This window comes from Moschus berezovskii, chromosome 19, assembly GCF_049115385.1.
Source record: "Moschus berezovskii isolate FMDL1 chromosome 19, NW_MosBer_1.0, whole genome shotgun sequence".
NCBI lineage: Eukaryota > Metazoa > Chordata > Mammalia > Artiodactyla > Moschidae > Moschus > Moschus berezovskii.
The window spans coordinates 66,304,942-66,449,120 of record NC_142478.1 but is presented as its reverse complement, the minus strand read 5'-3'; the positions used below and the strand labels follow the sequence as shown (position 1 = coordinate 66,449,120).

The window sequence follows — 144,179 nt, the reverse complement described above, 5'->3', positions numbered from 1 at the left end:
CCTTCACTATCTCCCAAAGTTTGCTCAAATTCATGTCCATTGAGTCAGGATGATGTTTGTTTTTTATGGTCTGTCTGCCTCTGCTGAAATGTCCACCTCACTCCTCCCAGGGCTGGGCTTTTGTCTGTTCACTTCCAGTGCTTAGAATGTTGCCTCATCCGTACTTAGTAGGCACTCAATAAATATTCATGAAATGAATACATTTCATTGCACACCGACCATGTATACTTAGCTCTGCACTAAGCTTTAGTAATGTATGAGATGCTCAGAACCACTCTGAAGCAGGCACTGTTATTCCCATTCTGCGGAGGCGAAAACAGGCTCAGAGGGGTGGAACGGCTTGCCCAGAGTCCCCCTAGAGCCTGGCAGTCTAGTTGCACAGGATGGTGCTGGCAATTGCTCCTTGGGAAAGTGGGACCCCCCACATTTCTTCCAGCGCTTCCCTTTATCTCTAGCATAAGTAGCTTTGGGGTCAGGCAGCTCACCGCTGGGGGCAGAATCCTCAAGTCCAGCCGAAGGTCAGGGAGGATGCGGTGTGCTGTCCCCTCGTGGCTCTTCCCCTTGTTACCTGCTCCAGGAAGCTGCTTGCCTCCTACAGCTGCCACTCAGAGACTCTCACGTGGAAGGTGGACCTGGATTGGGTGGGACCTGGATGCCCAGCACGACTTCCCCTTCAGTGGAAGCACGGTCTTAACCACTGGACCACCAGGGAAGTCCCATGGCACAACTTTTAAACTCCTTAACTTCTGGGGCCCGTGGCAGCCAGACGCCTGAGCTGGTGGCTTGGGGACAGAAGGTGGATTTCGCGGGGAGAGGGACCACGAACGGGAGGGGAGAGATCCTCAAGGGCACCTAAGGAGAGAGGCCCCCCGGGCCCAACTTCAGCTCCCACTGCACACAGAGGCTGTAGTCCTGGGCCCCTGAGTAAGGCTCCCTCTCTTGAATGAGAAGGGTGTCAGATATTGATGCTTGGCCAACAGAAAGGGGTGGATCCAGGTCCCAATCTGCCCTTCTTTACAATCAGGGGACACATCTGAATGGACACAGAGGTTGGGAGAGGACTTTTGCCTTCTCGAAAATCACATGAGACCTAGTGTGAATTTCACGAACCCTCCACACACACCCCAACCCCAATGGGTGGCCTCAGGCAACGAGTTTGCCTTTATTGACTTATGTATAAAACAGAGGTATAGATCTCCAACTTTCTATACCTAATGCAAATATTCCAAACTTTCTTGGTTCTAGGCACCCTCAATGTCTCAGTATTTTTTTTTATGGCAGCCCCTACTTGCCTCCCCACTTCCCTGCAAAAAAAAAAAACCCAACAGTTATGTTTAGTAAGTAAGTGAGGTCAAAACAATTAAATATTTAAGTCAAATTAGTTGCCACTTGAGAGAAGTGAAAGTTGCTCAGTCGTGTCCGACTCTTTGCGACCCTATGACTTTACAGTCCATGGAATTCTCCAGGCCAGAATACTGGAGTGGGTAGCCTTCCCCTTCTCCAGGGGATCGTCCCAAACCAGGGATCGGACCCAGGTCTCCCACATTGCAGGCAGATTCTTTACCAGCTAAGCCACAAGGGAAGTCCTTGAAAATGCATGTAAATTGAAAGAAAAATAATATTTTGGTTTCTCCTCCAGTTCAGTTCAGTCGCTCTCAGTCGTGTCTGACTCTTCGTGACTCCCATGGACTGCAGCACGCCAAGCTTACCTGTCCATCACCAACTCCCCGAGCTTGCTCAAACTCATGTCCATCGAGTTGGTGATGCCACCCAACCATCTTATCCTCTGTCATCCCCTTCTCCTCCTGCCTTCAATCTTTCCCAGCATCAGGGTCCTTTCAAATGAGTCAGGTCTTCGCATCAGGTGGCCAAAGTATTGGAGTTTCAGCTTCAGCATCAGTCCTTCCAGTGAACACTCAGGACTGATCTCCTTTAGGAGGGACTGGCTGGATCTCCTTACAGTCCAAGGGACTCTCAAGAGTCTTCTCCAACACCACAGTTCAAAAGCATCAGTTCTTCGGCTCTCAGCTCTCTTTAGTCCAACTCTCACATCCATACACGACTACTGGAAAAAACATAGCTTTGACTAGACAGACCTTTGTTGGCAAAGTAATGTCTCTGCTTTTTAATATGCTCTCTATGTTGGTCATAACTTTCCTTCCAAGGAGCAAGCGTCTTTTAATTTCATGGCTGCACTCACCATCTGCAGTGATTTTGGAGCCCAAAAAAGGAAAGTCTGTCACCGTTTCCACTGTTTCCCCATCTATTTGCCATGAAGTGATGGGACCGGATGCCATGATCATAGTTTTCTGAATGTTGAGCTTTAAGTCAACTTTTTCACTCTCCTCTTAAACTTTCATCAAAGGCTCTTTAGTTCTTCACTTTCTACCATAAGGGTGGTGTCATCTGCATATCTGAGGTTATTGATATTTCTCCTGGTAATCTTGATTCCAGCTTGTGCTTCTTCCAGCCCAGCATTTCTCATGATGTACTCTGCATATAAGTTAAATAAGCAGGGTGACAATATACAGCCTTGATATACTCCTTTTCCTATTTGGAACCAATCTGTTGTTCCATGTCCAGTTCTAACTGTTGCTTCTTAACCTGCATACAGATTTCTCAGGAGGCAGGTAAGGTGGTCTGGTATTCCCATCTCTTCAAGAATTTTCCACAGTTTATTGTGATCCACACAGTCAAAGAAACAGAATAGTCAATAAAGCAGAAGTAGATATTTTTCTGGAACTCTCTTGCTTTTTCTATGATCCAACGGATGTTGGCAATTTGATCTCTGGTTTCTCTTCCTTTTCTAAATCCAGCTTTAACATCTGGAAGTTCTTGGTTCATGTACTGTTTCTTCTTAAATAATCCTAAGTATGTACTAAGGAAATGAGTGGATTTATTGGGCTCTATACAACTGCTCAAACCTGGGAATTAGATTGAACATGAGCCCCTTCATTTCCTGTCCCACAATAATTTTTACATGAAACTTTTTTTAAAAATCAGAACAACTGCCATAAACCCAGCTTCACAGAGTTATGACATCTAACATTCAAAATTACAAATTACCTTGACCTGGTAGTTTGAACGTTGACCGACAGATGTCACTGTGTTCCTTTCAAAAATCCTCTAAAATATTCTGTGGCGCCCAGGGGCACCTGGAGGCACAGTTTGGGAACTGCGGACCTAAGAAATGATCTTGGACAGAGGGTGTTCAGTAAACTGTAGTTGTGAACTTTTATCACCGTTCTCACCTACTGCATGAGCAGATGTTTGCAACATTCTGGCAAGAATAAGGCTTCTACTTAGGAAGCAGCACAAGAGGGGTGCCCTGTCATCCAATCTCAGGGCTCTCTTGGAATTTAATTACCACCCCCACCAACCGCACCTCAGGACGCATCTGTATTCATTCTCAGACTATTCTTCCTCCCAGCCCCACTGCCTTTTAACCTTTATCAAACAGTCGCTGCTATATGCAATTTTCATGCTTTTTTCATTTAACCTCTCAGCAGCCTCATGAGGTAGGTACTTTTAGCCCCATTTTACAGATGAGCAAACTGAGGCTCTAGGAGGCTATAAAATCTGCCCGTCTAGTGCTTGGCAGAGCTAAATTTGAACCCAGATCTCCCTGATGTCAGAACCCAAGTCCTTGACCACTATTCCATGCCACCCTTCCTTTGAGTTAGTTCACGCTCGCTAAATACTTGTTACTATTATTCTGGTTGTCCTCACTGTTTGTTGTTTTGGGTAAGTGTCACTGCCCATTGGCCTTGTCATCTTTGTGCTGGATTTTACAGATGAAGAGACTAAAGGTGCTGAGGGAAATAAGACACAGTGGTTAAGGACTTCCCTGGTGGTCCAGGGGCTAACAGTCCATGCTTCCAATGCAGGAGGCCCAGCTTTGGTGCCTGGTCAGGGAACTAGATCCCAGATGCTGCAATTCCGAGTTCCCATGTCCCAACTAAAGATCCTGTATGCCGCAATGAAGACTGAAGATCTGTGCTGCAACGAAGACTCTGCACAGCCAGATAAGTAAATACTTAAAAAAGAAAAGACAGAGTGGTTAAAAGCAGAGACTCAAGTCCAACTGCCTGGGTTTGAGCCTGTCTCTGCCACTTACTTACAGTCGGACATCACTGGGCAACTCAACAACAGCAACAGCTGCCACTTACCAGCTGTGTGACCTGGGGCAACTTACTTAACTCCTCTGTGCCTCTTCTGTGAAATGAGAATGAAAATGCTACCTGCCCCGAGAGCTGTCAGGCGGACTGGTGAAGGAATACACAGAAAGCACTGTGCCTGACACGCTGCAAGCACTCCACTGCCGAATGAGTGCCCTCACCTGATTCCTAACGCGGTTGTTCCACTCCCCTTGTTTGTTGCTTGTTCTGTCCTTCAGTCGTGTCCGACTCCTTGTGACCCCATGGACTGCAGCACGCCAGGCTCTCCTGTCCTCCACCATCTCCCGGAGTTTGCTCAAATCCACGTCCACTGAGTCGGTAATGCTATCTAACCATCTCATCCTCTGCCTCCCCCTTCTCCTTCGTTTGCAAAAGTTCTCCACATCAGAGTCCCTGCTCCCTACTTTATTTGATTCTTAAGCCCTGATTCTGGCATCCAAGGCCATCAATACCTCAACCCCACTCGATCCAATCACAGAATTTGTCCTCTCCACAGCATACCTGAAACTGTCTCCCATCCCTGGCTTTCGCACACACTGTTTCCCTGGAGACCCTCACCTGTGAACCTGTCTTCAGGATCCTCCCGAGTCTCCTGACTCCTTCTGCTGCCCACAGCAACACGAGCCTTCACTAGCCAGCCTTCCCTAACTCAAGGGAGCAGAACCAGCAGCCACAGAAAGCCTGGGATTGGGGGTTAGAAGCTCAGATTCCTGACTCCACACTCAAACGGTTTGATTTCGTAGATCTGGGGCGAAGCCCAAAGTGTGCCTGCTCCTTGCATCAGAGGGTAGAAAACCGAATCATGTTTCTCTGCAAATCAACAATAAATGGGGTTGTATATGTGTGTTTGGGAAAGATGAGAAAGGATATAATCCAAGCTGTCAACGTCTTTGACACAGAAGTATGCATAAAGAACACCAAAAGCAGTAGTGGGAGGAAAGAAAGAGAAATAAACGTCGAAAGAAAGCAAGAAGAATTTGTAACTATATAAAGTAATAGATGTTCGCTAAACTTACTGTGATAGTCATGTCACAATATATACGGACATAAATCAAGTCGTCACGTTGCACCTTGAACTAACACGATGCTATGTCAACTAAATCTCAATTTTAAAAATTGGGAAAAAATTAGATTATGATGATGGTTGCAGAACTCTGGTTATATACTAAAACCATTAAACTGACTTTATTTGTTTGGCTGTAGGACCTGGGGGATCTCAGTTCCCCGACCAGGGATCAAACCCATGCCCCTTGCATTGGAAGCATGGAGTCTTAAACACTGGATGGCCTGGGAAGTCCCTGAACTGACATTTTAAGTGGATGAGTTATATATATGAATTATATATCAATAAAGATCTTAATAAAACAAGAAGAGAAGCCTGAATAAAACTCTGCATGTATAATAAAGCAACTGGGTATACATACGAGGGTCAGTATAAACCACAGTGCGTGTGTGCGTGTTGCTCAGTCGTGTCCGACTCTGCAAACCCATGGACTGTAGCCCACCAGGCTTCTCTGTTCATGGAATTCTCCAGGCAAGAATACTGGAGTGGATACCATTCCCTTCTCCAGAGGAACTTCCCAACCCAGGGATCAAACCCTGGTCTCCTGCATCGCAGGCAGATTCTTTACTGTTTGAGCTACAGGGAGCTCTCTAAACCACAGTGAGTCATGTGGAAAGATGGACTCCAAAGGTACATTTGCAAATATTGCTAGGTGGTTAGATTTCAGGTGATTTTTACTTTCTTGCTTATCCTCTTCTGTGTTATCCGAATAGTTTGGCATGGATATTTAGTTTCATAGATATAAAATAGAAAAACAATAAAGTCACTTTTATTTGGAAGGTACCTCCTCTCCAAACCCCACTCCAGGTTCACGTGATGCTCAGAGTTCGTTCCCCCCTGACCAGGGTGTCTGTCCCTGGACCCCCACCAAGCTATAAGCTACAGCTATAAGAACAATGGTATGTCTATTCCTGGGCGCCCAGGGCTCCCAAGTACTGATAACTACATTCGTGAAGCTCCAAACACAGCGCGTGCTCAAGAAATACTTGCCGGATGGAGCCCCATCCACTGCTTCTGAATGAGCTGCTCATATATTTCCTGAAGATGTTTTATCAGTTCAATTAGGTTGTAAATTCTGCAAGAACAAGGAGAACCTTGACCTTCATTTTACCCGCCTTTGCCCCTGTCCAGCTCTGATCTGGGCACATAGTGACCCTGAAGGGTAGAACAAAAATCGAGGCAGGAAAAACACCTGCCAGAGAAAAGGGCCCAACAATCCCGCAATGCCTGTCCGTTTTACTGTCATCCTCTTCATCGACAGCAGAGGGCGCTCTAATTCCACACAGCAGAAGTTTCCAACCCTGTCTTGTCTTTTAGAAGTCCGGGTCATGGGGGCAAAAAAAAAGACCTCGAAATCCAAGGCCCCGCTCGCATTGTTCCTGAATCAGACTTGCTAGCACGACTGACAGGGAATCCCTCCTTTGAACAAACACCTCCGGAAATTTTCTCTGGATCAAGCAAGTGCATAAACTGTCCCACAGCCCTAGTTCAGCCGGTAAAGAATTGCCTGCAATGCTGGACACCCCGGTTTGATTCCTGGATCGGCAAGATCCGCCGGAGAAGGGATAGGCTACCCACTCCAGTATTCTTCTGCTTCCCTGATGGCTCAGACGGTAAAGAACCCGCCTGCAATGAGGGAGACCTGGGTTCAGTCCCTGGGTTGGGAAGATCCCCTGGAGAAAGGACTGGCTACCCACTCCAGTATTCTGGCCTGGATAATTCTGCAAAGAGTGGGACAGGACTGATCCACTTTTATTTTCTTCATATAGCCCTCCAGGTGTTTACAAGGTAACTAACCGTGATTCCGACAAACAAAGAGCCCAGAGAGACCTGCAGTGGTGTGAATCAAAACGAGGAAACAAATTCTTTAGCCAGGTTGTCACACTTCAGCCCCAGGGCTACGTGATGGAGTTGCCCAGTGGCCAGGTTATTACAAGCTTTCAGTTCAGTTCAGTTGCTTAGTCGTGTCCAACTTATTGTGACCCTGTGGACTGAAGCCCGCCAGGCTTCCTTGTTCATCACCAGCTCCCAGAGCTTGCTCAAACTCATATCCGTCAGTCAGTGATGCCATCCAACCATCTCATTCTCTGTCATCCCCTTCTGCTCCCACCTTCAATCTTTCCCAGCATCAGGGTCTTTTCCATGAGTCAGTTCTTAGCATTAGGTGGCCAAAGTATTGGAACTTCAGCTTCAGCATCAGTCCTTCCAATGAATATTCAAGACTGATTTCCTTTAGGATTGACTGGTTGGATCTCCTTGCAGACCAAGGGACTCTCAAAGTCTTCTTCAACACCATAGTACAAAAGCATCAATTCTTCTGCAGTTCAGCTTTCTTTATGATCCAACTCTCACATCCATTCATGGAAAAACCATAGCTTTGACTATAGGGACTTTGTTGGTAAAGTAATGGCTCTGCTTTTTAATACGCCATCTAAGTTTGTCATAGCTTTTCTTCCAAGGGGCAAGCAACTTTTAATTTCATGGTTGTACTCACCCTCTGCAGTGATTTTGGAGCCCAAGAAAGAAAGTCTGTGTCTGTTTCCATTGTTTCCCTATCTATTTGCCATGAAGTGATGGAACTGGATGCCATGATCTTTGTTTTTAGAATGTTGAGCTTTAAGCCAGCCTTTTCATGCTCCCTTTTCACTTTCATCAAGGGCTCTTTAGTTCCTCTTCGCTTTCTGCCATTAGGGTGGTGTCATCTGCATATCTGAGGTTATTGATATTTCTCCTGGCAATCTTGATTCCAGCTTGTGCTTCATCCAAGCCGGCATTTCACATAATGTACTCTGTACATAAGTTAAATAAGCAGGGTGACAATATACAGCCTTGATATACTCCTTTCCCAGTTTGGAACTAGTCCATTGTTCCATGTCCAGTTTTAACTGTTGCTTCTTAACCTGCATACAGATTTCTCAGGAGGCAGGTAAGGTGGTCTGTTATTCTCATCTCTTTAAGAATTTTCCACAGTTTGTTGTGATCCACACAGTCAAAGGCTTTAGAATACTCAATGAAGCAGAGGTAGATGTTTTTCTGGAATTCTCTTGCTTTTTCTATGATCCAGCTGATGTTGGCAATTTGATCTCTGGTACCTCTACCTTTTCTAAATCCAGCTTGAATATCTGGAAGTTCTTGGTTCACGTATTGTTGAAGCCTAGCTTGGAGAATTTTGAGCATTACTTTGCTAGCATGTGGGATAAGTGCAATTGTGCAGTAGATTGAACATTTTTTGGCATTGCCCTTTTGGGGATTGAAATGAAAACTGATCTTTTCCAGTCCTGTGGTCACTGCTGAATTTTCCAAATTTGCTGGCATATTGAGTGCAACACTTTCACAGCATCATCTTTTAGGATTTGCAATAGCTCAGCTGGAATTCCATCACCTCCACTAGCTTTGTTCCTAGGGATGCTTCCTAAGGCCCTCTTGACTTTGCACTCCAGGATGTCTGGCTCTAGGTGAGTGATCACACCTTCATGGTTATCTGGGTCATTAAGATCTTTTTTGTATAGTTTTTTGTGTATTCTTGCCACCTCTTCTTAATAGCTTCTGCTTCTGTTAGGTCCATATCATTTCTGTCCTTTATTGTGCCCATCTTTGCATGAAATGTTCCCTTGGTATCTCTAATTTTCTTGAAGAGATCACTAGTCTTTCCCATTTTATTTTCCTCTATTTCTTTGCACTGATCACTGAGGAAGGCTTTCTTATCTCTCCTTGCTATTTTTCGGAACTCTGAATTCAGATGGATATCTCTCATTTTCTCCTTTGCCTTTAGCTTCTCTTCTTTTCTCAGCTATTTGTAAGGCCTCCTCAGACAACCATTTTGCATTTCTTATACCTGGGATGGTTTTAATCACTGCCTTCTGTACAATGTCATGAACCTCCATCCATAGTTCTTCAGGCACTCTGTCTATCAGATCTAATCCCTTGAATTTATTTGTCACTTCTACTATATAATCATAAGGGATTTTATTTAGGTCATACCTGAATGGTCTAGTGGTTTTCCCTACTTTTTTCAATTTAAGTCTGAATTCTGCAATAAGGAGTTCATGATTTGAGCCACAGTTAGCTCCTGGTCTTGTTTTTGCTGACTGTATAGAGCTTCTCCATCCTTGGCTGCAAAAAATACAATCAGTCTGATTTCAGTATTGACCATCTGGTGATGTCCATATGTAGAGTCGTCTCTTGTGTTTTTAGAAGAGGGTGTTTGTTATGGCCAGTGCGTTCTGTTGGCAAAACTCTGTTAGCCTTTGCCCTGCTTCATTTTGTACCCAAGGCCAAACTTGCCTGTTATTCCAGGTATCTCTTGACTTCCTGCTTTTACATTCCAGTCCCCTATGATGAAAAGGACATCTTTTTTTGGTGTTATCTGTAGAAGGTCTTGTAGGTCTTCATAGAACCGTTCAACTTCAGCTTCTTCGGCATTAATGCTTGGGGCATAGACTTGGATTACTGTGATATTGAGTGGTTTGCCTTGGAAACAAACAGAATTCATTCTGTTGTTTTTGAGACTGCATCCAAGTACTGCATTTCGTACTCTTTTCTTGGCTATGAGGGCTATTACAAGCTTTGCCTTGTACTAACTGTTGATCTGAACGTTCCCATAATCTTTAAACTTGTTTCCTCATTTGTAAAGTAGGGACGATGTGGGCCTGAGAGACTGCTATGAGGATTCAGTGAGATGAACAGCAGTTGTATTTATACAGCAAGCAGGCATTTGGTTAAATGTCAGTTGTCATCCTTCTAAAATTAGCTAGTTTTTGAGGACCTACTGCCAGCCAAGCCCTGCTTTACGTTCAAACGATGCACATTTGTCTTCTCCTTTTTGTTTTTGCCATGCAGTATGTGGGATCTGGAGAGTCCCTTAAACAGCCAGGAAATCAAACCAGTCAATCAACCCTGGTTGATACATGGGAAATCAAGCCTGAATATTCATTGGAAGGACTGATGCTGAAGCTGAAGCTCCAATATTCAGCCACTTAATGCAAAGAGCCAGCTCACTGGAAAAGACCCTGATGCTGGGAACGACTGAGGGCAAGAGGAGAAGGGGGTGATAGAGGATGAGATAGTTGGATGGCATCATCGACTCAACAGACTTAAGTGTGAGCAAACTCCAGGAGATGGTGAAGGACAGGGAAGCCTGGCATGCTGCAGTCCATGGGGCCACAAAGAGTCAGGCATGACTGAGCGACTGAACAGCAACAGTTCCACCACCAGAGACAGAACCCGTGCCCCTTGCCTCGGTGTCACAGAGTCTTAACCACTGGACAGCGAGGGAAGCCCCTTATTTGCTCCTTTAACCCTCGAAACAACCCTATGAGGTAAGTTCTGTTTCTCTCCCTATTTCACAGATAAGAAAACTAAGTCAAAGAGGTTAAGCAGCTGGCCCACTGTTTCCCAACTAGGAAGTGGCAGAACTGGGATTTGAATTCAAGAAATGTGGCTCCAAGCCCCAGGAGGAACTGACCCCATGGGAACAAAACTACAACATCTTTCCGTTCCGTTGCTCAGTCGTGTCCGACTCTATGCGACCCCTTGGACTGTAGCCTACCAGTCTTCTCGGTCCATGGGATTCTCCAGGCAAGAATACTGGAGTGGGTTACCGTTTCCTTCTCCAGGGGATCTTCCCGACCCAGGGATCGAACCCGGGTCTCCCGCATTGGAGGCAGACGCTTTAACCTCTGAGCCACCAGGGAAGCCCTCAACAACATCTTTAAGGAATCCTAATAATTGGGACTTCTCTGGTGGTGTAGTGGTTGATTCTGGGCTTCCAGTGCAGGGACCCAGGTTCGGTCCCTGGTCAGGGAGCTAAATCCCACATACACCTGTCACAACTGAAATCCTGCAAGACCCGGGGTAGCCAAAAAAAAAAAGTTGCCCTTGGTTTCTTTGGGGAAAAGTAGGCCACTCAGGTGGGGGAGTCCAAAATGAGTTGAGGGGCCAAATGCAGGCTGCTAGCCAGGATTCCTCGTCCTAACGAGTTTTCCCAGATTGACTCTTAGACACCTGAATTACCAGGAAGGGCTTAGGGTCTTGCTAAAGCTGGATGCTGTTGGCCCACCTACCTTGGACTAATTAGTTAGCTGCAATCTCAACATGCTGCTGCTGCTGCTGCTAAGTCGCTTCAGTCGTGTCCAACTCTGTGCGACCCCATAGACGGCAGCCGGCCAGGCTCCGCTGTCCCTGGGATTCTCCAGGCAAGAACACTGGAGTGGGTTGCCATTTCCTTCTCCAATGCATGAAAGTGAAAGTGAAGATGCTCAGTTGTGTCCAACTAGTAGCGACCCCATGGACTGCAGCCCACCAGGCTCCTCTGTCCATGCGATTTTCTAGGCAAGAGTACTGGAGTGGCTTGCCATTGCCTTCTCCAGCTATCTCAACATAAGACCTGGTTAATTCCAGAAAGCTGTGGTTTCTGGACTCCGCCCACTGGAAGCAAGGTCTTTGTGAGGACGCAAAGGGACAAGAGGGAAATCACACTGAACCAGTGTCCTCCCAACATGGCGTTGGGGTCACGTCCACTCACGGGCCTGGCTTGACTCACAAGTTAGTGATAATCCCGAACAAGCCAACAGAAACCTGGCAGTCACATTTCTGGATGGAGAGAGGCAATGGAGCCTGGGAACACTGTTTTCTGGGGGAGGGGAACCCAGAGTCCGGAGGACAGCGTGGGATGAAGATTTTGGTTTTGTGCAGCTTCCAGTTTGACACCTAGAATGCGGTGGTCAGGGTCCTGGCAGGACACAGCTGGCACTTTCTCAAGTGCGTGCGTGCGTGCTCAGTCACTTCAGTTGTGTCCCACCCACTCTTTGCAACCCCCCCATGGGCAGAGGAGCCTGCCAGGCTCCTCTGTCCATGGGATTCTCCAGGCAAGAATACTGGAGCGGGTTGCCATGCCCTCCTCCAAGGGATCTTCCTGATCCAGTGAGATGATGCAAACAGGCTTTCCTGCCCGGGATCTTTACCAAAGTGGGAGCAGATGTAGGCAGACCTAGGGATGGCGTGTCTGGGGGTGGGGCTGGGGCAGGTAACAGGGGGGAGCTGTTGGCAGGCCTGGGCCTGGCTGGGTGGGGGTGGGGCTAGGAATGGCTACCAGTGCCATGGGAAGGGCTGTCCTGGGAGGACCGGTGACTCAAAGCCCGGAGGCGGGGAGGGGCAATAAATACCTCCACCTCTGCCTCGCTCCAGTCCTGCCCTCTAGCCTTTTTTTTTTTTTAATATTTATTTATTTGGGTGTGCCAGTTATTAGCTGTGGCTTGCAGGTGTTTTAGTTGCTGCACGAGGGATCTCTGACCAGGGCTCGACCCCAAGCCCCCTGCATTAGGAGCTGGGAGTCTCGGCCAGTGGACTACCAAGGAAGTCTCTGCCCTCTGGTCTCCTGCTGGCCGCTCCACTTGATGAAATCAGCCCCCAGGCAGAGATGCGGGAGGCTCCAAGAGGCCCAGAGCAGGGTGGAGGCATTCAGAGACCACCTGTGCGGAGCAGACGAGACCCCCGAACTATAGGCATGGTTATGGAGATCTGGAGGTGTATGTTTGGTCTCCATCCCAGATTCCTGGCACAGAGCTTGTAAACCCTTGTAAAACTGAGTGATGGGGTGATCGGAACGTCTTTTGTTACACTGTTTGATCTTAGTCCCCTTCCTGAAGTAGAGCTTCTGAGACCTTTGTACCTCCAAAGTGACCGAGTGTCTTTCTGTATGTAAAGGAGAAGATTGATGACTGGGAACTTCCGGGGTGGGGGGTGGGGGTGGAAGGTCTTCATCTGGACTGGAAAGACCCAGGCATGGTTAGAGGGTTAAACATTTCAGCCCCATCCCCACCCCTGACCTCTGGGGGTGGGATTAGAGATTGAGGTAATCACCTGAATGGGTGACTCAGTCATGCTTATATAAGGAAATCTCCATGAAAATCCTAAATGAAAGGGTTGACTTTGTTTGTGCTTGGGGATATTTTCATGAGCCTGGAGGGTGGGACACTTGTGTCCTTTATAATATCCCTTATGCGTGCTATGTATGCTTAGTCGTGTCGGATTCTTTGCAGCTCCATGGGCTGTAACCCACCGGGCTCTTCTATCCATGGAATTTTCCATGCAAGAATACTGGAGTGGGTTGCCAATTCCTACTCCAGGGGATCTTCCTGACTCAGGGATCGAACCCCTGTCTCTTGTGTCTCCTACATAATCAGGTGCATTTTTTTCCACTAGCGCCTCTTGGGAAGCCCAAATATCCTTTATAATAAGTCAGTAATTGGGACTTTCTTGGCGGTCCAGTGGTTAAGACTCTGTGTGCTTCCACTGCAGAGGGAGAAGGTTGGATCCGTGATCAGGGAACTAAGATCCCCCATGTCTCGTGGTGCAGCCAAAACAGTAACAATAAACTGGCAAGGTGGTGCTAGAGGTAAAAGATCTCCTGCCAATGCAGGTGATGCAAGAGATGTGGGTTTGACCCCTGGGAAGATCCCCTGGAGGAGGAAATGCCAACCCACTCCAGTATTCTTGCCTGGGAAATCCCATGGACCGAGGAGCCCGGAGGGCTACAGTCCATGGGGTCACAAAGAGTCGGACACGGCTGAGCCTGTACAAACACTCACAGTAGTATGTAAAGTGTTTCTCTGAGCTCTGTGAGCTGTTATAGCAGGTCATCCAATCTGAGGAGGAGGTCACGGAAGCCCCTGATTTTGTAGCCAAGTCGAGTAGAACCATGGATGCCCCAATACTTATGAATCCAATATTTGTGACTGGTGTCTGCGGTGGGGGCTATCTTGTGATATAAAACCCCTAACCTGTTGGGTCTGCATGGACCCTGGGTGGTTAGTTTTAGAATTGAATTAAAGAATTAATTAATTAATTGAATTAATTAAGGTTAAAAATAACCTTTACTTAAATTAAAGGTTGAGACTTCTAAAAGTCTCATGCAGGGAATTCCCTGGTGGTCCAGTGTTTAGCAGCTTTCACTTCTGTAGCCCAGGTTCAATCCCTGGTCGGGGAACTAAGTTTCCACAGCCAAGTGAGTGGTGTGGGTCTCCTGCAGTACTACTTATGATTCACTGAACAAAACACAAAATTACAAGACCACACCTTGGTGTGAAAGAGGCTGAAAAGTATCTTTATTGTAGGCAATGAGACCAGGATTCTATTACTAAAGAAAAAAAATGAGAATGTGTATTAGGTATGTATCTAGCTACAGAGGATAACCATAGCATCTGCATTTATTGAGCACTTACTGTGCAGCAAACACAGTGCCGAGCATTTAGTAAGTGTGGTCTGGTTAAACAAGGTTGCCCTCTGGTAGCCAGGAAAACACACACAGACACACACGGAGAAGCCTTTTAGACTCAGCCCGTTCACTGTGAGCCATTGATGTGGACAGTCTCTGTAATGTAATCCAGCAGGGAGGGAGGGGGTGATGTTCCCTTAGCATAATAAGGTCAGGATTACTGAAATCAAATCAAAATCTGTAACCAGGAGGAAACATGAGTGTCCCGCGCAGAAGGTAAGGGGGTGGGATGTTTTCAAAAGGAAATTAATCTTTGTGGTTTGAGACATGTTTGATTTTAAATACACTGAGAGAAAAGCAGCCACTACCCGACAGTGGAACCCCCCGCTGTTCCAGCCAACCCTATCCTCCCCACTCTTGCCCCCAGAGGAGTCAACAAACGATCAGGACCAAAGTCCCTCTGTGCCCCCTCTGCGAGTCAGCAGAAACTCGGAGAAGAAAGACTTTTAACAGTCAGCAGACTCCGCGAACTGTGTACTTAGCAATTTACAAAAAGGGGCTTCGCCAGGGACTTTGACATTTTTACAGAGAAGGGTGATGTTTCATGAGTTGTGAAAAGGTTGGAGACAGAAGTAGGCGGTTCAGAGAGAAAGGGAGCATCGCAAGGCTGCCATTTCGCACAGCCCCGGGGTCTTGCCCACCCACAGAGAAGAGAGGATGACACGGGCTCTGAAGACTAGGACACAGGGGATTGGAATGGGAGGAGAGGGAAGCGGTCGGAAGAACTGCTGCAAGGCTAGAGGCTGAAGCAGTGGGAGATGCCCCGGGAATGGAGACAGGCTTGGGTTTCCCAAGCACCTGGGGAGGCTGCATCTGAACTACAAGCAGCCAGTCTGAACAAAGACCCCTGAGCCAACACTTGGCACAGAGACAGAGATGCTGCCAGTGTTCAGGGGTTCCGCAGAACTAGTCAAAGGGCACGTGAGGGTCACCAGTATAGACCAAAGAACAGCTGACCCAATTTTGTCACATAATTCCTTCTCGCTTTGCTAGGTAGTCTGGCCTGAACAGGTGGACCAATGAGATGCAAGGAGGGCCATGGTCTGAGCTAAGGCCGGAAGGCTTCCCCCAAACTGTTTTGCCTGGATAGAAATCCCACCACCCCCATACAAGACAGATAGGAAGCCCTGAGTTACGATTAAGCGTGCAGGTGTGCCTGCTAGGTCGCTTCAGACGTGTCCGGCTCTGCGATCCCACGGACTGTACCCCGCCAGGCTCCTCTGTCCATGGGTTTCCCCAAGCAAGAATACTGGATTGCCATGCCCTCCTCCAAGGGATCTTCCCGACCCAAGGATGGACCCCGTGTCTCCTGTGGCTCCTGCATTGGCAGGCGGACTCTTTACTGCTGAGCCACAGCCTAAGCGTACATACTGACAGCCCTAACACGTGGAAGTCTTGGGTCAAGAGTAAGTAGATTTCAGAACGTTTAAGTGATGTTCCCAGATTCCAGTCATCATCACCATCATCCCAAAGCTGAGAGGGTTTGATATCATTAGGATCCCAGATTCTCTTCATCTTCCCTCTCAGCAGTCCACAGCATCAGCTTCCCTGAAGGTCAACTGCCCAGATGGTCACAAAGTGGCTGCCGCTACTCACTGAGGCACCTTGGTTTCGCAGAGGGTTGGGGGAGGAGAGGGAGGGGCTGCTCACACCCCTTAGCTCAGACCACGCCCCTCCTTGCATCTCATTGGTCCACCTGTTCAGGCCAGACTCTGAACCCATCGCTAGCAAAGGGAGATGGAATTATGTGACAAAGTCGGGTCAGCTGTTCTTAGTGTGGTCCCAAGACCAGCAACATGCACATCGCCTGAGAACCTGCCCAATCGCAAACCCTACGGGGGGGACCTAGCGGGCTGGATTTTCATGAGCTCTCCGGGGATTCTGATCCAGGAACCCCTGCCTTAGGTAAAGGTCTTCTGGAACTGCTCTCAAGGTCTAGGCGTGGGGATGACTTTGGAGGAAGATAGAGGGGCCGTTTGAGGGTGGGGGAGGGGAAGAATACCCTCTTCAGTGGGCATCGCAGCACCTGCTGTGGACAGCGAGATGCCAGGGGCAGTGTGGACTCAGGAGTCTGCATCTGTAGTAAGGAGACAGCGAGACTAAAGTCTCCTCTTAGGACCAGCCCCCGACCCCCAGAGGAAAAGGCTAAGTCCAACGGACAGGAGAAGAAAACCTACACGCGCATTATGTCATTTGACCTCACAGCTTTCCTCAAGAAGGGATATTATTAAATTCTCAGTTTTTAGTGACGAGGAAATCGAGGTTCAGAGAAGTCGCTGCTGCAAGGCTACACACACACAGCCGCTTATTCCACACGCGTCTCTTCCAGCTTCGTGTCCACGTGATGTACCAGTGGCGGTGGCAGTGGGAGTCGTGGGCAACAAAGGGGTGCGTTTGGTGTAGACACTTTAAAACTGTAAAAAAGCAGGTTAAAAGTCCTTCATTGTGAAAGTGCAATGGCAATTTTTAATGATCAAAATGCAATAGCAATTCTAATTATTTCTCAAAAATACTGGGGAAAAATAAAAGAAAAAAATGTAATAGCAATTCTATATAAGGTCAGAGGCAAGATTCTCTCCCCTGAGTTGGTTTTGGGTTCTAAACAATCTCTGTAGTTAACTGTTGAATTTTAATAATAGAAATGATAATATAGGGAATTCTCTAGTGGCCAGTGGTTAGGACTCTCCGCTGTCACTGCCAAGGGCCTGGGTTCTATCTCTGGTTGGGGAACTAAGATTCCACAAGCCCCGTGGCATGGCAAAAAAAAAAAGACAAAATAAAAGTTAAAATATGACACAAATAGTATAAATTAAAAGCAAGCACTTTTAAATAACTGCTCTTCTAACAGACATTGTAGTCCCTGTGCTAAATCACTTCAACTGTGTCCGACTCTCTGTGACCCCATGAACTGTAGCCTGCCAGGGTCCTCTGTCCATGGGGTTCTCCAGGCAAGAAAACTGGAGTAGGTTGCCATATGCCTCTCTAGGGGACCTTCCCAACTCAGGGACTGAACCCATGTCTCCTTTGTCTCCTGCATTGGTAGGTGGGTTCTTTACCACTAAGCTACCAGGGAAGCCCTGCATGTAGGGAGCTAATTCAGAGAATTCTCAGTTAAACAGCTGATCCCTGACTCAGCTGGTCTCAGTCACCTTGGTTTCAAAAGAAAGTTTATAATAATACGAAATTACAGGGCATGGTTTATCACTTCCAGCCCCTTTGGTACTATATCTCCCTCATTTAAACAGTAGATTAAAAAAAGAATAGTAGAGTGATTGCCAATATGAAGAAACAGAACCTCGCCTACTTCATTTCTGTCGATCTATATGGCCACTTGGAGTTTTTAATTTGTGTTTAAAATTTAAAATAGTGAAACAGCAGGTAAATGACAAGGTGGAATACTTTCGTTTAGTCAGTGTTAATTGTAGTTCACGCATGAAATAGTTTACTGAATGTCAATAACACCTTTAAAATTGAAATGCATTCCTACTTCCTAATTGTTGGCAGTTTTAAAATGAAAGAATGAATCCAGAAAATGATGACGATGATGATTAATAGTGAAAATATTTTCGTCATCTAGATGTTACGGAAAGAGGAAGGGTCCAGCTGCTCGTCTCTCAAAAGTCAATAAACAGGCCAGGTTGGTGGAAAGGAAAATTTGCTTGATTTCAGATGCCAACAACTGGGGACAAAGGCCGACTCCACCCCCACTGGCAACCAGTGGAGCAAGAGCCTTTATAGACAGAAGGAGGTGTCTACATGCAGAAAGAGCACAGTCAGCTCTGACAATCATCTTCAAATTGGTCATCAGTGGTCTGACCAGTGTCATCTTGGTTGTTTTAAGAGCAGTTCATCTTCAGTTCCGGGGTCCACTTGTTCACATTTCTTCAAGGCCAGTTCTTGGAATTGTGGCGGTTTATGTCCTGGGTACAGTCTGGTCATCGTGGAGTTAACTTCTTCACCCTGGTGTTTTAGTATCTATAAGACAGCTCACAGGATGTGGCTCAGAATATTATTGGTAGCCCTTGAGAAAGAACCAAAGGTCTTTGACTACCCTTAATCACTACATTATTTGGTCTCCTCTGACTGGTTTCCTTTGTTTCTGCATTTCTCATTTCTCTGATTAAGCTTATTTATTGACTAAAGTTTTCCACAGGCAAAAGGCAGACAGACTCTTTGTGACCCCATGGCTTGTAGCCTGCAAGGCTCCTCTGTCCATGGGATTTGGGGGAATGTTAAAGATGATATGTGCTGGGTCAAGTACAATTCTTCAAATGTCTGAAGACTATTTTGTGTCATTGCTGAGAGTTCTCTCTTCCTGGCTAAATGGCCCTAATTCCTTTGTCCGCTCCTCAGCTGACACATTTCAGATGTCTTCTTGCCCAGTGTCACCGCTGGAGCCTAGTGGAGGCCTTCTAAGAGTGTGGCTTCCAGAGAGGAGAATTCTGCAGGAGAGGAGAGCTAACACAAGCTTTAGAATCGGGTGCACCTGGCTGCAAATCCAGGATGTGGCCATGTGACCTTGGGCAGGTCATTTTCTCACTGAGCCTGTTTCCTCATCTCTACAATTTGGTTAAGGATGTTTATCATCTCTTAGGGTTAACATGAGGATTAGATGAGCTAATTTACTGTTTATCGAGGTGTGCTTATTCATCCTTTTCCCTCCCCACCTAAGCGGAGAGGATTCTTGCCAACTCCGCTCCATGATACCTTGCCTTTATTATGCAGGACCCTAGTCCTGGGTTCTATCTTGGGAGAGAAGGGGTTGGGCAGTTTTGAGATCTGAGAGTGTGTCTAAGGGACTGCCTTCTCTAGAGAGAGCTCTCTGTAAGGGAAGCAGGAGTGTTTTGAAGAAGTCATACTCTGCATTGAAAATGAGCTCCCTCCAAATCCAAATCCACACCTATTAGAATGGCTACAACAAAAAAGACTGTGCTGGTGAGCGTGTGGAGCAAATGGAACTCTCATGCCCTGCTGTTAGAAACGTCAAGTGGGAGGATTTCCTGGTGGTTCAGTGGTTAGGACTTCATGCTTCCACTGCCGGGGCACAGGTTCAGTCCTGCAAAACACACACACATGCACACGCACACACACACACACACACACACACAAGAAATGTAAAGTGATGCCAATACTTTGTAGTTTGTAGTTCTGTTTTTTTGTGGGAGCTTTTTGTTTTTGTTTTTTGGCCACAGGGCATGCAGGATCTTAGTTTCCCAGCCAGAGATCAAATCTGTGTTCCCTACACTTCAGGGAACACTAGAGTACTAACCACTGGATTGCCAGGGAATTCCCAGTTTGCAGTTTCTTAAAAAGCTGAATATATAATACCATCTGATCTAGCTGTTTCACATTTAGGTATCCACCCTTAAGACATGAAAATATGTCCAGAAGCAAACTTGTTCCACTAATGTTCCTAGCAGCTTTATTTGTGAAAGTGTTTTCCCTCAGTCCTGTCTGACTCTGCGACCTCATGGACTGGAACCCGCCAGGCCTTTCGAGCCATGGAATTCTCCAGGCAAGAATACCGGAGTAGGTAGCCATTCCTTTATCTTCCCAACCCAGAGATCGAGCTCGGGTCTCCCCGCATTGCGGGCAGATTTGTTACTGTCTGAGCCACCAGGGAAGCCCAGTTGGAAGCAACCCAGTGACCATCAACCTGTGAATGGATAAACAAAGAATGTTCCATCCATACCATTGAACAAGACTTGGCAACAAAGGGAAAGGAGCTAATTATACATACAACTACGTGAGTAAAGCTCAAAATAATTACACGGAGTGAAAGAAGACAGGCGAAAATGAGAATTACTGTGTGATTTCACTTAGATAAAAGTCCAGAAAATACAGAGTCATCTGCAGTGACAGAAGGCAATCTAGTGGTTACTGGGTACGGAGGGAGGGCGGGAGAGGCAGGATTAAAGGATTACAAAATGCAGGAGGAAACCCTTGGAGGTTACAGGTATATTCATTATCTTGATTGTGGTCATAGATTCTGTCAAAACTTGTCAAATTATACACTTTAAACATGTGCAGTTTATTATATGTCAATTACACTGCAACAGAGCCTTTGTTAAAAATGTACTCACCCATTTGCATTCTTTTGAGAGACTGGGAAAGGGTCTTAATTACTTTCATTTTTCCTGATAAATAAGTCACCATGCAGCGACAAGGCCACCAGAAGCCCTGGGTATATTCAGTTTACATATATTACGCAGACAGCTTGGTGCCTGGCTCAATAAAAAGCAGTGACTGGGATTATTAATGCAGCATTTCAGGTACCATCTGAATGAATTCTCTGTTTAGACCAGAAGCTGAAAATTCAGAGAACTTTAGGCGCCAGGCAGGTGAAATAAAGCAACAGTGAGACAAGCATATAAAATAGGTAATGGTAGAGATTGGGCTTCTCTGGCAGTTCAGACAGTAAAGAATCCACCTGCAGTGCAGGAGACCCGGGTTCAATCCCTGTGTTGGGAAGATCCCCTGGAGAAGGGAACAACTACCCAATCCAGTATTCTTGCCTGGGAAATCCCATGGACAGGGAAGCCTAAGGGGCTACAGGCCATGGGGTCGCAAAGAGTCACGACAGCGACTGAACAACAACAGTGTTGATGGATGATGAGTGTTCACTGAACTTACTGTGGTCACCATCTTGTGATGTTTGTAAGTCAAATCATTGTGCTAATCAAATAAAAAGCAGTCAAATAAATAAATTTATGTATTTATATAAATAAATAACTTTAAAAATTCTATCATCTCTGTAGAGGAAAAGCAGGGGGAAGGGGAGGGAGGGAGTTATTCAGGCCTAGAGAAGTGGAACCTGTTCTGGTTTCGGGAGTCAGAGAAAGGGACTTTCCTGAGGAAGTGCTGGTGAACAGGGAGGGGGTGGAGTGACAGGCAGAGTGGAAAACCTTGAGGCAGACGGGAGAAGAAATGTGGACGTGATGCAGAAAGCCAATGAAGGACCCAACAAAGGACAGTGGACGAATTGGGGGTGTATTGTGAAGATCGCTGACTAAGGGGGACAGAGCGGGGCAGGGGATGTCCCTGCCAAGTCCCTGCTTCCCTTCCAACGATTATTAGGAGAAAAGAAGCAGCGGCGACTGTAAAGCCTGTAGCAGAGTCGCGGCTCCCAATGTGAGCAGCTCAGGGCAGTGGAGAGACCACACAGCCCTGGGACTCAGACTTTGAGACCTCCCATCGATGGCTTATTGGGCTTCCCAGGGGGCGTGGTGGTAAAGAACCCACCTGCCAAGGCAGGAGATGCAAGAGACGTGGTGGATTGATCCCTGGGTAGGAAAGATCTCCTTCAGTAGGAAATGGCACCCCACTCCAGTATTCTTGCCTGGAGAATCCCATGGACAGAGGAGCCTGGTGGACTACAGTCCATGGGTTCCCAAAGAGTCGGACACGACTGAGCATGTGCGCGCACGTGCGCGCACACACACACGCACACACACACTCAATGGCTTATTGGCTGTGTGTCCTTCTGCAAATAGTTTGCCCTCTCTGGGCCTCTGGGGGCTCAGGATGGACTGGGGGAGGGGAGGCTATGAGGCCCTGAGCTGCCTTCTCAGCGTTTCTCAGCACGTTGTACTCTGACCAGCCTCGGGCTGTGCTGACAACTGCTGGAGTCCCCACGCCACCGCCTCCGCCGCGTGGCTTCAGAGTCTCTAGGTAAATTCCAGGCCCCGCCTGGCCAAGCCTCAGCTCTTAAACGACAGAGCGCTGCATTAGGAGAGCGTGTCCCCGCTCCAGGACCACGCCTCTGTTCCATGGTTTCTTGAGCCCAGGCTTGCCCCAGCCGGCCTCCAGGATCAGTCCAGGCTCTTGTTTTTGCTGAGCTCAAATCCTGCTTCTGTTGTGTCCTGGCTGTGACCTGGGATGGGGAACAGGCTCTCTGAACCCCAGTTTCACCATCTGCATCACGAGGATTTGTGAGGATTCAAGGAGATTTCTCAGCATACAAAGTGTTCAACCCACAATGTGGTACACAGTGACTTCCAGTAACAGTTTTCATTTTTAAAAAATATTTATTTATTTGGCTGTGCTGGGTCTTAGTTGTGGCACGCAGGATCCTCAGTCTTCATTGGGGCATGTGGGATCTCTAGTCGCAACGTGAGGGATCTAATTCCCTGATCAGGGATCAAACCAGGACTCCTTACATTGGGAGCTTGGAGTCTTAGCCTCTGGACCACCAGGGAAGTCCCTGTATTTTTATTTTTTTAAAAGACATTTTATTATATTAGTCAACACATACCCTGTAACATATTTACTCCAAAAACATTGATGAAGGACCTGCTGGGTACCAGACCCCACGGTAGATGCTGGGGATACAGCAGGGACTGAGGTCTCATTGCTGTTTCTGTATGCGTGCGTGAGTGCATGTGAAGTCATGTCTGACCCTTTGCGAGTCTATGGACTGTAGCCCATCAGGCTCCTCTGTCCATGGGATTCTCCAGGCAAGAATACTGGAGTGGGGTGCCATGCCCTCCTCCAGGGGATCTTCCCAACCCAGGGACCGAACCCGCATCTCTTACGTTTCCTGCATTGACAGGCGGGTTCTTTACCACTACCACCACCTGGGAAGCCCCCAACAAAGCAATGGTTGTCATATTATTATTTACATTTCTCTATTATGGCCTATCCCAGTTTTAGCCATCTTAAGAGGTCCCCCCTGGACTTCTTGGCGATCCAGTGGTTAAGACTGAGAACTTCCACTGTACGGGGCGTGGGTTCGATCCCTGGTCAGGGAACTAAGATCCCACACGCCACAGGGGGCATGGCCAAAATTCAAGAAGAGGTCCTTCAGTCTCTCTCCACTCTCCTCCATCAAGAGGGCTTCCTGTCTGCCACACCTCGCATTTGTCTCCTTACTCATGAGTCCTGATGTGCTTTACTGCTCAGTTAGAAAACCTGAGTCAGGAGTCCTGGGTTCAACGTGTCGCTTAAACACAGGCTCTCTCTGTGACCTTGAGCAAGTTATTGGTCTGCTCTGTACCTCAGTTTCTCCATCCTTAAACCATCTCTTCAAGACCCCTTCCAGCTTAGACCATGGATTGGACTGTCTATGTTTGTGTGTGTGTGTGTCTGTGTGTCTTTCCAGTCCCGACTCGCATTCCTGTAGTTTGGAGGATCCACATTGTAGATCAGATATCAGATTTTGTGTGGAACAAAAATATCAAATACTTGCTGTCACCAGGCTGGATCATTTGGATGGAATCCCTTGAAACACAGGCAGAAGACTCCACGGGAGGAGAGGTGGTCTGGACTCCGGGTCACCGCCAGTGTCCCTAGGAGGCAGCAGGCTCTTTGTGGCAAAATCCTTAGCTGTGGTTTCAGTCATCCAGTTCCACTCTGCAGGGTTTCTGCCAATTTTCAGACCTGTCTCACTCGCCAATTCTCTAAGCTTACAGGTATCGTTCCAACAACCTCCTTTCTGCCTAAGTTACCTAGAGTCTGTTGGCAACTCTTGGGCTCAGACCTTCGAGTGGTCCCTGTGACATAACCATGGGTCTTGCCTTTTCTTTTTTTTTTTATTCTTAATTTTTTGTTATGTCTTGTCTTTTCTGAAAACAATATTTATTTTGTTTATGGCCTTGCTGGGTCCCTGTGGCTGCATGTGGTTTTCTCTAGTAGCGTCCAGTGGGGGCCAGCTTCTATTTGCGGTGCTTGGGCTTCTCATTGCGGTGGTTTCTCTTGCTGCTGAGCACAGGCTCTAGGCACAAGGTCTTCAGTAGTTGCAGCACGCGGGCTCTAGAGCACAGGCTCAATAGTTGCAGCACGTGGGCCCAGCTGCTCTGTTTCATGTGGGATCTTCCTGCATCAGGGATGAAATCTGTATCTCTTGCATTGGCAGATGCATTCTTTACCACTGCGTCACCAGGTAAGCCCTGTTTGTCTGCTTTTCACATCTTAGTTCCCTGACCAGGGACCGAACCCTCACCCCCTGCCCTGGAAGCATGGAGTCTTACCCACTGGACAGCCATGGAACTCCCCCCCATGCATCTTTCCTTAAGTGTGTCTTGCCTTTTTGGATGCGTGTGACTTACACCTCCTCGCCCCTAACCTCCCCTCTCCAGATACAGGGGTATCTTGAGGGCCCCAAAGCAGTGCAAAAAATCAAAACCAGGTGTTTCATAGAAATGGAATCCTTCCAAAGTTCATGGAGCATCTTCTAGGGGGTCAAATTGTCAGCTTGATATAGCCAGCATGTGGAAACCCTTTGCAGATTTCACATTAAAATTTAAGTTGTCCAGACTTTTCTTGAAAAATCAGAAGATCTGGCCACATTGACCTAAAGTCCCACATTGGCAACACTTGGTTAAAACTGAGTAGCACCTACCCGCTTTGGATGAGTGTGACTTCTCCAGTTATCCACCATCCCTACTCATCCCTTTTGTTTTATGCCTGGACAACTTCACTCATCTAAATGGTCTGTTGGGGTCCAAGAGGCACTTGGGCTTCCCTCATAGCTCAGTTGGTAACAAATCCACCTGCAATGCAGGAGACCTCGGTTCAATTCCTGCGTCTAGAAGATCCTCTGGAGAAGAGATAGGCTGCCCACTCCAGTATTCTTGGGCTTGCCTTGTGGCTCAGCTGGCAAAGAATCCACCTGCAATGCAGGAGACCTGGGTTCGATTCCTGGGTTGGGACGATCCCCTGGAGAAGGGAAAGGCTCCACACTGGAGAATCCCATGGACTGTATGGTCCATAGGGTCGCAAAGAGTCAGACAGGACTGAAAAACTTTGACTTTCAAGAGGCACTTGAGTTTGCATCACTTGTTTCGGTGGGTAGAATGTTGCAGTTTCTGCCTTAATGTCCTTGTGTGTGTGCATCCTCATTGCGTCCAACTCTTTGCGACCCCATGGATTATAGCCTGCCAGGCTCCTCTGTCCTTGGGATTTTCCAGGCAAGGAAAATTGGATTTTCCAATTTTCCAGTATTGGAGTGGTTGCCAGTTCCTACTCCAGGGGCTCTTGCAGACCCAGGAATTGAACCTGTGTCTCCTGCATCAGTCGGTGGGTTCTTTACTACTGTCGCCACCTGGGAAGCCCCTGTTGTCCTTGAGTGTGTCTTTTAAGGCCATGACTGGGATAGGATGTGGCAGAATGAGATGAGTACAGACTTTGGAGTCATTCACTAGCTGTGTAACCCTTGGAAAGTCCCTTAACTTCTCTGACCCTCAGTCTCTTCACCTCTCAAATGGAAATAAAAGTTTGCGAGAATGTTGTGAAAAAGATCAGCCTGGCACCGAGGAGGTATTCATTAAATGTTTATGAAAGTCAGGGGATTCTGAGATCTTAAATTTGGAAGGGCACAGCAGGAGACTTGACTCAGAGTGGGTGCTTTGAAAATGTGCTTTCTCTTCCCTCAGCTTTTTTTTTTTCGAAGTAATCTCTCTTTTTTTTACTTTTAATTTCATATTGGTATATAGCCAATTAACAATTAACTATTAGTGATAGTTTCAGGTGGACAGCAGAGGGGACTCAGTCATATGTATCTGTCCTCCCCCAAACTCTCCTCCCATCCAGGCTGCCACAACTTTGAGTAAAGTTCCCTGTGCTATACAGAAGCTATACAGAAAAAATAATCTTTTTTTGATTGAAACACAATTGCTTTAAATATTGTATTAGGATCAAATGTACAGCAAAGTGAGATATATATATACACACAGTTCAGTTCAGTCGCTCAGTCGTGTCTGACTCTCCGCAACCCCATGAATCACAGCACGCCAGGCCTCCCTGTCCATCACCAACTCCCGGAGTTCACTCAAACTCATGTCCACAGAGTCGGTGATGCCATCCAGCCATCTCATTCTCAGTCGTCCCCTTCTCCTCCCACCTCCAACCTTTCCCAGCATCAGAGTCTTTTCCAGTGAGTCAACTTGTCGCATGAGGTAGCCAAAGTATTGCAGTTTCAGCTTTAGCATCAGTCCTTCCAATGAACACCCAGGATCGATCTCCCTTAGAATGGACTGGTTGGATCTCCTTGCGGTACAAGGGACTCTCAAGAGTCTTCTCCAACACCACAGTTCAAAAGCATTAATTCTTCGGCGATCAGCTTTCTTCACAGTCCAAATCTCACATCCATACATGACCACGGGAAAAACCATAGCCTTGACTAGACGGACCTTTGTTGGCAAAGTAATGTCACACACGCTTTTAATCTCTTTTTCCCATTATAGGTTTTTATGAGATATTGACTATAGCTCCTTGTGCTATACAGTAAATCCTTGTTCCCCCAGCTTTCTGATGGCTCGGCGGAGTTCCTGGGTAAGGATGTTTTGACTGAGCCAGATTTGGGCACTCAGGCCACAATGCCCTCCAGTAAGACCCTGTGGTTTAGAAATAGACGAGTCCCCAAGTGGCTTGGGCACCATAGGTATAAGGTACGGCCCATGGGTTTCTTGGAAACAAATTGATATCCTGTCCAGGCGGGTGAACCTGAGATTTAAACAGGCTCAAACCAGCCCACCAGGCTTGGAGGGCCAGAAAGAAGCTGGATAGAGGGAGGAATAGGGCCCTGAGGCAAAAATCATAGGAGGAAGGCAACTGGCAGAGAGGGCAGGCCTGACGGAGGACGGGGCTGAGATGAGAGAGTATGGGTATGCTGGGAACAATCAGAGACTGTGTGGCCACGTGGTCCTCACTGGCTGTGGATGGAGAAGCCTGTGCTGAGAGGGCTAAAAGGGACTCACGTGGGGCTCTGGCAAGGAGCTCCCCCTCCTCCCTGTAGAAGGTCTACAGGAAACACAGCAGGGATTAGCAAATAGCCTCCCTGGTCAACAGGCAGGGGGACAGGGCCTGAGACGCACCCCTCCACCCCCGCCCTCCAGACAGCAGACAGCAGCTCAAGCTCTCCTGCAGTAACTGCTCTCTTCTGGGACCTCGCAAAGTGCTACAGCACTTGTCAGAACCCAGAGCATCACTAGGATACTTGGTGAAGGGGACTGTGTCCAGGACAGGACTTCCTGCAGGCCCCCCTTGTGGTGGGTGTGGGGCACGAGTGATTACAGAGGCCTTGGAGCACCAAGCCTGTCGGCGTAGGCCTGGCTGTTGCTGTGGTCCCTGCTGTACTCAAGGCCCATCTGCAACTGTTTGTCACCGGCTCTGTGCCAAGCTCCACCCCAGGTGTACAGTGGGAGCAATGGGGAAGAGCTTCAAGGCAGCAGGGGAGATAAGAAGCAAGTGATCAGGTGATCAGGTGAGTCACTGGTGACTTGGGGTGGATCAGCTGGGTGGGGCTGAGCACCCAGGGCAGACTTGGTCCTTTGTGTCACCGTGGGAAGAGTGAGAGAGGGGCCGAGGGGCCACTGCTGTTCCCCCCCTCCAAGGATTTGCCTTGTGGGGGTGCCTGGCCCACTTGAGAAGTCAGGTTGGCGGAATGGCCTGCCCAGGAGGGCAGGTCAGCCCGGTAGCCCCTCAGCAATTCCACCCCGGCCTTCTCTTCTTAGGAATGAGGCCAAGTGGGCGAGTGTGCTCAGAACCACCGCTGGGGTTGGCAGTGTGCTTCTGCCTGCCCAGGCTCCAGGGCTGGGGCGTCACCTGTGACTCATCCCAGGTGGTGCCGGGGAGCAGCCTGCCATGCCCCCACCCCCACCAAACACACACACACACACCCTGGCTCTGAACTTCTCGGAGAGGACCTGATCAGTGGTGTTTATGGCAGTGGGGGCTTATGATCACTGGGGCAGCAGTCAAAACCCTCCCCTCTGCAGGCCCCACGGTGGCCGTGATGAAATTCAAGGCTGCTTTCCACCCCTTCCTATGGGCAGGGAGTGTGGTTTTGGGGGACATGATATCAGTGTTTCTTAGGGGAGTGGCCTGGGCTGTCTTGACACATCCAGAACACTTACTCTAGGAGGCGACCGACTGACTGTCCCCCCTTTGCTCCTTCTCCCTCAAAAGCACTTGCTTCAAAGTCCACTCTGTTTCTGCCTTTGCACCCCCATTGCATTTGTTCAAACTGGGACATCCTGCCCCCCCCACCCCTTTTGCTTCCCAGGTCATCACCTTTCTCTCAATTCAGAGCATGGTCATCGTCCATTTATTACCTCTGCATTTTCAGTTTCTCTATTTGTAAACTAGGAAGAGTCTAGCCTCATAGAGTAGTTATCAGATTTTCATCCAGCAAATATTGCATGAGTTAAGAGACCCAAAGCCCTTTGAGAAGTGCCTGGCATGTAATAAGCACTCAATAAATGGTAGCTATTTCACTATTACTGTAATTAAATATTTACCGAGTGTCTATTCTGCTAGGCCCTGGGGATTCAGTGGTGAGGAAAACAGACATTACAGTGGATGAGGTCAGATAAAGGATGTGCGGCATTTGACACCTAAGGACCCCCCAAAAGTAAGGGGATCCTCCTGCCTTTCTCCCAAACAGTGTTCCCAGCTCTGAGAACCCCTCTGGTTCTCTGTGTTCACCAAACCCATAGACCTGACCTGAGATGGAGGTTGTGAGATGCTTCTGGCTGGTGGTAGAGCCCCCAGAGTGTCTAGTCACCTTGGGGTGGGCCATGTGCCACTTAGGAAAAGTTTCCCTGGGGAGGAATCCTGAGAAGTCTAGCAAACGGGGTGGGGGGGGGCGGTCAGCTTCGAGGGTGGTGGTGAGTCCTTTCTTGTATCCCAGCCAGTTTCTAGAAATGAGGTGTCAGGAGCTTGCTGTCCATGAGTCCTCTTGTTCGGACCCAGGTTCCCCTTAGGACACTGACTCAGGCCTGACTCTCAGCAACAAAGTTGGTTCATCTCAAAGGTTTAAGCCTGGTCTTGCAATTTTCACATCTCATTCTGGAATTCAGACTTGCCACTCAGGGCTTCACGCGAGGGCATAGCCTGGTGGTCCTGGTGGTTTAGTGGCTCAGTTGTATCCGACTGTGACCCCCACGGACTGTAGCCTGCCAGGCTCCTCTGTCCATGGGATTCTTCAGGCAAGAATACTGGAGTGGGTGGCCATTTCCTTCTCCACGGGATCTTCCTGACCCAGGGATCAAACCCAAGTCTCCTGCATTGGCAGATGGATTCTTTACACCATGCATGCAGAGGGCATGGCCTACGAGGTCCCAATCATAGTCAAGAAAGAGCACAAGCTGAGGTGGAGGGTATCTGAGTCCATTCTAAGAAGCATGTCCAGGCTCTGGACTCAATTTAAAACGCTGCTTGGGCCTTTCCTGGTTGCCCAATGGTTAAGAATCCGTCTTCCAATGCAGGGGAAGTGGGTTCAATCCCTGGTTGGGGAGCCAAGATCACCCATGCCTCGGGGCAACTTCATTTTGCTCACCAAAATGAAGACCTGGAAGAATTAAAAAAAACAAACAAACAGAAAAAACCTTCTTGCTCCAGGGCAGAGGGACATCAGTGGGGATGGATCAGTTGCAAAGATAGAGGTTGGGTTACCTTTGGGGAGAGAGGGATTTTGAAATACCTTAGAAGTTATAGATATGGTTTAACTCTGGAAGTAGGATTTAGGTAGGAGACAGGACAGAGCTCCAGGCAGCAGAAAAGCTGAGGATGTTTATCATAATAGCTACTCTCTGTGGAGTGTTTACAGGTGTCAGGTGCTGTGCAAAATACATCATGTGCATTATCTCATGGAATCTTTACAACAGCCTCATGAGGTTGCTGCTGCTATCATCTCCATTTAAGAGGAAAGAAGGCAAAAGGCTCAGAGAGGTCAGGTCAGTCGCCCAAGGCCACTTAGCTAACAGGTGACAGAGCCAGGACGTGGGCCCCTAAGGGGAGGAACTCGAGAGCCCTCAGCCTTACCCCCAGCACCACTGTCACTACCCAGGTGAAGCATGATGCGAAAGTCAAGAGTCCTGAGCTACAGAAGAAAAGGAATACTGGTGGGAGGTACTCTGCCTTTATCAGAGGGATTTTTTATTTGATAGCGTGGCCTGAGGGATCTCAGTTCCTCCACCAGCGACTGAAGCCAGGCCACAACCATGAAAGCGCCAAGTCCTAACCATTGGACCACCAAGGAATTCCCATACCACAGGGATTTTTAACCCTGCCTGGGCATTAGAATCAAAAGGAAACAGGGACTTCCCTGGTGTTTCAGTGGTTAACACTCTCACTTCCACCGCAGGAGGCTCAGGTTTGATCTCCGGTTGGGAAACTAAGATCCCACAAGCCTCGCGGCACTGCCGGAAAGACAACAACAGGAAGCCGTATAAAATGAAGGCTCTTAGTCCCTGCTGCCAGAGACACTCATCCAGTAAATGGAGCCTAGCATCCTGAGTTTCCAGTTTTGTAAATGATGCTGTTGATTTGGGTTGGAAACTATTGCCCTACCCTGAATGGGGGTTTTGAGGGAGCTGACCTCTTCCCAATTCCAGTGGGCTTTAGGCTGGAATCCAAATCATCCTGAAGATGTTTGGGAATGGGTGTGAAGTGGATCGAGGATACGGTTATGTCATTTGGTTGGTTTCAAACTGTGACTCTGCCGTGAACTGATATGTGACCTTGAACAAATGGGTTCACTTTTTTCAAAGGCTCAATTATACTGACTGTAAGGGGACACCCTGATTAATAAAAGGGCTAAAGAATATAAGGGGTGGCAATTGCCAAGTAGTCCATTCTAAAGGAGATCAGTCCTAGGTGTACATTGGAAGGACTGATGATGCTAAAGCTGAAACTCCAATACTTTGGCCACCTCATGCGACAAGTTGACTCACTGGAAAAGACTCTGATGCTGGGAGGGATTGGGGGCAGGAGAAGAAGGGGACGACAGAGAATGAGATGGCTGGATGGCATCACCGACTCAATGGACATGAGTTTGAGTGAACTCTGGGAGTTGGTGATGGACAGGGAGGCCTGGCGTGCTGTGATTCATGGGGTCACAAAGAGTCGGACACGACTGAGCAACTGAACTGAACTGAATGGCCAAGTAGTTTCATCAGAATATTTTTGTGTGTGTGTGGGCTCAGTCGTGTCTGACTCTTCGTGACCTCATGGACTGTAACCTGCCAGGCTCCTCTGTTCATGGAATTTTCCGGGCAAGAATAACTGGAGTATGTTGCCATTTCCTCCTCCAGGGGAACTTCCAGACCCTGGGATCAAACCCACATCTCTTGCATTTCCTGCATTGGCAGGTGAATTCTTTTACTGCTGCACCACCTGAATGACTGTCTCTCAGAGAATAAAATTAACACTCTTGAGAGAGACAACAGAATCCAGGGTCTGTACAATAACGAGCACACAAAAATCAAGTGCTAGACATAGGAAAAAAATAGAAAACGGACTCAATCTCAAAGAGAAAAAGTGATGACCCAGATGTTAGAATTAGCATCAAGAACTTTAAAGCAACTCATAAATATTTTCAAATTCTGTCCTCCCCCAATACAGTCAAAATGAAGGAACAGATGAGGAACTTCAGCAGAGAACTGGAACTATTAAAACAAAATCAAATGGAAATTCCAGAAGTAAAAAGTACGGTAACCGAAATGAAGAATTAACTTGATAGGTTCAGTAGCAGAATGAACATGACAAAGGAAAGAGCGAATCTGCAGGTGGAGCAACACAAATTATCCATCCTTAAGACCAGGGAGAAAAAGAAATCACTGGAAAAAATTATACAGAGTTTCATGGACCTGTGGGACAACGTTCAAAGATCTACATACCACATATCATTCAAATTTTAGAAAAAGAAAAGAGAAAGAACGGGGCATAAAAATATTCAGAGAGAGGGAGTTCCCTGGTTACCTAGTGGTTAGGACTCCAAGCTTTCAATTCTGTGGCCTGGGTTCAGTCCCTGGTCAGGGAATTGAGATCCTGAAAGCCATGTGGTGCGACCAAAAGAAAAACAGTTGAAGATATAGTTCCTGAGATTTCTCAAATTTAATAGATACATTTATAGATTCACGGAGAAAGAAATGGCAACCCACTCCAGTGTTCTTGCCTGGAAAACCCCATGGACAGAGGAGCCTGGAGGGCTATATAGTCCATGGGGTCGCAAAGAGCTGGACACAACTTAGCAACTGAGCATGCACATGAATGATGGTGGTGACATTAAGGATCTTTGTGTGGATGTGTTTAACATCTTTATGTCTTCTTTGGAAAAGCATCGTTTAAGTGCTCAGTCCATCTTTAATTGGACTGGGTTTCTCTGACATTACACTGTGTAAGCCGTTTATGCCTTTAGGGTATTAACCCCTCACTGGGCATGTCATTTGCAAACATTTTCTCCCATTCAGTTGGTTGCCTTTTCGTATCATCAGTGGTTTCCTTTGCTGTCCAAAAGCTTTTACGTTTAATTAGGTCCCATTTGACTTATTTTTGTCTAGGTTTCCTTTATCTTAGGAGATATATATATATATATATACACAATTTATGTCAAAGAATGTCCTGCCTATATTTTCCTCTAGGAGTTTTATGGCTTCCAGTCTTGTATTTAAGCATTAACCACTTTGACTTTATTTTTGTATGTTATGTGACAAAATGTTCTAATATTATGTAACTGTGCAGTTTTTCCAGAACCACTGATGGAAGAGACTATTTTTTTCATTATGTATATTCTTGCCTCTTTTGCCATAAATTAATTGAGCATAAGAAATGTATAGATTCCAAAATCTCTGTGAATATTCACCAAAATAAGTCAAAGGCTGAGCCATAAACAAGCTTTAACAAATTCCAGAAGGTTGAAGCCTTACAGAGGATGTGTTCTGACCACAGCAGAATTAAATCAGCAATTATTCACCATAGGATAGCTGGGAAAGCCCCACGTATTTAGAAATTAGACAGCACACTTCTAAAAATCCCATGGTATTCCAGAAACCTGCACAAAGATATTTATTCTATTTTATTCATACTTGCCAAAACCTGGGAGCATCCTAGATGTCCTTCAATAGGTGAATGGATAAGCAAACTCTGGTACATTCATACAATGGAATATAATTCAGTGATTAAAAAAAGAAAAGCTATCAAGCCATGAAAAGACAGAGACTTAGCATATTGCTAAATGGAAAGAAAAAAAAAAGGCCCAACTGAAAAGCTTACATACTATATGATTCCACCTATATGACATTCTTGAAAAGGCAAGTCTATGGAGACAATGAAAAGATTGGTGGTTGCCAAGGATTTAGTGAGTGGGGGGTGGGGGGAGTGGGAGGGTGGGATGAATAATGGGAGCACAAAGGAATTTTAGGGCAATGAAAGTATTCTCTATAATGGTGAATACATATTATACATTTGTCAAAACAGATAGAATCTACAACACCGAGAGTGAACCCTAATGTGAACTATGGACTTTAGTTAATAAGAATGGACCATTAGTGGTTCATCAACTGTACTGAATGTACCATGCTAATGCAAGACGTAAATCATAAGGGAAACCTTGTTGGGAAAGAAGGGGAGTGTGGGAAGTCTCTGAACTTTCCCATCAATTTTTCTGTAAACCTAAAATTGGTCTTAAAAAGTAAAAAAAAAAAAAAAAAATTTTAAAGGAACTCATGATCAAAGACTGCAAGTGACCTGACACCTAAGAAGCTTAGCATGATGTACCTTCCCACCAATCTGTCTTACCCACGTCCCTTAGAGAGACTTCTCTTCCCTTAAGGCTTCTCTTTCTCAGTCAAAGAGGAGGTTGTGGGGAACAGGGGGGGATGCTGAATTCAAGATCATGGGAGTTATGGGAGTATCAGGTATAACCAGTTGTTTTGAAACCTGGTTTGCCTTTTTGCTCACTCAAGCATTCATTCCACGAACTTTGAGCTTCTTTGCGCCGAGTTCTACACTGGGATCTGAAGGTGAGACTGGCGACAGGCCACAGTCCCTTCCCAAAAGGCGTGCACAGTCCAAGGGAGAGGATGACAAGTCAACAGGCAGTGACAGTTCACTGTGCTAAGTGTTACAGGACACAGGGGAAACTCAGGGGCCTGTGGGAATGCGCGAAAGGAGTATCTAACTCAGGCTGGATTTGGTCAAGTGAGACTTCCTGAAGGAAGGGACAGAGAACTTAGTCATTTCTGACTCCTGTAGTTTTACAGACTGCAGCCGCCAGGCTCCTTTGTCTGTGGGATTCTCCAGCAAAAATACTGGAGTGGGTTGCCATTTCCTCCTCCATGGGATCTTCCTGACCCAGGGATTGAGCCTGCATCTCCTGCATGGGCAGGTGGATTCTTTACCACTGAGCCACCAGGGAATCCCGGGGAGATAGAAACCAAGCCTCAAGCTTACTATCAGCTGTTAAGAAGCAGAAAGCACAGCCCATTGGAAGTTGCAAGCAGTTCACTCTGTGTGTGTGTGTGTCTGTGTGTGTGTATTGGAAGGTAGTGTTGGAAAGAGGTGACAAGTGGGCTGGAGAGGCAGGCAGAAACCAGTCAGACCTGAGCCCTTGACCCTCTCAGAAGCAGCGCCTACGCAGCCCAGTCAAACCTGGCAATGCCTGCTCCCTGGAGTCTGCACCTGAGGCGGGTGACACGTCATGGGGAGTCTCACCAAGCCTCTTTTGAACACACTATGTAGGAGGAGCAATCCTATAATTACCGTGGTGATAATTAGAGGAACTACCATTGCCTCTTTCAACAAAAATTTCACAAGCTGTGGCCCTCTTACCTGTGCAGCGGTGGAGGGTGGGGTGGGGGGGAGCCAATGCCTGTGTCTTCTGCCAGGCACACCTGACTCCCCGGCTGAGGCCCAGAGGTGCCACAGATACCACCTGGGACTGCTCCAGCTTGGAGTTGAGTGCTGCTGGCAGAAGGACTGAAAGTGACTCCCCAGGTGCCCCAGGCTGGGCAGCCTCCAGCTGATGCACAGACTTGAGATTTACTCCAGCCTGGCCTTCTCCGGGAGGCTTCAAGCCTGCAGCAGTCCTGACTGGCACCTGAAGGTGCCTTCTCCATCTAGGCAACCTTAGCCTGACATACTCCAGCTACCAGTTTCTGGGTGCACACTCCATCTGCCGGGACCACAGACACAGGTTTCCATGGCCTGGGTGTCCTCTGGCCCTGCCCAGTGCTGTTTAGCTTCCTATAATGATCCACGTTCACGTGTTTTCCCAAGAGACACTTGGAGGGGCCTCTAGTTTACATGGAAGAGAAGGAAAACTTTCTTATTTCTCACCCCATACTTTCCCCCAGAACCCTTCTATCCCCTTTCTTCCAGTGGATTCTTCTCAGGGCCCAGAAGGGTCCCTTTGCTTCTGGGAAGGCCTTGACCTTCTTTCATCAGCACCTCCTGTTCCATCCCTCTAAAACTTGAGTTTTCTCTTGGCTTTGCGTTGTCTGACTCACCGGGAATGAAAGCCCAGGTGAACTGCCCAGGGGCGCAGTGTGTCTTTTTGTTTTGTTAGTGACATGTCTGATCTGTTTTGTTCTCAGCTCTCCAGGGAAGGAGCTTCCTCACCTCCCAAAGCCATTTGTGCCAGTAGCTTCTAGCCTTTTCCAGGGCCCCTATGTCTCACCTTTTTGAGACTCAGAATGACTATGTGTCACATTCAAGGGTACACTTGGCATTCCATAAGAGCATCTGGAAAAGTAGTAAGCGCTAAATGAACATCAAAAATTTAGGCTCTTTGCTTTTCCATTTCTCCATTATATCCCCACATCCAGCGCCATTTAGAGCTGGGCAGGTATTTGCAGGTTGGTATCTCTCTATGAAAGGTCAGAGGAAGGGCCCTTAGTGGTCCGGTATATTCTTGGGGCCCTGCCTCCAAATGTCTGGGGGAACCTGATCTTATCATCTGGCCCGTTCCCCAGACTCAATGGTGGAGCTTCAGGAAACACATTGAACCCAACTGGTCCTGGTCGCCGGCAGTGGGGGAAGGAGGAAGGAGAAATTGCTTCTGAACGAAAAATACATCTGGCTTTCTCGTGAAATGGTTCCCCTTGGGGAACAAGCAAGCGGCAGATGTATGGGCAATGGCCAACTGATCCATTTGAAGATAGATTCAGGGCGTGGTATTCCCCCGTAAGGCTGGGCAGGCCCTGGGAAACTGGAGCAGGGCTTGATCCCGGCCTGAAATTGGGCCAGCTGCAGAGGATCTTGAGAATACTGGTTTCGGGTGTGCCAGCTCTGCTCCCTGTGGAGACTGGGGGTCTGGGAAGTCTACGGTGTCTGTTGCCCAGGCGTGCTTCTAAAGCCTGGAGCTGCACTGATCATTTTCCTTCATGAACATAGTAAGTGGCCGGGAGGCTTAGCTAGGCCCTTCAAAGTCTTGCCTCAAAGCAATCTTTCAGTCTCTTCTCTGAACACTCTGCAGCAGGAATCATCCATTCCACTCCTGGATCCAAGCTCACTCCAAGTCTTCACGTCGTTGGGACTTGCCTCATGTCATTCTCTTTCTAAAGAATGTCTTTTCTCCTAGTAACACGGTCACCCTTTCAGACTGCCTCATCAACTCCTGGCAAAGCACTCCCCAGTGCCCGGGGTTCAGTGCATCTCTCCCTCCGCTCTCCTCCTAAGCCCCAGATACACTCTGTGAATCTGGTCTAGCCCCATTAAATTTACTTCTGTGTCTGCCTCCAGATGGACTGTTCCCTGAGCTTTGCTCTTGCGAGGTCAGCTCCTCATCCTTCAGGTGTCAGCTGTCACCTTCTCTGCCAGGCCTTCCTTCACCATGGAAACCAGGCTGCACCCCTACTCACGCTGTGTCCCATTACCCTGTGTTATCATCTTCATAAAACCTAGCAGCATCTGCAAGCACCTTCACTTATTTGTCGGCTTGGGCTATCTGTAAGTCTTTTCCTCTAGAATGTAAGCGCTCAGAGGGCAGACCCAGCAGAATGAATTGACACATGGTTGGCACCCAATAAATATCTGTTTTTGGATCACATGAAGGCCAGTATGGGGGTATTCGACTTGGCCCCTGGAGGACTTGGCACAGAGTCTGGCGCAATAAAAGCTGGCTGCCTGCAGTTATTTGCTAAACGAATGAATGGACCAACGAGCAGACCAACTAAGCGAGGTAGCGTCCCGCCTGCTGACTGACAGGTTGACTGACATTTGGGAGCCCGTGGCCAGCAGACTCTAGATGGATGGGTGACAGCTGAGTGGCAGTCAACAGACGCGCACGGGGCTCCTGACTGGCTGGCTGCAGCAGCCCCTCGGAAAGGGGACGGGAAGAGGGCCCCTCCGAGGCGACCGCCCCCGTGGGGAGGGGCGGCACCAAGCGGCGGGAGGCGGCGCAACCGCCAGAAGCCGAGCGAGCAACAGTCGCCTCGAACCGAGGAACCGACGTCTCCGCGCATGGGCCCGGCGCGAGGGGCGGGGCGCGCGCGTCACGTGAGCGTGTTTTGGGCACGTGACCGCGCGGGCCCAAGGCTCGCCCCCGCCCCCTCCTCGCCTCCCCTTGGCGGGTGTGAGCCGAGCGGCCTCGCCTCGCCGCCTAGCGCCCCCCTCAGCCGCCGCCGCCGCCGCCCGCCGGCCATGTCCCCGGGCCGCCGCCGCCGCCGCCGCACGAGCGCGGCGCCCCTGCGGCCCAGCGCGCAGTGAGCGCGCGGCCGTCTTGCCGTTCGCCCGCCGCGGGGCCCCCTTGTTCTCAGTGCCGCCGCCGCCGCCGCCATGTTGGGTTTAGAGCCGCAGCGGAGCCGCCGCCGCCGCCGCCGGTGAGGGAGGCCGAGAGCGGAGTCCGCCCCGCCCCGGGGCCCAGGGAGCGGGTCCGCCTCGGAGCCCGGCCTCTCCCGCCAGTCACTTCCCCGGCCCGCCCGCCCGCGGTGCGAGCGAGCGAGCGAGCGAGCGCCGGGCCGCGGCCGCGCCTTCCGCTCCCGGCCCGAGCGAGCCCGCCGCCCGTTTGTTCCCCTGCCGCCGGGCCCGGCCCGGCCCGAACCTGCAGCAGAGCCCTCGAGAGTCAGCGCCATGGCGGAGCAGACCTACTCGTGGTGAGTGCGGGGCTCGGGGAGGCCGGGCCGCGGCGAGGGTGGGGGTCGGGCCGCCTGCGCGGCCGGCCGGGCAGGAGGAGGAGGAGGAACAGGTGCGCTTCGCGGGTGGAGGGGGCTGGCGACCGCGGCATAGGGGTGCACGCCCCCCGCCGGCGGGGGCGGCTGGCGCTCGCGGAAGGCGGTGAGCGGCCGGGGGCCCGGCGTCCGACGAGGGGCTTGGAGGCGGCGGCGGCCGCGGCGGATGTCATCTGGTCATGGGCGGAGCAGGTGATGGAGAAAGGGGAGCTTGACCCCGACGTGGGAAGCTCACGCGAGGGAAGTGGATTCCCACGGGCACTCCGGAACCGACCCGAGGCGGGAGGCTGCTGGAAAGGAGGAATGGACAAGGTGGAGAGGGGCGGGTCGGGGCAAAGGCGGGGGCCCACCGGGCCGAGAGGCATCTTCTGAGAACAGGTGATACTAGGTCGAACTTGGAAGTTGTCAGGGAGGAGGAGCCACCTCCACGGGGGCTGCTCCTTACCCCTGGGATGGGGAGTGAAGGGAAGAGTTGGTGAGGTGGGCAGAGGCCCAGACGTGAGCAGAGGAAAGCCGTGGAAGGAGAGAGTCCGGGGAACCCTAGAGGGTACACCCTGCTGAAGAGGTTGGAAAGGGAGCCTGTTTGGATAACTAGATTTTGCAGAGGAAGTTGCGCCTGTTTGGATAACTAGATTTTGCAGAGGAAGTCGCTGATGACAGTGGGGCCTGGTCAGAAATCTTTGTGAGGGTTGGTACCCTGTTCTGTAGAATAGGAAGTAGTCTGGTGCCCTGGGGCAAGTATGGGGATGAAGGAGCTACAAGTCATGTCCATTTTAAAGAGACTTTTAAAAAGTTATAAAATAGCTTGCTAAGGGCTGACAAGCGCACTGTAGTTCACGGAGTGAGAACTATACCTGTTCTGAGAAGGGGAGGGCTGAGGTTTGGGGAGAGGGGGATGCACCTCTTTTTCCCGGCTGAGGTGGAATATATGCTGGAGGGGGTTGAAGGAGTGACGATAATATCTATGAGGAGTGGAGTGGAGAGGAAGTGAGAAATGGGATAATGGTAGGTGCAGAGATGGGAAATCTGGTTGCAATCTACAGCGATTGTTCGAAGATCGTTTTCTCTTGGAAGCAAATGTGGTTTTTGATAGAACTGTAGGCTTTCCCTTCTTAGAAAAGAGCATAGTAGAGTGGGAAGAGCTTGGCGTTTAGAGTTGGTTTGGAGGTCGGGTTCATCTCTTAACTTTCTTTATAACTCAACAAGATAGTAAGGTCTCCGTTCTTTTCCCCTTACCTACAAAATGGAATTATCTTTCTCATAAGCTGTAAGGAGTAAATGAATTAAGTTTACAAACTACAGGGTAAACTGTAAGGTGCTATACCTTACTACATTATAATTATCTTAGGGGAACAGCAAAGAAATGAGTAATACCTGAAAACAGTGGTTTTGGATGAAGGCTTTAACCCGGGGGATGATTTGTTGTGGCTGGGGTTATGATAAGTGAGGAACGCATTATGTCTTCTCATAGGGAAAGAGGATTGCTGATTGAAGAAGATAATTCAAAAGAGAACTTCAGTTCCGTACATACAAAAAAGAAAAAAAAGAGAAGATAACTTAGAGAAAGCAATGCTAAAGGAAGAATGAAAATCCTAATGAACAATTGTGGCAGCGTATATATTTTTTTAAAAGACGTTTAAACTACTTTGACTATTTTGAGGTGAACTGCCTCTCCATAGCATCGTGATTCGGAACACGGAACTAGAATTCGCGCTTTGTCGTGGACAGAGTAAGAAAGCAAGTGCAGGTGCCGCTTGCCTGCCTCATCTTGAGCTTCTTGACACGCTGGCCGGCCCGGCTGTGTCCTAATGGCCGCCCTGCTGTCTGTAGTATGCTGTAGAGGGGCTGTGGATGGTTCAGAGAGTAAGTGCAGCGACCGGGAAGTGGGGGTAGTGAGAGTGTTTTACTCGGTAGTAGGTAGGCCACACTCTTGTGTGATGTAGGACGGCTCTGCTAGTTAAGGTTGGGGGGGAGAGTGTTGTAAGGCAGAGGTGTTTTGTGAAGTTTGACACTCTATAAGATTTATCCTCCTGAATACTTGCTTCAAGCTCAGGTCCCTTAATTTGCTTTACAGGTGAAGAAAGAAGCTCCTTGAAATCAGAACGCTTAGCTCCTCACCTTTAGCACGTCTTGAGATGGAGAAAGTTTTTACATCATCTTGAGAGAGAGAGTTGGGAAACCGGGTGTCATCTTGAGAAAGGGGAGAGAGGATTGGGAAACAAGGCAGCTTTCTTCCTGACTAGTTCTTCCCAAGTCAGTCGGGGGGTAATATAAAGAGCCAACTATGTGGCATTTAACATATACACTCAGTTGATTTTCACAAGTACCTGAGGTAGGTGATCTTTCTCTATTTTATAGAGGAGGAAACTTAGGCTCAGGAGCCCAAATGATTTGTCCAGGATACTTCACCTGTGATGCTTTTTTTCAGGACATGAATTCTCCATCATTTTATTCATGCTCATTGAACTATTAAGTATGGAAAAGGTAATCTCAAAGTACATGCAAACCCTTTTGGATTGTCTTGTCATGTTGGAGTATCTTTGTCACTGTTCCATTGGTTTGTGCAAACAGTTGATTTTTGGAAAATAGTCTTGCACTTTATTTGTATGTGGCCTTTAGGAAAGTCAGCCTTGTGGAGACTACTGTGGTATGGATTTGTCTGAAGATGGAGTCAGTGAAAAATGTAGGAACATTCAAAAATAGGTTCCTCTAGGGTTTTTGTGAGGCAGACATGTAAATTATAAGAGAAAATTGACCTTGAGTTGATGATCGTTGAAGCTCAGTGTTGAGTCTATTTATCCTGTATATGTTTTACATGTTGAAATTTTTCACTATAGTTTTTTTTTTTTTTTTTAAGAAAGCCCCTACACATATGTTCATGCTCTTCTCTGGTTTCTTGTCTCTGCTCTTTTTCCTAGCAAATTCTGTCAGTTCTGTTACCCTGCTGTGATGCTTTTTCTGACCACCCCGACTGAAAGTGAGCTCTTTGTTTTTGACACTTGTTCTGTCTGCCTTACTTCTTCCTTTTCACATGTGACTACCTAATCTCCTCACTGGATGGTAAGCTTTTTGATCAGCAAGGCGTTTTCACCTACTCCATTTCCGACCTGGGCAGGTTCACCCCTCCTTAGGTAACTTGGTGGTCCCCACTCCTGAGAGGTCACCATATTGATGCCAAACTTAGTGCAGACACCTGATCAGCATAGTACACACAGCCCAGAACTCCTGGGCTCAAGCGATTCTCCAACCTCAGCCTCCCGAGTAGCTGGGACTACAGGTGCACGCCACCGAGCCCAGCTAAGCTTTTTGAAGGTTTGTTGTTTAGTTGCTAAGTCTTGTCTGATTCTTTGCAACCCCTTGGACTGTAGTCTGCCACGCTCCTCTGGCTATGAGATTTCCCAGGCAAGGATACTGGAGTGCATTGCTATGCCCTCTTCCAGGGGATCTTCCAGACCCAGGGATCTCCATTGGCAGGTGGATTCTCTACCACTGAGTCATCAGGGAAACCCAAGCTTTTTGAGGGTTAGGATGCAATTCCACTAACTTTTGTCCTCCTCTAGCACCCAGCACTTTGTCTTGCCTATAGCTTCTGCCTAGTAATTACTGAACGATTGAATATATAGGTTTTCAGGGTGGTTCATCCTTTGTTGAAAGGATAAGTGTCAGGGGCAGATCCAGAACCTTTACACCAGGGTGTTTATAGGAGTTGTCCCTGGGAGAGCTTGAATTTGGATCTCAGTACTGCCACTTCCTTCCTGGGCTGAATGTCATAAAGTATCTACCTCTTTGCTCAGTTTTCCACCTCCCCTTTTTCATGCAGCCAAGCCTCAGATTGTTTTTAAAAAACAAAACCCAGAAAATAATCCTCTCCTGTGCACAGGTTTCCCTACTATATTCTAGAGAGAGTAGAATACTTTCCTTAATGTCAGTTCAAGCCTAAACTTACATTAATCTAGCTTCCTCAGCCAAAATACCAAACAGGTTATTTTGTTAATGTCACCAGTATTCTATTAACTGCCAACTTCAATAAAAAATTTTTCACAGTGAAAAAAAAATGTAAGGGGAAGCTGCAGACAGCTGAATGTTTGTAAACCTATAGTTACAAAAGAAAGCTTCTGGTGACTTAGTTCCCTGGTGTCTCAGTGCTGTCAGAGTGAGGGTGCCGTCCCTTAATAGTTTTAAATAAAAGCGATTGACAGAAGTTAAAATAATTGATAGTAACACCACAGTCTATCACGATCAACCGCAAGGTTCTCCTTATCTCGTTTTTATTCATAAACACTGAGGAAATAAAAGAATGCATGTGAAAACACACATTGAAGGTGCAAACTAGAGTTTCATTAATTTGAGAAAAACGCCTTGCTCAATGTATATTTATGAGCAGTTGTTTTAGCGTAAGGTGGGTGAGAAACATCCTTCTCTCTTGATGGAGTCACTGCAGTGCTTGTGTATAATTGCTCTTGGTAAACATTACTTATGTTAGGGTTAATTTTGGTGCAAGCAGGGGTTGGGGGAGGAAGTCAGCCCATGTGAACCTCATTCAGATGAATTTGTTATCAAAGTATTGATAGTTTATCATGATTTGTTGTGAGTTTTCTTTGTGCTGCAGCTTTAGAAGCACTGATCGATAAGGAAACCGAGGCTCAAGGGTGTCAGTAACTTGCCCAAATATATAAATGGAACAGTGGTTTTAAGTCAAGACTATTGGACACCAGAATTCTAACACTGACTGTGTGCTGCTTTGTCCATAGTCACTACTCTCAGCCAACCCTCTTTTGCTTGAATTTCTTTTTAGTCTCCATACTGGTTCCCTCCATTCTCTGCACAACCACCGTCCATTCTCCTGAGTAGTCTTCTGACAGCCTGATTCAGGTCACTTCAGTCCTCAATGGCTTTTGGCCACATTAGAATAGAATCCAAATTCCTTAATAGGGCTCCTCACTTTTTGTGTGTGTTTTTGAAGGATGTCTAAACCACAAGTTACACAGATAAAAGTCTTTCTCTTTTGGTGTTCTGTCCAGTGCCTGACATACAATAGGTGGTTTGGCAAATATTAATATTTACTGAAAAAATGAATGTGCATCCCTCCCCCTGGGCTGCCTGTCTGAAGATCTGCTCTGAGGACTGCATTATATTGGGGTGATATGTTGTTGTGATAAAGGACATCGTTATGTCAGATGCTTGCGAATAATGCTAAAACTGGAGAGTGAGAAACAAGGTGGATCTCTGGAGCAAATGGAAGTTACATCTGCTTTTGGATTTCTGTTACGTGTCACTGTATCTGTGTGATCATATCTGACTGTGCATTGTGATCATTACATCTGCTGCAAGTTTTTCAGAGAGAAACTATTTACTTGAAGATGTGTGAGCAGCATTGTAGACTTAAGACTTGCTTTTATTTTTAAAATATGTTTTGCCTACAGTTAAAGTGCTGTGGTAGGAATGTTTCGGTGATACATGATTCAAGCTAAAATAAGCCGAAGCTCAGACTATGAATTTCTTTTGAAATAATTTTCCTCAGTGTTTCTTATAAAGCCTTGGGGAGGGGGAGAGCTGAAGAGTTGGTAACCATGTCAGCCTGTAATTTATCAAGTAGTACTATGAATTAAAATGTCTACTGTTCAAGCATTTCTCAAAATACATTTCAGTAATCATTTATTTTAGAGATATAAATGCCACTGCGTTGAGGTATTATGTAGTTCTGTATAATTGTATTTTACTTTAACATTAGTAACTTAGTTTTCATCATTCTTACCTGTTTCGTTAAGCCATCCTGTGAAAAATCAAGGATGTCCTGAGAGTGCCTCATGAGGTACTGTTTTAGTTGGCTGTGTTTAGGACCTGAAATATTTATGTGATTGCTGTCCCTGACAGTAGAGCCATAAGTATAATTTGATTTTTCAGAATTCTATATTTTCTGGAGTTTAACAATTCCTTCTTAGTATTTAAAGGAAAGTAGTGGTTTTATTGGGTGTATGTATAAATCAAGAAATGTTAGCAACTTTGAGTTTCTATGGGTTATTTCCTAATCCTCACTTAAAGAATTAGAGGCAGAGTGCGCCTCTTCTGGAATTTTTAACCCCTTGGGTATCTAGAGGGGCTCCAGGTGATCAAATTCAATTTTATAGGGAAAATCTACAGTTAGTTCCCATGATGCTCACAATGAATTACCTCTCAGATTTTGTTAATAGGTCTCATTAGAGCCACAGCTTAAAATAAAGCAGATGCACTCATTTGCCATGATAAGACTAGATTGAACTCCTCTGAAAAAGTTAGGTTTTTAAATACTTTTAAAGCATTAGTCTGATGAATATGTATTAGTCTAATAGAGACCTAATAGAAAATCCTATTTCTTGGTTTGTTCAGTTCACTCTGTCTTGGAAAGAAAACTTGATAATCTCTGTTTGGGAGTTCCAGGTTTGATATGATGAAGAACCACTAAAGGATTTTTTAAAAAAGGCACTAAAGTAGAGGTGTGCCTTGATTGTTTTTTACATGTTTGAAAATTATACTGAATACAAGTGATCACTCATTAAATTTTATTTGAAACCCTAAGATAGGGTCTAATTCTGTTCTGGTTTCTTTAAATTGATAAATCTTTAGTTGCAGGGTGATTTTCATCTCTGATTCAGTTTAGTTCAGTTGTTCAGTCGTGTCCGACTCTTTGGAACCCCATGGTCTGCAGCACACCAGGCCTCCCTGTCCTTTACCAACTCCCGGAGTTTACTCAGACATATCCATTGAGTCGGTGATGCCATCCAACCATCTCATCCTCTGTCATCCCCTTCTCCTCCTTCCCTCAATCCTTCTCAGCATCAGGGTCTTTTCAAATGAGTCAGTTCTTCACATCAGGTGGCCAAAGTATTGGAGTTTCAGCCTCAACATCAGTCCTTCCAGTGAACATTCAGGACTGATCTCCTTTAGAATGGACTTGTTGGATCTCCTTGCAGTCTGCGGGACTCTCAAGAGTCTTCTCCAACACCACAGTTCAAAAGCATCAATTCTTCGGCACTCAGCTTTCTTTATAGTCTAACTCTCACATCCATACATGACTACTGGAAAAAACATAGCTTTGACTAGATGGACCTTTGTTGGCAAAGTAATGTCTCTGCTTCTTAATATGCTGTCTATGTTGGTCATAACTTCCCTTCCAAGGAGTCTTTTAATTTCATGGCTGCAGTCAGCATCCACAGTGATTTTGGAGCCCCCAAAAATAAAGTCTGCCACTGTTCCCATCTAGTTCCCATGAGGTGATGGGACTGGATGCCATGATCTTAGTTTTTTGAATGTTGAGCTTTAAGCCAACTTTTTCACTCTTCTCTTTCACTTTCATCTCTGATTAACTGGTTCAATCCCTGGGTCAGGAAGATCCTCTGGAGGGAGGGCACGGCACCCCATTCTAGTATTCTTGCCTGGAGAATGTATGGACTGAGGAGCCAGGCAGGCTACAAATACAGTCCATAGGATCACATAGAGTCGGATATGAGTGAAGCGATTTGGCACGCATGCACAGTCTTGTGTTAGTCCCAGTGTTGAATTTTGTACAGTGCCTGTCCTACTCCACAGGGTTATTGCCAGTATTCAGTGAGATAATATATGTGAAAAGGCTTTGAAAAGTGCTACATGCAATATAAAAGCAAGTTATTTGTTCTCTACGTTTTTAGACCCACATTGGCTCCAGGTAGAGTTCCCCACTGCAGAAAAGATTTTTCTTTTTCTAAAACTATGTTTTAAAGTTGAAGTATAGTTGATTTACAATATTGCTGGTTTCAGCTGTACAACATAGTGATTTAATATTTGTATAGATTATACTCCATTTAAAGTTGTTATAAAATATTGGCTGTATTCCTTGTGCTGTATTATATATCCTTGTAGGTTATTTGTTTTATGCATAGAAGCTTGTACTTCTTCCTCCCCTGTCCCTTTCTTGTCCCTCCCCCCAAAAAAGATTTTTCTTGTTTCACAATTTAACCAACATTTAAACTTTGAGATTGTCTATTCTAGTGAGAATTCTGAGGAGATGTTTGACTAATGCTGCATAAAAAGAACTAGCAATGTTAGTTTGCAAGTTGTCATTGATTTCAGTTGTTGCCTTTGAAATGTGTAATAAGTGAAACGCTAGCTCATTCGTTTCTGACTCTTTGAGACACCATGGACCATAACCCTGCCAGGCTCCTCTGTCCATGGAATTCTTCAGGCAGGAATACTGGATGGGTTGCCATTTCCTTCTCCAGGGGATCTTCCCAACCCAGGGATTGAACCCAGATCTGCATTGCAGGCAGACTCTTTACCATCTGAGCCACCAGGGAGGTCTTGGTGTTGTAAAGTCATCTTTTAGTAACAAGTTTCACAGTCCACTGCTACTTAACCAGAAAACAAGAAAAATTGTGACAAGTTAAAGTTAACTTTTTTTGTAAGTTTATTTTATTTTGATCTTTTGAAGGTAGTTTTCTTCGATAATCGTGGATAATCCTCTTCTTTGCCTGTTTTTTGTTTTTGTTTGAAGTGCACAGGAACTTTGTCTACCTTAAAATGCCTGAGGAGGGGCTGTGAGCAGTGGGTTATCTGTTTTCCTCACTCTTCACGTCTGCCAGGCACACCCACTTCCCTCTGTCTCAGGGCCTCAGGCTTGGGCTTCACTCTTGACCTAAATAGGACATGTGTAGCCAAGTTTTAATTGTTTCTTCAACCTGGTTATACACATTTGACCTAAGTATAGTGCATGACTTTTTGTTGTTTCTTGTCGTAGTTTTTGCCCAGAATAGTCTAGCTTGGCTTTCCAAACTTGACTAAATCTTCAGACCTTGCCTGACAGTCTTAACTTTTAAACCTTTGACTGTATGCTCTGATTTTGTAAATGCCCAGAAATTTGCATTCATTTCTCAGAAGTGCTTGCAAAAATACTCCTGTTAGAAGTAAAAACTGGTTTTAGAGAATGAATTCTCTTACCTATGCCACTGAGTAGCACAAGCACTAATATCTTAACAATATTAAGGTTTAATTCCTTAAAAACATTTTCAAATTTAACTCCATAGGGCTCACTTGAGTCTTATTACAGGAATACTTCCTGGGACCACAGGTGGGAGAGTACAGAGAGGACAGAATGAAAGACTCGAGTTGAGGCCTGGGGTACGCAGTTGAGAAATGGAGGAAAGAAGAGTAGTCAAGGGACGCTTCATCAGAGGTCGGAGAATTAGCAGAGTGTGATGGTGACTAAAGAAAAGGCTCAGAATTTTTAGGGGCAGTAGCATAAAAAGCTGTAGGATTCAAAGAGAGTGAAGAAAAAAACAGGCTATTGAATTTGCAAAGGAAGTCATTCCTGAAAGTGCACTAATAAAGATCAGAGTAGAGGGGGTGAAAACCAAATTAGGGGTGGCTAGTGAAGAAATAAAGGCATCCTTTGGGTACTGGCCATTTGTTTGAGAGATGAGATGTGAAAGACACAAGGAAGGAGGATGGTTGATAGAGACAGCAGAGTCATTAGGGTCTTTTGTTTTTATTTAATGTCAGGGAGAGAATTGTGTATTTGAAGCCAAGGAGGAGAAATTGATCTTGGAAAGAAATTGGGTTTTTGGGTTTTTTTTACTGTAGAGATTTTTTTTTTTAAGTCATGGATTTCAGTTAGGAGTTGTGAAGAGGACTCAGTGGGGAGTGAATGCTGTGTAATGTACATATTGTCTTTGTTTCTTTTGATCTTGTCACTTGTTTGGATTGTATTGCATTTGAATTCCTAGGGTTTTTTTAATTGCCTACAGAGTAAAATCCAATCTTCAGTTTAATTGTCAAAATAATCTGGCCTTTTAACCGTACTGTCCTATATCTTCTTTAAAAATTTGTTGTTTCTATCAGGCTGGATTACTCACTGGTTCCCTTTTCCTTTAAGCTGGCTGGTACACCTGATTAGCCTTTCTCTGTCTTTCAAGGTCCAGCTGAAATGCTGTCCTCTTGTTACAGCCTTCTGATTGGCCCAGGAGAAATATTCTTCTGATGCCTGTACTTCTTTATCTGATCCTGTCAGGTGGCTGTGCTTTTACGATTTTCTGACCTTGTATTGAATGTATTTATGTGGCTCTCTTCCCACCTTGGCAGTAAACTCTGGAAAGGTGGGATCAGAGTCATTAATTTCACGGCTTAAGGACCTGTAATACATAACAGATGATCAGTTGTTTTTTATTTTCCTCCAAAGAATGATTACTTTAGAGGTGAAGTTTGTCAGGTGCAGGATTTTAAAATAGAATGTGTCCTTAAACATAAAATGACAGGGCCCATAGAAGAGAGAAAGTGATCCGCGCCTGATGTCTCATTACTCTCTGTAGAAAATGCAAGAGTAGAATTGTTCCTGTTAAGTTGGGTCACCTGTTGTGGCCAGAGGTACCTGACTTCCTAATATCCATTCAGCACATAGAGAATGAAAGTGGCTCAGCCTGGGAACTGAACTCCTAAGGGAGACATTTACAAGGGACCACAGGCCCTTTAGAGTAGTCATCTTCGTTTATCTCCAGTCCTCAGCGCCCACACGCTGACAGCTATTTGTTTATAATTCTCCCAAACGGGCACTTGTTAAATATGTGACATATAGGACATATATGACGCATATACAAGGAGAGGAGCTCTACTATTTTGTTTTTGCAGTTAGCAAAACAGTTTTGGGGAAATTTTTTTCAAATGAAGATAGTTTGCAGGAAACTTCCTTTGAGAGCTCAAAGCTATATGGAAACTACTTTCTGAACAATTTAAAATTTTCAGAGTGAAGTAATTATACAGAGTGAAGTAAGCCAGAAAGAAGAACATCAATACCGTATATTAACGCATATATATGGAATTTAGAAAAATGGTAACCTGAACCCTGTATAAGAGACTGCAAAAGAGACATAGGCATTTAGAACAGTCTTTGGGACTCTGTGGGAGAGGATGAAAGTGGAATGATTGGAGAGAATGGAATTGTAGCATGTATATTATCATAAGTGACCAGTCCAGGTTCGACGCATAAATTCTCCTCTGTTCATTTCTTTGCATTTGTGCTTTTTTAATAAAATTCTTTTTTAGATATAAAAAACAAAAAAAAAAAAGAAAAAGAAAAAAAAATGAAAAAAAAAATTTTCTCTCTTTTGTTACTATTTCAGAAATTCATATTTTTTGTGTTTAAGCTTCTGTTTAAAAAGTTAATGTTTTTAAAAATAGAAACTTATATTTCATCTTTTTCCTGTTTCTAAAAGACTTAAGGTTTTTTGTTTAATAATTATTCAGAATGGCAATTAGAGTTGTAATTTTAATTTTTAAAACTTATTGGAGTATTGTTGATTTAAAATTTTGTGTTTCTGCTGTACAGCAGAGTGAATCAGTTATACATATATCCACTCTTTTTTTTAGATTCTTTTCCCATATAGGTCTTTACAGAGTTTTGAGAAGTTCCCTGTGCCATACGGTAGATCCTTGTTAGTTATCCATTTTATATAAAATAGTGTGTCAATCCCAGTCTCCTAATTTATCCCTTCCACCCTGGTAGCCATTAGTTTTCTATGTCTGTGACTAATTTTGTTTTGTAAATAAGTTCATTTGTACCATTTTTTTAGATTCCTTATATAATCGATATCATGATATTTGTCAGAAAGGACAATTTTAAAAAATCGCCTGAATTGGTGTGTGCATGTTTTAAATTGCATAGATACAGTAGTGAGTCAGTCTTAGGTCAGAATTAATTAACCTAATCGATTGGAATAGGCATAAACCTGAAGTTTGGGAAACTAGGAGCTTGTTTTTTGTTTTTTTTTTTTTCAGTCCGTAGTGTGCTTTTAATAAACCATAAAAATGTAACGGAATACACATCAAAGGACTGTCTTACTAGAAATTCTCTGGTCTGGATCTTCTCCATCTTCATTTCCACTATCTTCATGAACTGCATCTTCTGGAATAGCTTGCATCTGGACTCCAGGTGCATGAGGCAACATGCGTAAATTTTCAAATAAACGCTGTTTTATCTTTTCCATATATTCTGGAGTGTTCTGGTTTGTCATGTTTGAAGGACTAATATGCAGTTTGAAGTCCGGTCCAAAATACTCAATCATTATATGGCAATTCGTTGGGAATCTCACAATCAAGGGCAACTGCAGTCTCATATGTCCAACACCGAGCAACGTTGCGGATTGTGTATCCACCTCCCCCAAGCATCAGTAATGGTAAATTGAAAGTTTTTACAACTTCTACACATTTAGCATGACCTTTAACTGTCAAATTGAAGCAACCAAGTCTATCACCAGAGAGTGAGTCTGCACCACACTGTAGCACCACAGCACTAGGTTGATACATCTCCATCACTTTTGAAATAATAGGCTTGAATATCTGGCCATATGATTCATCATCTATACCATCTCTCATTGGAAAATTGACAGCATAGTATTTGCCTTTTCCTGCACCAATATCCCTTAAGTCTCCTGTTCCAGGAAAGTACTCCCCATACTTATGGAATGATACAGGCATTACACAATCTGTTGTATAAAAAGCCTCCTCAACACCATCACCGTGGTGGATATCAATATCAATATATAAGACTCTCTGATGATACTTTAGTAATTCAAGGATGGCAAGCACAATATCATTAACATAACAGAATCCTGATGCTTCTGATTTTTTAGCATGATGTAATCCTCCAGCCCAGTTAACAGCCATATCAGTTTGTTGTCAGTTTAACTTCACAGCACCAGCAACTGAGCCACCAGTTGAAAGCTGACAAAACTCAAAAAGTCCATCAAACACTGGACAGTCCTCTCCGACATTAAATCTCTGCATCTGCTTACTATACTCAGACATGTTATCTGGTCTTATTGAACGTAGAAATTTGATGTACTCATCACTGTGGTATTTTGTCATTTCTTCAGCAGTGGCTTTATGGGGCCTGTATATTTCCATTTTTCTATATAAGCCATAATTTAGCAGCAAGTTATGGGTCATGCGGATCCTATGAGGTTTCATGGGGTGACCCTGTCCATAATAATAATTTCCAATATCACCTTTCACTTACTATGTCTAAGTCCATCCATGTTGCTGCAAATGGCATTATTTCATTCTTTTTACGACTGAGTAATATTCCATTATTACTCTGTGTGTGTATGTGTGTATTGCATCTTCTTTAACCACTCCTCTGTTGATGGACAGTGAGGCTGCTTCCATGTCTTGATGACATCGTAGTAGTAGCAGACTTTCTTCTTGCCTCCTCCTTGACTGTACGCCATGGGCTCCCCGGCCACCGCCGCCTCCAGCTCCTCCTCTGGCTGCTGCTGCTACTGCTGCCTCCGCGGCTCTGGCGGGGAGAGAAGAGGGCTGATGGCAGTCCCGCAGGGAAGGGCAGGCCGGAGGGAGGAGAGGAGCGGCGTGCCGGGAGGGCTGGGTACCGCCCGGCCGAAGCTAGAAGCTTGTTTTTGAACCTCTGCATTCTGTGCAATGGTGAAAAATAACCTGCAGGCCTAAGGATGATGTATTAGCCTGGCTAGCAGAAGTTCTGGCTTTCATGGATAGCAGAAGTTCTAAAAGCTGAACTAAAGGTTATCTCGAACTTAGAAAGGAATTACAGATAGGAGAGAAGTGCATAGCAGTGGACAGCAGTGAATGACATGTTTGGACAGTGGAAGCAAAGGCAAAGGCTAGAGACTCAGGAAGCTTCCAGTAGTGAGACCAAATGGTCCAGTGCCAGCTACTAGAGGATAGGAAACTAAACTAGAGTCGTTGTATACAAAGGTACACAAGGCTCCATGGAGCTCTGGAAATTCAGCTTTGTGCCTCAGTTTAGACTTAAATTTAAAATGAGTCAGCGTCTTTTAGCCTGTCCTATAGCTGTTGAAAGCATCTGATTTGAGTGTCACAGCTAGAAACCTTGAAGACATTCTTGATTTTCATCAAACATGTCAGTAAGTCCTGATGATGGAGATATCTTTGTGCGTGTGTGCCAAGTTGCTTCAGTCATGTCTGACTCTTTGTGACCCCATGGACTGTAGCCCACCAGACTCCTCTGTCCATGGGATTTTCCAGGGAAGAATACTGGAGTGAGTTGCTATGCCCTCCTCCAGGGGATCTTCCCAACCCAGGAATCAAACCCTCGTCTCTTAGGTCTCCTGCATTGGCAGGTGGGTTCTTTACCAATAGTGCCACCTGGGAAGCCCTTTATAATTACATATTACATGTATATAATTTTAAAAATTTGCCTCCTCTTCATTCTCTTTGCTCCTGGATGACCCTTCGTGTTCTCTTAGAACACTTCACTTGCCTCTTTGAGTTGTTGTTTGTTTCCTTGTTTATATCCCTATAAAGTTTTGAGGATGTGGGTTATACTTTGTTCATACCTTTATCCCTAGTGGTTTAGTACATAGTTTATTTAAATTAGTATTATTCCGTCTTTCATTTTTTATTTTTTTAATTTATTTTTTATTTATAAATTTTTTTTTTGTATTTTACAATATTGGTTGGTTTTGCCATACATTGACATGAATTCGCCCCAGGTGTACATGAGTTCCCCCTCCTGAACGTCTTTCATTTTTTAAATAAAAATCCTAAAAAAGATGAAAGAGTGTGTAGTATCTTAAGTTGTTCTCAACCTTTAGTTTAAGAGCTTAAAGGGACAAGCATTAAATATCATTTAACATACATAGATCATTCTCTTAAGCTAAGTAAATTAAACTATTTTTATTAAAAGTGTTAAGCTGGACCTACTTAGATAATCACTTTGTTTCATGGAACCTCTTCAAAATACAGTGGGAGAATTGGTTACTGTATTAGTTTATATCACCTTCATAATACTGCATACTAAATTGCCGCAAAACTCAGTGCTTAAAATAGCCATTGATGTGCACGTTGACTTGGGCAGCTTTACTCTTGGTGTCAGATCTGTCAGTCACCTGGGTGACTCTGCTCCATGTGTGTTCAGTTTGGAGCTCAGGCTGAATGGGCAGCAGCTGCCCAAGGGAAGTTCTTGTGCCAGTGGCAGAAGCTCAGCAGGGCACATGGAAACATGAAAGACTTCTTGAAGCTCAGGAGTGGCACACTGCTGTTTGTGCTTCATTCTTTCAGCCAGAACAAGTCATGTGGTGGAACCCAAAGACAAGGAGCCACAAAACTAAACCTTGCCTGTTTGGTGGGAGGAGCTGCAAAGTCACAGGGCTGAGGAGTAGATTTGGGAAGGAGTGAGGCATTTGGGCCAGTAACGGCGTCAGTCATAACTGAAATTTTCTCTTTCTTTTTGTATGGCTAGCTATCACTTGTTCTTTCTATTCTAAACTGAAGCATTTCATATAGGTCCCTTTCTGGAGCGTTATGGTTTTCATTCTAATGTTTTACATTTTTACGATGGCTTTATTGAGATAAAATTCACATACTGTTGTTCAGTCAGTAAGTCGTGCCTGCAGCACACCAGGCTTCCCTGCCCTTCACCATTTCCCTTAGCTTACTTAAACTCATGTCCATTGAGTCGGTGTTGCCATCCAACCGTCTCATCCTCTGTTACCATCTTCTCCTCCTGCCCCCAATCTTTCCCAGCATAAGGGTCTTTTTCAAAGAGTCAGTTCTTCGCATCAGGTGGCCAAAATATTGGAGCTTCAGTATGAGTTCTTCCAACAAATATTCAGGGTTGATTTCCTTTAGGATTGACTGGTTTACTTGCCTTGCTGTCCGAGGGGACTCTCAAGAGTCTTCTCCAGCACCACAATTGGAAGGCATCAGTTCTTCGGTGCTCAGCCTTCTTTATGGTTCAACTCTCACATCCATACATGACTACTGGAAAAACCGTAGCCTTGATTATACAGACTTGTGCTGTCAAAGTGTTGTCTCTGCTTTTTAATACACTGCGTAGGTTTGTCATAGCTTTTCTTCCAAGGAGCAGGTATCTTTTAATTTCATGGCTGCAGTCGCATTCTATGCTACACAATTCATTAGTTTAACGTGTACAACCCAGTGGTTTTTTGTACATTCACAGTGTGCAACCATGACTACAATCAATTTTAGAGCATTTTTTTCACCCCCAAAGAGACTCTGTACCTGTTAGCAACTCCTTCCTTCCCTTTTCCCCAGCCCTGGCAGCCTTTAATGTACTTTTGGTTTCTGTGAACTTGTCTGTTTCATATAATTATGGAATAATAAAATAATGTCTTCTGACTAATTTTGCTTAGCATAATGTCTTCAGAGTCAATTATGTTGTAGCATGTGTTAGTGCTTCGTTCTTTTTTATTACCAAATAACATTCAGTTGTATGTATATACCACATTGTGTTTATACACATTATAATTGTTTGGGTTTTCACTTTTTGGCTATTATGTACAGTAATGTTGTTGTGAACATTCATATAGAAGCTTTAGTGAAGACACATGTTTGCATTTCTCTTGGGTAGATACCTAGGAGTGGAATTGCTGGCTCTTAGGTTTTCTGGGTTTTAACATTTTGAGGAACTGCCAAACTGTTTTCCAAAATGGCTGTACCATTTTTTATTCCCTTAGCAGTGTATGCGGGTTCTGATCTCCAAATCCTCACCAGTTCTTGTCATTGTCCGTCTTTTTTTTTTTTTTTTAAGTATTTATTTATTTGGCTGCATCAGGTCTCAGCTGTGGCATGTGGGATCTTTGTTGCATCATGCAGGATCTTTAGTTGTGGCTCTTGGGCTTAGTTACCCTGTGCCATGTGGGATCTCAGTTACCTGGCCAGAGATGAACCTGAGTCTTCTGCACAACAAGGTAGATTCTTAATCAGTGGACCACCAGGGAAGTCCCTCATTGTCCATCTTTAATTATAGACATCCTAGTGGGTGTGAAGTGGTTTTGTGTAATTTATGTTTAAGGATTTATAGAAGAGGAAGGGAATGGTGGTTTTAGAATGTTACATCTGTTTGTTCTTAACAGTTTAGTACCAAAATTGAACCTTAGTTTTAGTCACCTAAAAATCTAGCATTGAGGGAAAAAAATATATCTTTTGACTCACAGATTTTTCTTCCTACTCCTTGTTTCTTTTACATGCTAGAATCATTCAGGAAGAAAGTAGTCTCAGGTGATTGTTAAACTAGTTACTTACCTCTGGGTCTGTGAGGGACCAAATTACTCTGGCAACCTGCTGCATTGTCAGTAGTCATGGGACTGGTTTAATGACTGAAGTTGTCATCGTTGTTTGTGTGGGTGGGGGTGAGTCTCCAGATCTCTTTTTGCCTGGAAAGTAATCATTGGAGGACTTAGTTGTAAAATTCTAGGGCAGCACTGTCCAGTGGAAATATAATATGAGGAACATATATGATTTAAACTTTCAGTTCAGTCACTCAGTCGTGTCCAACTCTTTGCGACCCCATGAATCACAGCACGCCAGGCCTCCCTGTCCATCACCAACTCCCGGAGTTTGCTCAAACTCATGTCCATCGTAGTCGGTGATGCCATCCAGCCATCTCATTCTCTGTCGTCCCCTTCTCCTCCTGCCCCAATCCCTCCCAGCATCAGATTCTTTTCCAGTGAGTCAGCTTGTCGCATGAGGTGGCCAAAGTATTGGAGTTTCAGCTTTAACATCAGTCCTTCCAATGAACACCCAGGACTGATCTCCTTTAGGATGGACTGGTTGGATCTCCTTGAAGTCCAAGGGACTCTCAAGAGTTTTCTCCAACACCACAGTTCAAAAGCATCAATTCTTCGGCGATCAGCCTTCTTCACAGTCCAACTCTCACATTCATACATGACCACTGAAAAAACCATAGTCTTGACTAGACGGACCTTTGTTGGCAAAGTAGTGTCTCTGCTTTTTAATATGCTATCTAGGTTGGTCATAACTTTCCTTCCAAGGAGTAAGCGTCTTTTAATTTAATGGCTGCAGTCAGCATCCACAGTGATTTTGGAGCCCCAAAAAATAAAGTCTGACACTGTTTCCACTGTTTCCCCATCTATTTGCCATGAAGTGATGGGACCCAGATGCCATGATCTTAGTTTTAGTAGTAGCCAAATTAAAAAGTAACAAGCAATAGGTGAAATTAACTTTAATAATATCATTTATTTATTTAATATTATATATATCAATATGTGGGCTTCCCTGGTGTCTCAGAGGTTAAAGCATATGCCTGCAATGCAGGAGACCAGGGTTCAATCCCTGGGTCGGGAAGATCCCCTGAAGAAGGAAATGGCAACCCACTCCAGTATTCTTGCCTGGAGAATCCCATGGATGGAAGAGCCTGGTGGGCTACAGTCCATGGGGTCGCAAAGAGTTGGACACGACTGGGTGACTTCACTCACTCACTCACTCATATCAATATGTAGGACTTCCCAGGTGGCTTCAGTGTTAAAAACCTGCCTGCCAATACAGGAGAAGTAAGAGACGCAGGTTTGATCCCTGGGTTGAGAAGTTCCTGTGGAGAAGAAAATGGCACTCCACTCCAGTATTCTTGCTTGAAAAATCCCATGGACTGAGGAGCCTGATGGGCTACAGTCCATAGGGTTGCAAAGAGTCAGACATGACTAAACCGATTTAGTACACATATCAATATATGGTTCCTCCCTGTAGATCAGACAGTAAAGAATCTGCCCACAATATGGGAGACCTGAGTTCGATCCCTGGGTTGGGAAGATCCCCTGGAGAAGGGAATGGCAACCCACTCCAGTATTCTTGCTTGGAGAATTCTGTGGACAGAGGAGCCTGGTGGGCTACAGTCCATGGGATCGCAGAGTTGGACAGGACTGAGCGACCAACACTTACTTACTTATCAATATATCAAAAGTATTTATTAAATCATTTATTGTATGTAACCAGTACAAAATTATTAGCAAGGTACTTTATATTTTTAGTACAAGGTCTTCTCAGTTCAGACTAGCCACATTTCAAGAGCTCAGTATCTGCACGTGGTTAGCAGCTATCATACTGTACAGCACAGTCCTGAAGATCTAAGAGCTTTGATCTAGATTTTCTGCTCACATGTATGATGATTGTGTATCTCTGGAAAAACGGATGAGTGCTAATCAGCCTGTATTTCTGGTTCTTAAATTTTAGTTGTTACATAAAATTTCTAACAACACATTTAAGTTAAAATTTATGTTGTTAATTTATGCCTGACCATTTTTTTTTGTTGTTGTTCTATTTTAATGTGGAAGACAACCTTTAGAGGGGTACAGAGAAGCAAACTCCTTATAGGTCAATGTTTTTATTGTGAGCAAAGATTAGTTAGCAAGAGGAAAAAACAGTTGGTCTCCCTCATCATTAAGGGTATTTGAGTTTCCATTGTTCTTAGCAAATGAAAGAAATCTGTTAGATCTGCTATTGTTTGGTCCTAATGATAATTGTTCTGTATGTTTAGGGTCTGCTTTGGCCTGTTCTTTTCACTTACGCACTACTTGTACTGTTTGACCGAATAACTCACTTGGTTAGACATTAAAAGTTGTAGGTTTGAGCCTTGCAGACAATAAAGACTGAGATTCCAGCAAAAAAAAAAAAAGTTGTAGGTTTGATCTCTATAATTAATTAATGACTTTATGCCTGCTGGGACTCTCTGTTCTATGAGTTTGCAGTGTTGTTAGAGACTGTTTGGCATTTGCTGGGTCAAATGCCAGCAAATGTAATTAAGAGAAAGGAGATGTCAAGAGTAGGCTCTGTGTCCCAATCACTTGATTACTAGAAGGAATAAATTTGGTCAAGTGTCTTAATATTTGAATGTCTTTACTCATAGTGTACATTTTCTGATTTGGCTCAGTCCCTACCACTTTCTGTTCCTGTACACTGAGTCTCTACATCACTGGTTTGTGTTATTTATTTAGCCCTGAAGGCAGGTTGTGGCCTCCTGGTGTCTGATCAATTCATTGCCTCAAGGATGGGTTAAGGGGACTTCCCTGGTGGTCCAGTGGCTAAGACCCTGTGCTCCCCTTGTAGGGGACCTGAGTTCAATCCCTGGTCAGAGAACTAGATCCTACATGTTGAAAGGAAGATTGAAGGTCTTGCGTGTCACAGCTAAGACCCGGAGCAGCCAAATAAACAAAGATAAATAAATATTTTTTAAAAAAGGATGGGGAGATAGTGGATCAATGCCCCAGTGACACTGGATATAGACACTTGCATATTGAAGACACAGATACTATCACCAGATTTGACCATTGCATTCAGTATCACTCACTGACTCTTGGATACCTTAGTGTTCTAACAAATGTTCTATCAGCTATTGTTGTGATTTTCTGAGTGCTGAAATGCAGTTACTCTAAATGAAATTCACATGCCTTTGGACTGGGGTCTGAATGGTGTCCTGACCAGGAAAACAAAGATCACTAGTTAATGTGCACATGTACATGGTACAGCCTGCTGCACTCATCCTTGTGCTCTTGGCATGTTTGATAATGTGGACCCAGGACCCGTTTGTGAGTTCATGGATTTGAATTTGAAGGCCATGTGAAATCCTTGTGTACTGTCGGTCCTTAGTGCACAAATATTGTGGAATACTATTAAGGAATACTATAAGTGGTACTATTGTTTTTTGGGAAGGAGGGGGAGTCAACAGTTTCTTTGGCTTTGTTGTGTTTTTGGCACACATTATGATTTTGATAATTTCCAAATAAAGTCTGACTCGTTAACTTTTTGAAATGGGCTTGCAAGCATTAGCCTAACAGAAGAAGAATGATGCTTTTTAGCTGTTGAGTTTTAAACACTTTGGTTTGTTGGTATGATGAAATATTAATTTAAGGGTTGTTTTATTGATGCCTGTTCTTAGCTGAGTGCACAGTCTGCAAGTGGCTAGGCTTTGAGTTGGTTGGGCCAGTGGGGAAGAATTGGAAGCCTTACTCCTTACTTCTTCTCTGGTCTTGTAAGCTAAATAATTCCATTCCTGTGGTAGTAAAATATAATTTAAAGCTCTTCTGTAGTGAAAACACAAGGCTTGAACTGATGTGAAGTTAGTTACATGACCTGTTTATTCCACATAGTGTAACTCTTCACTTTGCTGCAGGAATGTTTGTGGGGGTTTTTGTTTTTCTGCTGCAAAACTTGCAGGATCTTAGCTCCCCAACCAGGAATTGAACCCAGGGTCTGGCAGTGAACGTGCCAAGTCCTCACCACTCTACTGCCAGAGAATTCCCTAGAAGTTTGTTTTTAATTGCTGTGTGGATATATCTCAGTATGTTTACCATTCACCAGTCAGTTGATGGACACTTTCTCCTTTTTTTTGGTTATTATAAATAAAACTGCTGTGAATATCCAGTACAAGTCTTTTTGTGGACACATGGTTTTATTTCTCTTGCCTAAAACCCAAGAGCAGAAATGGGTCATGTTGTAAGTATATGTTGAATTTTAAAGAAACTGTCAAACTGTTCTCCTATCAGTTCTCGACTGTCAAGTTGAGTTAGTTGTTCTGTCTCAGTTGGTGAACTGGCAGACTGTTCTCACAGATAGTCTCCAAAAAGACTGTAGCATTTTGCATTCCCACCTGTAGAGTGTAAGGTCCAGTTTCTCCAGTCTCATAGCAGACAGTTTTAGTTGCTTCATTCTCTAGCCATTCTCGGTGTGTAATGGCATCTCACTCTTGGTTTAAATTTGTTTCCGTGGTGACTGATGATGTTGATCATCTTTACATCTGTTTAGTCGAAACTAGTCTGTGTTCTTTTATTAATGTCTATTGAAATCTTTTACCCATTTTTTCCATTGGTTTTTTTGTTTTATTGAGTCATAAGAATTCTAAATATATTCTGGATACAGGTTCTTTGTCAGATATATTCTTTGTAAGTTCGTAACTTGCCTTTTCATTTTCTGAATGGCATTTTTGAAGAACAAAGTTTTTAAAATTTTAATGGTCTAGTTTATCCCCCCCCCCCACTTCATTATACATAGTTTTCATGCACTAGGTGAGAAATCTTTGCCTAACCTAAGGTCATAATAGTTTTTTCCTGGGGTTTCTTCCAAAAAGTTTATGTCCTTTGTTCAGGTCTTTGATCCATTTTGTGTTAAATTTTGTGTATGGTGTGAGAGGTAAGATACTGCTTGTTTTTTATTTCCACTTCCATGTGAATATACAATTGGTCCAGCACCACTTTTTGAAAAGACTGTCCTTTTCACATTGAACTACTTGAACCTTTGTCAAAAGCAATAGACTATAAACACGTGTTTATTCGTGGTTTCTCTGTTCTGTTCATCTGTGTTGTTATCTTTGCATCGCTGTTACATTGTCTTAATGACTCTTATCACTACATCTGTTTCAGTTCAGTGCAGTCGCTCAGTCGTGTCTGACTCTTTGCGACCCCACGAATCACAGCACGCCAGGCCTCCCTGTCCATCACCAAGTCCCGGAGTTCACTCAAACTCATGTCCACAGAGTCGGTGATGCCATCCAGCCATCTCATTCTCTGTTGTCCCCGTCTCCTCCCACCCCCAATCCCTCCCAGCATCAGAGTCTTTTTCCAGTGAGTCAACTCGTTGCATGAGGTGGCCAAAGTATTGGAGTTTCAGCTTTAGCATCAGTCCTTCCAATGAACACCCAGGATTGATCTCCTTTAGAATGGACTGGTTGGATCTCCTTGCAGTACATCTGTATAGTAAGTCTTAAAATCAGAGACAGAGGACCTTTCCGTTTTTTTCTGTTTTAAAATTGTTTGACCTATTCTGGGTCCTTCCTATTTTAGATGGGATTTTGACTAGGATCCTGTTGAGTCTCAAGATCGATTTGGGAGAATTAACATCTTAAGAATATTGAGTCTTAACAGTATCTCTGCTTAAACTGTCTTTAAATTTTGTTACAGCAGTGCTTTGTAGTTTTCAGTACATAGTTCTTCCTCATACTTTGTTAAATGTGTCTCTTTTCATATTTTTGATGCAATTGCAAATAGTGTTTGTGTTGAAATTTTAATTTTCAATTTTTCATTGATAATATATAAAAATATAACTGTTCTAACTGCTCTTGTAGTTTGCAACCTTGCTAAATACACATTTTATAGTAATTTTTGGTGGGTTCCTTAGGATTTTGTACTTGCACAATTATATCATCTGCAAATAGATTTACGTTTATGGAATCCTTTTTAATTCAGATGCCTTCTCTTTTTCTTGACTCATTGCACTGACTAGGACTTCCATTAGAATGTTGAGTTAAAATAACATGAGTGGACATCTTGATCTTGTTGTTGACCTTAGGTAGAAAAGATGGAGCCTGTTACATTTTCTGTGATCCAGGTTTTTCTTAGATACCATTTATTTATTTGGCTGCACTGCTTGGCTTGTGGGCTTTTGGTTCCTCGACCAGGGATTGACGCTGGACCCTTGCCAGTGAGAGCGTGGAGTCCTAACCTCTGGACCATCAAGCAATTCCCCTAGATGCCTTTTATAAGGATGAAATTTCCTTATATTCCTAGCCTGTCATGAGGTTTTATCAGGAATGGATGTTGGATTTTGTCAGATGTTTTGTACGTGTCTGTTGAGATGATTTTATATATATATTTTTTATCTTGATATGGTACATTACACTGATTTTAGAATGTTAAACCAATCATGCATTCTTGGGATTATGATATATTTGTGGCAAAATTTGGTTTGCTGAAGTTTGTTAGAAACTTTTGCATCTATATTCATAAGATGAATTGATCTATTATTTTCTTGTAACGTCTTTGGTTTTGGTAGTGCTGGCCTCATAAAATGAGTGAGAAATGTTTCCTCCTCTTCTGCAAGAGGTTTGTGTAGACTTGGTATTATTATTGCATCCTTTAAATGGTTGGTAGATCACCAGTGAAGCCAGCTGGGCCTGAAATTTTCTTAACAGAAAGATTTTTTAACTATAAATTCAATTTTGTTACCAGAAACTGGGCTGTTTAGGTTTGCTTTCTTCTGGAGGTTGATTTAGGGTTTATGGTATATATCTTTATCGTTGTTAGTATTGCGATTGGTAGTTTGTCTTCTCAGTTATTCCAGGATGTCTTAATTTATTGGCATAAATTTATAATATTTTCTTAATTCTCATAATATTATTTCTTCTTTTCTCATTACCTTTTATTTTTGTGCTGTGTTATGATATACCTTCTTTCATTTCTGGTATTGGTAATTTGTGTCTTCTTTTTCCTGATCAGTCTAGCTAGTTTATTAATTTTATCTTTTCAGAGTCACTTTTGTTTTTTATTGCTCACTCTCCAGTGGGTTGTTTTTTTTTTTAATGTCTGGCCCTACGTTTATTATTTCCTTTCTTCTTATGTGGTATTTTATTTGCTTTTCTTTTTCTGGTTTCTCAAGGTGAAAGCTTAAGTCATTGATTTGAAATCTTTCTTCTTTTTCAAAATAAGCATTTAAAGTGATAAATTTACCCCTCAGCACTTCTTTACCTCTAGCTTTAATCTGTTTTCTTTTCATTCAAATAAAAATATTTTCTGTTTCTCTGACAGTCTCCTTGGACCCATGGCTTATATATTTAGAAGTGTATCTTTATATTAATTTATAGTTTCTCTTCTAGTTAGAGAATGTGCTTTTTATTATTTCAGTTCAGTTGCTCAACCGTGTCTGACTCTTTTCGACCCCGTGGACTGCAGCACGCCAGGCCTCCCTGTCCCTCACCAATTTTTGTTGTTTTTTATTGCAAAATTTTAATTTTAAAATTTATTTTTAATTGGAGGAAGATTGCTGTACAGTGTCGTGTTGATTTCCGTGATACATCAACATGAATCAGCCACAGGTACACACATGGCCCCTCCTTCTTGACACCCTCCCGTCTCCCACGCCATCCCTCTTGGTTGTCAGAACACCAGGCTGAGCTCCCTGACTATGCAGCGGTTTCCCACAGCTATCTGTTTGACACATGGCAATGTATATATTTTATTGTTACTCTCTGTTCCTGCCCTGCAGATTGATTCATCAGTACCATTTTTCCAGATTCCATATATATGGATTCAGTCAGTTTATTCTCTCAGTCGTGTATGACTTTGCAACCCCATGGACTGCAGCACGCCAGGCTTCCCTGTACATCACCAACTCCTGGAGTTTACCCAAACATGTCCATTGAGTCAGTGATGCATCCAACCATCTCATCTTCTGTCGTCCCTGTATATGGATTAATATACAAATTTGTTTTTCTCTTTCTGACTTACTTCACTCTGTATAACAGGCTTTAGGTCCATCTACCTCACTAGAACCTACTCAAATTCGTTTCTTTTTGTGGCTAAGTAATATTTCATTATATACATGTACTTTTTTTTTTTAATGGTCCAAAATATGGTCATGTTTTAGGTACTCTTAATAAAAGAATGTGTATTTTGCTGTTTTTGGGTAAAACATTATATAAATATCTATTCAGTCAGTTCAGTTCAGTCGCTCAGTCGTGTCTGACGCTCCACGACCCCATGAATCACAGCACGCCAGGCCTCCCTGTCCATCACCAACTCCCGGAATTCACTCAAACCCATGTCCACAGAGTCGGTGATGCCATCCAGCCATCTCATTCTCTGTTGTCCCCTTCTCCTCCTGCCTCCAACCTTTCCCAGCATCAGGGTCTTTTCCAATGAGTCAGCTCTTCACATGAGGTGGCCAAACTATTGGGAGTTTCAGCTTTAGCATCAGTCCTTCCAATGAACACCCAGGATTGATCTCCTTTAGAATGGACTGGTTGGATCTCCTTGCAGTCCAAGGGACTCTCAAGAGTCTTCTCCAGCACCACAGTTCAGAAGCATCAATTCTTCGGCCATCAGCCTTCTTCAGAGTCCAACTCTCACATCCATACATGACCACGGGAAACCATAGCCTTGACTAGACGGACCTTAGATCAAGTTAATTGATAGTGTTCAAATCCTTGCTGATTTTTTAAAATTTTGTCAATTACTGAGAAAGATGTGTTGAAGTTTCCAACTCTAATTGCTTTGCCTATTTCTTCTTTCAGTTTAGTGAATGTTGAATTTCTCTTCAGTATACGTGTTTAGGATTGGTATGTCCTTTTGATGAATCAGCCCCTCCTTTGTTATGTAGTATTCCCTATTATTTCTTGTTCCAAAGTCTATTTTGCTGATGTTTGTGCCACTCCAGATTAGTGCCTGCATAGTGTGTGTATGTATATATATATTTCCATCCTTTTACGTTTAATCTATTTGTGTCTTTATTTTTACACTCGGTTTGTTATAGTTAACATATGGTTGGGTCTTGCTTTTCAAATCTAATCCAATCTTTGACTTTTAATTAGTTAATTAATTCACATTTACTATATCATTGATATTGTATTAAGATATTTTCTTGCTTGCTTTTTGTTTTCTATTCGTTCAATCTTTTCTTCCTCCTTTCTCATTTTTCCTGCCCCTTCTTAACATTAGCCGAGTATTTTTATGATTTCATTTTGGCTTTCTTGTATGTCTTTGTTTTATAATTTTAGTAGCTGATATAAGATTTACAGTTTACATCTTTAATTTGTCACCATTGCTCTTGAAATAATGTTATGCAATTTCACCTAAAATTTAAGGAATTTACAATGGTATACTTTACTTTTTCCTGTTTCAGTTTCGTTCATGGAATAAGAAGCCACCAGTAACTTAGTACCTTAAAACTATGCTATTAATTTTGCAAGCCTTGAAGGGGCACAGTGTGGATAATTTGTCTGTTCTGTGATGTCTGTGGCCTCTCCTGAGGCAACTCAGAGCTGGGGACTGAAGGTAAAATCTTATTTTTATACTCTTCGTAATACGTACCACCAGCAGAACTTTGTACTTCCTAGGCACAGAAACTATTTTAAAACACGAATAATGAGAGACAGGACTAATCTGTTAGGAGATTGGATTGTTTTTTATATGTTATTTCAAGAATGTGATTTTTTAAAAATCTACCAGAGATTTGAATGTAAAGTGTAATGTCAGACAGTGTTCTCCCCTGCCAGTTAAACCAGGATTCAGTCCTTTGCTAAAAAGTATATTAAAAAGGGTATTTTATCTTTGTAGTTTCAACTTAGGGCACTGTAGTTTATTATAACAAAGCAAAAGTCCACCACAGTCTGGTTCACGAATGACTAGAAACATGGCTGATGGATAGCTAAAGGAAATCTAGATCACGTGGGTAGCAGTCTCTTCAGGATTGGTTTCCAGAAATCATACTCTTTTCCAAAAGCCTTCCCAAGGTTCTTTCCTTTCAGAACATTTTGTGCTTTGTCTCCTTCCTTAGCCTATTTTTCTTTACTTACTCTGCGGGGATCAGCAAACTATGACCTGCAAGCCGAATCCGACCCACCGCCTGTTTTGTAGCTCAGGTCTTGTTGCACCACGACATATACCCGTTTTGTTGGCGTGTCATCTGTGGCTTCTTTCCTGCTGTAGTAGCAGTTGAGTAGTTGCAGTAAAGACTGTATGGCTTGAAAAGCCTTAAATATTTACTGTCTGGCCCTTTATTGAAGAAGTTTGCTGGCTTCTGCTTCTTCAACTATTTCTGATAAAATACCAGTTCCTCCTTCCCCCAGTTTGTCACAAACAGATTTTTGAATAAAATACACTAAACATAAATGACCAGATTAAAAAAAACCTTACAAAATTCTTGTCCCAAATTTTCATTATCAGAGTCAACAGACATAAAATTACCAAATTGTGTAAATGCTTTGCAGCATTTAATCTTTGTTTTTAACTTTTTAAGGGGATCAGTTACGAATGGTTTGTGACCAATACCAGTGCCGAACCACACTTTGAATAGTCCTATTCTAGTAGTCAGAGAAAACTTTTATGAGAAAACTTTGACATTTATACAGTTTACTCATCCCTTTCTAGCAAGTATTTCTGTAGACCAGGTATATTATAAACTTGTGGTTAAGTGTGCCAAAAGAGGATGAAGCTACATCCTGAAAGTGATGTGACTCTTGCAGTGGTGAGCCACGCCCTTCCTGGATCACATGATGTGTACTTTATCACCTCAGCCACTGAGGGGACTTTTGGACTCTATATTTTCTATTGAAATTTAACAGAGCTTTCTTATTAATGGGGACAGTATGACTGTAGGCAGAAGTGTTCAAAAAGTTCTTTTAAATCAGTAATTCTTAAAAAATTTGTTTGACGTGCTGCGGTTGTCTTGTTTTGGTGGAGGTGAAGTCAGCTGTGTATGCACACGCTGCTGTATGGTTTGTGCATTGTTCTGTCACAGTTCTGACTCAGTTCCTGCTTGATAAAAGCATCTAGATTTGGCATTCTTTGTTTTGTTCAGGAGGACATGTTAGCACTTAGCTTTATATTTTGTGTATAGCACACTATAAGTTTACTGCATATATAAAGTCTTCCCATTGGAAAATTGTTGTACTCTGCCTCCAAGAGACATGAGACGGAATTTAAAGAATGAAAATATAACACTGTTCAGTTAATAAATAAACACGAATAGCTTCTAAAAAGGAACTGGCTCTTAAAAAGTTAAGCAAATTTGCCATATGACTGCAGTTTCGCTCCTCCTAGTTTGACTGCTTGTAAATTCTTGACTTATATTTGGTTTCCTCAGTGCCATGTAACATTGCTGTCAAAGACTAACAATATTCTGGTAGTCTTAACATTGCAAGTGACTTTGACTTTTTGCCGGCATGCCAGGACTTCCGCTTTATAAAAGATCCAGTAATTATACTATACTGTTTCTAGAGTTGGTCATTAGGGATTGGGCGATTCAATATAGACTTTTTTTCGTGAAATTTGTCTTACCTTTTTTTTTTTTTTGTATTATGTTGCATTGCTTTGATCTTTTCTCCCCCTTTGGGGGATTAGGACATTATTACATCATTTTGTTAAATTTTTAAAGCTTGCTTTGAAATACAGTTTTCATGTGCTTTAAAGGATTGTTTTTCTAGTATGCTTTCATTGTTTTAGGTATGCTATCTGTACCTCCCCCCCATTTTTTATTTTCTTTTCCATATAATATCTTTTAGGTATAGCTACTTACTATTTCTTGCTCATTTTAAAGTGAAATTAATTTTTCTAAACTATTAGAAAAAAAGATGTCTTGAAAACTTTTCTAGCTTCATGGTTCTAGAGCTCCCTCTTCTGAATCTTCTCATTTTCTGGCCCTTTCTCCTCCGTTCTGTGTCTGGGCTGCAGTCTTCCTTTACTGTTCTTGTCTCTATTCTGCTTAATTTGGATTCTGTTCCATAGTAGTTTCTCTTCAGTATAAGACTCTGTTCTGAAAAGAACTTCAAATGGTTAACATTTTTTTTTTTTTAAGATTACTTTTTGGCTGTGCTGAGTCGTGTGTGATTGTGGATGAGAAGATTAGCCTGGATTATACTGGTGAGTCCAATATAATCACAGGGGTCCTTAGAAAGGGGAGATAGGAGATGAGATTTGATGACAGAAACAAGAGGCTGGAGTGGTGTGTTCAAGGGCAGGCCTCTGGAAGCTGAAAAAGGCAAGGAAACTGATTTTCCCCTCAGAGCCCCCAGGAGGAACCAGTGCTCCCAGCACCTTGATCATTAGCTCCATAAGACTCCTTGCAGGTCTGTGACCTCCAGAAGTTCTATTGTTTTAAGTCAGTCTGGTATTTGTTGCAGGACTAATAGAAAATTAACAGGGTATTACTCAAGTTGAAAAGGGGAAATTTTAAGAAGTCATTAGTCCATTATCCAACATTCTTTTTCTTAGTGTGAAGTCTGGGGTAGCGGCAGTCGGCTTTTCAGACTTCCCTGCTGTGGCATAAACTTCCGTGGTGTGGAGGATTGCCTTTGGCTCTAGAGACTGAGGAAGTAATTAGATTGGAAAGGGGCAGTGGGGAGGACTCCTAAACCTCTGGTACATCTGTGATAAGAGTGTCTCCAGAAGGCTTAATTTAGTGAAGAGGGTTCTAGAACTTTCTCCTGGAAGCTTCTGGAGCTGGGGTTTTTTTTGTTTTTTATTGATCATCCATCCTATTTCCAAGTTTGGTTCAGGAACTTACTTTAGAACAGTTTCTCCAAGCTTAGTATATTTCACGTGTGTACACCAGAGGGTAGTATTTCAGAACCTCTGAAGTGCAAACTTGGGGTTTTCTGTGGCCTGGTGATTCAGCTGAAGGGAGCATCTGACCAGTGCCTGCCTGAATATGTCTGTTACACCGTTAGGAATGGTTGTTTTTACTGAGTCCTTGTCCACATTTTTTTCAGTCTTAAATTTTCCAATAAAAATTCTCGCTAAATAGCATTTGCCCAGTCCTCAAATGCCTCGAACAAAGCCAGTTCGTTTCTTGGAGATTTTCTCAGATGCCATATGCAAAAATCATACACAGTATGTTGGTCTCTCTTTTTACAGCAGTTTTGATTTTCTAGGTAAAAGTCATAATTTTTTAAACAGTTGCTGTTGTAAACAGATCACCATTTCATCTGCTTTTGTGGTGACCCATTAAGCTGTCAGTAGCTAGGTAAACAGTAGCTTAGGAGATGTCCTGCCGGTTGGCCACAGCTTTGTAGAAGTTGGTATAAACTACGTGAATTTTTTACCTTTAGAAAACTGACTTAGGTGGTTTGATATGTGTGGTGTGTGCTCAGTTCTTTCAGTTTTGTCTGACTTTGTGACCCTATGGACCAAATGGTCTTTTCGACCCTGTGGAATCCTTGCCACCCTGTGGAAGCCTGCCAGGCTCCTCTGTCCATGGGGTTCTCCAGTCAAGAATACGGGAGTGAGTTTCCATGCCCTCCTCCAGGCGATCTTTCTGGCCCAGGGATCAAACCTGCATCTCCTGTATTGCAGGTGGATTCTTTATCCACTGAGCCACCTGGGAAGCCCAAGTGGTTTGATATATTGTGCCATAAAGCTACAAACTGTGGAAAATTCCTAAAGAGATGGGAATACCAGATCACCTGTCTCCTGAGAAACCTGTATGCAGGTCAAGAGGCAACAGTTAGAACGGGACATGGAACAACGAACTGGTTCAAAATTGGGAAAGAACATCGAGTCACCCAGAGTGACTTGGGTCGTCACGCAGGGTATATTGTCACCCTGCTTCTGCTTATTTAACTTATATCCAGAGTACATCATGCGAAATGTTGAGCGGGATGAATCATAAGCTGGAATCAAGATTACCGGGAGAAATGTCAACAACCTCAGATACGCAGATGATATTACTTTAATAATAGAAAGTGAGGAGGAACTAAAGCACCTTTTGATGAGGGTGAAAGAGGAGAGTGAAAAAGCTAGCTTAAAACTCAGCATTTAAAAAACTAAGATTGTGGCATCTGATCTTGTCATTTCATGGAAAATAGAAGGGGGAAAAGTAGAAACAGTGACAGATTTTATATCCTTGGTCTCCAGAATCACTGTGGATGTTGACTGTAGCCATTAAATTAAAGGACACTTGCTCCTTGGAAGGAAAGCTATGACAAACCTAGAGAGCATATTAAAAAGCAGAGACATCACTTTGCTGACAAAGGTTTGTGTGGTCAAAGCTATGGTTTTTCCAGTAGTCAGCTGAACATCAAAGAATTGATGCCTTCGAATTGTGGTGCTGGAGAAGACTCAGTCCCTTGGACTGCAAGGCTATCAAACTAGTCCATCCTAAAGGAAATCTACCCTGAATATTCATTGAAAGGACTGATGCTGAAGCTCCAATACTTTGGGCACCTGATGCGAAGAGCCGACTTGTTGGAAAAGACCCTGTTACTGGGAAAGGTGGAAGGCAGGAGGAGAAGGGGTTGACACAGAATGAGATGGTTGGATGGCATCACTGACTGAGTGGACATGCATTTGTGCAAACTCTGGAAGATAGTGAAGGACTGGGAAGCCTGGCATGCTGCAGTCCATGGGGTCACAAATAGTTGGACTCGACTTAGCCACTGAACAGCAATGATAAAGCTATTTAGAGTTGATTATCCTATCTGTGGTAACTTTGTTAGGGGAAGAGTACTTGTGCGGGGGATGGGGGGGTGGTATATGTAAGTTTAACAGTAGTTTTGCTTTCATTAATGTAAAAACATTTATATACCCTAATCAAGTTTGCATTACACCTTGGACCCCAAAAGATGGTTAAAATAAATAAATAACAATATCTTTTGGATCATCTCTGGTGTGCTCATTTTTTGTCATTGGTGTTATAACAGAGGTGATAAAGAATAGTTTATGCAGTTAAAAAAAAATTCTTTTACTGTTCACTTACTTCATCATTTCCTTATTCTTAGATGTAATAAGATATGCTGCAATAGCAGTATTTTAAAATACCTGTGAAATGCCAGTTAGAATGGCTGCCATTAAAAAGTCTACAAACAATAAATGCTGGAGAGGGTGTGGAGAAAAGGGAACCCTCTTACAATGTTGGTGGGAAGCAAACTAGTGCAGCCACTATGGAGAACCGTGTGGAGATTCCTTAAAAAACTGGAAATAGAACTCCCGTACGACCCAGCAATCGCACTGCTGGGCATACACACTGAGGAAACCTGAATTGAAAGAGACACGTGCACCCCAGTGTTCATTGTAGCACTATTTACAATAGCTGGGACATGGAAGCAACCTAGATGTCCATCAGCAGACGAATTGATAAGGAAGTTGGGGTACATGTATGGAATAGTACTCATCTATAAAGAACACTTTTGAGTCAGTTCTAATGAGGTGGATGAAACTGGACCCTATTATACAAAGCGAAGTAAGCCAGAAAGAGAAACACCAATACAGTATGTTAATGGATATATATGGAACTTAGAAAGACGGTAATGATGACCCTTTATGCAAGACAGCAAAAGAGACACAGATGTAAAGAACAGATTTTTGAACTCTGTGGGAGAAAACGAGGGTGGGGTAATTTGAGAGAATAGCATTGAAACATGTATTTTTCTATATATAAAATAGATGACCAGTGCAAGTTTGATGCAAGAAGCAGGGCACTCAAAGCCAGTGCTCTGGGAAAACCCAAAGGGATGGAATGGGGAGGGAGGTGGGGAGGGTGGATCAGGTTGGGGGAACACATGTACACTACCACAATATTGTAAAGTAATTAGTCTCCAATTAAATTAAAAGAAAAAAAATACCTGTGAAAAACCTAGCGTTTCTCTTTAGCCTAAGTTTGACTTTTGGAAATGAAACCATTAGGAAGTAGTTACAAAAATTATAAATTTGGCTTCCTTTAATCTTAAATATGTAGATTAATTTCACAGTTAATCTGTATGAGCTAGGCAGATGATTAAAGTCATATAGCAATTCTAAATATGATTAAAGTAGTTCCAGTCCAGTTCAGTCACTCAGTCACGTCCGACTCTTTGTGACCCCATGGACTGCAGTACGCCAGGCTTCCCTGTCCATCACCAACTCCCAGCATTTACTCAAACTCATGTCTATTGAGTCGGTGATGCCATCCAACCGTCTCATCCTCTGTCATCCCCTTCTCCTCCCACCTTCAATCTTTCCCAACATCAGGGTCTTTTCCAGTGAGTCAGTTCTTCACATCAGGTGGCCAAAGTATTGGAGTTTCAGCTTCAGCATCAGTCCTTCCAATGAATATTCAGGACTGATTTTCTTTAGGATAGACCTGTTGGATCTCCTTGCAGTCCAAGGGACTCTCAAGAGTCTGTTCCAGTACTACAGTTCAGAAGCATCAATTCTTCATTGTTCAGCCCTGTTTATGGTCCAACTCTCATATCCATACATGACTACTGGGGAAACCATAGCTTTGACTAGATGGACCATTTTTTGATAAAATAATATCTCTGCTTTTTAATATGCTCTTTAGGTTTGCCATAGCTTTTCCTCCACGAAGCAAGCATCTTTTAATTTCATGGCTGCAGTCACCATCTGTGGTGATTTTGGAGCCGAAGAAAAGAAAGTCTTGTCACTGTTTCCATTGTTTCCCCATCTATTTGCCATGAAGTGATGGGACCAGATGCCATGATCTTAGTTTTCTGAATGTTGAGTTTTAAGCCAACTTTTTCACTCTGCTCTTTCACTTTCATTAAGAGGCTCTTTAGTTCCTCTTCATTTTATGCCATAAGGGTGGTGTCATCTGCGTATCTGAGGTTATTGATGTTTCTCCCGGAAATCTTGATTCCAGCTTGTTATTCATCCCACCTGGCATTTCACATGTTCATAGAAGTTAAATAAGCACAGTGACAATATACAGCCTTGACATACTCCTTTCCCAGTTTGCAACCAGTCTGTTGTTCCATGTCCGGTTCTAACTGTTGCTTCTTGACCTGCATACAGGTTTTTCAGGAGGCAGGTAAGGTGGCCTGATATTCCCATCTCTTTAAGATAATTTTCCAGTTTGTCATGATCCACACAGTCAAAGGCTTTAGTATAGTCAATGAAGCAGAAGTAGATGTTTTTCTGGAACTCTCTTGCTTTTTCGATGATCCAGTGGGTTGTTGGCAATTTGATCTCTGGTTCCTCTGCCTTTTCTAAATCCGGCTTGAACATATGGAAGTTCTTGGTTCATGTACTATTGAAGCCTGACTTGGAGAATTTTGAGCATTACTTTACTAATGTGTGAGATGAGTGCAATTATGCAGTAGTTTGAACTTTCTTTGGGATTGGAATGAAAACTGACCTTTTCCAGTCCTATGGCCACTGCTGAGTTTTCAAGATTTGCTGGCATATTGAGTGCAGCACTTTCACAGCATCATCTTTTAGGATTTGCAATAGCTCAACTGGAATTCCATCACCTCCACTAGCTTTGTTCGTAGTGATGCTTCCTCAGACCCACTTAACTTCACATTCCAGGATGTCTGGCTCTAGGTGAGTGATCACATCATGGTGATTATCTACGTCATTAAGACCTTTTTTGTATAGTTCTTCTGTGTATTCTTGCCACCTCTTCTTAATATCTTCTGCTTCTGTTAGGTCCATACCACTTCTGTCCTTTATGGTGCCGATCTTTGCATGAATCGTTTTTGTTATCTCTAATTTTCTTGAAAAGATCTCTTAATTTTTCCCACTCTATTGTTTTCCCTCTATTTGTTTGCATTGGTCACTCAGGAAGACTTTCTTATGTCTCCTTGCTATTCTTTGAAACTCTGCTTTCAGATGGGTATATCTTTCCTTTTCTCCTTTGCCTTTAGCTTCTCTTCTCAGCTATTTGTAAGGCCTCCTCAGACAACCATTTTGCCTTTTTCCTTTTCTTTTCTTGGGATGGTTTTGATCACTGCCCTGTGTACAATGTCATGAACCTCCATCCATAGTTCTTCAGGTACTCAATCAGTTCTAATCCCTTGAGTCTATTTGTCACTTCCACTATATAATGTAAGCAATTTGATTTAGGTCATACCTGACTTGTCTAGTGGTTTTCCCTACTTTCTTCAATTTAAGTCTGAATTCTGCAATAAGGAGTTCCTGGTCTGAGCCACAGTCAGCTCCCGGTCTTGTTTTTGCTGACTGTATAGAGCTTCTCCATCTTTGACTGCAAAGAATATAATCAATCTTGATTTTGGTGTTGACCATCTGGTGATGTCCATGTGTATTCTCTTGTGTTGTTGGAAGAGGGTGTTTGTTATGACCTGTGCGTTCTGTTGGCAAAACTGTGTTAGCCTTTGCCATGCTTCATTTTGTACTCCCAAGGCCAAACTTGATTGTTACTTCGGGTATCTTCTGGCCTCCTACTTGTGCAGTCCATTCCCCTATGATGAAAAGGACATCGGTTTTGGTGTTATTTCTAGACGGTCTTGTAGGTCTTCATAGAACTGTTCACCTTCACCTTCTTCGACATTAATGCTTGGGGCATAGACATTGATTACTGTGATATTAATGGTTTGTTTTGGAAAGGAACAGAGACATTATGTTGTTTTTGAGATTGCACCCAAGTACTGCATTTCGGCCTTTTTTTTGACTGTGAGGGGTACTCCATTTCTTCTAAGGGATTCTTGTCCACAGTATTTGATATAATGGTCATCTGAATTGAATTCGCCCATTCCGGTCCATACCTAGACAGCATATTAGAAAACAGAGACATTACTTTGCTAATAAAGGTCTGTCTAGTCAAAGCTGTGGTTTTTCCAGTAGTCGTGTATGGATGTGAGAGTTGGACTATAAAGAAAGCTGAGCGCCAAAGAGTTGAGCTTTTGAACTGTGATGTTGGAGAAGACTCTTGAGAGTCCCTTGGACAGCAAGGCGTTCATCCAGTCCATCCTAAAGGAAATCAGTCCTGAATATTTATTGGAAGGACTGATACTGAAGCTGAAACTCCAATACTTTGGCCACCTGATGCGAAGAACAGACTCATTGGAAAAGACCCTGATGCTGGGAAAGATTGAAGGCGGGAGGAGAAGGGGATGACAGAGGATGAGATGGTTGGGTGGCATCAGTGACTCAATGGGCATGAGTTTGAGCAAGCTCCCAGGAGTTGGTAAAGGACAGGGAAGCCTGCTGTGCTGCAGTCCATGGGGTTGCAAAGAGTTGGACACAAGTGAGCGACTGAACTGAACCAAACTGATTCCTAAAATGTTACGTTTGCTCTTGCCATCTCCTGTTTCAGTTCCGTTCAATCTCTCAGTCGTGTCCAACTCTTTGCGACCCCGTGCACTGCAGCACGCCTGGCTTCCCTGTCCTTCACCAACTCCTGGAACTTGCTCAAGCTTACTTCCAATTTACCTTGATTCATGGACCTAACGTTCCAAATTCCTATGCAGTATTGTTCTTTACAGCGTTGGACTTAAAGGTTAGAATCTACTCTTGTAAACAGAGACCACCTCTCCATTCCACTCCAGTGCTTATGAACAAGACTAGTTTAGAGTTGTTGCAAAATGCTTTACTTTTCTGTCATCAGACATTCAACTGCCTATAAAAATGACTCGGTCCAAATAGAGACTTTCCCATTTATCTTAGCAGTTAAGATGCCTACAGGTTCACATTCACTCTGGCATTTAGAAAGTAAGGGTAGACACCCAAACTGATTACGGCATGTAAGTACAGAAGAACAGGAAGACCAGTGCTCTGCTGTGGAACATTAGTTATGAATATTGGCACTATTTTTTAATTAGATTAAAATTGGGTTCAAATGGCTACTTTAAAAATAAACCTAATCTGCATTAAACCTAATCTGAATTAAGTGTTAAGTCTTTTTTTGTGTGTTTGAGGGGGTCTCCTTTGTTTGAATCTCCTTTTTCCTGATGCTTGGTACTGTGCATAGTGAAGCTCCAGGCTGTTGGTTCGGGTGTTCAGTGACATAAAACTTCCATTTATTGATGTTTTTAAGTCAGAATCCTGTTTCACTTCTTCCCGAGCCTGAGGGGAAATCTCAGAAAAGTCCATTGAGATTTAAGTTATAAACACACCACTTAATTACTGCACAGGCTTAACCACAGAGTTTGCTGTCACAATATAAATATCTTCGATGAAAGCTAGGGAGAAGCCTCCACACTTCCACCCCTGTGAACTCTCTGGCTTTCCTGATCCTGCCCTCTGTCTGGCAAACAAAAATAGGAAATCCATTCCAAGAGCTTCTGTGAAACAGGTTTAAAAACCTTGTAAATTACTCAACTGAATGCTGAAAACTCTGCTTCTCTTCTGTTTTACCAGCTTTTTCCAAGCCTTTTTTTTTTTTTTAGTTTAAAAGAAATGGTTATTATTCTTGAAAATATTACTGTATTTCACCTACTTTGCCGCACGTTTTTTAAACTCCAATTATAAAACTCGTTTCTCTCTCAAGTCTTATGTAGCATACCCTTGGCTCACTAGTTTATTCTCCAAAGTCTTCATAGGATAAAACATGCTCAGGCTTTAGAATGCTAATACAACTATTTTAAGTGAAATCACAGCTGTGAGAGTAAACCAGAAACTAGTATAGTTCATGTTTCATCAATTTAAAATAGTAAAATAGTGCCTTTACTACAATTAAAAAGTCTTATTTGAAGAGCTAGACGTATACCATTGATGAAATGGTGACACACTAAACAAATATGCCATACTCTGCATGTGTTTGAAATGATTTTATGAAATTTGAAAACTGTTTTCACTTCATTTTTTAAAAAATTTTTGTTAGAGTGTAGTTGATGTACAAGCTTTTGTTAGAGTATAGTTGATCTACAGTGTTGCATAGGTTTCTGCTGTACAGCAGAGTATCGATTCCACGTACACCTATATCCACTCTTCTTTAGATTCCTTCCCCTGTAGGTCGTTACAGAGTCTTGAGGAGAGTTCCCTGGGCTATGCAGTACCTATTAGTTATCTTTTTTATATATGGTAGTGTGTATAGGTCAGTCCCAGTCTCCCAATTTTATCCCCTCACCCCTTTTGCTTTTCTTCCTGGTCACCATAAAAGTTTGTTTCTGCATCTGTGACTCCATTTCTGTTCTGAAAATAAGCTCATTTGTAACATTTTTTAAGATTCCACATGTAAGCAATGTAAGAAATTTGCCATTCACTGACTTAATTCACTCAGTATGACAGTCTCTAGATTCATCCATGTTGCTGCAAATGGCATTGTGAAATTAGAAAATTATTGTATCATTCCCTGTAGCATGTCCCTACTTTTCAGTTATGTAGAATGTTTTTCAGAACTCTGGGTGTGTGCACGGCACTGCTGTAGGTGGTAGGGATGCAGCAGTGGTCACAGTATCAAAGCCCCTGCTCCGGGGGAGCTTCCCTGCTCACAGGGAATGGTAAACTAGTGTAAGAAAGGTACCAAGAAGGAATTCTAAGTAGAGAATGAATAGAGAATGCTATTTAGTGATGGGGATGGCCCCGAAATTGGGTGGGCAGGAAGCGCCTGTCTGAGAAGGTGACATTTAAGCTGATGTCTAACAAGAGCCAACCATGCCACGATCAGAGGCAGCATGTTCTAAGCAGAGGGCCTAGTATCTTCGGTGGAAATGAGTCAGATATTCAAACAGAAAGATGGGCAGTGAGGCTGAATGATAGTGTTTGTGTTGGTATAGTATGGGATGAGGGAGGGGATGTGTTAGGCAATAAGGGTAAGTTTGAGGTCAGGTAGGCAGACAGGAGTGAGGGTTTTATTGAGACAGTGGCATGCCACGGGGGGATATTAAACAGAGGCATAAAGAATTGGTTGTGTGGGTTGGGAGAAGGAGAATGGAAGACAGACCAGTTTGGAGCTATTGCAGTCGTTTAGGGTAGACATGGTGGTGACTTGAAGTAGGATGTTTACACTGGAGATTAAAGTGGAAGGATTTGGGATAGGTCTTTGGAGGTATGGTTGATTCACTTGTGTTGCAGATTTTGATTTGAGTACCAGGGTGCCTGGTCCCCTTTACTTGATACAGTAAAACTGGGGGAAGAGCAGCTTTGGGAGAAAAATCAAGTGTTTCTGTTTTGTCTGTTTTAAGCTCAAGATACCTGTTACTGGATAGTCAACTGGAGATCTCAAAATAGCAATTAGGTGTATGTCTCTGGAGTTCCCAGGAGAGACCAGGTCTGTGAGTACACATTTAGGACTAAGCAGTAGAGAGCAAGTGCTATTTCAGACTGCTGGCCTTTATAAGATCATTAGGGAAATTGTAGATCGAGAAAGGGCGACCTAATACTGCCGACTGAAAGAAACTGCCCAGTGTGAGCCTTAACGAATTAAATTTTATTTGGACCAGAATGAGGACTGTAGCCTGGGAGACAGCATTTTACATAGCTCTGAGAAACTGCTTAGAGGTAGGAGGGAAGGTCAGTATAAATGTGATTTTTCGGTGAAGAGGGAGTACATGCTATCAAGTACATATTTTTGGAAAACGTTTCTGCTGGTCACTAGGATCGGACTTCACCAAGAAGGATTTTAGTGCTTTTCAAGATACGAGGAGATGCAAGAATTGCACTCATAAAGTCACCTCTTGAAAATGTCTATGTGAAAACTTTTTCTGCCAGTTTTTCCCAGAGCCCAGGGGGCCTCATTTCTGATCTCCACCCTGAGCTCATTTCAGGGGGTGTTGAAGGTCAGCAGCTGCAATGGCTCATCTTTTCATCCTTGTAGAGGTAAATTGTTGTTATAGCTCAGTTGTGTCTGACTCTCTTGCGACCTCTTGGACTGTAGGCCGCCAGGCTCCTCTGTTGCCTGGAGTTTCCAGGCAAGAATACTGGAGTGGGTTACCATTTTCTTCTCCAGAGAATCTTCCCAACCCAGGGATCAAACCTGGATCGGCAGGTGGACTCTTCACCACTGAGCCACCAGGGAAGCCCTGTGGAGGTAAATGGCAAATGCCAGTTTGTAGGTGACAGAACCCTGAGGACTCCAAGAGAAAGAGCCAGCAAAGGTGACTGAAGAAGAATGACCATCGACATGGGAGGAAGCCAGTGGATTGTGGCATCAGAGAAACCAAGAGTGGAAAGTTTCAAGAAGGAGGGGTAGAAATCAACATGCTGCTCAGAGGTCAAGTTAAATAAGAACGACAGTGACACTGGTCTTGAGAGTCACACATGATCTTGATGAGAGCATTCTCGGCGGTCAGGGATTAGAAGTGAGGAAGGAGACAGTGATTATACACAACTCTTGAATCAAAAAGGGTTGTATCAAGAATAGAACAGATAATTAATGCTTTCTGAGAGAGAACAGGTATACCAAACATACTTTGTTCCTAATACAAGTCAACAAAAATGTCCCTATGTAATTTATATAATATATGTATCTGCCACCTGGGGACCCCAGACATATATTAGTAGAACTGTGAGCCCTCATGGTGGGAATGTTCTTGAATGGAGCACAGGCTCAGTGGTCCTTCATGTAGCTGCACTCCTGGCAGTGGGCTTAGGAATTCATTCTACTAGTTTGAGGCTCTAGTTTAATATATTTCAAGCTAGAAATATTGCAAAATGTGTAATTGTGTGTCTGTGTGTACTGCCTTTTGGAGCTTCCAGATCACTGATCAGCTCTTTTGCATTAAAAAAAAATGCCTTGGTGTTTTTTTCCATTAACTGAATGTTAGCACTTTGTCTTTAATAATGTGTTTTTTTCCTTTTCTCTATTTTTGAAAAATAATCTGTTCGGAAACATTTTTCACAGGAACGTCTTCTAAGCTATTGGTGAGGTTCCACCTGCTCTCTTTAACTTGGAGTGTAATATAATGTTTTGTTCTGTTGAGAAACAAAAGTTTTCTGATATTTGTTTGTATTAATAGATGTCTTTAACTTTGTAGTATGCATTGGCATTGTTACTTTTATCAGTCAGATAGACCATCAGAGAACTTTCATGACTATTTTCTCTTACTACTCTACCTAAGGATCAATTCCTGTGTGTGCTTCTGACCCACTATCTCAAAAATCGAGTTCTGCCCTTTTTTTGCCACCACAGCTTAGCAGCTACACTTTATTTTCTCTCTGTACTGCTCCAGTCCAGTAGAAGAGGTTCAAGACAGTCTCTGGTGGTGATCAAAATAAATCCAGCCTGCAGATCCTTAGCTTTGCCATTCCAGATAGTAAGCTAGTACTGTGGTGTGGTAGAAGCTTAGGATGTCATAGTTACTATGTTATGTTTTCCTTAAATGCCTAATAGTACTGGTGCATATTTAAATGTGCAAGCCGATAGTTCTGTGATTCAGGCTATTTATTGATTAGCAGTCAGAGGAGAAAGAGAAGTTACGTTGATGCTTATTTTGCTCTGAAGAAAGAAGTTGTAATTGTGAGGCAGTCAGATACTGAGACTCTGCAACCGAAGGAAAATTAAGTTATCACTCTGTGTCTGACCTTTCACTTTCCAAACTCAGAAACGGAATAGATTTAGATAACAAGGGGTAGTTGTTTTTGTAACATTGGGCTAATTGTATAAAGCACAGACTGGGACTTGCCCAATTAACACATTTTGTTTCATATTCCAGAACTTCTGACTTATACAGTCAAGTAATTTAACCTAATTCACATGAAGGAACAAATGAGGCAGTTTCTGTTTTCACTCTTTTAAGGAAAATATGTAATGTGGCCTTTTATTTATCCTCTCGCAACAAGGTTTCAGGAACCTATAATAATAAAAAACTGAGTTGCAGGAAGGAGACAGCCCAGATGTTTTGCATATAAGTAATCTATTCTTTTTACTTAAAAGTGCATAGCCAAGAAAACCAGTGAATAATAAAGATATGAACAGTTCAAAGCTTTTATTGTTTTTTAAAATAACAGCTTTATTGAGATGCAATTAACGTAAAATTCATCCTTTCATAGTGCATAGTTCTCTGGTTTTTAGTTACGCCACCATCATGATCTAATTTTTATTCCTCCCATAAGAAACTCGCATATACAGTCACTCCATGCCCCTATCCCCCACCCTGGCCCTAAGAAGCCACTAATCTACTCTCAGTCTCTGTTGATTTGACTCTTCTGACATGTCATGTGATTGAAATCACACAACATGTGGCCTTATGTACCGAGCTTCTTTCACTTCAGTTCAGTCGCTCAGTCGTGTCCGACTCTTTGCGACCCCATGAATCACAGCACGCCAGGCCTCCCTGTCCATCACCAGCTCCTGGAGTTCACTCAAACTCATGTCCATCGAGTCGGTGATGCCATCCAGCCATCTCATTCTCTGTCGTCCCCGTCTCCTCCCACCCCCAATCCCTCCCAGCATCAGAGTCTTTTCCAGTGAGTCAACTCGTCACATGAGGTGGCCAAAGTATTGCAGTTTCAGCTTTAGCATCAGTCCTTCCATTGAACACCCAGGATTGATCTCCTTTAGAATGGACTGGTTGGATCTCCTTGCAGTCCAAGGGACTCTCAAGAGTCTTCTCCAGCACCACAGTTCAATTGCACTCATCTCACACACTAGTAAAGTCATGCTCAAAATTCTCCAAGCCAGGCTTCAGCAATATGTGAACCGTGAACTTCCAGATGTTCAAGCTGGTTTTAGAAAAGGCAGAGGAACCAGAGATCAAATGGCCAACATCGCTGGATCATGGAGAAAGCAAGAGAGTTCCAGAAAAACATCTATTTCTGCTTCATTGACTATGCCAAAGCCTTTGACTGTGTGGATCACAATAAACTGTGGAAAATTCTGAAAGAGATGGGAATACCAGACCACCTGACCTGCCTCTTGAGAAACCTGTATGCAGGTCAGGAAGCAACAGTTAGAACTGGACATGGAACAACAGACTGGTTCCAAATAGGAAAAGGAGTACGTCAAGGTTATATATTGTCACCCTGTTTGTTTAACTTACATGCAGAGTACATCATGAGGAACGCTGGGCTGGAAGAAGCACAAGCTGGAATCAAGATTGCCGGGAGAAATATCAATAACCTCAGATATGCAGATGACACCACCCTTATGGCAGAAAGTGAAGAGGAACTCAAAGGCCTCTTGATGAAAGTGAAAGAGGCGAGTGAAAAGTTTGGCTTGTACATCAACATTCAGAAAACAAAGATCATGGCATCTGGTCCCATCACTTCATGGGAAATAGATGGGGAAACAGTGTCAGACTTTATTTTGGGGGGCTCCAAAATCACTGCAGATGCTTATTGCAGCCAGGAAATTAAAAGACGCTTACTCCTTGGAAGGAAAGTTATGACCAACCTAGATAGCATATTAAAAAGCAGAGACATGACTTTGTCAACAAAGGTCCGTCTAGTCAAGGCTATGGTTTTTCCAGTGGTCTTGTATGGATGTGAGAGTTGGACTGTGAAGAAAGCTGATCACCAAAGAATTGATTCTTTCACTTAGCGTAGTGTTTTCAAGATTCTTCCAGGTAGCAGCATAAAATCCCAGGGATGGGGGAGCCTGGTGGGCTTCCGTCTGTGGGGTCACACAGAGTCGGACACGACTGAAGTGACTTAGCAGCAGCAGCATACGTCAGTGTTTCATCCCTGGTTACGGTCCACGTTAGCCCATAGCGTGACTACCACCATTTGTTTATCTGTTCCTGAGTGATTATGAATTATCTGTGTACACGTTCTTTCTGTGTGTGAACATGTGTTTTCAGTTTTCTTGAGTATATGCCTAGGAATAGAATTGCCCCGTTTCATAATCTTATTGTTAGGTAATATAGTTGTTGACTAGTTCATTGAATGGAATCATCACATGTATCTACATATAATGTAGCCGTGGAGTTAGGAGTAGTAGTATGCTATTTTCCACCTTTGGTTATTGAAAGAGAAGGACTCTTAAAGAGTTGAAGGTAGCTAATTGAATGCTTTGAGTCTGCCCGCTTTAGTATAGTACTTTTGTACTCATGTGCTCCTTGTAACTCTAAAAGTCTTATCAGTTGAATGTTTGGAAGCAAATAATAAAATAGAAAGCCCAGTGGCTTAAGCAGTACTGAGGCTTTTCTAGAACAGTAATTGAAAAGTCCAGGTAACACTGCCTTTGGGCAAGATTTGTTTCTTCACTCTTAGAGTTCCTTGGTGGTTTAAACAGAAGGCCCAGTTGAATCTTACTGATCCTGTTGATCTGTCTTGGGTTGTGTGCTTATCTTTGGTCAGGATTTGGTATGAGCTGGAGCTTCTTGGGTATAACCCAGGTCAGCGTTCTGTTAGGAAAGGAAGCATGTGCTGAAGAGATACCAACAAGGGCCCACTGCAGAGTCACCCCTCTCTCTGTAGAGCTGTTAAGGAAAAAATAAATTTGTATTCCCCACATGTGAGTCTGCGTCTGGTGACCTGCTGAGTTCAGAAAGCCCATCTTTCCTCAAAAGACCAACCCTATTCTTTTTCTGGCCTTTCCTGCAGATCCTTTGGATGTCTATGTCCTTTTATTTATTTTTTTAAAAATAATTTTATCTATCTATTTTTGGCTGTGCTGGGTTTTCGTTGCTGAGTGGGCTCTTCTATAGTTGCAATATGCAGGCTTCTCATTGAGGTGGGTTCTCTTGTTGTGGAGAACGGGCTCTAGAGCACAGGCACAATAGCTGTGGCTCATGGGCTTAGTTGCTTTGCAGCGTGTGGGATCGTCCCGGACTGGGGATTGAACCCATGTCTCCTGCCTTAGCAGGCAGATTCTTTACCAATGAGCCACCAGGAAAACCCTATGCCTTTTTATTCTTAAGTATTTCTGTTGGTAAAATATTTTGTAGCTTTTTTAAAGCAAAACTGACTCCTTTGTTTTAAATAATAAGCGTGGGCCTTATTCATAATCACTGTCTGAGTTTTCATTCTAAAGAGATGGTGAAGAATGTTTTTACTTTTTCTCAGTGATAGTCTTATTTGACACAAGGGTTGGGCTTTTAGTGACCAAGGTAACTTGAGTTTTGTCTGAAACATCATCTCTATGACACTTCCAGTTAGTTCTGATAAGTAACAGGACAAAGAAGTGAATAAGGTGGCTTAAACATCCTCCTGTGGGCATCAGTGGAGAGAATGAGATAAGCATTGAGTGGGTTTCAGCATTTCATGTGAATTGTATCCAAGTTAATTTCCTGGTATAGCTCTGGTGGCCTTTTTCCCCCTTGCTGGGTAACAGCCTCAAAACCTCAGTGTATTACAACCAACAACTTTTATTTTTGTTTATGGGTATTCAGGTTGGTGTAGTTCTGCTGATCTAGGCTTTGCTTGTCTAGGCCAGGCTGGGCTTGAACTTCTGGCCAGGTTCAGGTCACTTTCCTTAGTTTGTGCTTTGGAGCCTAGGCTGAGAGAAGTAGCTCCCTGGGCATATGGCTACATGTTCTTCTCACCAGGGGCTTCCCTGGTGGCTCAGAGGTTAAAGCATCTGCCTGCAATGTGGGAGACCTGGGTTCTATCCCTGAGTCGGGAAGATCCCCTGGAGAAGGAAATGGCAACACACTCTAGTATTCTTGCCTGGAGAATCCCATGGACGGAGGAGCCTGGTGGGCTGCAGCCCATGGGGTTGCAAAGAGTCAGAAACGACTGAGCGACTTCACTTTCTCTTTCTTCTTACATAGGGTTGCAGGAGTTTAAGATGGTGACTAGAAACATGCATTGTCTCTTAAGACTTCATCTGGAAACTGGCACACTGATAACTTCTCCTAGTTTTAGTAGCCAAAGTAAATTATATGGCCCCGCCCAGCATCAGTGGGGCCAGGAATACACTTGTTTCCGCAGAGTGAGATTGCAAAGTCACATGACAGTGAACACAGGTGTATAATTCTAATAAGGATGGAGTGAAGAACTGAGAACTGTAAGCTGTTTAGTCGCAGGTATTGTTTTAGGAATAAAGGTATGTAAAACTGTGACAAAAACAGATTTCTCTGTAGAGTGAGTAGATTAGGATTATGTAAGAATATATTTACTAGCATGTGAGATGAGTGCAATTGTGCGGTAGTTTGAGAATTCTTTGGCATTGCCTTTCTTTGGGATTGGAATGAAGACAGACCTTTTCCACTGCTGAGTTTTCCAAATTTGCTGGCATACTGAGTGCAGCACTTTCACAGCATCATCTTTCAGGATTTGAAATAGCTCAACTGTTATTCCATCACCTCCACTAGCTTTGTTCATAGTGATACTTTCTAAGGCCCACTTGACTTCACCTTCCAGGATGTCTGGCTCTAGGTGAGTGATCACACCATCGTGACTATCTGGGTCGTGAAGATCTTTTTTGTATAGTTCTTCTGTGTATTCTTGCCACCTCTTCTTAATATCTTCTGCTTCTGTTAGGTCCATACCATTTCTGTCCTTTATCAAGCCCATCTTTGCATGAAATGTTCCCTTGGAATCTCTAATTTTCTTGAAGAGATCTCTAGTCTTCCCATTCTGTTGTTTCCCTCTATTTCTTTGCATTGATCGCTGTGGAAGGCTTTCTTATCTCTCCTTGCTATTCTTTGGAATTCTGCATTCAGATGCTTATATCTTTCCTTTTCTCCTTTTCTTTTTGCTTCTCTTCTTTTCACAGCTATTTGTAAGGCCTCCTCAGGCAAGGAGATCCAACCAGTCCATCCTAAAGGAGATCAGTCCTGGGTGTTCATTGGGAGGATTGATGCTGAAGCTGAAACTCCAATACTTTGGCCACCTCATGGGAAGAGTTGACTCATTGGAAAAGATCCTGATGCTGGGAGGGATTGAGGGCAGGAAGAGAAGGGGACGACAGAGACTTAGATGGCTGGATGGCATCACCGACTCGAAGGACATGAGTTTGGGTAAACTCCGGGAGTTGGTGATGGACAGGGAGGCCTGGTGTGCTGCGATTCATGGGGTCGCAAAGAGTCGGACATGACTGAGCAACTGAACTGAAGAATATATTTGGGTACATTTTAATAGTGTGATTAAAACCATTAGTAATACTCAGACTAAATTATTAAATGATGTTTTATTTACTGCTGCCTCTGAGAAAGCAGTCATGGTGGTACTGTGTTCCAGTTCCTCACCTTGGTGTCTGAAGACCTTTACTAAATTGCTTCTGTTGTTGCTTAGTTGCTCAGTTGTGTCTGACTCTGCAACACCGTGGTCTGTAGCCCTCCAGGCTCCTCTGGCCAAGGGATTTCCCAGGCAAGAATACTGGAATGGGTTGCCATTTCCTTCTCCAGGAACTTCCCGACCCAGGGATCGAACCTGTGTCTCATGCATTGATTGGCAGGCAGATTCTTTACTACTGAACCACCAGGGAAGCCCCAGTTTATATTAATACATCAGTTGTTATAAGACTTTCGTAACTGCTAGAATATAGAGTCAATGAAAAGATGGGGCATTTAAAATTATATTTAGAAACATCCAGGTCATCTGAGGAACATTTCGGGAATGTTGTATGCAGTTCCCGTAGAGAGAATTATAAATTTGTTTTTGTCTTTTTTGAGAGTTTCTGGTTCCAGTGCTGGCAGAGGAGTGACTTTTGTAGACTTAAGAGAAATCTAGATTTTAATGGCTAGGACAGTATTTTCCCTACTAACTGAACTACGGAACCCTTTTCCACAAGAAAAGGATATTTTGAAAAACTACAATTCCATGAGATACATTTTGGATTATACTGTTGTAGACCATATTTATGTAATACATAAGTTTAACTATATGTGTATGGATGTGAGAGTTGGACTGTGAAGAAAGCTGATCGCCGAAGAATTGATGCTTTTGAACTGTGGTGCTGGAGAAGACTCTTGAGAGTCCCTTGGACTGCAAGGAGATCCAACCAGTCCATTCTAAAGGAGATCAGTCCTGGGTGTTCACTGGAAGGACTGATGCTAAAGCTGAAACTCCAATACTTTGGCCACCTCATGCGACAAGTTGACTCACTGGAAAAGACTCTGGTGCTGGGAGGGATTGGGGGCAAGAGGAGAAGGGGATGACAGAGAATGAGATGGCTGGATGGCATCACCGACTCGATGGACATGAGTTTGAGCAGACTCCGGGATTGGTGATGAACAGGGAGGCCTAGCGTGCTGTGATTCATGGGGTCTCAAAGAGTCGGACACGACTGAGCAACTGAACTGAACTGAAGATCCCAAGTAATATGTAATAAGACCCATGGTCTTCCCAGTGGTCATGTACATTTGTGAGAGCTGGACTGTAAAGAACGCAGAACACCAAAGAATTTATGCCTTCCTATTGTGGTGCTGGAGAAGACTCCTGAAAGTCCCTTGGACAGCAGGGAGATCAAACCAGTCAGTCTTAAGGGAGATCAACCCTGAATGTTCACTGGAAAGACTGATGCTGTCTGACGCAAACAGACGACTCATTGGAAAAGTCCCTGATGCTGGGGAAGATAGAGGGCAGAAGGAGAAAAGGGTATCAGAGGATGAGATGACTGGATGGCATCACTGATGCAATGAACACGAAGTTGGACGAACTCCAGGAGATGGTGAAGGACAGGGAGGCCTGATGTGCTGCAGCCCAGGGGGCTGCAAAGAGTCAGACTCGACTGGGCCACTGAACAACATATGTAATACAAACTCAAGATAATAGTGACTTAGAAAACAGGAAACAGCTATAAAAAACACAAATGTTTTGTGTTTAAAATGCAGCTAAATACATATTTGAACTTCAAAAAAGCTCATATTTTAATGTATTTCAGCTAACCTAAGACTGCTAATTTAAAATGACCCCATTATGTTTGTGCCACTAAAAAAAGAAAAAAGGTGGAGGGGGGGACTTCCCGTGGTGATTCAGTGGTTAAGACTTCAAGCTTCCAATGCAGGGGGCCAAGTTTCAATCCCTGATGAGGGAACTACATCCCACATGCCGCAACTAAAGATCCCGCATGCCACAACTGAGACCTGGAGCAGCCAAATAAATAAATACTTAAAAAAATTTTTTTAAACTGTCAATTTTAAAACACTTCAACTTCAGAGATGTTAAAATGTGGGGAAAGTGTGTTATTGACAGTATTAAACATTTTCATGTGTGACTTTTGTCTGTTCCCATGTCTCTTTAACGAGATGGAGGGATCATTACTGTGTGTAATTGAAAGCTGTTTGGTCAAAGGCAAATAAACTAGGTAAACATAATGCACGATACTACTACTACTACTAATAGCACGTGGTAACGTTAGTTTTATACCCAGTAAATCTCTTGGGGCTTCCCTGGTGGCAGTGGTAAAGAATACACATGCCAGTGCAGGACCTACCAATGCAGGAGATGAGGGTTTGATCCCTGGGTTGGCAAGATCCCTTGGAGAAGGAATGGCAACCCAATCCATGGGAAAATCCCATGGATAGAGAATCCCTGGCAGGCTACAGTCCATAGGCTCGCAAAGAGTTGCAAGTTGCAAAGGGTCAGACTGAGCACACCCTTAAGTTTTCTCTTATAAAGCTGAGCTGTTAGTTATTTTAAAGTTTACTGCTTTGTGTCACTTATCTATTACTGTATAACCATTTCAAAATCTCATAGCTTAAAATAGCCATTTTTAATTGGCATTAAATTTGAGATAATTGTAGATTAACATACAGTTGTTCAAAAAATTAAAAAAAAAAAATAACATAGATCCCATGTCTCCTTTGCCCAGTTTCTCCCATTGGTAAGTTTTGCAGAACTGTAGTGTAGTTTCACAGTCAGGATATTGGCATTGATACAGGCCACTGATCTTGCTCAGATTTTATCACTTTTATCTGCACAGGTATGTGCATGCATGTCTATGGTGAAGGTCTGCACAGCTTGACCTCCTGTGTCTGTATAGCCACCACCAAGCCAAGGTTCTGAGCAAGACTGACACTAGAAAAGTACCCTTGAGGAACGTCCCTGGTGGACCAGTGGCTAACACCGTGAGCTCAGGGGTTCGATCCCTGGTCAGGGAACTAGATCTCCCAGGCAGCAACTGAAGATCTTGCCTGCCACAACTAAGATCTGAAGCAACCAAATAAATATTTTTTAAACAGTTTAAAAAATTAAAAAGTGCCCCTCATGTTGCCCTTTTATGAGCATACTGCACACCCACCTCCTCCTTGATGCTGATCTGCTACCCTCACTTCCATTCCTAACTGCTGGCAACCACTGTCCACCATTTCTAAATTCTGTCCTTTCAGAAGGAGTGGGTTTGCTCTGTGGATTTGCAGTTAAGTCTGATCTCAGTTGAGTTGGTTTGTCTTTGCTCCATGTAATATCTGCTGGCCTCTATTGGGACTGGAGAATCCAGAGTGGGCTTAGCCACATGCCTGGAGCCTCGGTGCTGGCTTTCCGTTAAGATGTCAAATGCTCCTCCCTACAGCCTCTCGTGTAGTCTGTTCTGCTACAGGGCCTCTCTCCACATGGCCTCTTGCTTCTAGCAGTAGAGCCTGGACTTCTTTACTTGCCAGCTTCGGGCTCCAAGAGATCAAAAATGAAAGCTGCCAAGTCTGTTTTGAGCTAGGCCCAAAATTGGCACAGCCTTACTTCTGTGGCAGTCTGTTGGTGGAGTGATCACAGGGGTAAGCAGGACTCAAGGGGAGGGGAAATCTGCTCTGCCTCTTGATGGGAGGAACCGCAGGCTTGTGCAGAGATGAGCAGCATTGCTCGTGGCAAGCTTTGCATGCTCCAGATAAGACAGTTGCATTATAGAAGTGATGGCACATGTGTCTGCTTGGATCTGTTGTAAATGTTATCTTCATTTTGAGTCGTGAATTCGTTTGAATTCCATAAAAAGTGCAAAGAATATGGTAAGATTACATAATATTCTTCCATTAATGCCTGTTTCAAATAGAACAGTTCCTTTGCAAGACAAGTTGCTAAGTTCAGGTTACCAACCAGATCTAAGAATTCCCGGGGGGCCTGTGGTATTTGCAGAACAAGTGGTTGCTTGAAGTGGCTGTTAAGATGTTAGGAATGGTTCACCTGTCTTTATTTTCCCAGGCTAGCTGTTTTCTCGTGATCTTACAATACCAGGGCCTTTTTGTATACATCGTTCCAGCTTTCTCTATTACTAACTTTAAGAGACCATACAGAATTTTGTTTTTTCATTAAGCTTTTTCGGTAGGACGTAAGGATATTTTTTTTTTCAAGGTGTTTTCAACTTCATATAAAAGATCTTTTAAGAGGAAATAATATTGTAGAAGGAAAGAGACCCTCATTTCAGCAAAGGATTTGAAACCAGAAAAGCGTTTTCTCTTAAGATATTTTTTTGACTGTCAAATGTTACATTTCCTTTTTTTTTGTTGTGAGAGTGGCAGCAGAGTAAGTTAAAGGTTAGAGATTGTGGACTTTGCTGGAAGAATTCTCGATCATCTATTCAACTGGAAGGAATAAGCTTTCATAGAATTTGTGAAACGATAGATAACCAGAGCTACTGCTCAGTGAGGACTACATGCTTAGCCTTTGTGAATCAGGAGCATGGTTAAGTACAGTGTGGTTGCCCTTATAGAAAGGAGTTTTTCACTCTGAGCTTTAGAACAATATGTTATTTGGCTAAGAGTTTCCTTCCTTCCTTCCTTTCTGAGTGATGACTGATTTCAGACATTTACTATGCACTGTACTTCCCTGGTGGCTCAGATGGTAAAACGTCTGCCTATAACGTGGGAGACTTGGGTATGATCCCTGGGTCGGGAAGATCCCCTGGAGAAGGAAATGGCAGCCCACTCCAGTACTCTTGCCTGGAAAATCCCATGGATGGAGGAGCGTGGTAGGTTACAGTCCATGGGGTCGCAAAGAGTCGGACAGGACTGAGTGACTTCACTTTCACTTTCTTTCTGTATGCATAGAACACTCTGTTGGATATCATTAAAAGAAAATTAGAACAGGGTCCCTATTTTCCAGGATATTGTGGTCCAACAGAACAGGAAAGATGTTCACTAATAGCTGGTATATAACACCCCTGTGGTGATAACACTGAAATTCAAAACCAGGAGAAAATATTAAAGCAACAGTCTAAGTAAGCTGTCTGAACTTCATTTTTCATTGCTATAAAATAATTGTAGACCAGTTCTCTTCCATCTCTAAAGTATTGTAATTCTGAAATGTATGATTCAATTATTGGAGGCTTGTACTTTTTTTCCAAGACATATCAGATTCCATGTGATGATGTGGAAGATTCATTACTGTGTATTTTTGTCATGTTTTACCCACTGTGTACACAGATGAATACTTGTTTTATTATTCATTAATGAAACACAGAATTATGAAAAGAAAGACCCAGAAGGTGGTTTTTATCTTTGGTTAAACCAGAGTAGTTTAAGACCTTCATTTAGTGCTTTTCATACCATTCATAATGGTGAGAATAGTGCAACTGATCCCTGTTCACTCTAGTAGGAAAAGAGAATTTTAAAATTGCAGAAGGCAGTGTCACATAGGCCATCTGGAAAAATATCTTCCTTTGTTGTGGTAGACTTTGCTAACTTCTCCATCTGTGGCAACACCCATGGTCCTCTTTTGCTGCCCACCTCCTGAATGTTAGGTGTCCAGGTGGGTGCTGTCATGGCCCCGCCTCCGATCTTTTCCGCAGTGTCTCAAAGGGTACTGCAGAGGGTGGCGCGCCCCCCGCCTGCTCACCACCGCTGTAGGAGATCATCAGGCCAACTTCTGGACCGTTGAGCCCCTCTCCCTACTGTGGCCCCTTATTAACCGTGCGTGGCACACTTGGCTTGAAATTGGGTAGAAATTGGGTAGCGCATGTGATGGTGCTAAAGAGATCAGGGAGCTTGGAGGAATAAAAATGAACTAAAAGATTCTCATGTACTAGCTTGTCTGCCTGTTATGAACTGAATACTTTTAAAACTCAGCCTGATGAGGTTTGCTTTGTTTCTGCATTCCAGACTGTGGGGAGCATAAACCAGTTCTAACTGTGAACTCACAAGCTAGGAAGAATTGATAGGCCAAGTATTAAAATTTCAGGGAACAGTGATAAGTAATCTTGTGAGATAGGTATTATCTCATTAGGATTAAAGGAGAATGTAAATGAAAGTGTCTAATCCTTGACACACATTTGTTTTGAGTCTACAAAGGTTGTTGTCGTTTAGTTGCTGAGTCACATCTGACTCTTTGCAACCTAGGGACTGCAGCACTCCAGGCTTAGCCGTCCTCCACTGCATCCTGGAGTTGGCCCAGATTCATGTCCATTGACTCTGTGATGCTCTCTAACCATCTCATCCTTCATAGTTCAGGGCTCTGCAAATTTATAATCACCTTTCATATGTGTATGTTAAGATGAAATCTCAATTTTGAGCTCTAGCACCACATTGGCAGCCCACTTGAGTTATATAAAACAAACAGAAGTGGATCTCACCACTTCCAGAGCTCTCTGTCACTTGAGGCTCAGTATATAAAGAAAAACTCCCTTTTTCCCTGTCCTTCTCGCATGTTTCTGTTTCTCTTCCTTTGCTTCATGCTTGTTTTTGTTACTGTACCTTCTCATTTACCGGCTTTGCTCCTATTTCTAACTCCACTGTATCAAGTCAGCTGCCAAGTGCTGTCCATTCGGCCTGTCTTCTACCTCTTCTACCTCTGAAGATCGTCTTCCTGTCTGGGCTGTCTGCTGGTCACTCCCCCTTTTGTAAGGCCTGTTGCCTGTCTGCCCTCAGCCTCACCTAACGATCTTGTTTCCCACTGTCTCCCCTCTGGTCCCTGTGCTCCACGTTACCCCCAAGTACTTAGCACACCCCACACTTCCTTGTCGATTTTGCCACATTCCTCTTGTAGCCTTTGCTTCTGAATGTTCTCCCCATTGGTTTCTGCATATCCAGGGCCCACTCATCTTCCAAGAACAACTCAAATATTACTTCTTTAAAAGAGGCTAAATTGAACTCTGCTGTTGGAAGTAGTCTCTTCCTCCTCTCCTGTCGTTTGTGTATTGTTCCTTTTATTGAATTTTAGCTCTCTTGCTGGGTCACTTAGAGTTGTTTATGTGTGTTTTCTCTTCACACTTAGCTGGTAGTCTTGAGGTCACCAGCTGAGAGTTATCACCATATTGCCACAGGGCTGATGTAGTGCATAAAGTACCCCTTATACTTTGGAAGGGCTCAGTAAAACATCCGTCTGAAACCCCTGTTTTTTGAAGAGTCTTCCTTGCAGTCAGATCTCTTATATTAAGCAATAGTGTGGAAACAAGTTGCCTGTACGGTATAGTGAGCCCTGAACTGCTGTGAGAGCAACTGGACATTTTCAAACAACCCGTTTTCTCTAAGAGGGAGCATACCTCTATTTTTCTTTTTTCTTTCAAGCATTAGAGCCAGGAAATAATAGTCTAAGGCACAGACTGATCTTTCATGATCCTTTGGGGATTAATTAAATGCCGCACTCTACTCCTTAGTATACGGCCTAAATATTGGACATTCAGACCAAATTTTATTTGCTTATTTTATTTCTAAGGTTGACGTAATACCTCCTATTTTTATGAATATTACTGTAAATTGAAAGCTAATTTGGCATGTGTAACAGAAATGATAACTTTGTCACAGAATTATTTTGAGTGTTACATGGACTGATTTATTTAAAACACATAGCACAGCACCCTACACATACTAAATGGTCAGTGAAACCAAGCAGCTATAATTACGATTAGGAATTTACAGTTTGAGAGTTAAGATTGGTGGTGGTATAAAGGCAAGTGTACTGCTGGTTTTTATTGAGTGAAGTGTGCCAAGTAGTTTCCTAGGAATTAGATTAGCTTGGAAATGTTATGTCAGCTGAGAATTTTGGTTTCTAGGTGACAGTGCTACCATCAGAGACAGTACTGGCATCCCTTCAGAGAAGAAATCTTTCAGTAGGACTGTATAGTAGCTTTTTCTGTCATTTCAACTCTCAGGTTAAAATGATAGTCAGTGTAAGGGAGAGACTAGAGAGCCCCTGCAGAAAGGATCGGGAGCTACAGAACTTCAGAGGAACTGCTAAGAGATGGCAGAAATGAGAAGCTGTTTTTGTTTCTGTTAAGCATGCACTTTATTAGTGGAAATGAAAAACTCCATGATAGGAAGGAAAAGCTGTATGAGAAATATAAGTGATTCGGATATGAACTCCCAAAGTATACAACCTCTCCTTCACATAAACTGGTGGGGTAAACATTTAACATAAGGAGTGAAATACAGAAATAGTAACATGGAGGAATTTCTTCTACAGGGGCGTGAGTGGAACCTGATTAAAGGAAACAAAGTTTGTGAACCCATTTTTCCCTTTTGTAAGAGAAGCAGGTTTAACTTGGGGATGAAAACTGGTAAATTCTTCAAGCTGCAGTGAGCAGAACTGTATGGTGGCTGGGCTTCCCTCTAGAGTCACAACAAAGTCTACATAGTAGGACTTCCAACTGAAATGGAGAATGCAGTGGTGTTTACAGAAAAAACAAATGGTGAGCTTAAATAATGGCATTATGTCTGTTTTATAGCAGACTAGAACTTAGAATTGAGTTCCTGATCCCTGCTCCCCGACCTCCTTGCCTTTCCCTCACAGACACACACACACTTGTTCCATCTGTAGCCTTCCCATCTCCCTTGATGGTGGCTTCATCTTTCCCCTTGACCGGGCTAAAACCATAGTAATCAAATCCTTTGCTCCTCTTTCTCTCCTGCTCCATGTTCACTCTTATCAGGAAATTCTGCAGAGCTTTGTCTTCAACATAGAACTGGAATCAGATCACTTCTCATCAGTACCGTGACTTTTACTCCTGTGCCAGCCACCTTCTGTCACCTTGTGCCTTGATTACCACAGTAGCCCATTCTCTCTGCTTCTGCCTTACCCCACTAGAACCTGTTCCCCCACCCTCCAGGTTGATATGTATTTATTTATTTTCATATAGTTGATGTACAATATTTATGTAAGTTTTAGGTGTACAACATAGTGATTCACAGTTTTAAAGGTTACATTCCACCGACTGTAAATTGACTGTATTCCCTGTGTTGCACTGTGTATCCTTGGAGTTTATTTACTTTACACGTACTAGTTTGTACCTTGTAATCCTCTACCATCTTCTCCTTCCCCCGTCCCTCTCCCTACTGTTAACCACTAGTTCTCTATATCTGTGTTTCTTTTTTCTTATATTTTATTTACTAGCTGTATTTTTTTGATTCCACATGTGCACTTACATATCATTACAGTATTTATTTTTCTCTGTCTGACTTACTGCACTTAGCATAATACAGGTCCATTCATGTTGTTACAAATGAAAAAAATTTCATTCTATGTTTGAATAGTTATTTTGTTTATATATTTTTATATAAAATATATTTTTTCCACATTTTCTTTATCCATTCATCTGTTGACAAACCCTTAGATTGCTTCTGTAATCTATTCTTAATACATCGACCAGTCATCCCTTTTCCCCCTACTTCGAAGCCTTAAAGTCAGATTTCTTAAGGTACAATTTACAAACAGTTAAAAGTCACTTTTTTGTAGCTGTAGAATTCTGTGGATTTTCACAACACGCAGTCTTGGCCCAACCATCATAGTCAAGAAATAGAATGATTCCATTGCCCCCAAAAGTTCCCTTATGCCCCTTTATAATCGTCCCTTCCTCCCAGCCACTGGAAATTAGTCTCTTTTCTCCCATGAGATTTTTTTCTAGAATGTCATGTAAATGGGGTATATTTGCAGTGCTTTGAGTCTGGGTTCTTTCATGAAACATAATGCGTTAGAGATTCATCCACAGTGGATCGCTCAGGAGTTGGTGGCTTTTTATTGCTAACGCTTCTCCACTGTGTAAAGGCACCACAGGTTATCCTTTCACTGGTTGATGGTATTTGGATTGTTTCCAGTTTTTGTCAATTTTGGATAAAGCTGCTGTAAACATGCACATATAATTCATTCTGCTGTGAAGAAGTTTAAAAGAACAACTTGGAAAACTGTTACAGGAAGAAGCATGCTGAAGACCAATATATCACATAATCCTCCTTTTGTTAAAAATGGGACTCACCATTTCACATTTCTTTATTATTTGAATTTTTAAAATAACACTGAGTTTTTTAAAAATTGTGTTTAAGATCGTGGTGTACACGTTAAGAAAAGGACAAAGAAGTTTTTGTGATTTCTGATTTGGCTTTACTTTTTTATTTTTAACCAAATGCTAGAAGCTTATGTTTTACAATTAAACATAGCATTCCTTTATAGTAGAATTTTATTTCAAAGAACCACAATTAAAGATGAAACTTTTCTAAAACTAAGCATCAACAACATTGCAATTACATATATATATTTTAAGATTTATTTAGACACATCACATCAATTGAGAATCTTGATTCAGCACTAAACACTATTGCAGGTAAGTACTGCTATTCTGGTTACTAATACTGCTTTTCATATAGGAAACAGCAGCTAACTTCCATACCTTAATTCATCTGAAGTGAAGTCGCTCAGTCATGTTCGACCTTTTGCAGCCCCATGGACTGTAGCCTACCAGGCTCCTCCATCCATGGGATTTTCCAGGCAAGAGTACTGGAGTGGTTTGCCATTCCTTGCTCCAGGGAATCTTCCCAACCCAGGGATCGAACCCCGGTCTCCCACGTTGTAGGCAGATGCTTTACCGTCTGAGCCACCAGGGAAGTCAATTCATCTGAAAGGAAAGCTAAAAAAATACAGGTCATATTTGGATTCCAGTCTCCCCAAACCCCATCTCACCCTCTTTCGGAAAGTAACCCAACTTTCCAAATTTCTCTATTAAATGTTACATTCTTCCACCTTGCCTTTATACAGTGTCTCCTTACTAGATTGTAACCGTCTTAAATGACTGTCTTATTTTCTGTATCTTCAGTTCAGTTGCGTCCGACTGTTTGCAACCCCATGCACTGTAGCATGCCAGGCTTCTCTCCAGAGTCCATCACTAACTCCCGGAGCTCGCTCAAACTTATGTCCATCGAGTCAGTGATGCCAGCCAACCAACCAGCTCATGCTTTGTCATCCCCTTCTCCTCCCACCTTCAATCTTTCCCAGAATCAGGGTCTTTTTCAATGAGTCAGTTCTTCGCATTAGGTAGCCAAAGTATTGGAGTTTCAGCTTCAGCATTAGTCCTTCCAGTGAATATTCAGGACTGATTTCCTTTAGGATTGACTGGTTTGATCTCCTTGCAATCCAAGAGACTCTCAACAGTCTTCTCCAACACTACTGTTCAAAAGCATCAACTCTTCAGCGCTCAACTTTCTTTATGGTCCAACTCTCACGTCCATACACGACTACTGGAAAAACCATAGCTTTGACTAGATGGACCTTTGTTGGCAAAGTAATGTCTCTGCTTTTTAATATGCTGTCTAGGTTGGTCATAGCTTTTCTTCCAGGGAGCAAGCATCTTTTAATTTCATGGCTGCAGTCACCATCTGCAGTGATTTTGGAGCCCCCCAAAATAGTCTGTCACTGTTTGCATTATTTCCCCATCTATTTGCCATGAAGTGATGGGACCAGATGCCATGATCTTAGTTTTCTGAATGTTGAGCTTTAAGCCAACCTTTTCACTCTCCTCTTTCACTTTCATCAAGAGACTCTTTAGTTCCTCTTCACTTTATGCCATAAGGGTGTTGTCATCTGCATATCTAAGGTTATTGATATTTCTCCCGGCAGTCTTGATTCCAGCTTGTGCTTCCTCCAGCCCAACATTTCGCATGATGTACTCTGCCTATGAGTTAGATAAGCAGGGTGACAATATCCAACCTTGATGTACAGCTTTCCCAATTTGGAATCAGCTTGTTGTTCCATGTCCAGTTCTAACTGTTAGTCTTGACCTGCATACAGATTTCTAAGGAGGGAGGTAAGGTGGTCTTGTATTCCCATCTCTTTAAGAATTTTCCACAGTTAATTGTGATCCACACAGTCAAAGGCTTTGGCATAATCAATAAAGCAGTAGTAGATGTTTTCCTGGAACTCTCTTGCTTTTTCCATGATCCAGTGGGTTGTTGGCAATTTGGTCTCTGGTTCCTCTGCCTTTTCTAAATCCAGCTTGAACATCTGGAAGTTCTTGGTTCATGTACTATTGAAGCCTGGCTTGGAGAATTTTGAGCATTACTTTGCTAGCATGTGAGATGAGTGAAATTATGCAGTAGTTTGAACATTCTTTGGCATTGCCTTTCTTTGGGATTGGGATGAAAACTGACCATTTCCAATCCTGTCGCCACTGCTGAGTTTTCGAGATTTGATGGCATATTGAGTGCAGCACTTTCACAGCATCATCTTTTAGAATTTGCAATAGCTCAGCTAGAATTCCATCACCTCCACTAGCTTTGTTCTTTGTTTTGTATCTTACACATGAAGATTTGTTAAAATTTCATCTGATAAGATACTTATTCCATTACTATGTTTAGAATATATACTTGGCTTTTTTTCCCCTGAAAATAAGAAAAAAATGTGAAAGACCATTACTGTGAACATTGTGGTAGACAGTATTTTTAGATAAAAATACAAATTTAATTCTATTTCAGTGTATTTCACCGTTAAGGGAAAGATTGTACCATTTCTTAGGCCTGGAATATAAGTCATAGTTTGCATATTTTGTTTGAAGTCGGATGTTTTGCAAAGCAGAAACAAATTGTAGCTACCCTGCTGTCTTGTGATCTGTTAGAATTGCATGTAAGAAAAAGCAGTAGTTTATATAGCCAACAGTTCTCAGACTGTGAATAGTGGATCACTGGGGTTTACTCAGACCATATCAGGAAATCCACAGGGTCAGACTGTTTTCATAATGCTACCTATTTGTCTTTTTCATTTTGACATTTTTTTTTCTTATGGTAAAAAGCAGTGGTGGGTTAAAAGAGAAAAAAAATCACTGCGATGCTGTAAGATGAATCAAGCTGAACTAATTGTATTCTTCACCACTCTGCACATACTGCTTTAAAAAAAAGTAAAGTTTCATTTAGGGTAAAGCAGTTAAAATTACTTTTGTTAAATCTCAGCGCTTGAGCACACTTGTTTTTTCTCTAATAAAATGCAAAATTTCCCCTTATTAAAAAAAATGGGCAGAGGACCTTCTTTTCCAAAAAAGGTATACAGATGGTCAATAGGCACATGAGAAGATGCTTATTGAGAGTAGTCATCAGGAAAATATAAATCAAAACCATGGTGAGATACCACTCACCCCTGTCAGCATCACTGTCGTCAAAAAGACAAGAAATAACAAGAGTTGGCAAGGATGTAGAGCAAATGGAACCCTCTTGCACTGCTGGTGGGAATGTAAATCGATGCAGCCACCATGGAAAACAGTATGGAAGTTCCTCAAAAAATTAAAAATAGAACTACCGTTTGAACCAACGGTTCCATTTCTGGCTGTTTATCCAAAGAAAACAAAAAAACTAATTTGAGGAGGTAATGCACCCTAATGCTCATAGCAGCCTTATTAACAATAGTCAACATAGGGAAGTAACCTAAGTGCCTATTGATAGAAAATGGATAAAGAGGATGTGGGAATCTGTGTATACATACCTACCCACAAACTGTGGGATATGCAGTTCAGTTCAGTTGCTCAGGCATGTCCGACTCTTTGCGACCCCATGAATCTCAGCACACCAGGCCTCCCTGTCCATCACCAACTCCCAGAGTGCACCCAAACTCATGTGCATCAAGTCAGTGACGCCATCCAGCCATCTCATCCTCTGTTGTCCCCTTCTCCTCCCGCCCTCAATCCCTCCCAGCATCAGGGTCTTTTCCAATGAGTCAGCTCTTCACATGAGGTGGCCAAACTATTGGAGTTTCAACTTTAGCATCAGTCCTTCCAGTGAACACCCAGGACTGGTCTCCTTTAGGATGGACTGGTTGGATCTCCTCGCAGTCCAAGGGACTCTCAAGAGTCTTCTCCAGCACCACAGTTCAAAAGCATCAATTCTTCGGCGATCAGCTTTCTTCACAGTCCAACTCTCACATCCATACATGACCACTGGAAAAACCATAGCCTTGACTAGACGGACCTTTGTTAGCAAAGTAATGTCTCTGCTTTTTAATACACTATCCAGGTTGGTCATAACCTTCCTTCCAAGGAGTAAGCGTCTTTTAATTTCATGGCTGCAATCAGCATTTGCAGTGATTTTGGAACCCAAAAAAATAAAGTCTGACACTGTTTCCACTGTTTCCCCATCTATTTCCCATGAAGTGATGGGACCAGATGCCATGATCTTTGTTTTCTGAATGTTGAGCTTCAAGCCAACCTTTTCACTCTCCTCTTTCACTTTCATCAAGAGGCTCTTTAGTTCCTCTTCACTTTCTGCCATAAGGGTGGTGTCATCTGCCTATCTAAGGTTATTGATATTTCTCCCGGCAATCTTGATTCCAGCTTGTGCTTCTTCCAGCCCAGCATTCCTTATGATGTACTCTGCATACAAGTTAAATAAGCAGGGTGACAATATACAACCTTGACGTACTCCTTTTCTTATTTGGAATCATTCTGTTGTTCCATGTCCATTTCTAACTGTTACTTCCTGACCTGCATATAGGTTTCTCAAGAGGCAGGTTAGGTGGTCTGGTATTCCCATCTCTTTCAGAATGTTGCACAGTTTATTGTGATCCACACAGTCAAAGGCTTTGGCATAGTCAATGAAGCAGAAATAGATGTTTTTCTGGAACTCTCTTGCTTTCTCCATGATCCAGTGGATGTTGGCCATTTGATCTCTGGTTCCTCTGCCTTTTCTAAAACCAGCTTGAACATCTGGAAGTTCACGGTTCACATATTGCTGAAGCCTGGCTTGGAGAATTTTGAGCATGACTTTACTACTGTGTGAGATGAGTGCAACAGTTTTCTTAAAAAAAAAAAAAAAAGACAAAAAAACTTGTGTGGTCATTTAAAATGCTAGCTGAACTAACTACTGTTTTCTTGGGACACCATTTTTGCTTGAAGAATAAATAGTAGACAAACTATGGAGTTATTCACACTTCAGTGTGTGGCTGAGTTTCTCACAAATGGATAAAGTGAGCCTGTCACTTCAAGGGGGTGGGGGGATATTTTTGCCAGTGATAAAATTTGCATGAAAATAGGCATTTTGGACATGTTTGCCCCCATTATCATTAGCCTCAAGAGTGAAATTAACAAATGAGGTTTTTCAGATATTGTGGAATGAAATGTGACAACATCTGGAGGAGCTGCATGACTTAGTGACCAGTGTGTGATGTTACAGAATCACCCATGGATAAAAGAACCATTTGATAGCATAGTCCATGAGATTTTAATGTAATAGTTTTTTGTTGTTTTTTTTTTAAATTCAGACAAGGTTTCAGATTTCACATTTCAAGTAACCTGTAAGAAATGACGACTTGTTGAATTTTAGGGTAGTATCGTAGAGTATCCTTAGTTATCTGAAAAGATTATTTCAGTGTTCTTCCATTTTCCAGCTACCTGTCTATGTGAGGCCAGATTTTTCCCCCCATAAAGTTCAACTAAAGTAACATACAGCAACAAATTGAATGTAGAAGCAATTATGAGAATCTGGCTGACTTCTGCTTAAGTCAGACATTAAAGAGGTTTATGAAAACGTAGAAGGATGCCCCTCATCTATATTTTTTGTTTTGGAAAACTGTTATCTTTCCTTTAGAAATGTAATTTATGTGCTCGTGTTGCAATGGTTTTATTATATTTAAATGAATTACTAAATAAACATTTAAAACTTTTCTCACTTTTAATTTCTAGTGTCATAAATATCAGTAGATGTAACCTATAGGAACAGAAATTCTCAGGGTCCTTAATTTTACGAGTGTAGATGGTCTCAAGACCAAAAAATTTGCCAAGTGCTATTCTCAGTCAATGTGCAGGGTTGGAATAGTAGTGACTTGGTTTGTTGGGTGGACAAGAATGCTTTCATTGTATAGCTGGAAGGCTGACACACAGGACACATTATAGAACAGTACTCTCTGTGTCTTGGTTTGGCATGATTTTTAGCAGGATATGTGTCTAAGCACTTGCTGGTAAAGCAGCTAGAAATAGATGCTTGACTGTAGAGCAGCTACTAAAATCCAGTATGGTTCTAAAAATCTTAGGGTGTGGAATATAACCTTACATATGCAAGAACTTTCTGGTATTTCTCTGTCTTTGTCTATTAAGACTTGGGGGAATGCAGTTAAAGAATTAATTGTTTTTCGTAATAACCATATAAAATATTGCAGCTCAACAGCTGACCAATACTCCTACCTCATTTGGCCAAGTCTTTGAGTCTGTTTTTAGTACGTTTGGCTAACCTGATTTCAGTGTGTCTCAGATGCGTGTATTTAGTTTTTATTTGCATTTCTGTAAGAATTCCTTTTACTTCATAGTGTAGAGTAATTCCTGTCTTTAATGTGAGTCCAGAGTCCCTGGAAACAGACACCTTGTTGTAGGGCCTGAGAAATGATACATGCCTGCTGATGCTTTGGTGGAGTCCGAAGTATAGGATAGGCTGTACAGTAAGGTAGACCACTGGGCTTCTATTTTAATTCATTTTCTGTATTTTATAATACTTTTTGTTAAAGGCTTTTTGTAAAACTGCCATAGTTGTAGGTTGAGTTGAAAGTATATGAAATTTCAAATAACACTGTGAAATAAATCATAACTTCTAGTTATGTGAAATTTGGTACAGTTTGCAAAGTTGTTAAAAGGGTTTTTTTAAGTTTTATTATAAATTATGCCATGAACTATATTACGAGTCAGCTTTAACCAGATTTCCTTAGTACAGATTTATTTGGAAAATAAAATGGTCCAGTATAGAAGAAAGCATTAAATGAAACCATGCATTTAGCTCTCTAGTGGGTAGTGTGCAGGGCCAGGAAATGGAGATGAGAACTGGTAGTGCTAATCAGCCTCTTCAGAAGATATTTTGCACATGGCCAAGACTTCACCTTGAAAAGTAGATTGTGAAGAACATCAGTGACTCAGTATAGTTAGTCATGCAGAGCAGAGCACAGGGGATCTGTGGAGGAGGGAAGGCTGGTTTAACAAAACTTCAGCCCAGACTTACAGAAGTCTTAAGTGATGTCTCTGCAGAGTCTGTATTGATTTGACAGTTGTAGCGAGGAGACAATAGTATTAGACTTAAGACGTGTAGTTCGCAAGGTTAAACGTGTAATGTACCTTTTAGGGAATGACAATATGCTTCAGAATGTGCAGTGTACGAAAAAGTCAAGTCATCCAAGGAAAACACTAGCAAAAGAAAAGTGAAGTCTCTTTGCTGCATGCACACACACACACATGCTCATTACACACACACACACACACACACACACATTACACTTACACACACGCACACTCATTTCATGCTTTGTAGACCAGGCTCTTAATCATGAAAAGCTACTCAGTCTCACTTTAATTCACTTTGAAATTAATTACATCACAAAAGTAATTAACGCAAATGAAAACCATATTGAAATATGAATCTTCATCTGTTAGATTGGTTAAAAAAAAATTTCAAAAGTTGGACAACACTCACTGTTGACAAGACTTTGGAAGACAGAGACTCTGGTCTGTTACTGGTTATAGTGCAAAATGATAAAACCTCTATGGTGGGCAGCTTGACCACATTTATCACGCTGCATTTCCTCCACATTTATCATGCTACATTTCCTCCTGCATCCCACAACCTTATTTTCAGGAACTTTATTCTCTGTAGATGTGTTATTTCTTGTGTGTGACTGTGAGTATAACTTACAAAGCTCTTTATAACAGAACTGTAGTAGAATTTTTAGAAACAAAAGGGTATGTCTACACAGTGCAATACTACACAGATGTTTAAAGAAAATAAAAATAATATACTGATATGGGCACTGATATGGAGAAGGCAGTGGCACCCCACTCCAGTACTCTTGCCTGGAAAAATCTCATGGATGGAGGAGCCTGGTGGGCTGCAGTCCATGGCGTCGCTAAGAGTTGGACATGACTGAGTGACTTCACTTTCACTCTTCACTTTCATGCATTGGAGAAGGAAATGGCAGCCGACTCCAGTGTTCTTGCCTGGAGAATCCCAGGGACGGGGGAGCCTGGTGGGCTGCCGTCTATGGGGTCGCACAGAGTCGGACACGACTGAAGCGACATAGCAGCAGCAGCAGCAGACTGATTTGGGAAGATCTCTAGGCTGTATGGTAAAGGGGAAGGTGGGGGAGTGCAGAGCAGTGTATTTAATGGCCTGTCTTGTGTGTGAAGAAATGGTAAGAAGTAGTATGTTTATATTATATGTTTTAGAAGGCCACTGGAGAAACTAATAAAAGTGGTTATGTAAAGAGGAAATAGGAGAGGAGGCTAGGTGGGAGAGAGACTTGTCAGTGTGTACTGTACATAGTTTTGAGTTTTGTGCCATGTGAATATATGACCTGTTCCCCCTGAAGATATTTTTTAACTTCTGGAAAACACTCCCTCTAAAGAGAGGTCATTTGTTTTGAGAATTTTGAAAGATGTGTGCAAAGATTATGGCAGAGCATGAGATAACTTTAAAGGGAAATTGAAATCAGTTTTCCTAATATAGGAAATGTACTGTTCCAGGTATCTCTTATGGGTAAGCTGATAGCTGGACAGAAGCTAGCGAAGGGGCTAGAGCGGCCATCCACTGTCTCCTGCTTCTGCATCCCCTTGCTGACTGAAATTTTAGGAAATTGTGGGTGCCCACTGTGGGGTGCTGTGGGACAGAACTCGTGAGCCAGAAGATAAATGGCTGTATTCATTCACCTCTCATGCTTTTCATTGTCTCACCTTCTCAAAGACTGCTGTAAAAAAGAGAAAATTTCCTTTTTTTTTTTTTTTGTGGAGGTTTTCAGAAAATATGCAAAAGCAGAAGAGTATAAGGAACCCCCATATACCTGTCATTCCAGTTTCAATAATTAAAAACAATTTCACCTTTAAAAAAAAAAAGCTATCCTTCCTACCTTTTCTTATTCCTGGAATATTTTAAAGCAAGCCTTATATCATTTTACCCAGAGATACTTCAGCATGTATCTTTAATAAAGATAAAATAATTTGACAGTACAGGCCACAGTGTCTTACTATGAAGTTTCATTTTATGTCCTGGGTTTTTTTAGAAAGTTTAAAGGAGACATCCTTCTCTGTGTTCATGTGTCTTTCCTCTTCACTGGTATAATTTCCAGTCAACATACAAGAAAGGTTGAGTATCTCCTGTCTTTAAAAATTAATTAAGACTTCCCTTCAGTTCAGTTCAGTTCAGTCGCTCAGTCGTGTCCGACTCTCCGCGACCCCATGAATCACAGCACGCCAGGCCTCCCTGTCCATCACCAAATCCCGGAGTACACTCAAACTCATGTCCACAGAGTCAGTGATGCCATCCAGCCATCTCATTCTCCGTTGTCCCCTTCTCCTCCCGCCCCCAACCTTTCCCAGCATCAGAGTCTTTTCCAGTGAGTCAACTCGTTGCATGAGGTGGCCAAAGTATTGGAGTTTCAGCTTTAGCATCAGTCCTTCCAATGAACACCCAGGATTGATCTCCTTTAGAATGGACTGGTTGGATCTCCTTGCAGTATAAGGGACTCTCAAGAGTCTTCTCCAACACCACAGTTCAAAAGCATCGATTCTTCGGCGATCAGCTTTCTTCACAGTCCAACTCTCACATCCATACATGACCACGGGAAAAACCATTGCCTTGACTAGACGGACCTTGGTTGGCAAAGTAATGTCTCTGCTCTTTAATATATTATCAAGGTTGGTCATAACTTTCCTTCCAAGGAGCAAGCGTCTTTTAATTTCATGGCTGCAATCAGCATCTGCAGTGATTTTGGAGCCCAAAAAATAAAGTCTGACACTGTTTCCACTGTTTTTCCATCTATTTCCCATGAAGTGATGGGACCAGATGCCATGATCTTTGTTTTCTGAATGTTGAGCTTCAAGCCAACCTTTTCACTTTCATCAAGAGGCTTTTGAGTTCCTCTTCACTTTCTGCCATAAGGGTGGTGTCATCTGCATATCTGAGGTTATTGATATTTCTCCCGGCAATCTTGATTCCAGCTTGTGCTTCCCTTACCTTACATTCATTCCGCTGTAGCTGCTGTTTCCTTTGGAACTGTACTTTTCAAAAAGCTATCTCTGTTTCCTTACCTTTAACTTCTCAGCCATTTCCAACCTGACTCCTGTCCCTACCGCTCACTCCATCAAAACTGTTCTTTCTAAAATCGTCGGTGACTCACACATTAAATAAACCCAGTGACTCTGCAGTTTTCGTCTTCCTTGACATCTCAGCCACCTTCAGGACTCATGACCTCTCCCTCTTAATACAAGCATTGAACATTGAGTAATTACTGGGTTCAGCTCAGAGTGTGAACTCTCATTTCATTCTTTTTTTAAGCAGTTTGTTTTGCTGTTGTAGAGCTCTGTCTTGATCTTGATTCTGTGAAAGTTTATTCATTTGGGGCTGCGCAGGTCTTGGTTGCCATGCGGGCTTTCTCTGGTTGTGGCATGCAGAGCCCGCTCTGGGCTGCAGTGGGCGGGCTTCTCATTGCAGTGGCTTCTCTTGTTGCAGAGCATGGGCTCTAGGGCGCAGGGCTTCATTAGCCGTGTCTTGCAGGATCTAGAGCGCAGGCTCAGTACTTGTGGTGCAAGCTTAATTGCCACACAGCATGTGGGATATTCCCGGACCAGGAATCGAACCCATGTCTCCTGCATTGGCAGGCGGATTCTTTACCACTGAGCCACCAGGAAAGCCTCATTTAATCCTTTGACAGCTCTTTGAGAGAGGTGTTGTCATTATCCTCATTTTACAGATGGGACCTAGCTAAAGCTTAGAGAGGGTAAGTAACTGATCAGCTGTGGCTCAGGGGTAGAGCAGTTTTAAGTTCAGGCACCATCTCGTCTGATCCTCCTGCCTCTTTGGAAACGCTTCACCTTGCTCTTCTGGGTCTTCCTCTTTCTCAGTCTCACCATGTTTTGTTTGCAGCACCTCCTTCTTCCTGATGTTTAGATTGCTGGCTTTTCGGGCTTTCATCCTGGGTCCTCTTGCGCAACCTGTGGCTTCAGTTTCCATGTGGAGGGTCGTGAGCTCCCAGTCTGTGTCCTTAGCGTAGAGCTGCTTCTGAGCTATGGACCCAGAGAGCCAGCTTCTCCTCAGCACATTGGGAACTTTGACTCTGCTCCTCCTATTGTTGTTGCCTTTTTTGCCAGATGGTACAGCCATCCACCAGCTGCTTAGCAGAAACCTAGGATCCTCTCTCAGCTCTCCTAAATAGTCATCAGATCCTGTTTGATTGAGTCTTGTGTCTCTCTCATTCGTCTGCCTCCCTAAGGAAGCCCACCACCCCCAGTTCGGTAGGCTCCACCTGTTACACATTCTCAGGGTATCCTGTACTTGTCTTCCTCCCCTTCATAACATTTTCAGCAGTTACATTCACTTGCTTATGTTAGCTTTTTGTTTTCATTCCTTTAGACCAAACTTTAATTTTTAAATTCCTTTAGAAAGACATTTAAGAGACAGGATCAAGACAACCTTATTTTTTATTCCATCCCTGGGGGCTGGCAGAGTGCCAGGCACAGAATCATCATTAAATATTTGATGAATGAAAAGAGGAAAAATTTGTTCTGGGAAAATCCCTAACATGAATGGGTACTCGGAAGGGTGAATTTCTGAAGACAGACTTGAAAACATTGGGACTTGCCTTACAGTCCATTGGTTAGGACTCCGAGCTTTCACTGCAGGGCGTCCAACTTTGACTCCTGGTCGGGGAACTAAGATCCTGCATGCCACACGGTGTGGCCAAAGATTTTTTTTTTTTACTTCTGATAGTGAAGCCATAGAAGGGAGCTAAGGAATTGGCAGCACAGTTAAGAGAAATAGGGTGTGTATTTGTGTTGTTCAGTCGCTAAGTTGTGTCCAACTCTCTGTGACCCCATGGATTACAGCATGCCAGGCTTCCCTGTCCTTCATTGTCTCCTGGAGTTTGCTCAAATTCATGTCCTGGACAATATTGTTCTTTGCAGCACTGGACTTTACTTTCACCACCAGACACATGCACAACTGAGCATCATTTACGTTTTGGCCCAGCTGCTTCATTCTTTCTGGAGCTATTAGTAATTACCCTCTGCTCTTCCCAGTAGCATATTGGACACCTTCCGACCTTGGGGGCTCATCTTCTGGTGTCATATCTTTTTACCTTTTCATATAATTTTGGGATTCTCTTGGCAAGAATACTGTGGAGTGGGTTGCCATTCCCTCCTCGAGTGGACCACTTTTTGTCAGTACTCTTTACTATGACCCGTCCATCTTGGGTGGCCCTGCACAGCATGACTCTTAGCTTCATTGAGTTACACAAGCCCCTTCGTCACAAGGCTGTGATCCGTGAAGGGGAGGTTATTTGCGGACATGGAAGTTGTGGGACTTTCTGACTATCGTCATAATGTGGAAAGGAAGGGAAGAGGGTATCAGGAATGCTGAAGGAATCATGATATGCCTTGAAAGGGTCAGGTATGAAGGGAAGAACAATGACTGTAGTTTTCAACCTGTTGACTTTAAAGAACCTTCTGTGGGATATCCACATGAAGAGAACCAATAGTTAAAAAAAAAAACAAAACTAGAACCCATGGGAGACATGAGCTTTACTTTATTACTGAGTAAAATCACTAAGATACTACTGATAATTCACAAGTACAGAGTTGGTAGATATTTTGGTGCTTGGGAGTGGAAGCACATATGTGTATTATACTGAGATGGGAGTTTTACACTGATACCATTGAACACCTGGTGAAGGCTAACTAATAAAAACTGTGAATCTGTACTTTTACTTTTATGCTCAACTACCAGATCTCTGTTTCAGTTAATATTTTGTTCATGCCAATTTATACCTTTTTTCCTTCTTAGACAAAAATAAAACTTAGTGGAGTTTATAGAACTCCATTAGACTGTAAACTCCATGAGTTTGCTGCCATGTGATTAAAATTTTTTTTTCCTTTTTTTTCTCTAGGGCCTATTCTCTGGTGGATTCCAGTCAAGTGTCTACTTTTCTGATTTCCATTCTACTTATAGTCTATGGTAGTTTCAGGTAAGATGCTCTCAAAATGGGATTGATTTCTGTTGGAGGTGGAAGACGCATTGTTCTGGGTGTTGGGACCAGAATTTATTGCTTCTTTGAAGAGAAACATGACTTTGACAGGAATTGAGTTGAACAGGATAATTCTGATATTTATTCTTTGGTTGGCTGTTAAAACACTTCTTGGTCTTGCCTATGGCTTTGGCATTTTAATGCAAATAAGTGAAAACTAATCGCTTAAATTCTGGTTCTGGGGGAAAAATGATTCACATTAAATGTACTCATTGAGAGAGTTAAGGAGAGAGTCCTTGACTGATTCTGCAGTGTCTCAAAGGGACAGAATGTTCTTCTTAATTAAAAAAAAAAAAGGCGTTGACCTATGTTGAGCCATATATGAAATTGCCAATAGATAGTCAACTTTTTTGACATACACACATAATTTCATAAGGTTCAGGCTACTATTACGAAAATTGTGCACAGTTGCCTTTACCAGGTATTCTCTCTGCTGACCTTAGGAATGCTGAGACTGGATCTTCTTGAAGTTCCCATCCTAGCAGACAGCCATAGAAATACAAAGATAAGAAGCTAGATACTCACTCCCTTCTTCTTTTCACTATTCTTATTTTAGAGAAATCTTAGTGGTTGTATAACTGATAGTTTTGTGGTGGATACATTTAAAAATGAAGGCTGCCTGGGAAATTTTAAATTGAGAACTTGAAAGGGAGCAGCAGTGATAAAGGAAATAATCAAGCTTAAGGATTTTAATGAGTATCTGGTAAAATTACAGACTTCTGGACTTTATCTCAGCATTGAGTAAAACAAGTAAAATACTGTTGATAGTTCCAGTATCAGTTGATAAATGTTTTATTCATTGAGACTTCTGCTGAGAACCCTAGGTTCCTAGCCACCCTTAGGAAGCATCAGTCAAACCAGAGCAGCTTAGAACCTCATCAGCATGATCCTGTATTTTTTGTATCTCTATGCTTTAGACAAATTTTTGTTTTTTTCTTTTTGAGTATATAATAGCAATTCGAAAGTTTTTATAATTAAAAAACAAAACAAAACTTTAGACTCACAGCTCTGAAACTCCTTTCGTTAGTTCAAATGACGTTTTATTTGGCATGTACTTATATACTGTGTACATTTTTATAGTTTAAATCAGCGGTCCCCAACCTCTTTGGCACCAGGGACCAGTTTCATAGAGGACAGTTTTCCCACAGACCTTGGCAGAGTGAGGGGGCTGAGAGTGGTTTCTGGATGATTCTCATAAGGAGCGTGCAACCTGGATCATTCACATGCACAGTTCACAGTAAGTTTTGCACTCTTATGAGAGTCTAATGCCGCCACTGACCTGACAGGAGGCGGAGCTCAGGTGATAATGGGAGTGATGACCCAGTGCAGCCAGAAAAAAAATCTTTTCATGGTAGCAGAAACAAAAATTGCAGTAATCAGTGAGTAAAACTGCTAGAGTGATTTCCTTGGTTCTTGCTTTAATGTAAATGAGGGATAGCTGAATGAAGAACTGGCTTATTACTTATTTGGACATGGGTTGCTCAATGAAAATACAGGGAATTCATTAGGGCACAGCCAGCTGGTACCCTGTTCAGTCAGTCAGTTGTGTCCGACTCTTTGCAACCTCATGGGTTTCAGCACGCCAGGCTTCCCTGTCCTTCCCCATCTCCTGGAGCTTGCTCAAACTCAATGTCTGTTGAGTCAGTGATGCCATCCAACCATCTCATCCTCTGTCGTCCCCTTCTCCCGCCTTCAATCTTTCCCAGCATCAGGGTCTTTTCCAGTGAGTCAGTTCTTCGCATCAGGTGGCCAAAGTCAGTGGAAATTCAGTTTCAGCATCAGTCCTTCCAATGAATATTCAGGACTGATTTCTTTAGGATTGACTGGTTTGATCTCCTTGCAGTCCAAGGGACTCTCAAGAGTCTTCTCCAACACCACAGTTCAAAAACATCAATTCTTTGGCGCTCAGCCTTCTTTATGGCCCAACTCTCACATCCCTACATGAATATTGGAAAAGCCATAGCTTCGACTAGATGGACCTTTGTTGGTAAAGTAATGTCTCTGCTTTTTAATATGCTGTCTAGGTTGGTCATAACTTTACTTCCAAGGAGCAAGCATCTTTTAATTTCATGGCCGTAGTCACCATCTGCAGTGATTTTGGAGCCCAAGAAAATAAAGTCTGTCACTGTTTCCATTATTTCCCTATTTGCCATGAAGTGATGGGACCAGATGCCATGATCTTAGTTTTCTGAATGTTGAGCTTTAAGCCAACTTTTTCAGTCTCCTCTTTCACTTTCATCAAGAGGCTCTTTAGTTCTTGGCTTTCTGCCACTAGGGTGGTGTCATCTGCATATCATATTCATATTTCTCCTGGAAATCTTGATTACAGCTTGTGGAATCATCCAGCCTGACATTTCACATGATGTACTCTGTATATAAGTTATACAGGCAGAGTGACAGTATATAGCCTTAATGTACTCCTTTCCTTTGTTCCATGTCCAGTTCTAACTGTTGCTTCTTGACCTGCATTCTAGGTTTCTCAGGAGGCAGGTCAGGTGGTCTGGTATTCCCATCTCTTTAAGAATTTTCCACAGTTTGGTGTGATCCACACAGTCAAAGGCTTTAGAATACTCAGTGAAGCAGAAGTAGATGTTTTTCTGGAATTATGATCCAGTGGATCTCTGGTTCCTCTGCCTTTTCTAAATCCAGTTTGAACATCTGGAAGTTCTCAGTTCATGTACTGTTGAAGCCTGGCTTGGAGAATTTTGAGCGTTACTTTGCTAGCGTGTGAAATGAGTGCCATTGTGCAATAGTTTGAACATTCTTTGGCATTGCCTTTCTTTGGGATTGGAATGAAAATTGACCTTTTCCAGTCCTGTGGCCACTGCTGAGTCTTCCAAATTTACTGGCATATTGAGTGCAGCACTTTCACAGTATCATCCTTTAGGATTTGAAATAGCTCAGCTGGAATTCCATCACCTCCACTAGCTTTGTTCGTAGCGATGCTTCCTAAGACCTGCTTGACTTCAGACTCCAGATGTCTGGCTCTAGGTGAGTGATCACACAATTGCGGTTATCTGGGTCATTAAGATCTTTTTGTATAGTTCTTCTGGGTACCCTAGGGTGCTAAGTTATGCTGACTAGTCTATCTTGCTGTCTCGCTTCTGCTGTTTCTACCAGTTTAGATGCTTCTCAGATGTTGTGAGTGACTTCTATTTGTTTTGAGGGGGTCGTTTAGAGATGTATGGTTGTTATTGGCTACTAGAAATTTTTTTGGTTAGACACTGACTTTATTAAAGAAACCTGATGAAGAAAATAGCTAATGTTTTACTGAGCATTCATGTTCCATGTACAGTGGTAAATGCTTTACCTAAAGTCTCATTTAATCTTTATATCAATTCAACAGAATAAATACTGTTATTCCCATTTTATAAATGAGGAAATTAGGGCCCAGAAATGTTACGTAGCTCACCCAAGTAATAAGGGATGCAGCTGGGATTTAAACTCGGGCAGTACTCTACTGCTGCTGGCTATTGAGAAAAAGAACATTTCATTTGTGAAGCGAATAAATTGATCTGATAGTAAAGTCAGAAGAAATTAGAAGTTTCTTAAAAGCCTCTTTTTGTGATTGTTTTTTCTTCAGTAGTAGTTCTCCGACCATAAGAATCACCTGGGGAAGGTTGTTCGGTAGGCTTAGGATGGGAGCCCTGTACTCTGGCCTCATTCAGGTGACCTGCACAGTGGATAAACTCTTTTCCGTTGTTGCACATTGTTGGCTCTTATTGCTGGTGGCACTTTATGGACCCACTCATTGATATGTTTTTAACCTTTCACAATTCTATTGAAGCTCCCCTGAAGTTCTCAGAGTCTGTTTTTTTGCTAAGTCAAAAACATTTCCTCTCAGTCTTCATCCTTGCTAAGCCTTGATGGTTTTACCACCACTTCTTCCTTCAGATTTCTCCTCCCTTGGCCTCTGCTTTCATGTTGCCTTCCATATAGGACTTGCACAAGAAATGCCTCTTGAATTTGATTAGCCCTATCCCTATTGTCTGGTTCCAAATAGGAAAAGGTGTACGTCAAGGTTGTATATTGTCGCCTTGCTTATTTAACTTATATGCAGAGTATATCATGAGGAACGCTGGGCTGGAAGAAGCACAAGCTGGAATCAAGATTGCCGGGAGAAATATCAATAACCTCAGATATGCAGATGACACCACCCTTATGGCAGAAAGTGAAGAGGAACTCAAAAGCCTCTTTATGAAAGTGAAAGAGGAGAGTGAAAAGGTTGGTTTGAAGCTCAACATTCAGAAAACAAAGATCATGGCATCTGGTCCCATCACTTCATGGGAAATAGATGGAAAAGCAGTGGAAACAGTGTCAGACTTTGTTTTTTTGGGCTCCAAAATCACTGCAGAAGCTGATTGCAGCCATGAAATTAAAAGACGCTTGCTCCTTGGAAGGAAAGTTATGACCAACCTAGATAGTATATTAAAAAGCAGAGACATTACTTTGCCAACCAAGGTCCGTCTAGTCAAGGCAATGGTTTTTCCCGTGGTCATGTATGGATGTGAGAGTTGGACTGTGAAGAAGGCTGATCGCCGAAGAATCGATGCTTTTGAACTGTGGTGTTGGAGAAGACTCTTGAGAGTCCCTTATACTGCAAGGAGATCCAACCAGTCCATCCTAAAGGAGATCAATCCTGGATGTTCATTGGAGGGACTGATGCTAAAGCTGAAACTGCAATACTTTGGCCACCTCATGCGACGAGTTGACTCACTGGAAAAGACTCTGATGCTGGGAAAGGTTGGGGGCGGGAGGAGAAGGGGACGACAGAGAATGAGATGGCTGGATGGCATCACCGACTCTGTGGACATGAGTTTGAGTGTACTCCGGGAGTTGGTGATGGACAGGGAGGCCTGGCGTGCTGTGATTCATGGGGTCGCGGAGAGTCGGACACGAATGAGCGACTGAGCTGAACTGAACTGACTGATCCCTATTGTCTCTCCCAATGCCCAGCCAAATGTTCTTACCTCCTCTGATTTAGGACCATAAAAAATACATTATTTGCTCATTTAAATAATACATTTTACTGAGAACTCTGAAGACATGGAGAAAATCATAAAACACAGGATGAAAGGTTTGTGCACTGTACTGGTTATTTTCCCCCAGGCTTTCAAATTTCTAAGTACAGAGGGGAGAACTATGCCAAATAAAACTAGATTTTAAAGCCCAAAACAAATCCTCAATCTAAGAGCCCTTACGTTTTGCCATCACTTGGCTTAGCTCTGCTTGCTAGACTTCCTGTGTTACTTAAAGATGATACCTGAACTCCTTAATCTTTCCAGCTGCTCAGGGGGAGAAAATAGCATAATTACTCGTGTAATAAGTATTTCCCCACAGCCTTTGACAAACCAACAGGAAAACATTAATGGAGAGGCAGGGGAGGTGAAAAGGACCACTCAGGTGGGCATAGGGACCCAGGAATCACAGTGTGAGATGGTTTAGAATTTTTTAGGCAGCTTATTACTGTGAAGACACTTGAGTTCTGTCCCCACAGGAATAACAGACAAAAGAACAGCAGGTTTGAAGTAGATTTAAAAGGAAATCAAAAGGAAGATATACTTCATACTTGATGAAAAGGTAATACATAAATACAGATGTATCTCTTTATGTAAAGTTACTATATAAAGGAACAATGGAGTAACTACTATCTTTTTTTAAGGCAAGTACCTCCCCATGCTTTCTTTAATTTCCAGGGTAGTTTTATTTGCTTATACCCAAACCTACTCTAGGAAGACAGTGCAGAGATGATAAGGAATATACTTTATATGATTTTTTTGACCTTCATACCAAATGCATGTAACTGTAAAATTAGACCGGGTTAACCAAAATAAGTCTTACTGTGGTTCACAAACCAACTCACCATGAGCTATGCTGTGTAGGGCCACCCAAGATGGACAGGTCATGGTGGAGAGTTCTGACAAAACGTGGCCCACTGGAGAGGGGAATGGCAAATCCCTTCAGTATTCTTGTCGTGAGAATCCCATGAACACTATGAAAAGGCAAAAAGATAGGACACTGAAAGATGAACTCCCCAGGTCAGTAGGTGCCCAGTATGCTACTGGAGATCAGTAGAGAAGTAACTCCGGAAAGAATGAAGAGACAGAGCCAAAACAAAAATAACACCTAGCTGTGGATGTGACTGGTGATGGAAGTAAAGTCTGATGCTATATAGAGCAGTATTTCATAGGACCTGGAATGTCAGGTCCATGAATCAAGGCAAATCTGAAGTGGTCAGACAGAAGATGTCAAGAGTGAACATCAACATTTTAGGAATCAGCGAACTAAAATGGACTAGAATGGGTGAATTTAACTCAGATGACCATTATATCTACTACTGTGGGCAGGAATCCCTTAGAAGAAATGGAGTAGCCATCATAGTCAACAGAAGAGTCCGAAATGCAGTTCTTGGATGCAATCTCAAAAACGACAGAATGATCTCTGTTCATTTCCAAGGCAAACCATTCAGTATCACAGTAATCCAAATTTGTGCCCTGACCAGTAATGCTGAAGAAGCTGAAGTTGAACTGTTCTATGAAGACTTACAAGACCTTCTGGAACTAACACCCGAAAAGATATCCTTTTCATTATAGGGGACTGGAATGCAAAAGGAGGAAGTCAAGAGATACTTAGAGTAACAAGCAAGTTTGACCTTCGGAGTACAAAATGAAGCAGGGAAAAGGCTAACAGAGTTTTAGAACGCACTGGTCATAGCAAACACCCTCTTCCAACAACACAAGAGAAGACTCTACACATGCACATCACCAGATGGTCAACACTGAAATCAGACTGATTATATTCTTTGCAGCCAAAGATGGAGAAACTATTCAGTCAGCAAAAACAAGACTGGGAGCTGACTGTGGCTCAGATCATGAACTCTCTATTGCAGAATTCAGACTTAAATTGAAGAAAGTAGGGAAAACCACTAGACCATTCAGGTATGACCTAAATCAAATCCCTTACGATTATATAGTGGAAGTGACAAACAGATTCAAGGGATTAGATCTGATAGATTGCCTGAAGAACTATGGACGGGGGTTTGTGACATTGTACAGGATGCAGGGGTCAAGACCATCCCCAAGAAAAAGAAATGCAAAAAGGCAAAATGATTGTCTGAAGAGGCCTTTCAAATAGCTGAGAAGAGGAGAGAAGCAAAAGGCAAAGGAGAAAAGGAAGGATATACCCATCTGAATGCAGAGATCCAAAGAATAGCAAGGAGAGATAAGAAAGCCTTCCTCAGTGATCAGTGCAAAGAAATAGAGGAAAACAATAGAATGGGGAAGCCTAGTGATCTCTTCAAGAAAATTAGAGATAGCAAGGGAACATTTCATGCAAAGCTGGGCACAATAAAGGACAGAAATATCATTCATTTCTAATATCAAGGATATTTCTAATATCCTTGATCTAATATCAAGAAGAGGTGGTAAGAATACACAGAAGAGCTGTACAAAAAAGATCTTAACAACCCAGATAATCTCGATGGTGTGCTCACTCACTTAGAGCCAGACATCCTGGAGTCCGAAGTCAAGTGGGCCTTAGGAAGCATAGCTACAAACAAAGCTAGTGGAGGTGATGGAATTTCAGCTGAGCTATTTCAAATCCTAAAAGATGATGCTGTGAAAGTGCTACACTCAATATGCCAGCAAATTTGGAAAACTGAGCAGCAGCCACAGGACTGGAAAAGGTCAGTTTTCATTGCAATCCCAAAGAAAGGCAAAGAATGTTCAAACTACCGCACAGTTGTACTCATTTCACATGCTGCTGCTGCTGCTAAGTCACTTCAGTTTTGTCCGACTCTGTGCGACCCCATAGACAGCAGCCCACCAGGCTCCCCTGTCCCTGGGATTCTCCAGGCGAGAACACTGGAGTGGGTTGCCATTTCCTTCTCCAATGCATGAAAGTGAAAAGTGAAAATGAAGTCGCTCAGTCGTGTCTGACTCTTTGTGACCCCATGGACTACAGCCTACCAGGCTCCTCCGTCCATGGGATTTTCCAGGCAAGAGTACTGAAGTGGGGTGCCATTGCCTTCTCCAATTTCACATGCTAGCAAAGTAATGATCAAAATTCTCCAAGCCAGGCTTCACAGTACACGAACTGTTAACTTTCAGATGTTGAAGCTGGTGTTAGAAAAGGCAGAGGAACCAGAGATCAAATTGCCAACATCCGCTGGATCATGGAAAAAGCAAGAGAGTTCCAGAAAAACATCTATTTCTGCTTCATTGACTATGCCAAAGCCTTTGACTGTGTGGATCTCAACAAACTGTGGAAAATTCTGAAAGAGATGGGAATACCAGACCACCTGACCTGCCTCCTGAGAAATATGTATGCAGGTCAAGAAGCAACAGTTAGAAATGGACATGGAACGACAAACTGCTTCCAGATACGAAAAGGAGTACGTCAAGGCTGTATATTGTCACCCTGCTTATTTAACTTATATGCAGAGTACATCATGCGAAATGCTGGGCTGGATTAAGCACAAGCAGGAATCAGGATTGCTGGGAGAAATACCAGTAACCTCAGATAGGCAGATGACACCACCCTTATGGCAGAAAGCAAAGAAGAACTAAAGAGCATCTTGATGAAAGTGAAAGAAGAGACTGAAAAAGTTGACTTAAAGCTCAACATTCAAAAATCTAAGATCATGGCATCCAGTCCCATCACTTCATGGCAAATAGATGGGGAAACAATAGATACAGTGGCAGACTTTATTTTGGGGGGCTCCAAAATCACTGCAGATGGTGACTGCAGCCATGAAATTAAAAGACTCTTGCTCCTTGGAAGAAAAGTTGTGATCATAGACAGCTTATTAAAAAGCAGAGACATTACTTTGCCAACAAAGGTCCGTCTAGTCAAACTACTGGTTTTTCCAGTAGTTGTGTATGGATGTGACAGTTGGACTATATAAAGAAAGCCGAGTGCCAAAGAATTGATGCTTTTGAACTGTGGTGTTGGAAGAGACTCTGCAGAGTCCCTTGGACTGTAAGGAGATCCAACCAGTCCTAAAGGAGATCAGTCCTGAATGTTCATTGGAAGGACTGATGCTGAAACTGAAGCTCTAATCCTTTGGCCATGTGATGAGAAGAACTGACTCACTTGAAAAGACCCTGATGCTGGGAAAGACTGAAGGCGGGAGAAGGGGACAGAGGATGAGATGGTTGGATGGCATCACCGATTCAATGGACATGAGTTTGAGTAAGCTCCAGGAATTAGTGATGGACAGGGAAGCCTGGCATGCTGCAGTCCATGGGGTCGCAAAGAGTTGGACATGACTGAGTGACTGAACTGATGGTTCACAAATGTCATGATGTATTTATCGCACACTGGTGTGTGATGTGTTTATCTTTTGAATTGTTCTTTTGCCATCTCATAACCTGTCCTACCTTAAGAAAACGTTTACAGAAATCTGAATTGATTGGATAGTGTGGGGAATGGTTATGTACATTGTAATGCATATGGATAAGTTCCTTAATACATATAACAGCCTCATCAGTTTCTTTTTCAAGGTTCCCTTGATAGAAACCACTCTAATTTTTCAAGGAGCACACATTTAGCTTACAGCAAAGTTTGACCATATAGTGTTTACCTTGACCAAGTGAACGCTCCCTTTCATTGTGCTTCCTTGCAATATTAGAATGATCAAAAAACATGGTATTCTTAAAATACTAAAATAAAAAATTCCATTTTGCCTTTCTTTTCAGTATTCATAATTGTATTCCATTATCAGAATTCAAACAGGTGAACAAGTATAACTTTTCAGTAAATGTGTTCTCAGCTTCCTTTTGCTTCCTGCAATTGTCAATTGTTTATTTTCACTCTGCCCTGTTCAGAAGTATTTCAGACCATTAAGTTTTACAAGGTGTGATGAGATAAAGTAAATTAGAATGGGACAAAGAAAAGGTATGGGTGGAAACAAAGTAGAGCCAAAAATAAGTCTAAAAATGCACACCATAGCGGCCAACACCCCTCCTGGTGGTCCACAGACACACAGCAAGCTTTCTAGCAGCCAACTTTCAGAAGAAAGAAATGTAAAACGTTACAGTGTCCTGAATAAAAGAACCAAATTGTGCAGGTGAATTGCAGTTATTCTTGCTTTTAAGATCAGACATAGGTCATGGGAAATAGATGGGGAAACAGTGGAAACAGTATCAGACTTTATTTTTTTGGGCTCCAAAATCACTGCAGATGCTGATTGCAGCCAGGAAATTAAAAGACGCTTACTCCTTGGAAGGAAAGTTATGACCAACCTAGATAGCATATTAAAAAGCAGAGACATTACTTTGCCAACCAAGGTCCATCTAGTCAAGGCTATGGTTTTTCTCATGGTCATGTATGGATGTGAGAGTTGGACTGTGAAGAAAGCTGATCGCTGAAGAATTGATGCTTTTGAACTGCGGTGCTGGAGAAGACTCTTGAGAGTCCCTTGGACTGCAAGGAGATCCAACCAGTCCATTCTAAAGGAGATCAGTCCTGGATGTTCATTGGAAGGACTGATGCTAAAGCTGAAACTCCAGTACTTTGGCTACCTCATGCGAAGAGTTGACTCACAGGAAAAGACTCTGATGCTGGGAGGGATTGGGGGTGGGAGGAGACGGGGACGACAGAGAATGAGATGGCTGGATGGCATCACCGACTCGATGGACATGAGTTTGAGTGAACTCCGGGAGTTGGTGATGGACAGGGAGGCCTGGCGTGCTGTGATTCATGGGGTCGCAAAGAGTTGGACACGACTGAGCAACTGAACTGAACTGAAAGACCCTCAGAAAGAGGATGAAACATTGTATTTCATAGCATTTCATAACAGACAGGTTGTTTGTTGACTGAATTATAGTACTCTTCAATATAACCTGGTGGCATTTCATGAAATTAGATTTCAGCAAAAGCAGTTTTGCCAAAATTGAGGAGACACAACCAGTAGCAGAAAGTTGTGGTCTAGATTGCTAACTTACTGTGATCTAATGTTACATTTTATAATATCTAGATAAATCAGTGGGTTATCAGTTCTTTAACTGATTATTTCTGAATATTGATCTCTTGATAAATGTGGGCAGTGGTCCAGACATGTACTCTTTGGCTGGCTGAATATAGGCCTCTTTGTCTTAACAGTTCTCACAGCACATTTGCATTTTTATCACAACCTAGGAACCTAAAATGGCCTAACTATAAGCCCACATTTCCCCTTGTCCTGAGCAAGCAGTGGAAGTTCTTATGGGCCCAGGACTTTCCCAAAAAATCCCCTGTAATTCAGTCTGGTTCCTAAAGATACTAAAAGTTGATTTCCTTAAGTTGTATTCTTTACAACTTAATCAGTGTTAGCCTGAAAAAACATTTCAAGCAATGACTAGATCTCCACCTCCACCCCAATAAAATCTTAGTAAAACACTCAGAGAATGTTAAACTATTTCCTAATGTAGTATCTGAATCAAACTATTGGGTTGGCAAAAAATTTGTTCGAGTTTTTCCATAAAATGTTATGGGAAAACCCAAATGAACTTTTTGGCTAACCCACTACATCAAAGTGACCCAAAAATGCACAGTGGGATTTGTACTTGTATATCAGCTTAAATTTGAAGAATGTTGATCAATTGACATTCTTTCTGACACTATTTATCTGGCAGACTCCATTATTGGTTATACCCCACCCAGTTCAAGATCAAAACTGTATCATTTGCTTGTAAAAGGTTGCTTTTCTTACTGCTTGTCTCTAGTAAGGCAAGAATTGAACCAAAAATGGTATCAGATCAAGTTAACTCAAGGAGAAGTATTCTTGGCTTTTTTAAAATAGTTTTTAAAATTACTTTTGTCTGTGCTGGGTCTTCATTGCTTTGCGAGGGCTTTCTCTCCTTGCAGCATGCGGGGGTTACTGTTTATTGCTGTGTGCTGGCTTCTCATTACGGTGGCTTTTCCTTGGAGCACAGGTTCTGGGGTGCATGGGCTCAGTAGTTGCTGCTCCTGGGCTCTAGAGCACTGGCTCAGTAGTTATGGCGCACGGGTTTGTTGCTCCTTGGCATGTGGGACCTTCCTGGTCCAGGGATTGAACTCATGTCTCCTGCATTGGCAGGTGGATTCTTATTCACTGTGCCACCAGGAAGTCCCTTTTTTTTTTTTAAATGAAAAGGAGTGGTATGTATTGATGTGGAAATATATTCTTGGCATACTATTGAATGAAGATTAATTTGCGAAATGACAGCTATGCAGTGTGGGTAACCATTACTGGACCCCAGTCACAGTATTCTGGGATCTGCTAAACCTAGGTTCATGGATCTTGTTTTAGAAAGCTGGAATACATGTATCTTCATGTTTGAGCAAATATATCAGTCCTCACAGCCTCATTTAGCCAGACTTCTGTTTTGTGTAATAATGACCCATGGTAATGTTTGACAGGGCAAGGCCAAAAAAGAAAAAGAAAAATTGACTACAATCATAAATACAGAAGGTTTTTCTTCCCTTATTTAAAATTCTTTATAAAAGATAATGGATTGTATAAGCAATAATATAGGATGGAGTTCATAGCATGACATGTAAAAATAAAATGCACAGTAATAATAGTACAAGGGTTGAGAGGGAAATAAACATAAACTGTTGTCAGGTTTTAATACTGTAAATGAAGTACTGCCATATAACTTGAAGGTAGACTGTTGATTAAAGATGTACACTATAACTTTACAATAGCCACTAAAATAAAAGAACAAAGAGTTATAGCTAATAAGACAACAAAGGAAATAAAACAGGAGTCATTAAAAAATACTGTGTTAATCCAAAAGAAGGCAGGTACAGGGGAGCAACAACAAAAAACATAGTTTCCTAATCATAACAAAAATCACATTAAATGAAATTGGCCTAAAAACCCCAATTAGAAGATAAGTGTTGGTAGATTGCATAAAAAAGTAAGATCCAATTACATGATACTTACAGAAAGTACACTATAAAGCCAGAAAAAGGATTTAGGGTAAAAGGTGGGAAAAAGATAGAACTTACACTCATCAAAAGAAAGCTGGAGTGGCTATACTGATGTCAGACAAAGCAACTTTCAGAGCAGGTAATATTACCACAGACAGAAACCCTTATTTCATAATGATGAAAGGGGTCAGTTAAGCAACAAGACATAACAATCCCTAATGTTTATGCATCTAACAGGAGATTTTTAAAATACATGAAGCAAAAGCTGATACAACTTCAAGGAAAAATAAAACAAATACACAGATGTAGCTAAAAATTCCAGTACCTCTTTCTCAATAATCGAAAGAACAAAGTAGGCAGAAAATCAGTAAGGTTATAGTGGCTTAAGCAATGTTCTCAACCAGGTCAAGCCAGCATTTACTGAACACTTCAGCAGTGTAGTACACATGTTCTTCAAGTATATGTGGAATATTTACCGGGATAAGATGTGTTTGGGGACATTTAAAAAGTCTCAGTAAAAGGATTCAAGGCATACAAAGTATGAACGCTGATCTCTGTTAGTCAGCTGGGGTTGCCGTAACAAAATACCACAGACTGGGTAACTTAAACAACAGAGATTTTTCTCATAGTTCTGGACGCTGGAAATCCAAGGTCAGAGTGCCACCATGGTTGGGTTCTGGTGAGCTGTGTCTCCCTGGCTTGCAGATGGCCACCTTCCTACCAGGCGCTCATGTGCAAGGTCTTTCTTGGGTGTACGCCTGCTCTGGGAGGGAGAGAGGGAAACAAGGAGGGAGGAGGAGAGAGATCTCTTAGGAGGGTACCACTTCTGTGGGAGGGCCCCACCCTTAAGACCTTAGGAAAATTACCTTCCAAAGGCTCCATCACCAAATACCGTCCACCACATTGAGGGTTAGGGCTTCCACAAATGAAACTTGTCGGGGACCCAAACATTTGATTCCTAACAAATCACAACTGGATTGAGCAGAGAAAGCTCTGGAAAATCCCCAGATGTTTGGAAACAAAAAGTAACACTCTTCCATGTATCAAACGACATCAAGAAGGAATTGGAAAATATTTTGAATTAAAGTGAAAACATACCAAATTTATGGATTGCTGCGAAAGCAAAGAAATGGTAGCTCCAAATACCTGAATTAGAAAAGAGGAAAAAGTTATCAATGACTTAAACCTTTTACCATTTCTGACTAAACTAGGAAAATGGAGTGAATTAAACCGTATTCAGTAGACAGAAGGAAAGAATAAAGATCAAAGCCAAAGTAAATCAAATAGATTTTCTCTGTGGAGAAAAATGGCTGAAACTAAAAGCTGATTTAAAAAGAAGTCAATAAAGTTAGTAACCCTCTGGCCAGACTAACCTGGGGAAAAAAAGAAGACACAGACTTAATATCAGGGACAAGAAGTGATACTTCTAGAGTGCACAGATACTAAAAGGATGATAAGGGAAGAGTGTAAACAACTTTATGCCAATAACTTTGACGACTTAGATGAAATGGATAAATTTTTTGATGTATCTATAAATCACAATCTATACCTAAGGTCACTCAAGAAGAAACAGGTAGCCTGAGTAGGCCTGTACTCACTAAAGAACTTGAAAATTGCCACAGTGTTTTCCATAATGGCTGCAGCAGTTGACAGCCCCACCTGCAGTGTGTGATGTTTCACAGCCTTGCTGACCCTTGGTGGTTATCTGACACTTTGTCAGAGCCCTCCTAATTGGTATGTAGTGGTACCTCATTGTGATTTTGACTTGCACTTCTCGGATGACTAGTGTTGTTTAAGAACTTCCCATGTTCTCACTGGCCATTTGCTTATCTTCTTTGGTGAGAGATTTATTCACTGTCTGCCCACTTTTTATTTGGGTTATCTGTTACTGAATTGGAGGAGTTCCTTCTATATTCTAAACGTTCTCGGATACATAAGAGCACATATTTTATCCCATCTTTTGGGGTTGTCTTTTTTTTTTTGAAAGTGTTCCTTGGTGTTCACAAGGTTTTTAATTCTGTTGAAGTCCAATTTATCAATTTTTCAGTTGTGTTTTTTGGTGTCATAGGTAAGAATCCACTGCCAAATCCAAGATCACAAAGATTTTGTCCCAAGTTTTATAGTTTTAGCTCTCAAATTATTTAAATTTAGACTAATTTAAATGGAATGCAGAATTCAGTCCTTCAGTTGCACTCGCACGTTTCAAGTGTTCATGGGCTCATGTCTACCAAGTAGGTCAGTGCAGGGTACAGGGCATTTCCACCATCACAGGAAGTTCTTTTGGACACACAGACACTTTAAATGAAGGCAGTAGTAGAAAATGAGCTAAGGACTTGAACAGTTCAAACAAAGAGAAAGAAATGGGCAAGGTCAGTACATAAAATTGTTTAGTGGTTAAAGGATTCTAAATTAGGACACGTACAGCATTTTTAGTCCCCCAGATTGAATGTGTCTACTTTCTTCAGGTCTTGACTCAGAAATAGTACCAATGAGCCCTGCATGCCCCATTTAAAATTTCAGATCTATCCTCTCCATTTCCTGCCTTTTTCCTTAGCTGTTACCATTAACATACCATATACAGTATTTAATTTTTCTTGTTTATTGTCAGTCTCCCTGCTCTTCAAATATAAAATCCATGAGAGCCTGTTTTTCTCCCTACTTGTTGTCTCTCCAGTACCTAAAACACTCCCGGATACAGCAGTGACTCAATGCACGTTGCTGTTGAGGGAGAGCTGATATGGTGAAGAGAAAGAAGTGTTCTTGATAGCTGACGGTGTCTGATGTCGAATTTGTGCTCTCCAAAGAAGATTTAGCTCTGGGACCAGGGACCGGGCTTGATCACTCAAGACCTTTTGTGTAGCAGAGTTTTATTAAAGTGAAAAGGGGACAGAGAAGTCTTCTGACACGGACATCAGAAGGGGGATGGAGAGTGCCCCATCCGTAGTCTTAGCAAGGCCTTTCATACTTTCTCCAGACCTACTCCTACAACATACATCTTAAGTTAACAAGATTAGAACTAACAATAGAAAGGTCTTACCAGACCCACTCTCACAGTATACAAGTTTTAAAATAACAAGGTTAGTCAGAAGGTTCTTGTTAAGGAGAAACAAATTCTCGAGCAAGATATATTATTGTTATATAGTCATTGGTACAGAGTTTAAGGGAAAACATATCCTTGAGCAAGATGAGTAGTTTTGTTGTGCAATCATCAGCTCTGGGCTTAAAGAAAAAAAATGTTTGTCCTTTTCTCCTCCTTGAGAACTCCAGACCCCTGTCTCCTCCTCGGGGACCCCAGCCTTCTTATCAACCTGCCGAGGGATTGACTCTCACTCTCATGCACTGCTCTAAAAGTAGATTGGTCCACCCTTTTTGGAAGCAGTTGTGTGGTATGTAAAAGTTTCTAAATTGTGCTTGCCTTTTGAGCCAGTATTTCTCCTTCTAGGTATTTCTCATAAGGAAGTAATTAAAGATGTGCACAGAGAGATGGCTGGAACATCCAGCCACAGTGGAATGCTTTTATCTGCTGTCAGGAAAACTCTTGAACTAGCATGGAGAACTGTTTTCCAGAGCTGTTCAAAAGAAATCTTCCTTTCTTTCCTCGTGCTTTAACATTTAAAACTATGTCTCATTACTGACTTTTCTGATCTACTTCTTTCTTAAAACTGAAACTTAACCTATACAATTTTCCCCACAGGTCCCTTAATATGGACTTTGAAAACCAAGATAAGGAGAAAGACAGTAACAGTTCTTCTGGGTCTTTCAATGGCAACAGCACCAATAATAGTAAGGCATTTTTTGACAATTAACTGTCTACATGTAGTGGTCTTAATTTGATTCTTTCTATAACCCCAATTGATTATTTACTGGGTTTAAGGATTACAGTTGGTATAATAATACAGTTGAATCTGTATGGTATAATTTGTTTAACTTTTATGTTCTGAATCTGAACTACAGATTTCTTGTGAATTCCTTTTAATTCTTGCCTCAAAGCTTGCAGCCAAGATTCTTTATTTTCTTAAAGACAAGCAAGATAGATGGGTATCTGTCTGCTTGTAACTTCATTCAAGTCCTTTGGTGAGATTGATAGTTTTGTAGGTGTTGATCATAAATTCATTTAGTGACTCTTAAAGATAGCTACTTGCAGTACTTGTAGAACTGTTGTATCTCTTCTGGTACTTCAGATTTTAAAGGATGTTTGCTTTGAAGGAACAGAAGTATGCTATATGGCAAGTGTCCAGCAGCATTATTCATAATAGCCAAAAAGTAGAAGCAACTCAAAGATCAGTAAGCTAGTTAATGGGATAAACAGCATACAGTATGCCCATGCAATGGAATACTATTCAGTATTAGAAAGAATGAATTACTGAAACATGCTCCAACATAGACGCACATTAAAACATTGTTAAGTAAAAAAGGCCAGATAGAAAAACTACATATTTTAAGAATCTAATTATATGAAATTTCCAAAAAGACAAATACAGAGATATATTAAATATCTCTCAGAAAATAGATTAGTGGTTTCCTGGGGCAAGAGATGGGAAGGAGAATTAACAGTTAACTGGCCTGAGGGATCTTCTTGAGATGAGGACATTCTGAAACTAGATTATAGTGATCCTTTTACACTTGGTGCGTGCTCAGTTGCTTCAGTCGTGTCCGACTCTTTGTGAGCTTATGGACTGTAGCCCGCCAGGCTCCTCTGTCCATGGCATTCTCCAGGCAAGAATACTGGAGTGGGTTACCGTTTCCTCCTCCAGGGGATCTTGCAGACCCAGGAATCAAACTGCGGTCTCTTATGTCTCCTGCATTTGCAGGCAGATTCTTTACCACTAGTGCCACCTGAGTAGCTTCACACTTGATAAACTTACCAAAAAAAATACTGAATTACTTAATACTGGTAAATTTTATGGTATGTGAATTGTACTACAAAGTTGGTAATGGAAATACCAACTCCTAATGGAAATAAGGAGACTTGATAAGAGATTGATATTGGGTACCTACTATTCACTTGACATTTATTAAATATTTTGAAAGTTGCAAAAAGAGTTAGTACTCAAGTTGTCACATAGGCAGTGTGGCCAGAATACTCCCAAGGTGTTAATAAAGTGCTAAGACAGCAAATACCACTTTCCACCCTAGACCTCGAGCAGGTGCTTTTTCTTATGGACCTTTCCCATAGCCTCAGAGTCCCTTCTGAACCAGCATCTGCTGTCAGTAAGTCAGAGAAAGCACCAGTGGTGAAGTCATTTTGCCATCCATGTGCAAAGAGACTAGAGATAAAGACAAGCCAAGACGGGCAACAGTGGGCCAGGTTAGTAAGGGCTTCTCCTAGAGGTGAGTTTGGCACGAAACAGGGATCTTGGGCCACTGGAAGAGCGCAGCATACAGGCGCAGGGCAGGAGACGGGCACTGCTGTAGCGAAGGCACTGCAAGGACAGCGGGGTGCGCAGTCTTGTTTCCTAGGAAAGAACCTGAGGGCCTCGGTGTTCTGTCTCATATGTGCTGATCCCTAGAGCTGTCTGCACTTGGATGAGTTAATGTATTTCAGTCCATGGGCACAGAGCCTGTTACGTCAGCTGATAATATGCCCCTTTCTCTTTCAGGTATCCAGACCATTGACTCTACCCAGGCCCTGTTCCTTCCAATTGGAGCATCTGTCTCTCTCCTAGTAATGTTCTTCTTCTTTGACTCAGTTCAAGTAGTTTTTACAATATGTACAGCAGGTAAATGAGTTCTGCCATCTAGTCGTAAGCTTAAAAGGAAATTTTTTAATGTTTTTAAAAACCACCATTCAAAAATTAAGATTTATACACCACTCTTTTGCAAGTTTTTCTTCCTAAGTCTTCTTTCTCCCCAAGTCTGCCTTTCCCCGCCACCCTTACCCCTCCCTGAACCATTTGATAACCTCTGTCGTCAGTTCCGACTTGCCAACTCAGTCTGGACGAAAGGCTAGGGGTTAAAAACTCAAGAACTTTGTGGCACCAGAGCAGAATTGCTTTGGCTGTGACTCCTTGTCTGATAAGTTACCAGAAGGTCCAGTTCGGTAGAGTGGTTGTTGGCAACCCTTACCCATGCTTGTTTCTGAAGATAGAAACACAGAACTAATCACAGTAATTCGACTGTCAGCTATCTGATCAGTTTTCAAGATGATTGATGGTGGACGTGTATCAATATAAAACATCAAAATGCTAGCCTTCAATATTGTAAAGTAATTAGCCTCCAATTAAAACGACAGAGAATGAGATGGCTGGATGGCATCACCGACTCTGTGGACATGAGTTTGAGTGAACTCTGGGAGTTGGTGATGGACAGGGAGGCCTGGCGTGCTATGATTCATGGGGTCGCGGAGAGTCGGACACGACTGAGCGACTGAACTGAAAATAAATTAATTTAAAAAATGCTCGCCTTGTTAGATCATACTCTGGCCTGCTGTTTATCATTTCTTGTTGAGATAGATGAGAAAGAGAAAACCTGCCAATGCTACCCCTACTTCAAATCAGGAATGCAAAGAGGTTATCTGTGTGATGCTAAAGAAAGACACTTTTCTTTTCTCTAGTTAATTAATATTATTGTATGCACTTGTTGAGGAAAAGTATTGTAGGCAATAATTATTTCTGTACGTCATGCCATTTTTCTTATGATTAGTAAAATATTAAACAACAAAAAAATTAACCATACATTTTCTTTCTCTAGTTCTCGCAACGATAGCTTTTGCTTTTCTTCTTCTCCCGATGTGCCAGTATTTAACAAGGCCTTGTTCACCTCAGAACAAGTAAGGACTTGGGATTTTCCTCTAAACTATAAGTGTGTATGTTTTTTTTCTTCGTACTTGATAGCAATATTAAGAGTACATTTTCTGAAATGACTGAAGCACGAAAATGCCAGAAGACTAGAAAATGAGGTGTTTGATATTTTAAAACCGGAAAATAATACTTCTTTTTGCACCTTCTCATAGCAGAGGAAATCTAAACAAATCTTAGGAAGTCAGAGTCATTGCAGTATGCTTCCTTGCTTAGATTATTTGAAGATGAGCAGTTTTTTTTATCCCTTTACTAGTTAATAGAATATGAAAATAGTGCTTGACTCAGACATTCTTTCCCTTTTGTCTCTGATGACCTAGAATATATACTAGCCACTTAGGTTTAATTCTAGTGTTCACACCTTAACTCCCGAAGCTGTTGCTTCATGGAAACAAAATGCTGTGCTAATGGAGATGCTGTATGTTCTTAGGAAATCAGTCGCTTGGGGTGGCTGATTTTCCCAGGAATTAGTGATAACCAAATAGATGGACTATCTTAATTTTATTCATCTTTGGTTAATTAATTGAATTGTTGACTTTCCTCATTTTGTTTTCCTCATAAGAATTAGAAATTTCTCTGTATTTAGTTTTTTCAAATATTGGTATTATCACTTTAAACTTCTCAATACCCATGTTGGTGTCTGGGATAAAAGGTACGTTATCTAATGGGTATAGAAATGTAATCCTTCTGAACTTTCTGTAGTTTCTTCCAAAGAAATTTGGGTATTTTGGATTTCTGGGTATCTCGGTATTACCTGCTGTTTTAATCTGGCCATCACAGATTCTGATCATGAAGAACCAAAGGAGAGTTTGCTTACTGAACATAATTTGCTGTCTATTAGCCCAATCAATGTTGTGTGTTTCCCAGGATTTCCTTTGGTTGCTGTGGACGTTTCACTGCTGCTGAGTTACTGTCATTCTCTCTGTCTGTCATGCTCGTCCTCATCTGGGTTCTCACTGGCCATTGGCTTCTCATGGATGGTAAGTAACTACTGGGTGACAAGCTGAAATTGTAATGTCATTTATGGTTAAATTTGTCCTCTCTTCCTCTACTTTCTGTGTTTCAGTAATACATTACTTCTGATTACCATGAATTATTAGGTGTCCAGAGATGGTGTTTTGTATCAGTATTTACCCACACTCTTAAGATATTTTCTAATAACAGCTTTTTTGAGATGTAGTTCACATATCATACAATTTATATGTTTAAAGTGTACAATTCAGTCATTTTTAGTATGTTCAGAGTTGGGCAGCCACCACTTCAGAGCATTTTAACACCCACCCTCCAAAACCCACACCATAAATACATGTCTATATCATTTATATACAGGGTAGTAATAGCTAACATTGAGCTGCTGAGTGTTTTACATGGATTTTTTTCATGAAATCCTGAAAACAACTCTTTGAAGTAGGTATTGTTGTTGTTCTTATTTTACAGAAAAGGAAATAAGTTCAGAGAAGCGACTTTTAGTCTCTTCTTGATTTAAGACCCTGTAACCATCTTCACCTCCTTTTTCATTCGTTCCTTCTCTCGTTTTCACAGTTCACTTTACCAGTCTCATGAGATTTTATCTAACTGCCTTGCCCCACAGGGTCTGTTCGCCCTTTACTTTCGGTGTTTCAGAAAGGAAGGAAGTTGAAATACTACAGTCAGTTTTATGCTGTTTTAGCTCATCCATGTCGTAATGTGTATCAACACTATATAATTTTTTTAAGGGAGGAATTTGAAAAGCAGAGATACGGGTATGAGTGGCACTTCTTCCTCTAACCCATTCCAAGCAACAACGCTAATCCAGACCTTGGAACAGAGCTCTTTGAAGGCAATGAGGGGTCTGAGGGGCTCCTCTTCTTGCCAGGCACCTTGTCTCTGCAGCTTGGAGGACGGCACACCTGCAACAGAGCTGTCACTTGGTGCTGTCTCAGCACAGAGCAGGGTGTGACTGTGAAGGAACAGCAAAGGACTCCTGTGGGGTGACACACTGTTCTCTGCTGAGTGTGGGGGTGGCTCTACACACCTGTGCACATCCGCAGAACTGCACATCTAAAGCTGTCCAAGTGCGGGTCGGAAAAGAATTTCCAGACACAGAGCATCTCAGACGGGAGGGAGTTTATTAAGAACAAAGAGCAGAGATACTGGGGGCGCTGTGAGCTCAGTGGGCAGACCTCCGGACACACCAGGAAGAGTTGACAGTACTCGTGAGTTAATAGCCCACTTTTCATGCCGGAAGACAAAGTAACTTCCTGCCGGAAGGTTGGCCTTAGGTGACAGGTTGGGGCACTGCAGGGTGTTTATACTAGAGTGGGCGTCTTTGCCTAATTGGGAGTCAGGAAACCTGACAGTGATGGTCAGGGGCTTTTGGCATCGGTTCCAAAGGGGATCAGTTGGCTTTGGAGGGGACCTTGGTTCTGGGCTCCACTTCTGTGGCCGTGGCACGTGGCCTTGCCCCTGTGGCTGGGATATGACTCCGCACACTTGTGTCATACTTGTTGTTGAGTGCCTTTTTTTTTTAAGTGCCTACCATAGACCAAGTATGGGAACTCAAAAGCAGTTCCTTGAGGTTGCAGATCAAGTTACCGTTTAGACTTACGTACAGACCTTTAAATGACTCAATAGGAAGTCAGAGTCTCAGTCACCAGGCCTAGTCTGTGTAGTGACAGACTGATCTCTTGACAGGCTTGGTCTCTTGTGGTAGTGCCATATATATGCCTGATTAAAAGATTAAAAAAAAATTAACTATGATCATTTGCTTCAGTACTTGAATACCCACTGTGCATATAAATATGCATTCTGAAGTGCAGTGTTTAGAATTTTTAAGTGGTTTATCGAACTGCTAAATTTCCCAGATTCAAGTATCTCTGCTTTCAGTATCCTTGTGGATTGGTGGTTAGTAACTTAAGTGCTTCTGAAGGTTAATAAAGAATAAGTTGAGAAGAAGAAATTCCATCCAAAGTCACAGCAGGGCTTGGCCAGATTATAGAGAAGGGTAAGAACTGTTTTATAGAGACTAGAAGTTAGTAGTAGCAATGTAGCCATTAACCTGCATTTGACTTTTCCTAACATTAACTCCTGATTCCTTCCAAGGGCTGAGTTGTTAACCAAAAGCAGTATTGAAATTGAGCATGTAGGTGATTTTGAAAGACTTTAATAGAACCTAATTGCACTTTAAAATATGTATTGTAGAAAATGAAGGAGTGTTGGTGCTGTTAATGATTAGAGTAGTAAGTCAGTCTCACAGCTGCTTTTGTGATTATAGCCCTTTAATCTCATCCAGTCCAGTGCTTCCTGATGAGGAAGCAAACAGACATTTCTCCTCTACTACTTGTGAACAAAAACTTGATACAAAGGTTGGTTAGTTGGTTAAAATCTAAACTGGATTATTTCAGTCCCATATAAATTGATAGTTTGGATGATTGTTAGCTACATATTAAGAGAAAATGTTCTATGGTGATGTCCTTAAATTACAGAGTCCATTCCCATAAACGGCACCCCTAAGTTCATTTACACAGAGGAAAGCTCCAAGCACTACAGTTTTACCTAGACTTCTGGAAACCACAGTCACCTACCTGGGACTGGTTAGTCTCCATCCTGGCACTCAGAGTTGGTGTGGTGATGGTGATGCTTAAACAGCCTTGGAACCTCTAGCCCCTGGGTAGTCTGAGGCTCTCTGTAATCCCACTCCAGACTGTCGGCTCTGCTTTAATGGCACTGGGGCTTCCCAGGTGGCTCAGTGGTAAAGAATCTACCTGCTAGCACAGGAGACATGAGTTCGATCCCTGGGTTGGGAAGATCCCCTGGGGAAGGGAATGGCAGCCCACTCCAGTATTCTTGCCTGGGAAATCCCATGGACAGAGGAGTCTGACAGGCTACAGTCCACGGGGCCACAAAGGAGTTGGACACGACTGAGTGACTAAACAACAACTGGACACACTTAATACTGTTTACAGGTTTTGCTAAGGATTGAAGTTTACTAAGCTGCTGACCCAGTTTTTAAAAGATTGGGTACCTCTCAAAACAGCAAGCAGTGTGTCCTTCATACTCCCTTCTCTCCTCGAGCATTACGTAGGACAGGAAAATACCAAAGTTGTGTGCCTTTTAAAAAGAAGAGGTTGGCATGAGGGAAGGTGACGTTCTTTTCCAGATAAATTGATTTGCACAGCCATCTGAAGCTCAGTTTTGAGAGCAGTCAGTTGAACGGTCTTCACCGCACAGCTGCAGGTAGGGTGGGGAGAGCCCTATTAGACTCTCCGTAGGAAAGTGGGGGCAGCAGCTCTCCACACGCTGTTCTACAGGGACGGGGCCATCTCACCATGGGATTCTTGACTCTAAACTAGAGTCAGTACAAATTGGCCGTAAAGGGAAAGCTTTATTTTCCCAGAGACCAAGATCAGAAGCAAATTTCCATTGTGAAATGTACCTAATAGTTGAAATTTTTTTGAGTGTTCATCTAGGCTCCCCAAACCTTTAGTGGCCCTAACTTGTAAACTTATATCATTTTCTATCATTTTTGCTACTTCCCCAAATATTAAGGATCTCTTACTGGTTATACTGGTTAAATTGTCCTTGTGACCAAGTTTACAGTTTTCCCTAAAAAAAAAAAAAAGAGCCTTTGTTTGTTTCTCATTTATATCATTGTCTGATGTGTATGTGACTTGTTTTCTGCTGTTACAGAAAAGCTAGCTTGCTAGCCACACGTCTGTAACATTCTGAAATATGTTCTCCCCTGATATGCAAACTGTCTTTCCAGACTTCTGTGCAAAATCAGGTATCATTTTGTAGGTAGCAATAATGTGGATTTCTTTTAAATGAGTGTTTTTTCAATTAAATCCTGTTCTTTGAAGTTAACTTACAGTGAAAACAGAATGATAAATGTGGTTATTTTAAAGGGTGAGGCCTGAAGCTTGTTTTCAGAGTTATTCTGAGAAGCAGTAATATTAAGAAAGTAGAAAGTACTTTATAGAGTTTTCCTGAACTAAATCTATAGACTCTTTTTTACCCACTCAATTTCCTACTCTTAACAAATTAACCTTTTAAATTTGGAAGGACTTGAAAGAATTTGACCAATAAGTGGTGTGGTATGTTTGCAAAGGCTGATGAATCTTGTACACACATTCCTCATGTTCAAGGTCCATTGAGCCAGGTTCATACTCTACTTCCCCTGGGCAGTTCAGGGCCTGGAAGAGCCCTGACAGATGTCTCATTTTATAGCTCTTGCTATTCGCCTAGGATTAGAAAATGCTCAATCCCAGAAATCTAGCAATTGATCTTTTTTTGGTTTGGTTTTGTTTTAAAATGCTAGACTCTGGCGCTTGGTCCACATCCAGATTAGCTTTCCAGAAGCCTTTGTCTTAGATATGAGCACTGCTTAAGACCTTCCAGGTTACACAATCCTTTTAGAGAACATTGCAGCTTGGCTTGGTGTCCTTTTCTTTGTTCCTGGCCCTCCTGGTTGAGAAAGAGAAGGTGATAGAGATTCTATCAATAGTATATTAAAAATAATTATAACTAAATGGCAGAGGTTAATAATTTACCTCTAACATTTTTTATTAATTTACATTTAACCAGAAGTTAAGTCTGTTGGTAAATCTATTAGGGAAAGTGTTGGGTTTTCTCAGGCAGCATGCAGTGAGGGAAAGTTATCACCTGTATTCCTTAGAAGAACCCAGAAAAGGAGGTAAGATTTTTTTAAGGATGACTTGAAAGAATAAAGAAGAAGGCCAACTGGATGAATACTTGAGAGTGTGTTTTGGGGCTGTGACCGGCTGGTGGCGCTATTCGGTTGGTGGGAATGATTGTCATTGAACATACTTGTGCTGAGAACCTTCTCTGAAGTAGTCAGATGGACTGCATGCTGCCTCTTCAAACATGGAACTTGGGAGTCTGGTGGGGAGACTTGGTTGGCATGGTAGGAAAGAGGTTATCGCTCCACTCAGACGGAGAGGAGTCAGTGGAGGAGTAGGAACACAAGAGGAGACTTGAGGCCAGGCCCCTGCGGCATAGCTGTGTGTGAGTCACGCCTCCTCAGTCGGAAGGGGTCCATCACAGAGAAGGGGGCCTCGTGACCTGAGGCAGGGGATGATGTGAACTGATTGTTGCCAAGGGCAGTGAAGAGTGTAAGTGGGGGAGAGAGAGAACAGGAGAGGACACGCACAGCAGAGCAGGCAGTGTTGGGGGTCCTGACCGAGGTGCGCAATGACAGTAAAGAGGAGCGCCCCAGCCCCTGCGTGTGTGAGGAGGTGATAAGCTGAACAGGAACGCAGGGTTTCTTGCTGTGAAGATGAGCGATAGGATGACATTGTGTGGAGTCATGAAAAACCCTGTCACTGAGCAGTTCTGTCTTATCCCCTTTACTTAGACCCAGGTGGGGAGGATGAGCATAAAGGAGTGACTTGACTGGACCATTGTCCTTAAGGAAGTGAAGAAGATATGGTCTAGGGTGTGGCTTTAAAGGAGTAAGGGCAGTGCAGTGAAGTAGTGGGGGAGGCAGGAGACAGAGCTGGGAGAGCTGGGCTTGGCCTAGAGCTTTATCATTCAAAGCAGTCCCGCGGGTCTTAGTTGACTGCCATCTCCAGCATGAGGAAAGGGGTTTTCCCAAATACCAGGAGGTCGGAATGGGCTGATGTGGGCACGTTGCACTAGTAGGAGTGTAAACGCCTCACCTGGGGCTTAGGGCTGAGGGACTTACAAGCTCCGTTAGGTTTCCGAGCTGAACAGCATGTGGAGGGAGGCTGTGCCTATGCTCCGCTCTGACCTCCGTTTCCTCCCCAGCCCTGGCCATGGGTCTCTGTGTCGCCATGATCGCCTTCGTCCGCCTGCCCAGCCTCAAGGTTTCCTGCCTGCTTCTCTCAGGGCTTCTCATCTACGATGTCTTCTGGGTGAGTGTTTCCCCAGAGCTGCTGCTCTCCTTCGGGTCTGACTAGAACATTCACTCCTGAAAACGTACTCAATATCCCAGGTCTGCTGGCCAGGGTACCTCCTGTCCAAGACCACTCCTCTGGGCCAGCACTGCGCCTGTTGGAAGATGAGCAGGCCTGTGTGCATTGACACTTGTCAGAGTAGAGGATCCACAGGTGACTTTTGGGTGAGGAGGGAGCACAAGGCTCTCTACCCTGGAGAGAAGCAAGGCTCTCAACCGTGGAGCATGGCCAGCTCTGCACTCAGGGCTCCCTCTCTGGGTGTGGAGAGAAGAAATCTGCAACATACACGAGAGCAGAGATCTTCTCTTTCCTCAAACCATGCAGTCTGAAAAGCCTGATGCTGCAGTCATGAGCCTCTGCTCTCAGGAACAAAGAGGGCTGGAGCTGAGATCGGGTGCCTCCAGCTCCCTCTGGTAAAGGTGACTCTCCCCTGGCAGGTGTTTTTCTCCGCCTACATCTTTAATAGCAACGTCATGGTGAAGGTGGCCACGCAGCCGGCTGACAATCCCCTTGACGTCCTATCCCGGAAGCTCCACCTGGGGCCCAACGTTGGGCGCGACGTCCCACGCCTATCTCTGCCTGGAAAACTGGTCTTCCCGAGGTAGGACTGGTGGCCTCGTCTCGGGGGGTGAGGACCCCGCCCTCCTCTGGCCCTCCAGTCCCCACTTGGTTGTCGTCATCAGCATTCTGATGCTGGACCAGGAAAGGGCTGTGAATCATCTCCATCTTACAGATGACAGGACAGGAGTACTGACAACTTCCAGAGATGGGTCATTAAGTGATGCAGGTGCAGCTTTTTAATAATTGATTAATGTTATCAAACAGCCATACGTTACTGCTATACTGCAGTTTAAAGTTGGCTAGAGGGAATTAACAGGAGGATCTGGGTCTTTTTTTTTTGTACTTTTCAGACATTTGTAAAAATGTGCTAATGCTAAAATTACAGAGTCCCTGGAACTATAATCTTGGAAAAATTAATGTGCTGCTTTCATCTCCCATGTCTGGTAGTAGTCGGGTGCTTACTGGAAATCTCAGCAGTGAATGTGTGACACATGGTGAGTTGCCATCTCTAGAGCGGCAGCAGTACGCGGATGCTTCAGCAGCCGTCTAGGCAGTGCGTCCCGAAGCACTGGCTGCTGTAGACCGTTCTTCCAGCTTTCTAGTGGCGTTCAATCTCCACACTCCTCTAACAGCTAGCGTTGTTAAACCAGTAGTGATTGCCATCAGCCGTCAGATAAATTCTTTGGCTTCTTAAAAAGCAAACAGACCTTGAGCAGGAGGAGGAGTGGGGTTGTGGAGGGCGAAAACCCTGACGTCTGGCGCTGCATTCCAGCTCCACGGGCAGCCACTTCTCTATGTTGGGCATCGGAGACATCGTGATGCCTGGACTCCTGTTGTGCTTTGTCCTTCGTTACGACAACTACAAGAAGCAAGCCAACGGTGACTCCTGCGGTGCCTCCGGACCTGCCAACATCTCTGGGCGCATGCAGAAGGTTTCCTACTTTCACTGCACCCTCATCGGATACTTTGTAGGTAAGAGGACCTGGGAGGCTGCACACGATCCCCCCAGACTGTCCTCCAAGCCCTGGACTTAACCCAGATCTTGCAGCTACAGATGTTGGAGGAAGAAGAGCAGTCACTCTAGTCGTTGTTATAAACAACCACAAAGGGGAAAGAAACTCCCGACCCTGAGGTGAGGGCAGCAGCCTCGTTCCCCGTCCAGTAATAGTGTGTTTGAAGGACATTGTAGGAAAAGTGTGGTTGGGCCTCAGAGCTGAGAACACCTGCCCAACAGTGATGGAGCAGTGTGTGTGCTTAATTACATCTTCAGTGTGAGTTTAATGGATGTCATGTTTATTTCCTATGCTGTTTGATGATATTTCCTTTCATCTGCTCTAACATTTCCGTCATCTTTGACCCAAACTCTCCCTTAGCTAGTGTTTCTCTAGCCCACTCTGTTTTGGCTGGACAGGGAGAGACGGCTGTATGTCTACCCTGCATGAGCTGCGACAGCGAGGGGAGAGGAGCACCTTGCTCACCTCGGTGCCTCCTGCCGAGGGAGCACTGCACGGTTCCATGGTGCTTTCCTAGGCCTGCACTCATTTCCACTCCAGCAGCTCCCAGTGGGACAGGGCCAGTGCCCTGAGGCTCAGAGATGTGCAAGGTCACACAGCTGTCATAAGCAGCAGGGTTAGAACTTGAAGCCAGGTCTTTTGCCTCCAAGTCTGTCATCATCCAGCTTCCCAGTGGCACTAGTGGTAAAGAGCCCACCTGCCAATTCAGGAGACATTAGAGATGCAGGTTCCATCCTGGGTTGGGAAGATCTCCTGGAGGAGGACATGGCACTCCACTCCAGTATTCTTGCCTGGAGAATCCCATGGACAGAGGAGCCTGGTGGGCTACAGTCCATGGGGTCACAAAGAGTCGGACACGACTGACGCGACTTAGCCCATCCACACTCCTGTCAACATCATATATACAGGAGACGGGGAGACCAGGCACACTTGGGGCTGAAATGAGGCCGGAACCAGGGACTTGGGCCACTTACAGGTCCTTGGAATTCTAAGTTTTTAAAAAGCTGTGCTGCTCCGTTTCTTTCCCTGCTCAAGCTAGGCATGTCACTCCTACCTCTGGAGGGAGTGTCACCTTAGAGCTGTACAGTCTCAGGACCTTGCTGCAAAGCTGTCAGGTAACAGAGGTTCTCCTCCCTTGGGCTGGCTGCTTGGAGTTACTTACCAGCGTTTCTCTCCCCGCAGGTCTGCTCACTGCGACTGTGGCGTCTCGAATTCACCGAGCAGCCCAGCCTGCCCTTCTCTATTTGGTGCCATTTACCTTATTGCCACTCCTCACGATGGCCTATTTAAAGGTGAGAGTGGCAGTTATAAGCCAGTGAAAGCAATAATATGGCACTGACCCTGGACTTGACTAGCTATTCCCCTTGTTTGAGACCCTAAGCTCTTCATCTTGGGATCTTTGTGTGTTTGGGTGGATTTTGTTTTTGCTAACCTGCTACTAGCAACCTCTTCCAGATTTTTAACAGCCATTGGCTGAAAATACTAATGAGTTAGACCCCTCACCACCTAATCACAGATTAGTTAACTGAAATCCCTAAAACCCTGCTGCAGAGACTTCCTATTTCTATTGCCACCTAATAGCTCTTTTAGTACTCTGCATTAAAGTTGGGAAATAAGAAATGTAAAACCTGAGGGCCTTATCTGATTTACAGGGTTTATACTATCACCCATGTTTTACACACAAGGAAGCAGACACAGAGGTTAAGTATGAGCCTGGATCATTTGACTCACAAGTGGTTGAACTGCCCCCAGGACAGAGTCAGAGCCCTTTCCTGCTCGGGGGAGCCAAGAGCCCTTCTAGCGATTTCTTCAAAGAACTGGGAGGTTACTTTTCAATGAGTAAAATGTGAATGTTCTTTGATTCTGCGCAAAATCAATCTGCTCTGAGGTCAGGAGTTAGAAAGGGCTTGTACATAGATAGGTGTGCCTCGATCTGAAACATGTGGCTGAAGTTCTGTCTTTCCCAGGGTGACCTACGGCGAATGTGGTCTGAGCCATTCCACTCCAAGTCCAGCAGCTCCCGATTCCTGGAAGTATGATGGATCACAGCGGGCGACCAGAATGGCCTCTCAGTCCTTCTCTGTCAACGTGTGGTTTGTTTTCCTCTTAGAGCTGGCCTGGTACTCGGAGATGCACCTGTGTAAGGACTGCTGTGTGCCCAGATTTTGCTTTTCGGGAGCGAGGTGCTGGAGCCTGCATGGTTCCTTCTCTTTCTGCGGCTGGAGAGGTGGAGCCCCTCCTGGAGTGACAGGTCCTCCCCCACCCCCCAGCGTGCCTCCCTCCCCTGTTTTTATGGATCTGCACCAGACTGTTACCTGTGGGGGACGGAGATGCGACTGTTGACGCTGACAACGGCAAGGAGTCATTCTATACCTTTGAACACTAAAAGGATGGAAACCTTAGCAAACGGGTTTCTTCAGTGAACCCTCAAGAACTTTGGGACCAGTTTCCTATGGGGGCTCAGTTTCAGAGAACTGAGACAGAAGCTCTTCTGTCGTTATATTCTTCTTTCCTTTTTTGGATTTATTAAATATTTTCTGTGGTGTGAAGTGACTTATTAAATCCACAGACATTGAGTGACTTCTTACAACATACACATAAGAATTTGTTGTAATGAGTTCATATCCACCCAGACGTCGTGTTGGCAGTGAACGAGGGCACGGTTTTTATACATACATACACCCACATGCACATAGATATATATGAATAAACAGAAATTAAAACCTACCAAGCTCATGCTGTGTAGCGGACAGGGGCTTGCTGTAATTTCTAGCATGTAGAGCAGTTCACGCTGGCTTCCTTGTATACAGACAAGCTGCTGTCTCTCCCTCCACAACTGAACGTGCAGTTACAAACCAGTATAGTATTTGTACTGATAGACTCATGGACTGTAGGGGATTCTCATTTGGTTTTGATCAGTGTAGCAAATTAGGGATGAAAGGGTAAAACTTTCTGACCCGTTGTTCTGTTCTGTTTTGACAGGCTTCTTCCTCGCAGGGTTTTCAGTAGTCTCTTCCTGAGCCAATGCATGTATTATAGCAGCAGGTGTCTTTGTGCTTTCTGATCATAGTAATGTACTACTTGTAAATACATTTTTCTATTTTCTATTTTTTTTGTATTTTTTTTTTGGCCTTTTGTTTCATTGGTGTGCTGTATTTTCCATGCCCTCACTCCTTTAAGAAAAAAAAAGGAAAAAAGCAACACGAGCCTGTCCTTGCTGTTGTGATTGCAGTCTTGGTTTCCCTGTGGTGACAGCTGGGTACTGGGGACAAATGTCAAATGCCCCCCAAAGACGGGCCCTCCGTTGCAGGAATCGCGGCTCAAGCTTGCAGCTATGGCCTCGACTCGGGGGCCAGCGTCCAGGTGATGACTAACGTGAGTGGCGTCCATGGACTCATGGGGGAGTTGCCTGTCATCTGGATCGAGAGAAGCCGGGGATGGGCCTGTACACCTGAGAGCACAGGCTGGAGACAGGCCCGCTGTCCTGGGCTCTCCCTGATGCAGGTGACCTGTGTAGAAACCGGGGGCGCTGGGGGCCCCGTGGCTGGAGGTCGCGGTGTATGGCATTCACAGGCGGGCGGTGCACATGGCCGTCAGCATACTGCATTCCTCCGCGTCTTCAGGTCCCGCTGAAGGCTGTTTGGTTGTTTAGTTGTTTTGCGAGGTTTTGTTGTTGTTTTTAATAAGTGCCTCCTTTCTAGCCTTTGTTACCTCACCTTCACTTTTGGGTGTTGGTACCAAGTGGAGCTCCCGTCACCACCTACCTGCTCGGCCTGTCCAGGAGACCGGCGGCGTCCCCTGCAGCTGTGGTTCATCCTGCACACGTCCCAGGACGGAGGCTTCTGCTGTCCACACAGCTCCCAGCAGCCTCTGGGTTCAGCGGAGACCAGAAGTACATGATGCGACCCCTGCTGAGGAGCCGGCCCTCTTCCTTAAGCCCTCGAGGATGCTGATGGCTAACCAAGGGGCAGGGCGAGAGGTGGGAGGACTCTTACACAATGACCCTGATTAAGGGCAAGTGCCGACCATAGACAAAAATAACCTCCTGGCAGTTGGTCATTTTCATTTTTCTGACTTTTCATTACAAAACTAAATTCCAAACAGGAAGAAGGTAAATTTCTGTCATCAGTCCTATGCAGGTTTAGTGGGGGCAATACCCATACAGGACTCCTGAATGTAATCCGGATTCCAGCTGAGGTCTGCAGAGCACTTGAAACTTTGGCAGAGTGACCACAAATATTCCTTTTGTTTTAAATTAAGCCCAGGAGCCGCGCCAGAATGTGCCCGGTTCTGGAGGTGGTGTGGTATTCTGACAGGGAAAGGTGGGGGGCAGGGGGCAGTTAAAGTGCCTGCTTCCAGTTTCTCCTTCCAGCCTCCCTCTCAGCCTTGCTTGATACACTTACGTCCTGGTCTGTCTTTTCCTGGTTTCTCAGATATTCTTTGAGTTTTGGGGTTTTCTGTCCAAGAAGTCTCTTGCGTTAATTAGGCAAGTTCCATCATGGACTGCCCCCCACACCCCTCCTCTGGGGATCTTTTTCGTGCAACAAGTCTGCATGTTGGAACTCCCACTAACTGGCAGTCACTTTCTTCTTTCTTATTTGGGCGAATGGAGACACGACAGCAGTTTATCCAAAGCCTAGCACGTCCCATTACTATTATTACCACTTAACGTCCTTTCTGAATAAGACAGCTACACAGTTCCCTGTGTAGGAGCAGTTCAAATGGGGGGACTGTGCAGGGGTGCGGTAGGCTACTGTGTGAACTGCCTTTGTAGCATGCCAGCACAGGCCTTGGTTAAGCAGGTAAGTTATGTTACCCACAAGAAAAACAAAAGGGCTAGTTCTCTGTGAAGGTGGAGGGAAGGGAGTTCTGTTTCACCAATAAAGTGTTAAAAATAGAATCTGCCGTGCCTGCGTAGCAGTGCTCACGGTACCGCCAGCCGGATCCAATGTCGTTCGCAGATGTTTGTGTTTTGTAACGTCTGACTCGTGTCACAGCCTCGGAATGGGGCAGTCTGGTACGTAGGTGAATGTCCACGGTGCGGGTCTCCTCCACAGAGGCCAGCCCGCTCGGCTCCTGGTCCTCCTCCCTTCCCTCAGTCCCATTGCTTTGGCAGTTGCCAGTGATGGACTCGCTTCAGGAACCAGGGCTCCTGACCCCAGTGTCAACCTTGCCACAGAAGTTTGTCCTGAAGAGCTGTGACTCTAGAATTAGAACCCAGGCCCTCCCCTCTTCTCGGAGGGATAAGCCAGGTAAGAGACTTTTTTTTGTTTTTTAATCCAGAAATTCTGTTCCCACGCAGTTTACACACTGCTTTCCACTTGTAAGGTCTTCTCCAGGTTCGGAATTCAGCCTCTGGTGTATGGAGCTCTCCCAGGACTGTGTCAGCCATGACTTGTTTCCTCCCCAACCTTTTCCTTGGAATTCAAAGCCCTTTGCCTCCGTTTGAGGTATTTCAGTTACGTTTCAGTTTAAGCTGTCAGTCACTAGGTGCTCCTTGAACAGAACCAGGACACCCTGCTTCCACCCTCATGGTCTAACGCCAGCCTTGCTTCAGCTCACCTGACGTGTGAGGCAGCTGGGGTGGTGGGCGTCCCCCCGTGAGGTGGGTGTGCAGCCAGAGCGCTCGGTGTACAACTGTGGGCCTGGCTGTAAACAGCAGGGGCCTGGCTGGGAATGCCGATCCACGGGGCTGGGTGTGCCGGCCAGGAGGAGGTTGTAAGCAGGGTGAGGAGTGCTCCTCTGTCCTGATGGACACAGGCCAGCACTGGGCCAAGGGCCTCCCTGCCTGCTGAACGCAGAGCCAAGCCCAGTTTGGATGTCTTACTATTCAGAGCCGGCGGTCAGCAGGTGTCTTATCTCAGTGCCTCGTGGCCCGCTGTGGAAATCTCACTTGGTGCAGCGCTCTTCAGTCGTGACCCTTGGCTGTGCAGTGGCGCTCTTAGATATCCAAGTTAGTGGAGATGGACATGGAGGACTCCAGCTGAGAGATGGATTCTTAAGATCCAGGAAGTCTGCCCCCTGTTGGGTAGAACCTGTGAAGCCTGCTGCTGGTTCCCAGATGAACAGGGTCCTGAGATGGGGTGGCAGGGTGCCTGGGCTTCCTGCAGTGCCCGCTGGACCCCAGGAGGAAAGAGGAGTGGGAAGGCTGAGGGGACTGAGGAGGTCTGCCAGGCAATGGGCACAGACTTCTGTCTTGTGAGGAATGAGAGGCAGGAAGTAAGTGTCCAGAGGACAAAGGCAGAGGGCAGCACGGGGCAGGGGCGTGCCCACCGCTAGCATTCCAGCCCCGGGGTTCTGGGGGCCTTGCCTCAGGCAGGTTACGCATCAGCCTTCCAAGGACAGTTCACTGGATCCTCCCGGGCCTGGCGAGCTTATGCGCTAACTTGTGACAGTCGATCCTTTTCTGTTGGAGGCAGTGGATTTCTCACACTTTGGGTCAGCCTTGTGGCTTGTTTTCAGTTTTTTCCCTCCGAATGTAGGGTAGCTGTGCCCAGCCATGCAGGCTCACAAGGAAGGGCAGAAACCTGGCTTCAGTAGAGGAATTGGAGGACTCGGCCATACGGGAGGAGCGACCCTGGCCTCTGAGCTGATGGCACGTTCGCAGGCGAGTCACGGCCTCACCAGCTGCGTGACGGCGGGAACAGTGTTGCCTCTCCAGCGCCGTCCGCAGGGCCTGCGGCCCCGCCACCCTGGCCGCCGGTGTGTTCCGTGTCTGCATCGTTCAGTGTCACCTGCTGGGTCTCCCTGCCTCTCTCTGCCCTTCACTGAGCTCTTCTGCCAGTAGGCCTTCCCATGAGAGCTGACCTGGGCTCTTAGAGTGGGAAGGACAGAACTTGGTGCCACGGTGGATGCAGAGGTTGGGGGCCAGATGATGACTCTGGCTTCTGACCTGAAAACAATTAATTGCCAAAACTAAGATAAGGAAAAGATAGGGAGTGCTGGTCTGGTCAGTAGAGTAATTAAAGCTCAAAGATTGGAATGAAAGCATGTTGTTGTTCAGTCACTCAGTTGCGTCTGACTCTCTGTGACGCCATGAACTGAAGCCCGCCAGGCTTCCCTGTCTCTCACCATCTCCCAGAGTTTCCTCAAACTCATATCCATTGAGTTGGTGCTGCATCCTCTGCCGCCCTCTTCTCATGTTGCCTTCGATCTTTCCCAGCGTCAGGATGAAACCTTAGAAATGGTACTTAAAGCCTTGGAGGATATATTCATACAAGCTGTACTCAATCAGTGACAGGTCAGAGAATCGCTCCCACAAAGTTCTGTGTGTGAAAGCATCTGGCAGCATGTGGCCCTCACGGCCACACAGGACCTTCCTTGATGACAGAGTTCTTTGGAGCCTTAGTTTCTCCATCTGGAGTGTGAATAAAGGGGCCTTATTTGGAGTATCGCAAGAATATTACGCACTGTTCAGGTTTATTGAGTTTTTCGTGTACTCCACAGACAATTTGCCAGTCTTCATAGAGTTAAAATACAATTTCTAAAAATCAGATTTAAACAGACACACTTCTTATTCAGATGACCACAGCTTTGGTAATACTTCCAGCTCGTCACTGAGGAAGCTGGTTGCCCTACCTCTGTTGAGGGGTGAAAGCCCCACCTTCCTCGTCTTGGCTTTCGGATCTCAGTGGTGGCTGGATTGGCAGCAGGGCCACTGCCATGAGCCTAGGCCAGTCCAGGGTCTTAACGTTCTGGACACGC

At 43.4% G+C, this 144,179-nt stretch overlaps 1 protein-coding gene and 2 pseudogenes across 1 annotated transcript; 1 reads left to right on the top strand and 2 right to left on the bottom strand.

The window, feature by feature from the left end:
- Window positions 1-37,898: 37,898 nt before the first annotated feature.
- SPPL3 (signal peptide peptidase like 3) lies at window positions 37,899-139,585 on the top strand. The gene is made up of 11 exons (XM_055405682.2): window positions 37,899-38,328; window positions 108,156-108,233; window positions 124,885-124,973; window positions 126,791-126,910; window positions 127,881-127,959; window positions 128,855-128,967; window positions 134,753-134,859; window positions 135,339-135,502; window positions 136,235-136,434; window positions 137,658-137,767; window positions 138,443-139,585. Exons 1-11 carry the CDS (start codon window positions 38,306-38,308, stop codon window positions 138,512-138,514), a joined length of 1,155 nt encoding a protein of 384 aa, XP_055261657.1. The 5' UTR covers window positions 37,899-38,305; the 3' UTR covers window positions 138,515-139,585.
- On the bottom strand, window positions 41,419-41,701 carry LOC148774901 (signal recognition particle RNA; annotated as a pseudogene).
- On the bottom strand, window positions 50,229-51,289 carry LOC148774900 (histone deacetylase 2 pseudogene; annotated as a pseudogene).
- Window positions 139,586-144,179: the final 4,594 nt, after the last annotated feature.

Coding starts and splice junctions, on each gene's coding strand:
- SPPL3 (XM_055405682.2), top strand. CDS start 38,306: ATGGCGGAGCAGACCTACTCGTG. Junction 124,974..126,790: donor TGGCAACAGCACCAATAATA/GTAAGGCATTTT, acceptor TTTCTCTTTCAG/GTATCCAGACCATTGACTCT. Junction 135,503..136,234: donor GGAAAACTGGTCTTCCCGAG/GTAGGACTGGTG, acceptor GCTGCATTCCAG/CTCCACGGGCAGCCACTTCT.